Here is a 121896-nt window from a genome sequence, read left to right on the forward strand (position 1 = left end):
GACAGTATCTGTATAAAACAGATACTTTGCAGGAGGATCAACTTAATAGGCCTTTGTCACTTAACCTAAAATCATTTGGTGTTGCTTGAATTAGTGTTGGTGCTAGGGGGAGAAGAGATTCCTATTTCTCCTTCCTCATCATTCTTTAAAATATGGAGAACAAGGATGATGAATGTTAGTGAAGAAAATGGCCAAGGGCTCCATAGGTCCCAAAGGTCTAAGACTGTTTTGTTAAAGCTGATGGTCCTAGAGAACTTCAGTTATGTTTCTTTCAAGACGGTTTGTTGAAAAAAGACCCATAGACATGGGAGAAGACCCGGGACAATGAATTAGTATTCTGTAACTCTTTCTTCTTTTTCTACCATAGGCACCAATCTTGTATCTCTTTTGAAGCCTAGGAGCTGTAGTTTCGTGTCATCTCAATGCTTTTTGTGTGTTGCTCAGCTTCTGGCTATGTGTCTCCCTCAGCCCCTTGCTTTATGGTACATGTGGTAAATGAAAATCCACATCTTTTGGGAGAGAGGGCGTCCTTCTCTGGGGGATTTCCTTATCTTTCCTGTCTGAAAATTTATGTGGAGGGTGGAGGGGAATGGTGATTGAGTTTGGTTTGGTCAGGATACATGTGTCCACATTCTTGCACCATCAGACTACTCTGTTAGTAGAAAAGGACTATGTTTTCTTGAAAATGTGCATAAAAGTAGGCAAGCAATGGTTTTATGACATTGTATTCATTCAATCAGAAAAGACTAAAAAGAGTCTAGTTACTATTATTACCAATCAATAAATGTTCTGCTGAGGCAGCAGAGTCAAAATTCATTTGACAAAACAAGGAAAAACTCTGGCTATAGAGTGAAATGATTGCTTTCAAGGGAGAGGTTTAAAAAAAAACCCAAACAACCCACACTACTCAATGGAAGTGGAGCTGTCAGGAAACACTCAAACTTGAACTTCAGTGCTTTGGGTCTAAGTTTAATTATTATTTCAACTTATTTGAAGGTTACTGAGCTCTTTTAGGCTTATGCTGGTATAAACTTTAAAGTAGTTAACTTTGCTGTCCAGATTAATTTTAAATCTCTTTTATTTAAATTGATACCATTCACATGAAAGATAATCTGAGAGAGTACTTTTGTACTGTTTATGCTGTATACTTTTATTACCATGTTTCAATGAGTCATCATCCATTGAGATCCTGTTTTTTGGTCAGACATATTTTATTGGACCACCTTTCCATAGAATCATGGAACAGTTCGGTTTAGAAGAGACCTTAAAGCTCATCCAGTTCCAACCCTCTGCCACGGGCAGGGACACCTTCCACTAGATCAGGTAGCTCAAAGCCCCATCCAAACTGGTCTTTTCATAATGCTGGGGGTTATCCAAAGTGCAGATTTAGTTCCACATGCAGTTTAATTCCGTGTGTTGTCATGCACATTACCCGTTTCATGTGCACTCTTCACAGTGAAGGAAGATCCCGTACAGGGAGGTGGCTTCAGGCAGGCTGTCCAGGCTAGTAGGATGGCTCTCCCAGCCACGCGTGAAAGCGTGGCACAGGGCTGCCGCATTCAGCAGTTCCTGATGCTGGCAGTGCTCTTGGGACACCACCTCCGTGGGGTCTCCCCTCAGATGGACACCCCTGTCCCACCTTTTCCATTCTTCCTGTACACGTCCCCCCCGGGGGCAGCTTATAAGTCAGGGATGGATACACCCTCCGCACCTCCCCAAAGACAGGCTGCGGCAGAGAGGACCCCCTTCCCCTAGGGGTGGGCAGCGATCGGCTGTTCCCCGGCCCCGCTGCCGGGAGCCCTCCCTCTGCCTCCGCCGCGGCTCCCCCGCCGGCGCACCAGAGGCTCGCAGGGGCTCGCTGCTGTGTCCGCGCAGGACCCACCTGCCCGGCGACCCACACCCTGTGGCTGAGAGAGGGAAGGGGCATGAGCACCCCTTTCCGCGGAGCCCTCCTCGCCGCTTCCGCCGCGGGGAGGGGAGCCCGCTCTGAGGCGGGGCTCCCATTTGTCTTCTCCGTTAGCTCTGCCCGGGACTCCCTTCAGCGAGAAGAGGGGGCCCGGGAGGGGGCCTCCCGCCTGCCCGGGAGGAGCCCCTGGGCAGGGATGTGGGTTGGCCGCGGCCGCCGCTTGGCCCGGACGGTGGGACCACGTCAGCTCCGCTCAGCCACCGCGGGCCAGAGGCCGGCGGGGCTGAGATGGGCGACCCCAAGTGACTGCAGCCCCCGAGCCCCGTCCCGGGAACAGAGGCGCCCGGGGGCTAAGGATGGGGCCCCGCAGCACACCGCAAGGGGAGGCCACTGCCTGCCGGTCGTCAGGGGCACGGTGTGGGCAGCTGCTTGCATCGTCCCTCGGTCTCCCTGACTGTCGTGGGGCGGCCGGTGGCTAGCCCCCCCCCCCCCTCCACCCCCCCCACCCCCCCGCCCGAGACTTGGAAGCCAGTTGCCAGACAGACGTGGCAAGCAACCCCTCCAGCTTTCCCCTTGGCGGGGTGCGCGGGTGGCTGCAGGGACAGGGAGTTGCCGTGAGGGCCCTTCCTCCTCCCTGCGCCGGAGCACGCGGGACAGCCGGCTGCAGGGACTCCCCGGGCTGCCCCTCACACGTTCACGCTACCCCAGCGGCCGCGAAGTAGGGGGAAAAACACTCCCTGCTCCGGCCGGAAAGACCTCCCTGGGGAGAGAGAACCTCCGGGCTGCGAGCAGCCGATGAGGGCTCTGCTGCTCCCCACGGGCCGCTGGTCCCTACCGGGTAATGCGAGGGGCCGGGGTGACGGGCTGCCCGCCCCCCGTGCTGGAGGCGCCTCGGCACTTCTGGGGAGGGCGAGAGCGTCTTTTTGCCTTCGGTTGGGAGGAGAGCCTGAGCAGAGGACCCAGCTCCCTCCCGGCTCTCCAGGGCGCTTCTCCGCCGCCATCGGGAGCGGGACGGTTGGGTGCGCAGGCCCTGGACAGCTCCTGCTTTGAAAGCCCTCGGAGCGCCCTCCCGGCCGCTGCCAACCGGCTGTCCGGCAAGACTCGGGGCCGCGCAGCCCTGAAAACCCGGGCGAGGGGCGGGGGAACGATGGAAAAAAAAAATCCCTTAAATAAAAAAACGGGACGAGGAGTCAGATTTTCCTCCCGAAAGCCTCAAAGTGTCCACGTCCTCAAAGCATGGAACCAATTTACGGTCGCCGCCTCTCCCCCCCCCCCCTCCAGCATCCTCCCCTCCGCCCCATCCCCTCCGCTGCCAAGGCTGCTCCGCCGGGCCGGAGACACGGGGCACGTGACGGCCTGGGAGCCGCGCAGGCCCCGCGCTCCCATTGGCTGCGCGGGCGCCGGTGACTCGCGGACCCGGGACCCTCCTGCGATATAAATAGGGCGGAGCGGGTCTTGATTAATTTAGCATCCCGGGCAGCAGGTTTCCGCTAGGGTTGGAGTTACTCAAGACTGTATGCCTGCGCCCCATAGGTAATAGCTAACCACCGACCCGGGGGCTCTGCACCACAAGGAGTCTGCATGTCTTGCAACTAGACATGCTCAGCTTTGTGGATACGCGGATTGTGTTGCTGCTTGCAGTAACTTCATACCTAGCAACAGGCCAACGTAAGTGCTTTCAGCTTGCTCGTGGCGTGGGGGGTGTCAGGGGATGGCTGTTCCTGACGGGGGTCAGGAGGGGCTGACCCTCTGCGCTCTGTCCAGACCTCTTTCCCCACGGATGGTAGCCTGCGGGGAGCTGCTGCTTCCCAAGCTGTAGAGACCAGCTCTTACAACTGCCACCACCTCTGTCCCGGATCAGAATCCAGCTATTTTTCCCTCAGAAATAGAAAAAGGTGGCAAAAGGCCAACGAGGACCCCCCTGCTCACCCAACCCCCAAAAAAGACAGAGGGGCTTGTATCCAAAAGAGAATGCAAAGCCCTAATCCAAGCGCCGCTGCTTAAGGGCTAGGAGGAGAGTGTGCGGCGAGTGGAAGAACCCAGGCTGCATCCACACTACGCTTTCGTGAGACGTGAGGCACGGCTCCAGAAGCGGGGAGCCGGGTGGAGAGGGAGAGGGGTGCCTCGCCGCTTCCCTCCGAGGGCAGGCCGGGAGGCTCGGTACGGCACCCGCGCCCACCGCTGCCGCCGCTGGCATGCCGCTGCCCGCTGCTCACAGCGGCGCCGCCTGGCGGCGCAACGGGATCCCTGCTTGCGCGCCCTCCGGTTCGGCCGGGGAAAGCCGTCGGGGGCTCCCGCACATTGAGCTCGGCCTCCCGGGGGTATCCGGAGAGGAAAAGACTGCACGAGGCAGGAGGAGGGAGGCAGGGGAGGAATAGTGCAGGGAAGAGGATTTAGTCCCCATTCCTCCAGGAGGGGGAATCGCAGCTGTCCACACACATAATGCGGAGGGGGAGAACCGCGCCCCGCTTGACTGGTGAACCGGAGCGTTCCCCGTCTTCCCTCGCCGCTGTTGCTCCGCGAGACTAGCTTTGACCTGGGGTTTAGCTGCGTTCCTGGGCGGAGGAGGGAGGGCGCAGCAGCGCGCTGCCCTCTCCTGGGGGCTCCCGGGAAGATGCTCCCCGTGCCCTGCCGGCCGTGTTGGGGTCGTTCTGAAGGGGCGGGGGACTGAGGCCTGTCCCAGCACACCGCAGACGCTCCCCCCCGGGGACATCCATCCATCCCCGGGTGACGGGCAGCGGTAGCAGCGGCTGAGGAGACGGAGCTGTTCGCGTGGGCATTCCCGCCGCACCCACCAACACCGGTTTTCCCGAAATAAGACCTTGTAGTCACCAGTGTCACCATCACCTGGGGGCAGTAGGGGTTTTAGAGTGGAGCTAGTAGAGGCGATCGGTGTTCTGCCGTGGTATTTCAGTGCTTTGTGGCGTTCAGCACTTCAGGCGTTGTTACCTGTCTGCTGGACTGCATGAATCATCTGAATTTAGTGTGATCATACATCGCCAAAGTGGCACTTTGTGGAAAAACACCCCAAAACCCGTTAGCTAGTAGTGGAATTGCTGGTATTAAGTGTGGTGTGAGACAATCGTACCATGGTAAGTTTCAGCCCAAAGATAGATTTTTAATTTAAATTTAATTCAAGCAACAGATTGCTTGAAATTTAGAAAACAGATTTTTGAAAGTTAGAATCTCCAACTGGTTAACAAGAGCATACTTAATAGTAAATAGCATGCAGAAAGAAAGTTATTTCCTATTTGGTGTTTAATGGCTTCAAACTGCTCTGTTACACGTGCTGACGTTTTACAGGAGATTGTGGAAATAGGTATGTTTGGATAGGACCATGCCCCATAAAAAGTGAGATGGGGCTATTGACATTCAAATTTAAGATTACTTCTACAATTTAATATCTTCACATGTCAGCCTGTCTGGGTTCATTCATTTGTTGCATGCAGACACATGTGAAAATATGTGTGTGCATTTTTGTTCCATGGAGATACGTTCAAGCATATTTAGAGCAGGCTTATAGAAGGTATCTGGCTTTTTACCATTTCAAACATATTACTTGTTCTAATTTCATTAGCAAGTCAGTTTTGAGTCTGACAATCTCACCTGCGAGTCTTTACAGTTTAAGATAATCGCCTTAAAAATGAGAAATTACATTAAGAATATGTTCCTTGCATTAAGAAATGTAAATTTGCCATTTGACTTAAAAGCATTGAAATGTAAAACTTGCAAAAATAACTGAGTCCATGCTCTAATTATCTCTTTTTTTTTTTTTCTTTCCCTTCTTTTTCCAGATGTGAGTGAGGTCAGTATAACTAATTTTTTTTATCTCCTATGAGCACTCATCTTCAACTAACAGGCTAGACTTCCCTTTCGTGGCAGTGTTATTCATTAAGGTTAATGCCCAAGATGGTCATGGAAAGATACCAATTAAATCCTGAAGGGACTGCCTGGAAAGGTACCCACCCCAATTTCTCAAGTGGGACGGCCTTTTTAAGAGACTGCCTTCATAGGTGTAAAGACCATGAGGAGAAAGTAACAGAGCAGTGGTGTTTGGACATTATACCTGGCGGTTTGGATTGAAGATAGCTCTACTTTAAAGCCAGTCTTACAGTCTAAATTTCCTTGCACAGAAGGATTATGAAAGAACTCAGGTGTGACTTTTTGTTTTTATGCCAGTTTTATAGGCTGTAATACGTATAAAATTGTCAGTCTTCAACAAAATGTTCTAACGTAGTTACATGTATCTTTGCTAGATAATAAACTCCTAGCTAAATTACTCCTAAATTATAAGTAATTTAAAACCATAAGGTATACTGAAATATACTGTACAGAGAAAAAATATGCAAGAAGATGAGTGCAAGTTTATATTTTATTTTAGTTTAAAATAGTGAGAGAAACTGTATCATTTTTAAAATTATCTTCTTTATTTTTTCCAGGGAACTGCAGGGCGGAAGGTAAGCATATTTATTTTTCTTGCTTGGGAATGGAGATGATATCGGATATTCTTAGGCAGATTAATATTTGGTTGAATATAGGATAAAAGGAAAACTGACTACATTCATTATTTTCAGTGTTAGCTGCAGCAGAAGAACTGAGATGAGTATGAAGTAAAAAGGAGGGAACAATAGGCGCAGCATCTTAACACCAGAGTAAATTCAAATATTGGATTTAAGCTGCTTTACCCAAGAGCAGAACTAAGCCTACCAAGAACTGAACTGCATCAAAGTGACATTCTTGTTCAACCAGAGTTCCTTTGGAAAGATTTACATTAATGGAACACAAGCAATATCCATACAGGTCTAAAAATCTAAGTAAATTCTATTTTATATCTGAAATTTGCTGTTAAATTAGAGCAAATTACTCATTAGAGACTAAAACCAACTTTGCAAGTACTTCTGTGGACTGTGCAGTGATACTTTTAACTGATGTAGTAATGACAGTGACTTACGTATTTCCAGTAGCTTACTGTGGAAAAAGAATATACTGCCCGTGGAAAGTAGCAATTGGACCTGTATGTGTGGTCTGCTTTCCTTTTTCTGTGTACATTAATTATTTTTAATGTATCTGTTTCCCTGTGTTGTCCTGGAAAATTTCTGCGGTAACTCATTAAGTTTTATTTTCTTCTGGCAGGGCCCTAGAGGAGACAAAGGGCCACAGGGAGAAAGGGTAAGGAATTAGATTGACGTTCATTTGTTTGTGATCTTTGAACAGCAGTTGATGGAAGACCAGTAGGGAAAAACTAAGCTTAGGCACTGATGTGAGAGTAAATTAATGTACCTATAGAAGCTTCCCTGTAAAATTTCATTGCAAAGAAAGGAAGTTACCTATGTACCAAATTCTGCCCTGGCAATACCTCACCAAACTATTGTGGTCATTGTGGCTGAGCAGATGTGGTTGAATTCAGACAGCAGCCTAGAACTACAAGTAGTGGTTTGAAAATTTTTTTTCCACTGCCCACAGTGGAAATAGTGCATGAAAACGCAGAAAGGAAAGTTGACACATAAAAATGTAGTCTTTGAACAGTATGGTATGTGGATAAGCTCTCTACATCAAACCTGAATAGACAAAGCTAGCTTCAAGGATCATTCGTTTTCTGTGCCTCCAAAGATGGCTTGAGAAAGCTCTTTTCTTGGCAGTTAGGTGTTTGTCATCTACCTTCTATTAGTCAAAGCAGATACTGGACTGTTAAAGGCTACTGTAAAGTAATCATAAATAAGGACAGTTGAAGAATTTAATTGTAATGTTCATTCATTTTGCTGATGGCTGCTTTTCTGATTTGCTTCTGCATTATTGCTGCTTTTTTTTTTAAGTGGTATTCTGAAATTCACATCCTTATCCGGGCAGTGTGTAATTATCATGTGTCTTTTTTGTATCTTAAAAATGAAAATGCCATAGTAGTGACAGCTAGCTCTTAAAGCTTTGTTAGGTCATAATATGCTGACAAACATAATGGGAACTATTAGGAAGAGTGTATCCGTGTGGTCAACTGGGTATTTGCTTTAGTCTGCCACTAGCTAAATTTGTTTCATGAAATGAGATACATGATTTGTCCTGAAGGCAGCAAGGCTGATCTTGTTCCTTTAGAAATCCGTAAGGCTTTTATTCTGGATTTTATCTAGCACTGAACTGGATCCAAAATACAGACCAAATAAAATACCTTGCCTCCATTGTCGTGATGGCAAAACTTGAATATCTTTGTGCATCAAGGATGAAAGAATATACGGGCAAATGTTATTGAATGAGTGTAATTTCAGGTTGTTGTAAAAGAAATTCCGACAGTGGTAGCAGAGTGGTAGCATCAAAAATACATAGAAGAGCACTGCTTTAATGTTGTTGAATTTGCAATTGTACCAGCAAATAGTATATACTGATTAGAAACTGGTTCTCAACTTACTCTGAATCTATGTTAGTTCATACCAGTAGGGCTGACTTCTGTCAGTCCTTTTGGTCAGATTTTAGGATCTTGCTAGCAGAATCTGACAGGCTGTTTAGGTCCACGTGGGTCACTTGGGGTTTATGGGTCCAAAATTTCATTGCTTAAAGTGAAATTTCCCAATTTGGAGATTACGCTTTGATAGCATATATTCAGTATTGCCCCCATAAATCTCAAACATGAAACTACAGTTAATACCTGGTTTGAGACGTGACAAGACAATGTAAATTCAGGCTATGCTCATTTTCTCACTATTGAAATTGCATATATAGTACTGCTGTATTATGTGCTGTAGGTGCCCGGCTGTTAATGAATTTATCACTTCAGATATTTCTTTAGCCACTTCTAATGTTCACTTTATAATCCTTTTTTTTTTGACTCTAGGGTCCACCAGGTCCACCAGGCAGAGATGGTGAAGATGGTCTACCAGGTCCTCCAGGCCCCCCTGGTCCTCCAGGTCTTGGCGGAGTAAGGCATCCAAACTTTGTTACTGAAACCAATAAACTGTGTTTTGTGATTAAGACTAAATGTGCATCTGCTGGAAAACACTGAAGTTGCATTGGAGGAAAGTAGAGGAAACATTCTCTCGTGATCAGCAAAAAATTGATGGTCCCAGTTCCAATGAAACTCTCCTTGGGATGTATATTTGCCGGGAGCAAACTTATGCACGGGAGCAAATCAACCATGTTAATTATCATTAAATTTATACAGCCATAATGTGTATGGATTAGAAATCAAGTAAGTGAAACCTGTGCTGTTAAGCAGATAGAGAAAAGAAACAACACTTTGCGGGTTCAAGAGACAGCAACTGTATTGGAACAGGCTGAAGACTACCCTTAAGCTGAAAGTTCATACTTGAAAGTCCTTCAGGATTCTAGTGTATTTTCCTTTAGAATTTTTCATTTCTATCTGTATTCATGCTGCAAAACCTAAGTAAGTGGACTGTGTTGCAAACACACTTTTTGCAGAAGTGTCTATCATATATTCTCTGCAGAATGCTGGCTTTAACTCTTTGCTTGCCATTAGCTCACACAGGGAGCGTGAAGACATAGACAGTGTCTTATTGTTCAAGCTTAGTAAATCCTCCTGCATGGAAGAATACTTTCTTGCATTCAATATGAATAACAATAATTTTTTTTTCCTATTAGCAAACCCCGAACTACTTTCTCTGATTTCTAGTTTTAATATGCTAATAAAACAAGAAAAGGATTTTTGACTGCGTTGCATAGAACTTTTTTCCATTTTAATGGAGAGAGAAAATGTACTAGATGCATATTTGCTTACAAAACTTATACGGATAGAAGATGAAAAATCCAGTGCAGAGCTTCTGAGGCTGCATGCTCCTCAGATCTTTTTGAAGGGGGAAGCCCCACCTCATCAGGTAGCCCATCAGGGCTGGTACAAGGATTTTACTTAAGCAATGCAGTGAAAAAATATGTACAACTTCCCTCATTGGAAATTAGGTAGAATGATTTGAGGGTTTCAAGAAAGTTTTCAATTTTAAATGAGTACTGGGTTTACATTCTTAATTTTCAGTTCACACTGTTGCAATGCCTCTCTGTCAGTAGTGCATAGATATTTCAGGCCACTGCATGAAAGGGCCTTCCTATTAAAATCAATTTTTTTCTGGAAACTTGAAAGTGAGTAGAAATGTATTTATGATAGGACCATGTTTACTGAGTTTTACGTATGCCACTTCAACATACTGTATAGCAAGTCCGATGGTAGTTATATGTAGCATGATAATTATCAACATTTTTAAAGGAAAATTTGTAGTATGTTAATTTCAAACTTTTTATCACCTACAGAACTTCGCTGCTCAATATGATCCATCTAAAGCAGCTGATTTTGGCCCTGGACCTATGGTAGGTATATGATTTAGCACTTGATAACTTGCATAGATAACACATTTGCTATTTTCCTTTGAGTCTAATCCAGCTGTAATAATGCTAAGCATAGTGTTAGAATTAGTGTTTTGATCATATACCAAGCCAAACTGTGGATTGATTCTTTGATGTAGGACAATGTAAAGTGTTTGAAATATAGCCCTAGGACTTGAAATGTGGTCTTGGGACTGCATGTTTAATTTGAATATAGCACTTATGGGCCTTGTGCTTTAATTCTGTCTGTTGACCACACTTTTATGAATAAGTGAATCTTATAATCTGATGTCAGATAACATGTACTTTGATACAGTATTACTTTTCCCATAATGAGACAGATTGTGTTTTATGAATGAGAAAAATTATAAAGCTGCTGTCTAAAGCAGACATTGGTCTAGAAAATAACTCAATAGCTCAGCTCCAGTTGATGACCATTTTTCTCACATGGCTGTTAAACCCTTTTGATATCTTTGGATTGCACAGGCTTGGTAGGAAATTGGCCACCATATTCAATTCTCCAAAACCGAATGTTAGTACTTGCTACAAAGCTGTTTCTCGGGAGAAATCTGTATCAGTTACTGCATGCTATTTTCACATGGGCATTTAAGAAGTCTATTGCCTCTCTACATGGATTTCTAACCCTTCCTGATGTTAGCAGATGTTTTCAGTGTGCATAGACAGCAGAATATGGGTTAAATTCACCACACTTACCAACATCACAGACAATGCATCTGATGGGGGAGCAGCAAGATAAAGGCTGCTCAGGTTTATTCTGGGTCAACTGCTTGTTTCCCTTCTCAAAAATATTGTAATATTAAATGAATTTTTGAAAATATTTTGGCATCCACTCAGATACTAAATATAAGAAAATAAGAGTATCTTTAATCAAGTTCTGCCCTCAGTGTCTGACAATATGAAAATATAGATGAAGATTTATTTGGGGTGTCACAATTTCTAAGTTTCAATTTTTGAATCAGTTAGGGTTCACCTGGTAGGAACAGCAATAGAATCTACCTACTGTGGGGAATTTTTAAATTTCATAAAGAAAATGTGAGAGATTGGGAATTTAGAAAAGAAGGGGAAAGCCATTATGGAATATAATTTGTGAAGAGATTCACAGGGCTTGTGCAGCACGTGATTCAGACTGTTCAGAATTAGTTATTTTTCCTAGAATTACTGCATATTTCTATAGCAATTTCTGTTGTCACATCTCATAAAACATTCATTTGGACAATAGGAGCCTAAATTAAATTTCACTAAAAGTTGCTTGCTTAGTAAAGTTTAAGACAACTATTACAAAAGTGCAGTAATCCATGGAAATTTCCTTTTTAAGAGAGATTTTTGATCCTTTTTTCAAGATGTATGTAAATTCTGAATTCAGTCAAGAAGAGTGTGTTAGTGACTGACTGACTTCGTACGTTAAATGAAGAGAATTTAATAGGAAATAAAAAACAATGAAATATTTAAATAGAAATGGATCATTATTTGAAATAGATCATTACACAATATGTGCCAGAGTTGTTTGATTTCTTTCCAAAGTTGTGTGTGAACCTACCAATTCATGGTAATACCACCATTTATATGTCTTTATTTTTCCCATTTATAGCTCTACAATTTTAATGATCTTTTTCTCTAACTTCTCTTCTTGAAAATTATGATAAAATTGGCAGGCCCAAAAATACAGTCTTTCTTAATCTGTTGTTATGACCCTCATCTTTAAACTCTGCGTTTAGCTTACGGGAAGGGAGAAGGCACGTAAAAGAATGAACCAGTGTGCTTACTGACAAGCTAGAATAGATCACAGGGTTCCCAGCCATAATGGTATGTTCCTAATCACCTCTGTGCTAATTCATCCATTAGAAGACCTATTTGCACTTGGACTGCCTGTGCAAATTCATGCAGAACTCTTAACTTCCTCTGACTTGATTTGGACACTGCACACTGAAAACTGTAAGGCTTACCAGTATTCTAGGAATAACAGGAATTGGTGTTACAGATGAGTTTATATAATGGTGATTTTAAAAAAACAAAATGTTTTGTAATTTTTCTCCCCTAGGGTTTAATGGGACCTAGAGGCCCACCTGGAGCATCCGGACCCCCTGTAAGTACAGTCTCAGCTCTCCTACAGATTGATAAACATTGACATATCTGGAAAATCACAAGTAGCTTGTTCAAACACTAACAAAATCTTCCTCCTTCTGTAGGGTCCTCCTGGTTTTCAAGGTGTTCCTGGTGAGCCTGGTGAACCTGGTCAAACAGTAAGTACAGGTTTCAGACACAGACACTGTTAGAATCAGAAATAGGACAATAAAGTAGGCTTGTAATGCTTAGGCCCCTTTCTCCTATCCATATGCACGTCCTTGAATGTTTCAACTGGATATTCCTGGTTGGTCCTGTTACAGAAGCAGAGCTGAACACTCAGATTCAGACTCCTTCAGACTAGAATCATAAAGTGCAAAGTCAATTATGCTCCACCTGTGCCCCAACTCGAGCCAGAACCCAGTGAAAAGACTTACCTGAAAAACTAATGCTTGAAGTAATCCTCAGTCTATTTTTAACAGGGTCCCCAGGGTCCTCGTGGTCCCCCTGGTCCTCCAGGAAAAGCTGGTGAAGATGTAAGTGGTTACTGAATGTTTCTCATTTCTTTTGGGGCTGTGGTTCAACTCTAAGTCATTGTTAAACGAAGCATTCAATTGGCTATAATTTTTTACATTGTTCTCTAATACTCCATAAAATAAATAACTCCTTGAAATAATTATTTTACAATACAAGAGATGCTGTATGTTGGAGATGTACAGAAAAATGGATAACTTCAAAACCTCTCCAAATAAATTATTTCACTTCCTGAGTACAGGGAGAAGGAAACATGAAAGCTAACAAGCTGTCCGTAATTATTGAAAATGTGAGAAACTTAGACAGTGCCTTTTCTTTTTAAGAATGGTTTATGTTGTTATTTTATTAAGTAAGCTTTTCTTCTTAGTGCATTTTTACTGCCTTTTTTTTAGGGCCACCCCGGCAAACCTGGAAGACCTGGTGAGAGGGGTGTTGCTGGCCCTCAGGTATGTAGCAATCTGCTCTAGACAATGCAAACCAGTTCTATCAGTGAAACCTAACAGCATTCCTGAATTGCACCATTAACTATCTAGTAATGTTTCTTATATGGATTAATCAAAATTCAGTTCGTACCTTCGGGGATATCATATAGTTATGTATTTGTTTTGTGTTCCCCCTCCCTAAGTAAAGCTAGTGTAATTAGTAACAGAAGTGACATAGTGATGAGTTACATAGGCACAGATGAGGAGGCACTTTGGTATAGAAAGCTAAAACAGTTGTGCTATCACATGTTAATACATGAAATCTCTGAGAGTCAGAGCTGGAAAATCAAGTTGATTACTGTTAGTCTTGGAGCAAGTCTGGTCCTGGGAGTTCGGGAATGGACTGTGTTCCTCACTTGAAGTATCACAGCCCAGGTCTACCAGTTACTTTTATTGAAATACTTTTTATTTGTCTTTAACTGCATTATATAATATGAGAGACAATCATTCATGCATTGTGTGTTTTTAGGGTGCTCGTGGTTTCCCTGGAACTCCTGGTCTGCCCGGCTTTAAGGGAATTAGGGTGAGTATGTGCATAATTTCCCTGATTAGTTATGATTGACAGCACTTCAGCATGCTGAAAACCCCTGGAAATACCCTCCAAGTTAAGAGTGTGTAAACCTCTTTGAAGTTCTTACTATCTCCTGATATGAAAGACTGATTTGGGTTTTTTTTTTAAATCTTAAGATTATATTAGAAAATAATTTTGTATGGAAAGAAGGCTTTGCCTTACAAGACTAGGAGTTTATGTGTAGCCATTTGTAGGAAAATATATATTAATATCTGTTTTTCTACTTAATATAGGGACACAATGGTCTGGATGGTCAAAAGGGACAACCTGGTACTCCTGGCAACAAGGTAAAGATGACATCTGAAAATGTAGGATGCATTTGTAGCTTTTCCTAGCAAAAGACATATGAAGTCCCCTCCAATCAGTCTTCCATGTTGTCATTAAATATTGCCCAGCTGCAATAATCTAGATGTCAGTGGGTGTGCATATAGCAAATATGGGCATTTCTCTTAACATGAGAAATCATTCCTGGGACCTTATTCTTGAGTCTTTATTAAAGTTTGTACTTCCTATTGAAGTTTGTACTTACTTCTTGAGTAAGAGCTGCAGAACTGAGCTCCTAATGGTTGACTACCCAGCAGCGCTTAAGACTGATTTTGCTCTCTCTTTGTATGGATTGTGTTTTGCATTTTAATGGTGTTTTAAGGCACAATAAAATGAAAATATCTAATTTTTCTACAGAATTCTGCCATGTAAGAGACCTGCTCCAGTCTGCTAAAAATTTGGACAGGTGCTCTTTAACTTTTCCGAGTTAAAGCTATTTGATCTTCACAGTCTTTTTCCCAATTTACCTTCTTTGGATTAGTGCACATTTGAAGTCTACCCTTAAAAAACTGTTTCTAAATATGGTCCAGAAACATCTCTATCAAACTCTTCCTCTCTTGGTTTCTTCTCCCATTCCTCGTCAGTGACTAATGGCAGTTTTCTTAAACACTACCACAGTACCGGGTTGTAGGAAATTTTAATGCTGCTGACTTATTCACAGGAGATTTATATAGCTTTTGATATAACAATGAGAAGCTCAGATACTAATCCTCCCTCTTGCTTGTTTCTAAGAGCTTCGCACTACTTGCTTGTAGCATTATTAATTGTAACATAGCATTCTGCAATATCACTGCAAGTTGTTAACCTTGTCAAGAGACAGCAAATGCTCAGGCTGCCAGTATTGGAGATTAAGGACAGATAAAGCAATTAAGTAAAGAACCATTATCAGTAAGAGTGCTAATCTGACTGCAAAACACAAGCATAATCAATGAAGTTCACCTATGATGTAACTATGCTGAAAGCAGTGATGAAGGCAAACACTTGTGCTGTTTGCAGCATTTAAGACTACGTGTATTCAGATATGTTCAGGATTCAAGGGCCTTAAGGCTAATCTTGCCCCTATAGACCAGCCTAGACCAACTGCAGCCTTGTTCAGAGCACTTAGTACTAAAGGGACAGGAGTCATGTTTTAATAGCTGTCAGTCATACTTCAGTATTATTGGTCCTACGTTAAAAATACCTGAGGCAGATCCTAATTTCCAGCCATTTAACAGGAACTTTGTCACCTTAACCTAAGGCAAAGTAAAGCATTATTCTGCTTCTGCTCTAGTTAAAAAACAGCTGCTGATTGGTCCGAATTGGTAGTTGACTATTCGGGCCCTATCTCTTAAGTGCGTGCTACAGAGTAAACATCAGAACAAAGAAAGGGGATAAACCAAGCTAAGATGGGTAGGTGAAGTGACTTGCTCTGGCCCTCCTCTTCTAAGAAGATTCCAGCTGGTCACGTTCCAGCATGTGCAGGGAGAGTCAGTCTCTGCATCCTCAGGATTTGATGTGCAGTTATTTTATACTGTGGTTCGGGTGCCACAGAAAACAAAGATAGTACCCAGCAGTTGAATATGTCTCTAGATGGTGTTGTGTTATCTGTCCAAATCATTCTTTAAGAAATTCAAGCCTGCAAACTTTCTTTTTCATAGGGAGAACCTGGTGCCCCTGGTGAAAATGGTACCCCAGGACAACCTGTAAGTATTTACTGCTGCTGCGGAAAATGATAATCTGATAGATATGGTTCGGCCAGCATTTGATCAGTTTTTGCCGTCAGAGACACTGTAGCTAGCTAGATACTCTAATGTGAATATTTACAACAGAATTGCCTGGCTGCAAATCTGTATATCTTTGTTCAGTGAATGGATTAAATGAGTCAATTTAATTTTTCTTTCAGGGTGCTCGTGGTCTCCCTGGTGAGAGAGGAAGAATAGGAGCCCCTGGACCAGCTGTAAGTAGCTTCCCATCTGCCTGTCATCATGACCAGCCACTTGCTGTGGCATTCTCTGATCTTTGAATCTCTCTCAACTCTTTTATCATGTTCTCTCCTCACAGGGTGCTCGTGGAAGTGATGGCAGCGCGGGCCCCACTGGACCTGCTGTAAGTTTCATTCTTGATCTTTGACAGTCTGGTTCCATTAGGCCTCGTGTCTCTTTCTGTTAATAAGAGTATTTCTCAGGCTTCTGAGAAGCTGACTGTGTGGACATTCTTAACACAGTTCTTTGTTGCTTCATCCAAAAAGAACTGATAAAACATAAACCTTTTGCAGACAATATCCTGAGAGCGTCAGGATATATAGAAAATGCATCTGTATCAAAGGAACCAAATATTCTGTCATTTGCACTGGTGGGTTCAGGGGGAAACAGTGATCAGAATTCTGATTTCCAACAGTCTAACAGAACAGTTCTCATCCCAAAACTAAAGAGACTTTATGCCTTTTAGCAGATACATACCATGCACATGTTGCAGATGACTATAATTATATACACCCTTAAACTATTACATGCAGTCCAGGACTTAGCTTTGCACCCGCAGCATTGTCCTGTCTGACTAACAGGAGCTAATCTGTTTCATTCACCCCCTGATACCTGAATTAGGTGAGCTAGGGTGGAAGGCCAGTAAGATCCAACTGTCCTGAGCTGAGTGTTAAACAGTAACTATACGAATAAGTGTTAATCCAATGCAGTTTTGTCCCTTTAATAGGAATTACTGTCACCATAGCATACCACTGACTTCAATAAATCTCATTTGTTTTAGTGAAATAAATGTGTGTACTAGGGCATATTTTTGAAGCTTAAATGAAAAGTCAGGAATAGCCCAGAATTGTTTTTCCTTCCTGCTTTCAAAATTTAAATGAGTGATGAAGCTGTACTTGGTTCTGTTAACTTTGCTAACTCCTTGTCACTTGAAACATCTGTTATACTTTACTATACTGCACTATACTTTAGTAGAATGTTAGCATAGGTACGAATTTCACTTCATTTCTCCCATATGGGATATTTAAAAAATACGTGGTTGGGAATTAAATTGCAGGCAGAGACCTCATAGCTGAGATCTGATGTTACAGTTTGAAGTAGAACCAAAGCCTTTTAGCTATCTTGAAGGCAATTGAGTTACTATAGGAAAAATATTCAGGAGCTGCTGATTGCGGAGGTGTTGCTGGGAATGGGCAGGAGCAGGGAGCTGCATTGGGTCCCAGTGCCTATGCCAGGCTAAGGTTATTTTACACATACTTAGGTTATGATGCTGTAAACATTCTGCATAGCACTTACTATCACTCTTTTTAAAAAAATAAAACAAATAATGTTTTATTCTCCTTGCCACTTGCAATTTAAAACATAAAAAGAGTCACTGCAGTGGAAATTCTGGTAGTATATATTTACATACATATCTTAAAGGGCATTCGATCTTTTTTTCTCTCTTTATGCAAAACCAGTGAGAATTCCAGGTACTCAGTTCATAAGAGTAGATTATAGAATGTTGGAAGCCAACTCCTCTTTGCTGTAGCAGCTGACCCATTAAATTCTCTTAGATTTGCAAAGCAGTTTTATAATAATATTTATAATTGAAATATGTTAGCTTGCAAAGAAGTAGATATCAATCCCCAATGGCTGTGAATGAGTTGAATAATTCATTAATAATTGAGTAAAAACCATCCCTTTGTATGCATTAAAGAATAACAAAGGCTATGAATCCACCAGTATATCTTCTCTTGTGATGTCTGAGTTCTGTACATTAGGAAGCTTGTCCCATCATAATTACATATCTCACAGCAATATCTAGATATAGCAGGATCAGTAGAAGTCCCTGTTCAAGCTGACATGTCATTCATTCCCTTTGACATTAAACAAAACTGAACCCCACACAATATAAAGAACAAGCATTGGAGTTGCATGTGTTCACTGCTGCAAAATGTATGATCTAGGCATGAATCAAGATTTCTAATCCATTTGCATGTTAGAATCAGTTCCTGCCCTGAGTTGCTGTTCAGCCTGATCCAATTCCCAGTACTGACCTAAATACAAGTTGTGCAAAGCACTGGCTTGTAAAGTGGTGCAGAGATCTTACCAACCCTCTGCCCACGGGTGAAGGACAAAGTTTGTCATCAATCCAGGGCTCTTGTGTGTGGCCAGTAGTCCAGAAGGACTACTGGTTTGAAAGCGTACACAGATAACTCCTGCACAGTAAATGTGCTGGAAACAGCCACCTGAGATTTGTATTTGCAGGATGCAGTGCTCCCCTTGTCTGCCTCTGCCCATTCTCTGTTTATTCTTACTCAGGTGTTTGGCCTCAAGGCAAAGTTTTACAAATTGTTGTTTAATTCACACTTTTTTAAAACTGTTCTTAACTGTCTGTAGTGAACCAAATTTGTCAGTTTGGAGTTGCAAAAGGCAACTGATATTCTGAGAGGGTAATGTGTGGAAATGTATTTTTTAATGCTTACTTCAGCAAGCAAGATGTTTCAGTCATCGCTGAATACATTTACCTAACTGCTTCCCTTTAATTTCCTAGGGTCCTATTGGTGCTGCTGGTCCTCCAGGCTTCCCAGGTGCTCCTGGTGCTAAGGTATGAACATCTGATTCTACTGGCACATTTGGTAGTGAAGATGAAATATAGTAACTAGTACTGCTAGGTAGCAAAAACACACCTTCTCTGTAAGGGGAGTGCTTCCTTATTAGTTGCAGATCAGGATGAGGATGAATCCCTGCAGTATTTGGAGAAGACCTGCTATGAACGCTAATTTAAATACAGCACTTATTTCACAGCTGCAAATTATCTTTAGGCAGGCTCAGGAAGACACATAACCTCTTCTTTTTTCTTACTGCTTCCTATGTGCTGCAGTTGTACACACCTTTGAAGGGTGACGTGGATCATAATAAATAAGCAAAGTAGCAGTTTACGTCACTTTAGAGAAGTAGTGGAGGACCGAGAAGCTGCAGTCGAGTATCAGGCTCCTTCCAACCCAGGTTCTTGAAATTGCAAGTGAGGAGATTGCATTGAAACTTTTCAGGTTTAGGGCAGTATTGTTTTTGCTCTTACAGAATGTGACTTAGATAACTCAGTTTATTGCCCGGATCTCAGCATTTTTACCTGGGTAAGAGTCTCATTATTTTGAATTTTTCTTTGTCCAGGGAAGGACGAAGGATTTGGGGCGAGACTATTCCATATTACTGCATTTACAAATTTCACTGACCATTTGCCAGGAAGCTCAGAGCTGAATGCATATAGAGATAGTGTGATACGGTTTTTCACCCTCACACAGGTACATGAATTCCATGTCACAGCAGATGAAACTCTTGTCTTGATCCACCTGTAGAAGAAAATAGAGTGTTATTTGCTAGATCTCTTAGTATTAACTGCAGGGAAGATGAGAAAATTGAGATCCTGTTCTGGTTATTCTTGTCAAAAGGCAAGACTTCTGGAAAGCATGATGTCTTCTCTGATGCAGATGTGAGTGTTGTTACAGCATGCAATTTCAAGAGAAGGCTGCCTATGTGTCTAGGGTGAATTCTGACTACTTAGAGAATTGCAGAAGAAAAGTTTTCATAATATTCAGGGGTTTTATAGTAGATGTAGTGAATACAAGCTTCGGAGAGTAAAACCATGAGCCTTTTCCTGTAATTTACTCCACTGTGAACACCATCCTATAGCTCTCTGATCAGGCATCATTTTGCATTAGTGCAATGCATCTAAGGTGCAAGATAATGGTCAGTTAGGTCTCCTACACTATGAGGCATCTCAGGCCAATGCTGGAGGCACATGGCTGCAGATAAGACTAGAATCATAATTCTGATTTTCTAGATCAACCTTCTTTGTAAACCTTGGCAATAATGAAGCTTTTCAGATACGCTGAGCATCTGTTGTTCCTGTGTTAGCCATCAGCCTTGATGGAGCCTAGCTAGACATCTCAGCTTCAGTGACTTTAAAATCCAGTAAAAGCTCTCGGCCTCTTGATTTCCTGGCCTCTGAAGTAGGAATATATGTGCATATATATGATTATCTTCTTAATGTCAGGATAATACAGGATTGCTCCACTATTGCCCTAACACCCCTAATATTGTGTGCACTGACAGAGGGCTCTGTCCTTCTTGCAAACAGGGTGAAATCGGACCTGCTGGTCATGTTGGTCCTAGTGGTCCTGCTGGCCCAAGAGGAGAGATTGGACTTCCTGGCTCTAGTGGTCCTGTTGGCCCTCCAGTGAGTAACTTGCCAGACTTCATCTATTGTCAGATGGGTGCACTTGAGACTCTGAAATAACCATTACTGTTATCTTTCTTAACAGGGGAACCCTGGTGCTAATGGTCTCCCAGGGGCTAAAGGTGCAGCTGTAAGTACAGCCATACCCACACTTGTTTGCTCTAAAGAAAACCAATTCAGTTAATGCAACAGAAAAGATATTGGGCTCATAATACCTTTTACCCCTCTGCTGGACAGGGTCTTCCCGGTGTTGCTGGAGCTCCTGGTCTCCCTGGTCCCCGTGGTATTCCTGGTCCTCCTGGTCCCGCTGGTCCTAGTGGCGCTAGAGGACTTGTGGTAAGTTACTTTGTGTATTGTATGCCTTCATTTGAAAATTGGTCACAGTGTCCTCTATTGTAAAAGATTTTTCTATTAAATGCAGGCATTTTTTCTTGCTCCACTATAATTAAACATTGCAGTTCATTTCTCTGCCTCGCTGCTTGCTTCAAATGCTGAGACTGAAGAGGTTCACTTTGCACTCACTTTGAGTGCAAGGGTTGTTAAATTCTGTCCATGTTGGTAGTACCAAGAGAGATGTGGCAGCGGTCTCACAAACAGGCCCTCAATGGGTATCCTCAGTATAGGGACCAACCCTGAATGTGTGAATTACTGTCATTTCTAAGCATCTTTTAACATCCCTTTTTTCATGCCTGTTAAGCCAAAAGTACAGTTTATGTTCACTGACCATGTATGACAGTAGAGGAAGACATGGCATTAGATGATTAAGAAGTTGTTGGATTCATTAAAAGCTGTCGAGGTAGAAGAGAGATTTTTGAAATTATGCTTAATTCTATGATCTCTTTTTTTTTTTGGACTCTAGGGTGAACCAGGCCCCGCTGGTCCCAAGGGAGAAAGTGGTAACAAGGGTGAGCCTGTAAGTATAGCAACATGTGAAGGGTTTTTTTCAGTGAAAAACCCTGATAATATCGGTAACAAAGCATCTGATTTCTTCCTTTTCTCTTTGCCTGAAACAGGGTGCTGCTGGACCCGCTGGCCCTCCTGGTCCTAGTGGTGAGGAAGGCAAGAGAGGCAGCAATGGTGAACCTGGCTCTGCTGGTCCCCCAGGCCCTGCTGGTCTAAGAGTAGGTTTTCTTTTTATGTTCCAGAAGTAGAAGCAAAAAGGAAATAAAGCTACAATCACAAAGGCAAATTAAGTCATTATGAGTAATTAAATTTGCATTCATGCTATTAAGCAAAGATCATTTGCAGTTTTGAGCATTTTGATTAGCTGGGACCAAACCTGTTTTTGCTTTGTATTAAGGTATTAATGTATTAATGATGTTTACTCTCTTATCCTTGAAGTAATTAGAGGTTGCTTTGATTTATCCACTGTATAATAGTGAATTATCTTTGATTACTCTTAAAGCTTTGTGATGGGTTTAACAGCTTAAAATAGATAATTGGCTCACACATAATGTGAGGCAAAGCATTTCAATTCAAGTGTGCCTAGTAACCTTTTCAGTCTGTGAGGAAACCACTCCATGAACTTCAGGATGCGTGTGGTTTCATACATGGAAAGAATTCACAGGAAAATAATAGGGAAAACGGCAGTGTTTCCACCAGATTTTTTTTTTTTGGTAGAGGTAAAGATTCAGTCTTGCACCTTGGTTAGGGTTTACGGAGTCATAGAGAAGTCAGTAAGTTTCTACAGAGAAGTGAACATGAGACTGTGTGGGCCAGGTTGTGGGATCCTAGCTGCTTGCTAGGGCCGTTATTAGATTACAATGAACACTGAAAATACTCTGATACAAGCAGATTAGAACTTGGAGAAATCTAAAGGAAGTGTATTTTTTTCACAATATACATTTACACTGAGGTGTGTGTGCTTAGGCCTGCACTTAGCTCAAATTCAGTGGACCTGCTTGGAAGGCTGAAATTTAGTAAGGACTATACACTCCACAAGAATAGATTTATTTCTTTCCCTTTCTAGATTTGTTTTGTGTTCACTTGCAGGGTGTGCCTGGATCTCGTGGTCTCCCTGGAGCTGATGGCAGAGCTGGTGTTATGGTAAGATTTTTGTCCGGGTCACTATTTCTAAATCATCTTCTTTTATACACAGATGTGTGATGCTTTTTATCACCCCGGCCTAATTTCATGTATTTATTTTGGTAGGGACCTGCTGGTAACCGTGGTGCTACTGGTCCTGTTGGTGCTAAGGGTCCTAATGGTGATGCTGGCCGTCCTGGTGAGCCTGGTCTTATGGGTCCAAGAGTAAGTTTGAACTATGTGATGTAAGTTTGAACTGTGCAAAAAGAAATTTAGGGGCAAAATTATTCAGAAATCCAACTGCAAAAATTCAGCCTGTGCTAATGACAGGGCACTTCCACCACTCTATTGAAAAAGCATCCATGAGGAAATGATTAAGAGGCATCAAAATCTTTCTTGAAATATGTTTTTTGTGTGTGGTGGTGTTGATTGCATTGTCAAGGAGCAGTGGTCCCTTGTACTGGATACTGCATTGACTTCTGAGAGGGGTTCCACTCATGATTATTTACAAGGTATGATCATTGAGATCACAGCTGAAGTATGTGTGTGTCCTCTTCAACTAATAACAAGAAAAGCAAACCCTACTAAAATGATGTGAGATAGCTGATCTCAATTATTTCAGTTTTATTTTGCAAATTATTTCACTGAAAATAACCATCCAATTTTAGTGGTGCTGGCTGCTATCAGATTATGTACATGCCATTGTCCTTTATCCTCTTTAATCTATTCTTTCTCTTCTACGCCACCTCATGAAGCGGAAGTTTTCAAAGCACATGTGAACTATTAGGCATCTACAAACATTTAAGCACATTCGCTGCTAAAGTACAGCCTAAATTACTTTATCTGAGTGAAAAAGGCATTTACCTACACTGATTTTCAACTGGCATGGGAGAGCACGCTACCAAATTAAACTTGATTAGATGTAAACTTGATGAGACATACAGCCCCGTTTCCACAGCGTATATTGATAACTTGGTGTCTGTGTGTATATGCAGAAATGTAGAAAAAAAACTTGGTTAATTGTTGAGTGAGTTGTTTTCTGAAAACATGAAACCTTTCTTTTCTCAGGGTCTCCCAGGTCAGCCTGGAAGCCCAGGCCCCGCTGGCAAGGAAGGTCCTGTTGTAAGTACTTTGGTTTTCATTCTGTTTCCCCATTGCATGTAAAACATCAACATAAACTGAGATTTTAAAGAGCAGAGATCTCAGCAATAAGCTCTTAGACAGCCCTTTGTAAAACCAGCAAGGTTTTACTGTCATATTACCCACAAGATCAGTGAAAAACTTTCCATCCATTTCTGTGGTCTCAGATCAGGCCTATGTCCTGGAAGAAGAAACACACAGTTCTACAAAAAGGACACAAATGGAGAAATGCATGAGGATGCTATGTATAAACAGTGTTTAAAAGTTAAATGGCATTTGCTTCCTGTCAGTACACATGTCTCTAATTAAAATATCCCAGCCATTTAATAGTATCATTTCTTTTCTTAGGGTTTCCCTGGAGCAGATGGTAGGGTTGGACCAATTGGTCCAGCTGGTAATAGAGGTGAGCCCGGCAACATTGGATTCCCTGGACCAAAAGGTCCCACTGTAAGTACAATACAAAAACTTTCTATTACTATTTCTATGACTTTCAATTACTATTTCCAGACTAATCTGTAGGTCCCCAGCTGTAACAATCAAACACATCCCCCTGTGTCCTCCTGTACTGCTTACTGGATGGCATCCAAGAGTTCTGTTTTACATTATTTTCCAGTTTTCTAAAATATGATTAACAATGAAACAACAAATGACAACCAATTTAATTAGTTTAGGAATATTTGGACATTGAAATTATTAGAATAATACATATATATGTATTTTCTGCATGTCTATCACTTTTGTATATGCACTTAAGTAAAAGTTCTGTAAAGGTTGGCCACCAAGCTTAAGTTTCAGTTCCAGAGCATTGTTATGTATGGAGCACAATCCAAAGCTCACTTAATTTAGAAGAAAAGCTACCCATGCAGTGGGGCTCTTGACATGTCACACAGAGGGCATATATAGCAATAATAATCTCCTGGATTTGTGGTGTTGCTATACATATACACATATATAGACAAATATATATAGCGTACTGCAGTGTACTGTGCAGAGTGTCATCAGTTAAGATCTCAAAAAATAGAGGAATGGAGTTTTGAAAACTGAGCTATTCCAAAAGGCAGATGGAACTTGCAGGTGTTTTAATTAGGGTTAAAGAAACATTACAATAAATGTCCTGACAAGGAGTGGAACAGTGTCTCTTTAGTAGCTTAAACTGACTCTAACATAAAGTCTTGGTTAACTTTTGTATCTCTTGCTTTCAACTTCAGGGTGAACCTGGCAAACCTGGTGAAAAAGGCAATGTTGGTCTTGCTGGCCCACGGGTATGTGGATATGTTTCCTCTATCAACCTCCAGAGATAAAAAAGTAGATTTTCAAAACCTCTGTAATAAAATAGCATTGTCTTCTGTGAGCATGAATAGATAATGAAATAGAAAAGCACTTGGGAATGCGTTTGTCTAGCTTCCTATCAGTTGGAACAATTACTTAAGGGATAAATGAAAACTACCCTTCTTGGGTATTAATTGGGTAATAAATTATGGGGTATTAGCTTCCTATGAAGAGGAAAAAACAGCACTCCCTGTGCAGATTTTTAAGGACAGTGTATGGTTTCTAATTCACCCTGTTTCCAACTGAAATTTCCAACTTCTTACAGTTGAAAGTTACCAGTTTTTCCATTTAAGGGACCAAATAATTGGTCCGTTGCAGGAATAACACTATCAGCAAGGTTCCCATAATCTGTAATTCCAAAAGAAGTTCCCTTAAGGATGAACATGCTGCAATAACTAAAAGAATCATGAGAATTTAAAATTATAAGCATCTTGTATACCCTTCGACAGTGAAGCTCTTACAATTAAATGGCTATGTTCAAAATACACAGCCAAAAACCTATAGTTCAGCACAGAATCACTTTAGGGAGATGTTATTCATAACAAATCAAAGCTTTGATAACAGCTTTCTACCTGAACACATTTAGGGTGCTCCTGGTCCAGAGGGAAATAACGGTGCTCAAGGTCCTCCTGGAGTCACTGTAAGTAACAGCTTCTGCACAGATCCAGTCTGTGAGTTACTTTTCATTAATTAGACTTCCAATTTTAGAATCTGTTTTCCTGTGTTTTTCCTTCCAAGTTAATCCCTTGGTTTTCATTCCATCCAGGGCAACCAAGGTGGAAAGGGTGAACAAGGTCCTGCTGGCCCTCCTGGCTTCCAGGTAAATAACTATGTGCTCTGCTCAATCTTATCTGTGGTTTACCAAGCATCTTAAGAGCTTCTGCTTTAACTTTATTTTATTCTTGTTTCTTTACACTTAGGGTCTGCCAGGTCCCTCAGGTCCAGCGGGTGAAGCTGGTAAACCAGGTGAAAGGGTGAGTGACAGATACAGTATTCCACAAGTAGGGGCAGGCAGACATTGCATAAGCATTATGTTTACAATTGCATATGTGCCTGTTGTATCCATTTGCCAAAGCTAAGCAATCCATGTTGTATGCAAAATTTAATAGTCCCTTTTGTTAAAGCTAGCCAGAAATGATCAAGGTCCATTGGAATTTGCAACACACTTCTTTTTTCAAAGTTCTGGTATGAAACTAAGCAAAGCCAGTCCTTTGCTTTTCAGGTCTAAAATATGCCTCCTTCTCTGAAGGACAAGATAGTACATGAAAAACGTTTTACTTCAATTTTTTTTTTGCAATCCTCAAGGTTCAATGTAACTGTGTTACTCCAGTTGTATGCTTTTGCACCTCAGTTGATTTCAGTGAACTGACAATGGTGTACAACTGAGGTCGTTCTGTGGCAAGTTAGGCTCTAAGTTCTGCTCAGAGTGTGTGATGTAATCTGCAAATTGTGAATCCTATGTGTCATAACCACCTTTAACCTTTATAGTTAGATCTCTCTATGTCCCTGTACAAGAGTTTACATTGAATGAACCTGAAAAATGAGCTTGAAATTTAATAGCTAACTCTTTCTTCAGATGAGAAACTATCATCTCATGTGTGCTTTGAAATATTGTGCAGCTATATGAAAAGGGTTTATTTCTGTGTATCTAAATGCCTGGGTTTGGGCGAAAGATTTTTCAATATGCTACTTCAATTGAGAAGTATTTCTGTTTACTGCTAGGAAACAGAGTACAATTTAAGCTGATAAGTTTGCTTTAGAAATAAGCTTTATCAGTATGTCTGCTCTCTTCTAGGGTCTTCATGGTGAGTTTGGTGTCCCTGGTCCCGCTGGCCCAAGAGTGAGTAACTCGTTTAAAATCTAGTACAGACTTTCTTAATGTGTTCCATGATAATAGTAGATACGTACTTTTCCATGTTTCTCAAGATAAACAAATATGCCAGCCCTTCTTCCTGATGACAAGAGTTTCCACCTTTGTGATAATCTGCATATTTCATGAATAATATTTCTTCCTTTTCTGCCTCTGTCATTAACAAAATGTATGTAAAAATAATTGAAAGATCTATTAATTGGGGAGCATCAGTTCATTTTAAATTAGCCTTCTGCATCATTGGTGCTTTCTAGCACTGTGCTGTCTCTCTTTGAGTCAGTTATTTGACTACATTTTAGATTCTCAAACAAATTCCCAGATTCTCCATCGTAACTAAAAATATGCATTATGCCTCATCAGATTATTCACTGTTGTCCAGCTTTATCACAATGGGATAATTTGGTATGTCTTTAGTTAAGGAAGAAAATTAACTCTATCCCAGCCCAAACAAGGATAGCTAAACTGATATTTCTATCTTTGGTAGATCCATTGTGCATTTAAGCCCATTTCTGGCTACTTCCGTGTCTACAGATGGCATCTGTTTCAGAATTTGTCCTTATACCTGTTATAATATACAGGTCACATTAGTAGGCTTTAGCTGTCACCTTTATTCTCCAATATTCATCAGGCATTTGCCGCTGTAAAAATAATTATTTGCCAATTACTATGGCTGTAATTTCACTAGAATCCGTTATCTGCCTTCTAACTGGTATCCGAAGCTCCATTTGACAATAGAATACAAGACAGTGTTACCAGAGTGAGCACAGCTGCCAAAATCCATGTTCAGGAAGTACTTGTACTTTGTCAGCTGTTATCATCCTACAAGACTTTAATTCTTCACTTTGCTATGTTTGTGTCAAAACCTAGAGCCAGTTCTCATAACCAGTTCAGTTAATATCTGCACAATTCTAATACGGTTCTTAATGGTTTGTTCATATAAAAATGTATTCCATTGTCATTGCTACTAGTCAGTGCTTTTAAACCTCTAAGCCTCAGAACAGTTCAAGGCAGAACTCAAATCAGACTGTCTCCTGCAGGGTGAACGTGGTCCTCCTGGTGAAAGCGGTGCTGTTGGTCCTGCCGGTCCCATTGGAAGCCGTGGTCCAGCTGGCCCACCAGGCCCTGATGGTAACAAGGTATGACTTTTCCAGCTGCCATTGCCTTACTATTGAATTCCTAAGAGCATAAATGATTACTGGTAATCGGTAGCTACCCATATACCATAGCTCCTGGGTTGTTTCTTCAAGTGGTTAAAGCCCCATCCCAGCTAATCCACACTAGTACTAAAGGTTCTTATGTTTAACACTATAGATGATAGGAGGGGAATTCCAGTTTGGACTGTTTGCATACAGCTTGTCAGCTGGGTATACTATTCTGTTTTGAGGTAGGGCCCGAGATTCTGGCAAAAATTCATGCTGACTTCTGTGTGTATCCACCTCTACTCATACACAGGAAGTTCTTGTGTCTTGTAAGAAATATTTCCCCCAAAATATAAGCCCAATAATGAGCAGTCATCTAACAACATTGGCTGATGCTAGCTGAATTAGTCTTAGTTTTCAAGATTTTCATGGGTAGTCCTACAGAAGTTTAGTTTGGATTATGGGACACCCTAAAACCTCAGAAGCCCACAGAATCAGAGAGAGTGTTCAAGCATAGCATCTTCACTAGCTGAAAAAATAAAATAAATATGATAGCTTAAGACAAAATACTGCTTCTCTCACTGTTTACAGGCAAGCAGAATGATGAGCAAAGTAGTAATTACAGAAGTTTGTTCCAAATTACGTGGATGATTTGACTGATTTACATAATATGCTGTTGCTGCTAGGGTGAGCCTGGCAATGTTGGTGCTGCTGGTGGTCCTGGTCCTGCTGGCCCTGGTGGAATCCCTGGAGAGAGAGGTGTTGCTGGTGTTCCAGGAGGCAAGGGTGAAAAGGTAAAGTGGACAACCTGATTTGTTACTGCAGGCACAGGTTTGGGAGATGCTTGAATTTCATTAACTTAAAAACCCTGCAGGTTACCCCAATGCAACTTTTATTTACTGTGAAATTGTATTACTTAGTAGTCAGTAAGTAGAGAGTTTGTTGGTCTAACAGACAGTCTTTTCTAAGATACTGTATTTTGATCTTTGCTCAGCATCTGCAGTTGGTTTATGTGGCAGCTAGTTCTTTACAGGATTGGTTAACAATGAGCTTATCTTTACCAAAGAAATACTAAAGCTGTCTTTGAGTACAGGCTTTATAGTAGGCATGGGCCTACTATAAAGTTCAGATCAGATCAGTGACTGATCAGATCTGTGACTGCTCTAGGTGCAGTGACTATGATACAAGTAAACAAGTATGAAACTTGGCTATGAAACAAGTAAATACAAGTTACAAAATTTTCATGATTATATCAGTTTTCTATCATTTTAGCCAATGTAAACCCTTATATAAAGCTATGAAGTCTGTTTGCAAGTCCTGTTGCCACCTCTGCTTAATCCATTGTCTATAAAATTGGTTTTTATCTTGGTATGTACATCTCACCCCATATTCTCTTCTGTTCATTATTTAAACTGAGATTTCTAGAACGGCTTTATTTGTGTTGACTGAAAAAACCCATGGCATATATGGAGTTGCAAGGAAATTAAGATGAAAATTGCTTGCAACTTTTTATAAAACACTATTTTACTGACAAGCAGATAAATGCAGAAGAGTAGGATGTGTTAAAAAAAGAGATAGAACAGAATGCTGGTCTGATTTCTTGACACTAGTCATAGCCTGGATATAATTTCTTGTTACACATTTTACGTGACCACTTGTACGACATCATTTTTAACAGTGGTTTTCCTGCTTCAAATAGAAAGTGTAACATGAATACTCAGAAGGATTTCTGCTTATGGTTATTTCTTGACCGAAAGAAAAGGGATTTTAAGTGGGAATTTACATTCATAATTTGGAACACACATCATCTTGGTTTTGAGTTTTTTATTACATTCAAAATGCTTGCCACCTGGGGGAAACTAAGTAGGTTTCCCATGAAGGAAGCAGGCTTATAATTTTGGAAAGCAGGTCAGGCCGCTTTGTTTGGAAATTCTCATTTTGCAAGTCAGTATGTGCTCAGCAATAAGAATGAAATAGTAAAGTCCATTCTCAAAAACACCCTAGCATGATAAGCATCTCATATTATATGCAAGTTAATACATGGGTACTCAACAAACAGTTCAAGACTTCTTTCATACAAACTTTCGTGTTTGTTACCAATATAAGGCTCTTTTTCTCCTCTGTGTACTCTAGGGTCCCCCAGGTCTGAGAGGCGATACTGGTGCAACCGGAAGAGATGGTGCCCGTGTATGTATCTTTTGGTTCTGCTTGAGTTTACCTTGCTACACCTCCGAACTTAAGTGACTGAAAGGGATGTTCAGGACTTCGATTTCCCATTGTATTGCATTTCTCTTTATCTGCTCACTTTTGATACAGTGCAATATGACTTTGTTTCTCCTTGTCCAGGGATGTTTGAATGTGGGGGGAGAGAGAGAAAACTGATCACTTTTCGTTAACACAAGCAGAGAAATGACAGTTGTTCACTGTGACATTGTCCTCAGCCCAGACAGCTAATTCTAAACGCAGCCAGCAAAGCAGCACAAAATTATAATTACATGTTGTTAGAAATGGTGTCCTGTCTCTTGATCTATAGGGTCTCCCTGGCGCTATTGGTGCTCCTGGCCCTGCTGGTGGTGCTGGTGAACGGGTAAGTCTACTCTTCAAATGAAAAAGTGTCTTGCCTTTATGCAGTTTATCCACACATGTATATTTAAGATGAGAAGTTCCAGAAAAGTTCCATCTTTCTAGCGTGCAAGCATTCTACAAGCTTTTCAGATTTTGGATGCAAGAGTTATTGGGACTGTAGAATTATTCAGTGAAGTTTGCCACCTGAAAAGACAGGGTTATCTGAAAGGGCAGGGAAGCGGGGCACATCTGTGTGGCAGTGGGTTATATGGGGAGAAGATTCTGGTTTAGGTTTTGTCTGAATTCTTCCCAATTGAGGCTAATTTGCACAGTCCTTAAAATGTGAGAAGTAGTTTTGATATGGTCACGTACAACCACACATTAGCTCAGAATGATTCTTCATTCTGTCCAAGTATCATTAGAAATTATTAATACAGGGTGGGTCAAATCAGAAGCATCTTCAGTAACACCCTCTCCATTAGGAGATACTCGCTATATGTGTCTGTACCGCAAGACCACTACTGCCCTGGCTGCAGTGAGGACTTCCTCCACAGTGTCATAATATTTTCTTCCATCTCTTTTAGGGTGAAGGTGGTCCTGCTGGTCCAGCTGGTCCTGCTGGTGCCCGTGGTATCCCTGTAAGTCACAGTTCCTACAGCTATTCCTCTGTCAAAGACATGATGTTCAGAAAAATGCCTTTTTAAAGCCCTTTCCAACCAGTCCTCTCTTCTTTGTCCTCTCTCTAGGGTGAACGTGGTGAGCCTGGTCCCGTAGGACCTAATGGATTTGCTGGACCTCCTGTGAGTATTGTTTGCACTTTACTCTTATTGATGCCAGGCCATTCCTCTATTTCCTCTGCAACTTCTCATTCTGTGTGTTATTCTGCCCATAGGGTGCAGCGGGTCAGCCTGGTGCTAAAGGCGAGCGTGGGCCTAAAGGACCTAAGGGTGAAAGTGGACCAACAGGTGCTATTGGCCCAATTGGTGCCTCTGGACCACCGGTAAGTGAACTGTGTCTTTATGAAATGCATAGTTCTTAACTGTGCAATGCAAGCAATATGCTAGCCTGAAGGCCTTGAATTTTGAAAAGGTAATTAAAAGAAGAAACAAAAACTGGTCTGTGAGGAAAGTCAGCATGCTGACCTTCACACATTGTATAAACTTTGTCAGTCTATTTATGTGGGCCCAGATCATGAGTCAGGAACTGAAATGAAGAGAAAAATAGTTATTTTCAACTTGTCCTGAAGATCAGCAAAATCAGTCTGTCTTGGACCATTCAGGGGATGGTTGTGGGTAAGTTTTGAGCTGAGAATGTTGATACCTTCCTCTCAAAACATGATGTGCTGTCACAGTCTGATTTTCAGACCCAGTCATCCTCAAATATATGTGCAATTTTTTCTGTGCACCCACTTGCACACAGGTTCTTCATGTGCTAGCACCTTTGTAGAACAAAGGTTCTAGTTCATATGCATGCAGCTTGTTACTGGGAAGCTAGTTGAAATGATGCAGAAAGTCAGGCCCTGGTATTTCAAATACTTCAAAGTGTTTCAGGATAACATGGCTTGGGGTTCTCATTGTGTGATTCCCATAGAGAGTAGAGGCCCTTGCACTATATGGCTGTATTAGTCCTGCAGTGCAGAGGACTTGCTACTCTTTGCCTTCCTATGTCTTTCGCATTTTGACTTTCAGATTTGTTTAGGTGTATGTAACATCTGCAAGGCAAATTCACTTGAATCATAAATGGCTTATGCAGCTTTTGTCAGACATTAGAATACTGATACAAAATGTCAGTGAGAATTTACTACAATTATATCAGGACAGGAATTGTGGTTTTGGTCCCAGTCCTTCTCCTGTTAAAGTAAAAAGCAAAATTGCCTTTAACTTTCATGAGAGTGAGTCTGAGCCCCTATTCTAAATAGGGGACATTAACACTCGGCCTGGTTCATCTGTCTTTTCAATCCTTCATACATAGGGTCCCGCTGGAGCTGCTGGTCCTGCTGGCCCTCGTGGTGATGCTGGTCCTCCTGTAAGTCTTCAGGCTTTTGGCACTGATATTGTTGCTTTCCATGAGGTCATTGTTTCCTTTAAACTAAATCTTCCTTGTAACTGTTATTTTTAGGGTATGACTGGTTTCCCTGGTGCTGCTGGAAGAGTTGGTCCTCCTGGCCCCGCTGTAAGTAACTAATAAAGGTGTTCTAATGGGAGATAAGTCACAAGTTGCATGGTTAGGGATAATATAATAAACAAAAAGAAATTGTTCTCCCCAGTTAATGGGTCTATATTGTAGTGATATCATATCCATGCTCAATCCTAGGGCATCACTGGTCCTCCTGGTCCTCCTGGCCCAGCTGGCAAAGATGGTGCTAGAGGTCTACGTGGTGATGTTGGTCCAGTCGGCCGTACTGGTGAACAAGGTATTGCTGGCCCACCTGGTTTTGCTGGTGAGAAAGGTCCATCTGGAGAGGCTGGTGCTGCTGTAAGTTACTGAGTATCACACCTTATTAAAAATATGTCTCTTCTTATAAGTGTTATGGCTTCCAAGATGCTTCTGGTATTCATGAGTTCTCTTTTATCCACAAACGTAGCAAAGCTTTTAAATAGAAGCTCCCCTTGAGGCTCAAGAAATTGTTTATAGACATGTTTGACAAACATGCCATAAAAAAATGAACCTGATCTATGGGTCAGGTTTTAATCTGTTGCATCTTTCCCAGCAAGTAGGCCAAATGGAAGCATCAAGGCTAACTACAGAAGAAATTGCTACTTAGACTGTGAAAGGGAAGCAGAATCTCCAGCTCTGAATTGAGCAAAACAAGAAACATGTGAACATTCATTTAGAGCAATCTCAAATCATTCCTGCATCAGAAGTTTTAATTTGTGGAAATCACAAAGCTGTCTGGCCCCAGTTTTCTGGCTTATAATCATGCAAATAATTAATTACCTTTTAGTGTCTTCAAGCTTGCACATCCAGAAGTACTGGCATTTGAAAGTCAGACACATTCCTGGTTTATGGAAGTATGGACTTGTGTGAATTACCACTCTATTAATTCTCAGTAAAAAATTATAGAAAGTTCTTGTGGGATCTGCAGAAGTTACAGCTAAGAATGAGATCATCAGTGTCATTGTCATACACAGATGTTAAAATATTGTAGGTGACAACTGAAAATTTGCCCCTGAATGTCCAGCATAAAGTAATTCATCTTCTATTTTTTGATACTCTAATTCAGTTTGAATTATGAAAACTTACAGTCAATAGTTCTGAAAGTTAGGATAATTTAGGGCAATCTGTTAGGCTGATTACTCAACCTGATTACATTTGGTGTTCAAATTGCAAGGAAAAGGAAAAGTCACTTAAAGTTTACCTTTCAAATGGTCATTAGGGAGCTCTAAGGGTTGTCTGGAGATGTCAGATACCACCTAGATATCTTAAAAGGCTGTCTCATAATTAGTCTCAGATGATCAGTCTCTATGAGATTCCCTCACATAGTCATCTTCTCTTGCTGAATACTCCAATTTTCATGCATTACCCCTTGTTACTGAATGGGAAAGGAAAAAGCATGTGTACAGTGTTGTTCAGAAACAGTGTTTTCACTGGAAATAGTTGTGAGGGGAGTAGAACCAGCATTACCTTGTTACAGACCTTTAGCCTTCGAGTTTAAAGTCTTGGTATCAATGGCTTGGTATCAACTTCTTCCATGCAGGAACTATCACTGACACACACCGAGATCCTTGGAAATAAGAAATATGCAGGGCAATAAAAATTAATTTTTCTCTATTAACATAAATAATATTCTCTTCATGTCACAGGGTCCTCCTGGTACCCCAGGTCCTCAGGGTATTCTTGGTGCTCCTGGTATCCTTGGTCTGCCAGGCTCTCGGGGAGAACGTGGTCTTCCAGGCATCTCTGGAGCAGCAGTGAGTATACAACTAGTTAACTGCTTTAAACAGATATGTGTAAAGAAAGAAGTTGAGGTGTCCTCTTATGGGAAGCCAGAGAAAAGGAAATATAGATTCTGCTGTTTCCATTGCTGCTGCAGACAGAGGATATGGACTTAACAAGGCAGTAGAAGAAATTATTGCTTGCTGACAGACAAGATTTGTGTCAGCAGATGAGCGTATGTTTGAATGGCATCAAAGATTTCAAGAAGAAAAGGTAGAAGATTGAGAATGAAGATAATATTTGGTGTAGTTAGGTATCTTGTGTCCTGGTTCTGTTTCACTTCAGAATTGATTGCAGATAAATGTTTCTCTTACATAGAGGCCAAAAGTTCTGTAAGACTGCTTTGTGTTGTGTTACAATGTCATTTTTTTTTCCACTGTTCCTGTATTAGGGTGAACCTGGTCCCCTGGGTGTTTCTGGTCCTCCTGGTGCCCGTGGTCCCTCTGGTCCTGTGGGTTCTCCTGGTCCAAATGGTGCGCCTGGTGAAGCTGGTCGTGATGTAAGCAACGTCTTATTTCCTTTTCAGGATTGCTTTTATTTTATTCTGAGCCAAAGACAAATACAGACTAAAAATGGATGCAACTGAAGGCTGTTCTGCTAGCAAACCTGTACCTTGTGGTGTCTTCAGGGAAAGTTATAGCAGGATTATTACAGATATGGATTCCCCTCCTTGTCCTCAGCTACTGGAAAAATTCATCAAGGAACAAATTGTGTCTGAAATACTTCCGGGAGTCACTGTCAGAATCTTTTGAATTTTTGCTTAATTGCCAATAAGGATGAAGTGGAGAAAAGATTAACTCATTGTCAGAGCTGGAGGAAAAAAAAGTACATCCGAGAGGATGAGGTTTTGGCTATAGAGAATAATAATTCAGGAAAGGTTGTTTCTAGCAAATTTTCTTAAACGTCATGTTAGATGCCTGCTCTTTAACATTGTGGATGAGCTACACAGTGTTTCCCAATGTGTATTCCCTCACCACAAGATGTAAAATATGTCTTCAGGCTAAAAACATGCCTGTGTGGCAGGCAGTGCTGAACTGCAGTGATCCTTGCAGGTTAAGACACAGTGGAAGACCTGTGCTGTGCTGAAGGGGGAATGTGGGAACACTGGAGCAAAAAAAAATGCTCCATCTAATGTCCTGCCTCATCGTTGATTACTTGGAGGACAGGGCCCTGCTCTTAGCTCTTCATAGAGCAGGAAATAAATTTATCTATCCAATTGAACCATCCAAGGTAGGAGTTCACATTGAATAAGGGCATCCAAGTAGTGGTTACACATGACTTACACTTTACGAACAGTTAAAGTAAAACTTTAACACACTGTCTTGTCTCCTGTATCAGGCTTTCTCTGAGCCTTATCTAGGAAGCCTATTTGATAACCTGAAGCACTCTTGATGGAGGACTCCTGCAAGTCCTGAGATTTACAGGATTTCAAAGAGATCAGAAAATAGTAATTAAAAAGAAACAAACTTTCTGTTCTGTGGGAATTTTCTGGAGGAAGAGGTTTGATAGTGTACACAGTGAAATGGTTGAAGTGAAATTAACATTCTCAAAGGACGCCATTTAAGTTTGTGAAGTACCACAACAAAGTAGTTTGGCTGTGACTACTGTTTAAATCCTTTTCTCACCAGTGGCACTTTTCCCCTAAAAAGTAGGTCTCAGTTTTACAAGAGTGCAAGCTAGATGAAGATCACTGTTGTCCTGACCTTTTCTTTTAGAGAAATATAGCAAAACACAGTAATTTTCTTCTATACTGAATTTTGAAAAACCTGAAATACTTGAATACCATCATACTTTTCTAAGAACATTAATATTATTTAAGGGATTTGAGACTGGTATCTATAAGGGGGAGTTGGCTATCTTCAAGATTTATGCTATTCCATCTCAATATCATCTTACTCTTACTGGGACACTTAGACTGACACACAGTTCTCTGTGAGATGAAGGTTGATTGACTTCAGTATTTTTTTGTGGTATTTTAATAGGGCAATCCTGGAAGCGATGGTCCTCCAGGCCGTGATGGTGCTCCTGGTTTCAAGGTAACTTAGTCTTTTCTTTATTTGATAATCATGGAAGATATATTCCAATGTGTCAATCAGTAGTAACACACTGTCTCTCCTTTTCCATTCCTTTGTTCCCAGGGTGAGCGTGGTGCTGCTGGTAACCCCGGTCCCAGTGGTGCTGTGGGTGCTCCTGGTCCTCATGGCCAAGTTGGTCCTTCTGGAAAGCCTGGCAACCGTGGTGAACCTGTAAGTTGATGTGACCTTAATTTTTTTGATTCACCCAGGACTAACCTTTGTCTATCATATATATATATATACATTATACACCAAACCTCTACAATATGTGGGTAATTACTTTGCTTTCTGTAGAGATGTGTTTAGCATGGAACCTTTATTAGGTATAGTATAGAGCAGTGACATAATTCTCTATTCCTGCTTCAGGGTCCTGCTGGCGCTGTCGGTCCTGCTGGTGCTTTTGGTCCAAGAGGTCTTGCTGTAAGTCTGATTTCTAAATCCATTACCACACTGATGCAAGAAAACATGCTGTATTAATAAAGACTCACAACTATGCTCAAGACATGGGCCCAAAAAGTAGTGCTTAAGGAGCTGTAAATATTTACAGACCTAGAATCTCAATTGGCATTCATTTATGGGACTTTTCCCAAAGCTTTTGGGATTGACACTCTTCCTGGGTGTGTTAACAAGATGTACATATATGTATGAGGGGAAGCCCTAGGCGTAACATAGAATGCTCATCCTTAATCCTTGCTTTGACGGTAGTATGTGCTTGAAGCCTCTGTTTTATTCCTCTGACACCTCTATCCTTTCCTAGGGCCCACAAGGTCCACGTGGTGAGAAAGGTGAACCTGGTGATAAGGGGCATAGAGGTCTGCCTGGCTTGAAGGGACACAATGGATTGCAGGGTCTTCCTGGTCTTGCTGTAAGTAAATGCTTTTCAAGATTCTTAATATAAAGAGCAAAAAAAAAAAGTAAATATGCACAACCCAGCAGTTTGATACCACTTACTCCACTCAGCATCATCTTTCAAAGGCTGTAAGATTCTCTTTAAACTCTCCTTAATACAAAAATTTCATACTGCCATTGATAGTTTGATTTACTATCCATTAGTTGCCCTGAAGATCGACTACATTTGGCTACCACAGAATTCAAAAAGCTCTGCCTTTCTTTTAATATTATGTCTTATTTTGGCCAGAAATTGTAAAGCCTGTGCATCACAGAGAAGTAATTTGTAGATTTTCTTCCCCTTAAATTCTGGTATCTCCTTTAGGAATTCTGACTTCTATATTAAAGCTTTCTCTGAAAATCTGAAGAAACAATACAAGGAGTTTTATACATTATCACCTTAAATACCTCTTTATGTTCTCTCTCCTCCCCTCCCCAAACAGGCCTTTTATACCTCAACTCCACTAACAAATGCCATTAGCCCTAGATTCCCATTCTCTGACCACAAATATACATGCAAACTACAGCTCCTTCTTGAATCATGCAAAAACAAATGTGTGCCCCTGCATTTTTTTTAATGACTATGCTTGTGTCTTTCCCAATAGGGCCAACACGGTGATCAAGGTCCTCCTGGTAACAATGGCCCAGCTGGCCCAAGGGTATGTGAATTTAAGAGCATATTCAAATAACTCTCCCATTCCTTTTGTGCAATTGTATATGTGCACTACCATTTTTATGAAGCTCTATTTGTAGGGTTTTCTACTGCCATTAAACTGTTAAGTTTCCTTTCAGGGTCCACCTGGTCCTTCTGGTCCTCCTGGTAAAGATGGTCGCAATGGTCTCCCTGGACCTATTGGCCCTGCTGGTGCACGTGGCTCTCATGGTAGCCAAGGCCCTGCTGTAAGTATAATGTATTTTTAATTGATTTAACACATTTATGTCACAGTTGCAAGAAAATCACTTCAAAAGCTTAGCAGTTTAGGATAAGATGTGGGTTTATTTATTTAAAAACAAAATTATTATTAAAAATTAAAAACCCCCAAACAATCAAACCACCAAGTTCCAAACGTCTTTTGTTTTTAGCATCAAACTTTTCCTTAATAGGGCTACACCTTGTTTGTTTGTTATGGCCAGAGAGCAGATACACAAATAAGATGCTGTAGTCCTACACTGTGCATCTTTCACTGCTTGAGCCCACTGTAGTCACCACGGGGCAAGTCCATATGTGCTCAGATTAGAGCTAATGGTGCTAGGAGTTAAGTAGGACTATTCAGGTGTGGAAGCTTTAATTGAGAGAAACATATGTCTGATAGAATGCTTCTTGGCTTTTGCTTTTAAAAAAATTTTAGGGTCCTCCTGGTCCTCCTGGTCCCCCTGGTCCTCCTGGTCCCAATGGTGGTGGATATGAGGTTGGCTTTGATGCAGAATACTACCGGGCTGATCAGCCTGCTCTCAGACCCAAGGATTATGAAGTTGATGCCACTCTGAAAACACTGAACAATCAAATTGAGACCCTGCTGACCCCAGAAGGCTCCAGAAAGAACCCAGCTCGCACCTGCCGTGACCTAAGGCTCAGCCACCCAGAATGGAGCAGCGGTATGTTCTTGCCAGATGTTTGCCCATTCTGGCTCAGGGAGTCCTTCCAGCTGACTAGCTCTCTTTGGCGAATGGTATCCTTGGCCACCCAGTGAAAATACTAAATGACCCACAAAGAAGTTTTCTTTGCCTCCACCGAAAATAGACACAAGGACATTCTGAAAAGCTCTTTATAGCTATTGTTGCATGATTATTGCAATAATTTTTTCAAAATAATACAGAAAATATTTAACCTTAGCTTTCAAATACGGTTTCTTAGACATTAACAATCTAAAATATGCATTTATCCCAGTTATCACCTTAATATTGTATCTAGTTGTGATATTTGTGACCTCTCTGGATTACTATAGCAAACAAGTGAATATAAACTGAATGCAAACACTAAGCTGAGCAAACTATTGTTTGCATTTCTTTCCTTCATGGCAGGCTTCTACTGGATTGATCCTAACCAAGGCTGCTCTGCGGATGCCATTAGAGCATACTGTGACTTTGCTACTGGCGAGACTTGTATCCATGCCAACCCTGACAATATTCCTGCCAAGAACTGGTACATCAACAAGAATCCCAAGGACAAGAAGCATGTATGGTTTGGTGAAACTATCAATGGTGGCAGCCAAGTAAGTGATGGATGGGAGGATGGTTGTTTCCTACTCTGCTGTCTGAAGAATTCCCAGTTCACTGACTCTCAGAAAGCAAACATATAAATTAAACTTTTAGAGGGGAAATATGAAAAAAGGGAACTACCTTTTATCCCAGGGGAGCAGAGTTCCAGTTCTGGTTTGGGTCACAGTTTGTTAAAAAGATTTCTCAGTATCTATTTTTTTCTTGTTGTCTGCAAATGATTAATTTGGCATGACTAATGGCTATTGCTAAGGGAAGCCTGGACTGGAATATAAAGACAGCACAGAAACTCTCTAAAAAAGTAAAAAACATCTTTGCTTATTCTTTTAGTTGAGATATTTTTTTATATATGACACTGTTCCTGAAAAGATAATTGTATTACACATCACAGATCCTGAGTGTATGCCACCATATCATTCAGAATTGCCAGTGTAATTAAAAACAAGAAATACATTTACTTGCACATTAGATACATTAGACACACCAGTCAATCGCAACTAAATAACTTCTTTAAAGCTAAAGAGATCTAATAACAGAATTCTTAACTTAAATTGAGTGGATCTTCTGATGAAATCACAGTGTCCAAGATCTTTCGCAGAACATAAGATTGATCTCACTGGGTCAAAAAGTCTAGGGTCCTGTTTCTTACAGTGGCTAAAAGTAGATGCTGTACAAGAATGCAAGAATGAAGCAAACTTTTGTAATACCTGTAGACACTATTCTATTTGACTAGTAACAGAAATTCAGTTTTTTCTTGAGACAGGCATTATTTGTACATCTATGGAAACAGTATTTTGTCTTCCTCAAACTTGTCTGATCTTATCTTTGAATGCACACAAACTGTTAACACCCTATCTTGGAACAGAGTTCTACAGTAATGTCCACTCGTGTCTGGTTTTCAGTCTGTTCCTGCTAGTTTTATTTGATGCACTTTAGCTCTTGGAGTTGCAACAGACAAGCAATTGCAGACTTACATGATTATTTTTTAATGTTCCTAGAGCAAATATCACATACTTCCATTACAGACATCCACTGCTCCACAGCAGTACCACTGACTGGGTTCCTTTTTGTTTTTCAGTTTGAATACAATGATGAAGGAGTGACCTCAAAGGATATGGCCACACAACTTGCCTTCATGCGTCTGCTGGCCAACCATGCCTCCCAGAACATCACCTACCACTGCAAGAACAGCATTGCTTATATGGATGAGGAAACCGGCAACCTTAAAAAGGCTGTCATACTGCAGGGATCCAATGATGTTGAACTACGAGCTGAAGGCAACAGCAGATTCACTTTCAGTGTTCTTGAGGATGGCTGCTCTGTAAGTAATGTAGAAACCATGGGCACTATGATTGCCCATGCTTAAGCACATAGTTGGGGACAGAGTTGGGCTTTGATTTATTTGAATTAGAGCATCAGTGAAACCAGCAAAATTTTACCCACTGAAGATAAATAGCTCAAAAAAAACAGCTATGCCAGATCGTTAAAAAGTGGGAAGGACTGGGGTACAAACGAATCCTGCCTTGTACTGTGCAGTGTGGCAAAAGAGAAAAAGCTTTTCAGAGAGACTAGACCCAAATTCTGTGTAAGCTGAAGATTGATAAGAAAACAGTGCACAAGCTGAAGGAGGGGCAGGATCTTTAAGTCTTGAAAAACTGAGGCAGGTGTTTCTGAGCTACCAATGAATAATATGGCAGCTCATGTAGACCATCACAAATGTGACTTCAGAAGATTAAACACTTTCTCTGTATCAGTGCTCTAAATACTTGGATATGGGTATCTAATTTGCAAACAATGGCAGCAAAACTAGTATGAAGTTCTTTCAGAAATTATCCATTCAGGTGAAGCAATTCTCAATACCATAAACAATACAATAACGATTGCAATGAATCTTCTCTTGCAGAGAAAGAACAACCAATGGGGCAAAACAATCATTGAATACAGAACAAATAAGCCATCCCGCTTGCCCATCCTTGACATTGCACCTTTGGATATTGGCGGCGCTGACCAAGAATTCGGTTTGGACATTGGCCCAGTCTGTTTCAAATGAATGAACTAAAATTAACTTAAAGCCTCTTCCAAATTATTCTCTTGTCATTTCTTTTTATAATGAAAGCTGACTCCTTCCATTTCTTCTGTTCATCTACTTGCTTAAACTCTGGGCGAAAGAGAAGGAGAAGAATTGATTGGAGCATTGTGCAATGAAATTTAATACAGCCCCAAAAGGACTTGGAAGTCTTTCAAGATTTAACACCTTGCTGTGGGAAATGTCAACCTTTGTAAATTAAAAAAAAAAAAACAAAATAAAAAAATCATGAAAGTTTGCACCACTTGTGGCCTTTGAATATCTTCCATGGAGGAAGTTTAAAACCATGACTTCCAAAGGTTTAAACTACCTCATACACTAAATCAAGTGTGATCCATATCTTTTGTAGGTACTTCTCCTTATGATCTGAGGTACTTTCAGTTCCACTCAAAATACAGTGGTGCTAATTGCGTTATTACAGACTATCTTTCCGATACTTGAACTTTGATGGTGCTAGTAGCATTTGAAGTATCACTTCTCTGTTTTTTTGAAGTCTGTCTCAAAGCTTAGAATGTCCTGTCTCACCCACAGCTTAAGCATGTGGATAATTTTTCCTCAACTTTGTCCTCTTCCTCCAAAATCAGGTGTTCCCATTTTTGAATCTCATTTCCATCTCCTACGATGGGTTAAAAAAAAAAATCATCATTTCTCAAGAAAAGAAAGAAAATGTATTTTGTATATGTGAGATGTTTAAATAAATTGTGAAAAAAAAATAAAGCATTCCAGTGTTCCAAAAGAAACTATTTAATGAGTTAAGTTACTTGCTTAGATGCAGATATTTATTTATACCCAGAATTTACAATACATTTGCATTACTGCAGCTATCTTAGCCCACTGCTATAAAACATTTGCTTAGAGTATTCAAAGACTGCCTACAACTGACTTAAGGGTGTGATTGTCTATTTGACTCTTTGTTTCAAAACCACCTTTTGACAAGTCCACGAGGAACTCAATAACTCCATGCCTCATAGTATGAGAAGTTCAGGAGCAGAAATAATCCCTTCCTTTTTTTCAAAATGCTAAACAGGATTAATGGCTGAAAGAAGGATAATCTCACTTAAGCATGGAAAGAAAATTAAGCTTCTTTGAAGACAGGAAGCTGCTGGCTGTTGACAGAGCTGTGCTTGCTGTGCTGTGCTGAGCAGAACTGTGCCTGTGTGCTCTGGAAATGATGTGCAGAGGTCTATGCAAGGAATCTCTAAATTTAGTTGCCTTGTCAGGAAGATCAGGGTTTGTTACGCCATTGCAGTTCCGTCAGTTCTATGTGAGACACAGAACTATCCGCTGTTGCTAACCTTAATAATTTACAACCACAAAAACACCATGGAAAGGAAAGACTGTTCTTAATCTGAGGCCTTTTAAGAGACTACTGTAACACAGTGCATTTCTGAAAACCCCGAATGAACTGCAGTTCCAACAGCCATGTTTCTGGAATCAACGAAGGTGCTCGCGGAGCACATGGAGGACCATGAAGACAACAGCAAAAGCAGGTAAGGGAAGAAGTGAGACAGGCTTAGTCCGCAGGATCCCCCAAAGGGAAGCGTGAGGAAAATATCCAGGAGTTCCCTGTAACCTGAAGAAAGCACCACTCCAAAGGTTACATCAAAGGTTAGCAGCTGAGAGTCTGAAGGCAGCTCCAAATGGTGCACGAAGGTATAAGCACTAAAAACTGTTTCCAAAGAAAGGTTTTCGTTCATGCTTGCAATGAACTGTATAAAGAAAAAAGGGCAAACGTAAAAACATGGCCCTACATGCAGCTGCTCTGTGCCCACAGCTCTGTGCTGAATTAGTAAAAGGGGAATTGCCATGATAAAATAAAACCCATTTTTTCTTGAGCAGAATATACTGCAGGTAAATACCTGCATTTATTCATTGGACCATGGTGATTCTTAAAGCGTTAATATTTTTATCATTGTCTTAGTATTTCAAAATATAATTTTAGATGTTGTTCTAAAAAGAAAATAATATGTTAAGATGTTAAAAGTTTATTTTCTCATAGATTATTTATAAGCCAGGAAGTTCTTACATGACTGAAAATATAAAACCGCATCCCTCAGACTGTGTAATCAACTATGACATATGAAGGTTATTGCTAGGGCTGGGAGGAGGACAATTGCTGCTTGGGAATGAAAAAAAAAACAAACCACAGTTAAAGTAACATGTGAAGTTTAGAAAGGAAACTACAAAGGGCAAATGCTCTCTCTTTTGTCATCTTCTGATTTCTCCTTTGCTCTCTGTGATCTGTTCCACAGCATGTCCTGCCAGGCAGAGAATGCTTGCTTTCTACCAGGCCATTGGTAACTTCCAAATTCTTCTCTGTTTTCACACCTTGACCACAGAAGTGGACTCATTTGGAAACAAAGCCACAAAAAATACATAGCACCTACCTCACAACTTCTAAACTTATTAGCGCCAAGAAGATAGTGTGGTTTGCAGGCTTGAAGCACATCAGAACTTACTGCACAATCAAGTATTTTGCTTATGTTATGTACAATATTGAAGAAACTGTCTTTTCTCTCCAGGATTGTAGCTGAAAATAACTGAGATGAATCGCAGACAGGGCAAGGAGCCTTCATATCATCTAATTTCAGGAATATAAAATGTTGAATAAACTTCTGGTAAAGTGAGCTTAATTATCCTCGGGAGTAGTCTGCCTCGTTAAAAGGATTATCTCTGGAGAATTTAATTATGACCAGGTATTTATCAGTAGTAATGCAACCAGTTTAAATTAACATAAATTAGTTTAAACAACAGGGTTAAAAATAGATTAAAGTTTGCATTCAGAACAAGAAGAAATCTGGAAGGCGTTTCAAACACTGAGATAACGGCAAGTTCAGATAAAGCAATATGTGGTGCATAAACGAAGATCTTTCACAGAAATGACTGTATGTCTGTATTCTTAGGCTAGAAGAAATTTGTCCTTTCCTGGAAGATGGGTGACTGACTACAGGCATTACATGAGCAAAATTTCCCAAATGTGATTCCATGCTTGAGTGTACTCTCCAACTAACCATCAAACGATGGTTCTCATTAAGCCAAATATAAGTATCAAAACAAATGCAACATTTGAATGCCATTTCGAACACAAGCATTTGAAATACATGTAATTAATTCCAATAATTACCAACACCGTCTTAAAAACATGTATTTTATTTTCTCTTACTCCATTCAAGCTACTGAAACTGGTTGGTTGGGTGAAATGAAACAAGTTTTCTAGAACGCAAATCCTCAAGACCCTTAGAGGACCAGCAAAAGCAGTTCTCCACACGCATAGTGCACCACCTATTGACTTAACCACTCATTACCGGCTCCTGCAGAGAGTTTTTCTTGTTTTGGTTGTTTTTTTGCCTGAATTCACTGTCATGGTTACTATCCAAATCTTCTGACCTGCTGACCAAGGGATCAGTATTACAGCTCATCCTGAAAACATATTAGTTTATCAGAAGAGCACCCATCCAAACCAGGAAAGCTCCTGGCAACAAACTGCAGTCTTACTCAGACTAGAAAAGACAATAATGATTTAGACTTTGAGGTGTCAGGTTCTATGAATCAGAAACAGCAGATGCAAATTCATCTGATTAAGAGCTTACAAATGTTTTTTAACATGCAGTCCTTAACTCACCTGCCAAGCTGCTGCAACAACCTCTGTGCAAAGATACCACTGTTAGATGGACTTTTGTCATTTTAGGTATGCAGTACTATTTAGTACTTTTTACTATCTGAAGCTCATGATAGCATTATCTTGCCCAGAGAAGCTGTGGCTGCCTCATCCCTGGCAGTGTTCAAGGCCAGGTTGGACAGGGCTTTGAGCAACCTGGTCCCCATGGCGGGGAGTGAAACCAGATGATGTTTAAGGTGCCTTCCAACCCAAACCGTTCTTTGATTCTGTGATACTGAAAATAACAAATTTAAACTGATTATCTGATGTGATCTACTGTGTTGAAAAACGGCCGGGATTTCTCTTCATTTTCAAGTTGCTTTGCACTCTTCTGCCACCTTGAGGGGGTAGAGCCATCTTCTGAAAAACAGGAGGTGTTTCTAAGGCTTATTTGCAGAATGGAAGCACTCTGTCAAAGCCGACAGACAAGAGTAAAGATCCCTTCTGGTTGTATTAGGTACTTTTTTTCCCCTTAGATCAAGGCCATATAAATATTATATGTATATATAGTTTGTTCTTGTCTCACGTCTTTATCAGCTAATTCTCGACTTCCTGCTTCCATGTCAATAGTATGTTAGGGTTTTTGCTTTCAGCTTTGAAAACAGCATTTTGATTGCCTCTTTGCTAGTATTTAGATCCTTATGCTCCAGCACTATAGAAAGGAAGACATCTGAAAAGATTAAATTCTTCCACACACCGTGAAAACAGGCAGACGAGCAGTGGATAGAGAGTTGTATCTGTTTTCCCTGTGAGACTGTGGGCTTAAAGTATGACACAGAAGGGCTGACTCAAACTGATAACAAGAGACAACTGCTGAAGGATATGGGCTTCAGTAGTTTCACTGCATATAGTTTTGTTCTGGTTTTAAGCTCTAGAGAAAGTCATATTCTTTTAGTTAAGCCTCTCAGTGCAAGTGTTTTTAAAGCATAAGCAGAACATCACATCAAAGAATTAGATCCATATGCCTATCATTAGAAGCAACTATTAGTGTGCCATACACAGGAAAGTTAAAGCTAGAAACAATAACAGCTGTCCTGCAGATTCCAACTCACCAGGCTCATAACACAACATTTCTTCAAATGGCACAACTACTCAGCTATCTGTTAATTCCTAAATGACAAATCTTTGCTAAGCCTGAGGTGCACAGTAGCCCATGTTGGCATTTTGCATATCTATGTTTACATTTCAACATCATAAAATTATATAGACCCATTAGAGCTCACAGAAACACAACAGAGCACCATACAGACAAAAATAAAGGACAGAACAGTGTGAACCCTAAGAACACTCTGTGATATTCTTCTTAAATTGAACTACCTCTATGCAATTTCATCTTTAAATAACGATGCAGGGAAATATTTCAGTCTGTTAACCCATTGCTGATACTTCAGCAAACTCATGTTTCAGTGAGCCTGAGGCTAACAGAGAATTTGTTTTCCAAGGTTCCATAGAATCATTTGGGTTGGAACTGACTTTAAAGACCATCTAGTTCCAATCCCCCTGCCATGTACAGACAAAAGGGAACAATCATCTCAGGGTGGGCTCAAACCACCAACCTTTTGATTAACAGCCTAACATGCTAACCGATTGTGCCACAGAGACTCCCTACTCCCAACTAATTTGTAATAAAAACAATTTTCCTCCCTAAATTAAAATTACCTTCCTAAAAACATCGATTCCAAGTACCTGAGCTACTCTGCACTAAATCCTACTGTTATCTTTCAAGCTGAAAAAACCTTAAAATGCAGTGTTTCTTTGTAGTTGGTCATATGAGATCTAAGTAATTCAGTGCTCAAATGGAAGAAATACTCAACAGCACCCTGTAAATTCCAGTAAGAAATTACAATAGAAAATAGAAAATAAATAATGTTGTCATTATTGGAGAAATGGTGGCAGGTTTTCCCTATTTAGTGTGGAGAAAAAAGCACTCCTCCAAAGGCTTGATCTCTCACTATCAAAATCAACAGATAGGGATATTTTCCAAAATCAACACATAGGGATATTTTCCTCACTCAGTCAAGCATGCCCAGTTCCACCTAATTTCAAACTCATTTTAAAAAAGTTGGGAAATTAGCATAACTCGAAAGAGACAGAGTTACATCAAGTTCAGTGAGAAATGACCTTCTGGAGATACAGGTTATAAAACCTGGTTTATTCCATTTCTAATATAGCTTGGGTTTCACTCCTGAAACAATATTATAGAATCAAGTATATAATTATCAGTTGCGTGAAAAAATCAGAGTTGACATTTAATAATTTCCAAAAAGTATATTTTTGCACAGGCACCCCTAACAGTCACCTACAATTTTTCATGCACAAATAAAGTTTCCCATGTTTTGACTCTTCCATTTTAGCTTTTGTCCCATAAATTACTCACACTTTCCCATTTTTATATTTGCTTTTAAGTTTTAAATACCATAGCTTGTTCATAGCTGGTTCCACAGTGAAATATGTGCTTCTTTTACAATCACCCAGTTTCCCTGCCTGAAACACTGCTGGATAAGCAACAGCAGCTGAGAAAATGAAGGGAAGGCTGCTGAATTGAGGACAGCTTAAAAATTGCTCTGCAGAGCTGGGGTATTCTCAGTGGCCAGATGAAGGAATTGCAGTGCATCCTCCCCCCCAGCAGCATTAAATAGCCTAGTCAAGTATTTGCCAATTGACATAGGTATATTTAATATTTCATTTTCTATTTTGGAGAGGTTCTGAAACACTAAAGTGCACAAAAACATGGTGTCAATCATACATAAGTGTAAACATGCCGGTCAGCTTTGGGGTCTGAAACACAGTGGAACATTCTTCCAGTTTCTCATAGGCAGCAGGAGACGTAACTTCATTCATCGTTCACACTTACATTGTGCTTATTTTTTATTTAGCCAAATGTCCATTGTTGTCAGAGAGAGCGACCGGAATCAAAAGAACGACTCAATATGAGTTATGCTTCTTGTTCGTTTTATACAAATCCTTAACCCCTTTTATACTATTTCTTACATACACTTACAGTGATTTGGCATATTATGATTGGATACATGTCCTGAAGACCCTTGGTGACTAACATATAATTGGTTAAACACAGGTGTGAGAACTCGACCTCGAAAGCTTGCCAACGGTCCACAGTTCTCATTAACTTGGTGAATTCCAGCCTCTTATCTTGCTTGCTTAAACTTCTTCGGGCCTCTCATGGCCCTGCTGTATCTTTCAGGATTATTCAGAGTTTATGTACCAATTATGCATTCTCCCATGAGAACACTGTCTCCACACGTTGTGACATTGAAGTTTGCTTCTGTCCAGTCTCAAGGACTACCCCATCCCACTGTTCCAGGCATTACTGCAGGGAATAATGGCTGCTTCACTTCTCACTTTCTTTTCTAACAGAAAAGCTATGCCTTCTTGTTCTTTTTACCTACCTTCAACTCTCAAAATGTCACTCCTTCCTTATACTGCTTTTATCTTGTGAACACTGTTTTGCAAGGAAATCCAACTTTCCTCATTATCTGAGCCTCTTTGTGATGTTCTTTTGATCACACAAAAGGTTCTGCCTGTTTTCCTTTTTTCTTTGCTGTGTTTCACTCTATGTTGATTGCTGACCCCATTACAGACTTCAGGCTTTGAAAACTGAAGAGCATCAACAGGCACAAGTCATGAACAAAGCTGAAAGAGTAGGTGCTATGCAAGCACAGAATGAAAAGATTCCTCCTAGAGTTGAAACGAGTGAAGCCTGTTCAAGCAGGGCTAGCAGGCAAGTAGGTGTGTGAAAAGACTTTTAAAAGCTTTTAATAGGAGTTCTATTATCTTATAAATCATGTTAAAAAACTATATATTTGGGCTTAAACTGTTTCCAGATGGTATCATGGGAAAGAGCACGCTTGTTTCAGTAGCACAAAGTATAAAAATTAGACTAAAGACTGGACCTAGTTGGCCTATAGACAGGATGAAAATTCAGTTATATTTTCATGTTAAATTTGTAGTAATGGAGCTTTATATTAGTGATTTGATATTAACCCCTAGAAATGATGTGCACTCAGGCATTGCTCCTCTGGGATGAATCCCATGCTTGTTTGGGTGGTTGCACTTCAAGATGCACTGAATCCTTCCTGAACAGTTGGATCATCTACCTGTTTGGTTTTTTAACATTTCTTTAGCTAATATTCTTTAACATTTTAAAATGTAGAAAGAATCAGTACTAAGTTGGTTTTTGGTCTATTACATCTATAAAAACTATTCTGCCCATGTATTTCATTCAGTCTTCTATTACATTGTTTTAGTTCATTTGCTATATTCCCTAATTAGTGTTTTCTGTAAAGTTCTTCCTGGAATTTCCTTACTTCTTAGCTTCAGGTCAGGGTAATTAATAAATGAAAATAGGGTAATGAATAAATGAAAAGAAACTCTCACACAGATACCTGGCTTTTTTATCAGTGTACACCTGCCTAACATCATCAGTGGACAAAGGTGACTTTTGATGAAGGATATGTTTTAGCTGCACACTAACCATAAGCTGCCTGAGACACTGAAGTAGGACTTTCCGAACTCAAGTCTAAGTATTTTTTAATGGACCAGTATCAGACAGACTACTAATTGACTGCACAGAATGTTAATGATGATTAGAGTTAATGATTTTTTCTAGATATTACACTGATAAAAATGGAAATTGTATATTTATAATTTTTTTTTTCTCTGTTTTAAAAAGGACATGGTAATTACAGGATGAAATACGTATTAGGGAAGACTTCTAATGATCTTAAGGTCCTTTCCAACCATAACTATTCTATGATTCTATGACACAGCTTGGACAGTGGCTGTGTAGGCTTCCAAAGACTGTCCCATAAAGTATTCTGAATTTTAAAGAGACACATCTGGGAGCATAAGGGGGAACCAGGAAGAGGAACAATGTGAAAACAAATGTTGATAAAATAAGAGTAACTCAGTTTAACAACGAGCTAACAGTGACTGCCATTTTCTCTCAACTAAGACTCAAAGAGAGGCGGGTAATAGGAAAAACGTAGTACCTGCAAACTAAGAAACTCACTTAAATGGAAAATTCTTAACCCTTTACGTTGACGAATATGAAACTTTGAGGATAAGAATCTAAGCAAAACCAACAGATTTTCATCAATGAACTGTGCAGAGACCTGGTCTGGACTGAAGACTGCATTAACTGCACCATGTTGACTACACCCTGTGATGCAGAAAGATGCAACCTTTCCACTGTCCTTAATGGAAGAGGACAGATGACTTAAACATTTTCAGTTTGGCTATTTCCTTTCTAGCCTTGAATGGTCTTCCATCAAAGAGAAGGACACTCTTAAAAAACCTATGACCTGTGGACTTTGCTGTCACCATCCTAGCTAACTAGGCCATGGCAGTTAAACCTCAGGTGTAAAGGGTGCGGCCAGTTCTGCGCAAGCTGCACTTCACCTAAAAAATCCACTGCGCAGGCTGGAAGGGCTCACTCTCACTCTCACTTGTCTATGGACATGTGAGGGTCTAAACGGTAGGTGACAAGGTGCATAGGAAGCTGAAGATCCAACGCTGCATGTGGGCGGACCAGTGCATGAGCAGCTCGAGTTAGCTCAGTTGACAGTCATGGTTGGACACTTCCTGATTGCCTAAACAGCCTTTTTCTCCAATCAGATTTGGATATCCCACTTACGCTTCGTCACAGTGCTTATGGTAAGCTTGGTTAAAGCCATTCCCAAATCTTTGCTCACGAAGCCAAGCCATCATCATCATCATTTCCCTTCCCTGTCTCCGTTCCTTCAATCCACCTCTATTTTAGATCCACAGAAACCTGAAATGGAAACACTATTGAGACTCATGTTATAGAACCACAGATGTATTTATCTACTACTGATAAAGCTAACTATAGCCTTTGTAGATGTGATTTCAAAACTACTTCACTTAATATGAGCTTGATTTTAGTACAGACTATTGAGGAACCGTTTTTATAACTGTTACAAAATCAGAAATCTGCAAAAGCAGCAATTTGTGTCAGAATTCCTAAGATCTTACAGGTTTGGTGATATTTTAGTTTCATTATTTGACTGAGACAGTACTCAGGGTACGCTGTTTGATTGACTAGGTCTACTGAGAATAAATCTTACTCTCTGTACAACCTCTTCATTAATGCAATCAAGTATTTGCAATAAACAGCTACCATGCATGCACACAGAGTCATAGAATGGTTTGGGTTGGAACATGCCATGTGGAAACTTCATGCTTATGGGTTGATTGTCCCTACAAAGCTGAAAACTCAGCAATTAAAATGCCTGATGCCATCATTTGGCAAGTACACAAAAGCTGTTGAAACAAAAGCTGCAGTATTGAGAATATTACCCTTCTCAGGAATCTGTTGGAGACACAGCTTTATTTCTGGAATTAGAATATGACCAGAGCAATCTAACAATGCTGCACAAACTAAATTAGGGTGTGAAATGGTTTGGGATATGGCTGTTGCTACTGATTAACGGTTTAACACTTAACCTCTAAGGTAAAGTAGGGGTTATTCAGTTAGTATATAACAAGCAGTATGTTCCTTATAAACATATGAACATTTTCCTTACTGAATTTACAGATTAGAGGTAAGCTACCATTTTAATTCCAGCTCTTTTCTAAAAAAAAGTATATTTGCCTACATTCCTTGCTAGATGGATAAATAATTCCACTCCTATACAGATATAAAAATTCTAAAGGGAAAACATCACAAGAATGCCCTAGTATTCCTTTGACTGAGACTGTTTAAATATAATTTCTCTGACTTTATACTGTAGTAGTCACTTCATCTGTTCCTACATGCTCAGTCCTTGGGATTGCTGTGCGCCTTTGACCAAAGACAGTAAATCTAACTAAATCTAAGCTACATGTGACTGTAATGCTGAAAGCAGGAAAATCAAGAGAAGGGGATCTACTGTGAACTAAGCTGATCAGCAATCTCGTATGTGTGAGCCAGGTTTGATCCACAGCACAAAGCTCTCCTTCTGTTTACACCGAGCCTGACAAGCAAAGTGAAGAAGCAGCAGAGGAAGAATTATCTCACCAAAATTAGACCTGTGTAAGTAGCATCTGTTCAATTCAAACTTAATATCTAAATTCAACAGAGTCACCATTCCTGATGGTAAATCATCCACCTTAATTCTAACTTAATGAGTAAATTACTGGCACCTTACTTGCACCATTCTACAGAGGCAGATCAATGATTAGTTTAAAACGGATTGGTTCCCTCTAAGTGGTGGAGTTATGTGAGATGAACCCCACGTTTCCTGACTGCTTTATTACATTGACACATAGGGGAAGTAGTGCAGCCAAAACCCACAAAAATCTTTTTAGCTTCTGTCATTACTGACCATACACACCACCACACTCTTATGAAAATAGTGAATTTAGTTAAGCCAAGGCTATGTCTGTAGAAAATAGAAACATGAAATGCCTCCTGATGCTTTTCATTCCTAATATTCACAGATGTTAATATTCATGGATGTTACCCCATGCATGCAGTAGTATTATATCTCCTCTGCCTCCCAAAGGAACTGCTTTTCTGTTTGCTGGGTCTTCTCTCTGCAGCTGCTGTAGGTATTCTCTTCCTGCTGACAGCCTTTGGTGCTTCCAGCAGTTCAAGCAGAAAACCAATGCGAAGCTTTAGCATTTGCAAAACAAAAGCTGAGGTTTGACAGATCAGAAGAGCTGGCAGACTTCTAGTTTACTTCCAGCACTCTGAGTTTATCGGCAGACAGGAAAATAGGTTAGGCACATAATTTACAAAGCTACTTCTAGCTAATAGTAATTCATGTCTGGAGTTGATTCCATAGTGTACTTTGCAATCCCTAATTAGCCTTTTATATCAGCTCTGTTATATATAGTGGCTTCGGTGTGAGTTACTTAGTTATATCATGCCAAATTCAATTAGCCTGTGAAAAACAAGGAGGTATCTGTAAGAAGCAAGGCTGCATGCATGCAGAACACTTCCTAACTCATGGCACTTCAGCCAAAAGCTTCTGACTGAACTGAGAGAGATCTCTCTTGCTGAACACCTGAGCAATGTCTCCAAAGGAGCGATGAAGCAAAAGCAGATGCCTTACATCCATGTAAATATTTAATATACACTGATGGATTTTTCTTATTAAGATATTCAACCTGCAACAAGATCAGTATGCATTTGAACAGTCCTAAAATAACAGACATGTAATCCACACATCATTTTCAAGCATCACTGAAGGCAAATGTTAGTGCTTCATGACAAATGAGGACTTCCCAGGGACTTCCAGCAGTAGGCAGCACATTTAAAAGAGCCTTCTGAAGGCTGTGAGACGGAGTGAGCATTTCTGGATGTTGTCATTTTCTGAGATATCTGTAATATGGTTGTTTTGGTAACTTTTTAATTTCTGCTGTTCTTTCATTGGAAGAAGCTGATTCAAATTATGAACCCTGAAATCCTCCAGAGAGACCTTGCACTAGAGAGCTGAATTCTTTTTGAGAGGAAAAGTTATATTTCTCTGTTCAAACACTGTACCTAACTGAGAAGCTGAGTCAACACTTCAGGAGCTCCAGCTGAACTCCATCCTTTCTGCATCTATACAGCTTACAGTAACCACATTAATTAGGGTAAGTTTTGAAGTGCTAGACTCACAGTCATAAATTCACCTTGTGAACTTGCAACACAGCCTGCAAGCTTAACACAGTTATATTGCAGAATGAGCCAGGATGAAGCAAATATGTTTTGGTCAGATGAAAAGTCTTACTCATTCATGTTTACACGTTATAAAAGCAAATGAAGGAGAGTGTCTGTGGTCTCCCATGACTGCAGGAAATTCACATTTCATAAGACTGTTCAGAATCATGAATGAGCAACAGTGCAAAAAGCTACAAAATATACTGCCATAATACTTTCAGTTTGAGAAGCTGTTAATATTTAAGTTGCTTCTTAAAGTGTAAAAACTTGCAGCTGTTCCTTGAACACATGTGAAATGAGGACAAAGCAAGCTAAGCACTAACAGGAATATTTTAGCAAATAATAAAGTTTGTTCACAGTAAGAAGGCTTTGAAAATTCCTGACTTTTTGAATGATGTGTGACCAAAAAATAAGCCATGAATGTGAATTTTTCATTTATGGGGTAAAAGAATCCATACTAGGACCAGATGGAGGGGGAGGGGGTGGTGTTCTGTTGGTTTTGTTGTTGTTTTGGTTTTTGAACCAAAGTTAGTTTTGAAAAATTTGAATTTGAAATTCAAAAAAAACCGATCCAGTAACTACAAATCTGGGCACTTGGGAGTTTACCTGGTACCTTTCTCCCTTCTCTCCCTGAAAGAATAAACCTGAACACTTTAACACTGCAAAGTGTTTTTATTATTTAGAAACATTGCTGAGAAAGTGAATTAATTAAAAGACTGAACTGAATAGAAAGAAATACAGGCTGTATGTCGGATGATAGTGAAAACATTGGTTGGGTGGAAATGGGATATAAATGGAATATTTAGTAACCGCACATAATAGAACTCAGATTTTGTGTGTACATTACGTTGCGTTTGCATAATACCTTAAGTTCTTATGGTTTTCAGATATTTGAAAATAAAACTTTGCCTGTAGTGTTTAAACTTCCTTGTTTTGTTTCAAAAGTTTCACTTCTTTTCCCCATGTTTATTTTTTCATGTATTATTCAATGAATAATCAAATTCAGTGATTCGCAGAACATTCAGAACAGCGTTTTCTGGATGACAAGGAAATTGAAGGATGGTGAAATAAAAACCAGAGACGACTGCTCGCTGCTTGTTTCCCATGTTTATGCGAATACACACTGAACACCTTTTTTGAGTTTTATGTCTGTGTATATACGGTTTATATACGGTCACCTTATTTTATGGCAGTGTGATTAGTGTGGACACCTGCCCTGCTCCAGGCCCGGCGGGTCAGATGGGCAGCTTCTCACCATGAGGAGCACGTCGCGGAGAGCAGATTTGCTGCCCTGCACCTTTCCCCAGTTACGACTCGAGTAACTCCCTGTGGAGGAACAGGATTTCCCTTCTGTAATATTTCAGCATCGCTGGGAGGAAAGCCAGCACTGCCCGGTGCCAGCAGTCACGTACCGGGTCAGGAACAACCCCTCACCCCGATACTCCTTATGGAGCCCAGTCCCAATGGACCCCGGCGAGAAGAGAGCTGCCGGGGGCCGGTAAGATGCCCCTTTCGCCGCCGCCCCTCAGCCGCTGGCCCGGGGCGCTCCGCCGCGGGGCGGGAAGCTCAGCGCTGGGGCCGCCCGCTGGAGGGCGAGGGAAAGAAGCGGCGCCAGGAGGTGGGCGGCGGCTCCGCCCCGGCAGCCGGGCGTCGGGCTGCTGTCAGCCGCTCCGGCGCGGACGGTGGCAGCTGGCAGTAGCGGCGGGGTCTGCCTTAGCCGCCAGCGGGGACCCAGTGCTGCCCCGCAGCGCCCGCCCGTTCCATCGCACACTGTTGTCATGGAGGAACCAAGATGGCGGCGCTGGCCTACACCGGGGGCAAGCGGGAGATCAACTACTACTTCAGCGTGAGGAGCGCCAAGGTGCTGGCGCTGGGCGCCGTCCTGCTCCTCACCGCCTGCCACGCTGCCTCCCGCCGCTACCGAGGTGAGGGGGCGGCGGCGGGCGCTCCGCGGGGGGCCGCGGCTGGCGGGCAGCGGGAGGCGGAGCCCAGGTGGAGCCCGGGGACCGCGGCCGTGCAGGCAGGACGGCGGTCCCTCGCCCGCCCAGGGTAGCCGTAGCGGAGCCGAGGGGCGGTGGGGCGGACGCTCGTACCCCTGCCCCTGCGGGCTGCTGCGGGGGGTGCGGCTTGGTGCGGCTGCTGCGGGAGGCGAGCCTGGGAGCGGTGGCGGCGGGGAACCAGCGGCGGGAGGGGAGCAGTGCCCCCTCCTCCGGGCCCAGCCTGCGGCGCTTCCCGTCGGGCGTGCATGACTGGCGGGGTCTGTGGTGGCGCGGAGCTCTGGCTGTGAGCGTAGCCCTATACCGGGGGCCTCGCCGGCGGCCAGGGGGTGACTTCTTCCCTGTCACTTGTTTCCCTACAGGATGGTTAACGGCCTTGACATGGCAATCAAGGATTAAAATTGGTGTAAGGCTCGGTATATCGTATTTTGCTGTTTGAACCGTTCATAACCAAATCCAGACTCTTTGGTATATGAAGCAAAATAAAAGAGTTGTTTGGTTTCATGTGTTACTATTGGTTGTGGACAAGCCAGTAACCGCGATCTGGTGACCACAGCTGGAGAACGTGTCAGGGCTGCATATGGGCGCATGTCAGTAACAGGCGTGCGGGGAGCTTTGCTATGCCTCTTCATTCGGGTTGTTTTGTCCCTGAGGCTGTGAACCTTGCCATGATCTGTAAATGCAGTGGAACTGCTTAAAGGAAATACTTTCTTGCTTAGTTCCGATTCACGCTAAAAAATGCGGTATGTCTTTTTGGGTAAATCAAAAAGTTGGTCCAAAGACAGATCACTGCAGATGTGTTTACTGTAGGACAGCTGGTGTTCTAACACTTGCTGCCAGAGTTCACAGAAGATAAGGCTGCAGAGATTTATTGTGGAAATGGGAAAGGGGGTAGGGATCTTTATGGATACAGTTCTCTAGATTCACCCCTGGCTGGCATGTCAGTAAGTCTGATAAACTGACTAGTGCTAAGTTGCAAGATAAGGAAGCGTTCACTGAATTCTAGAGGAGCTCAAGCATGAAGTAATTGAATTTGCCTGTTGTGCTGTATTCCATAAGGCACAAACAGTGGCAAAACTAGATGGAAGAAGGGTGGCAAGTGTGATTCTTTTTAAAGAGGGATTGCAACACCGGTGTAAGAAAGTAGGGACTACCACATCAAGCAGATTACAATGAAGCCATAATATAAATAAATGATATATATTGTGGGAGATTTAATGAGAGGGGTGAGTCACAAATTGCAAAACTGAGAATCAGCAGGCCTTTATGTAAGATGATATGGTATATATGAATTTTCACAAAGCTTTCAACAAGTTCCTTTACGTAAGGCTTTTAGTTTCTATAAGCTATTAAGAGTAACGGTGAGGCTTTCCTGTAACCCTTTAAAAGATAAGACAGAGTGGGAGTGAATACAGTTACCATCTTCGGCTGCTTTGAATAACATTCAGAAGACAAATGATTTAGAAAAGGAGGGTGGGGCATTTATAGCAGGCAAAAGTTTTCAGGAAACAAAAAAGCAGAGGTGTTTGAGAGATCATTCTACAACCCTTCAGTGACCTCAAACATCTGAAATTCAGTAAATGTTAGTGTATTTTTGGCAATTATACAAAAAAAAAAACAGAAGATTTCAAATATTATGAATTATTGGGGGAAGGTGAATTCATAGTGATTGTGTCATAACACAGAGAGTATCAACTGAAAATTAAATTAGCATGCAATACATTTAAAATGATCAGAAGAAACCACTGTTTACCCCCTCCCCCCCCCACTCCTCATGCAAGGCATTTTGAAACATGTTGCCAAGATTTTATACCAAAAATACCATGGAAAGGGTTATTCTGATTTGCAGAGTGTGGATGAGATGGGGATGTAAATGTGCTGCACTTGTGGCTCGAAGTTGCCAGGCTATGAAAGCCCGGCCATTCTAGGGAATGAATTGCTCTCTATTTGTCATGCTTTTGTGCTTTGTCTTTGAATATCTGTCCTTAGCTGCTGTCAGGAATAGGAGAGCAGACAAGACAGACTCTCTTGCCTGAACATATGTTCTGCCACAGTGGGGCAAACAAGAAATTTAACAATGAATTAACCACCCATGTGAGTACTGTCTCTCCTTCACAGATGTCCAGGAATCTGGATGAAATGAAAGAGAGCTGCAGATGAACAAAAAGGGCTGAAATCTATTTTGTGGGATGTGGGGGGTTTTCCCCTCCCACCAAAACCTGGATCTTTAAACCTGATAACTGAAATTTTTCATTAGTTGAAACAGCAACTGCTTGAATAATGGAGAAAATGGGATTGAAAATGGACATGTCATTCGTAGAGTTAGGCATGTCTAAAGCCACATACAAGATCCTGGTGTCTAGTAAGGCATATAAAAGGTGGCAAAGACCACAGCTGTCTTTGCAGAAAAATAATGTATTAAGTCAAAATACTCTGTTATCTCATGTTTTTTATTATTTACAAAATCAGGCTTATACCACAGAAGCACATTGATGATGTTCTAGCCTGTCTTACTGCAGTTTTTCCCTTGGACAGTTCAGCCAGAAGTAAAAAGCCACAGAGAACATATATAACCAGACAGAGAATGGTACATGTGAAGAAGGTTCATCAGTGAATCCTTCTTTCTGTGGGACAAGCATGGGTATGCAAAGACTACATGAGTGAGAACACTTACTTTTAAAATTTTGTGGGGTTTGGGTTTTGATTGTTTTATTTGGTTTGAGGGTGTTGTTTTTCTTTGTTGTTTTGGGGTTTGGTTTTTTGCGAGGAAGACATTCTGGGAGTGATAAAGGCACATAGAGGCTGCTGCTTTCATACCTTTTCTTTTTTCTTACTGTCCCTGGATAAGAGTGAGAGTATTGATGTTCTATGTTTTCAGAATATCTGTACTTATAAGGTTTCAAACAGTGGCAATTGGATGATTTAACTTTTTGGTAGTTTGCCTAGTTTATCTCACTCAGTTTAGAATTCCAGATTGCCATCTATTTTTCTTCTCCAACTGCAATATTGAAAAGTTCAAAGGCATCAGTGTTTAGAATATGCATATGTTTTATAAAGTGGTTGGTTTTGTCTTGGCTTCCTTTGGGAGCTTTTGGATGATTGAGACTTTAATTAGAACTCCTTTGTTTTGTCCGATTGTCTTCACATATAAAAGTTTCAGCTAATTTTTGCCTCAGTCATGCAAATACATATTGTAGATGGGAATGGGTTAGTGCACTTCCCAGTAAAACTTGCGTGTGTAAAAGTTACTTGTATAAAGAAATCTTGAACTGGGGTAGTGGAAGGTCAAATTCATGTTCAGGGGGACTATCATATTTAAGGGTCACCTACATGCTTTGCAAAACTTTAATTAGGAGACATTAAAGACTGCCTTTAAACTGCATACTCAGTGGGGAGTTAAGTGGACTAAATGTTTATAAGCTATCCAGTGAAGTTAGTGCTGTGCGTATTTCAGTTATCATGTTTCAGAAGTCTTAAACCCTGCTGGAAATAAGTGGTTTTTTTTTAAATTTTACATTCTTAAAATCAGCAGTGATATATCCTGTTTAAAACTACATTTTTATTTTGAAAAATAAGGAACAATTGAATCACCATTTCTTCAAAATAGTGTATGCCTTTTAGAGAAAGCATTGTGAAGCATAGTCTGTTCTCCCATTGAACGGAGAGATTGAGATTTCAGAATTTCAGTGGAAACCCACGATTTTGAAGAATGATAGAATAATGAGCATAATAAAATTAGAGGAAATATGGACTTTATGTAACTATATCACAATGTATCTACGTGTAAAGTGATGAAAATAAAGCGTAATATGTTGTTAGGATTATTTACACAAAGCATTAAGAGAGAACTTAAAAAGAATGTTCTGTGTTTTGTGTATAGAATAGCACTTGTGTATAGAATAGATTTCTTTTCCTCGTGTTTTGTTGTGGTAGTTTGTTTTTTTTCCTTTTATCTTCTTTTAAGATCTCATTAAGGATTAAGAAGAAGGAGTGGTATATTAAAATGAGGGTGATTCTTTGGCTGCTGTGTATTTCATCTCCTAAATAAGACTTGGGCTTTTCTGGAAGCACTCTTACTTGCAACCTCCAGTTTACTGTCTTGGCTGCTGTTTCAGTCTTGTTTTACTTTCCTCCCTCGTTGCCCCCCCCCAGAAAAAAAAAAAAAAACAAAAAACCCGAACCTTTTACTATTATGTTTAAAGAAAGACAAAAGACTTAAGATATCAGACATCAGTAATGCTCCTGATGAGTTTCAGGAGCTTTCTGGTATTGCTCAGGGAAATAGTGAGATACCCAGTAGCTGGAGTTGGGAAAGAAGGTATAATTCCTTGGCCTAAAGTAATACCTTTATGTTTACAATGTATACAGTATGTGGTATTTGGAATGTTATTTCCTTAAACATATTGTAGAATGGAGGATTGTTTTATTTCTTGGTAATCACAATGGGAGTGCCATGGAGTGCAGAGCTTCCAAGCTTGGGTTATGAACTCAAGATATGGAACATGCTCTCCTACGAAAAATTAGTAAACTAAGATTCTTCAGTTTTGAAAACTTGATTGAGGAAGGATTGATAGTGATCTAAAAATGATAGATGTGAGTGTGAACTGTTTTTGTACAGAAGAACTAGGGTGTACCAAGTAAATCTAGGAGAAACCATATTTAAAATAAAGGTAAGTGATTCTTCAAGCAGCAGCTGTGGGTATGAAAACCTCTCATAGGAGAATGCTGCAGATGCTAAAAAATCAAAGAGAAGACTGCATGACTTTGTCAGAAAAAATCTGTGGAAGGTTCTGCAAAATATGAGAAACCACATCCAGCTCAGGAAGTCGCTGAATTGAACATGGAAGAATATTAGACAAGAACTTAATGTTTACTTGCCCTCTTACTAGTCCCCAGGCATCTGCTTTTGGCCCCTGTTGAAGGCAGAATATCAGGCTAGAATGACCTAGGTCATGGTCTGACCATGCATGACTGTTCTTACTTTGTTATGCATCTTCCTCAGCAAATTAATGGATTTCAGAGGGATTCGAGTTAGTAGAGGATTTTCTTTTACATAGTTCACTCTTACATTACTTTTCATCATCTGCATGGTGGAGGGCTTTGTAGCAGTAGCTGTAATAATTGTAAATCACCAATTCTCGTAATCTGATCACAAGCAAAATGAGTTTGATGCTTTTTATTATTTCTGACAATTTGATTTTTATGCAACTTGCTCAGAATGATACTTGACATAAGTGTGTATGGTTGAGAATTGAGGAAATTATGTTGCTTGAAAGCCAGAGTATAGAAAAAGGATTTTATTTGAAATTAAGAATAAAGGAAAATATGGTAATTTTGAATTTATTATTTCTACTAGAAAGATGCCTGTCCAGCATAGCTGAGCAATGCCAACATATTTAAAAAGTAGATAAAGAGTTCGCTTTCCATGTCATCTGCTGTGTTCTGCATTATTTCTGCAGAAATCTTGGCAGCAGTCTCAGCAGCTTTCTTCTAAGTAGCAGTAGTTGCAAGAAGAGCAGAAAGGCATTGAAAGACTCTTCTGGAAGATCTGTAATCTCTTCAGAAATCGCACTTAACTGAATAATGAAACAGGCACAGACTGGAAAAAGAAAATGATGTTGCTGACCTGGAGTAACCTATGCTGGTTGAAAAACAGGAGAGTTACAGAGACTACCTTTCTGGAAAGCCCTGGAGTTCACCTTTCATCTGTGGTCTCAGCATACTTCCATGAGAGCTTCTTTAAATGTTCAGAACCAAGCAGCCTTCTGCATCTGGCCATTTGCCACATCTCATTGCTGCTGTGTAGCAGCTAATCAGTTTGACATGGACAGTACATGTGCATTGCAATTAGGAAGGAAGTGTTGATCTGATTTGTGGTATCTCAAGCATTTGCTTGAGACGTTACCAGCCAATTTGAGAGAATTCCTGAACTGCCCTGGGGTGATTAGTAGACTCTTACTGATGATAAAAATAGGAGTTTATCAGTATGTATATATATTTTATTTGAATTTTTTAACAGATTTTTCTTCCATGTGTCAAAATCTGCCTCCAAAAACAGGAGTAAAGGATGACAATTTTAATGAAAAACAGTTTATCTTGCATATTAGGAGTATGTCATGTGGGTTGTTCACAGCCAGCCAACCCAAGCCCAGAGTTGTGGCCTTTTTCAAGACTGTTGCAATTCTTCATGTTATTCCAGCTCTTTTAGAAGTCACAATGCAACAGCAGTGAAAAGTAATTGAAGTTCCAGGAGAGAAAGCAAGTTTGGTTGTTAAAGTTGCATTTTGGAATGAGTAGCCTTAAATCATTGTAAACAATAACTTGATCGTGTTTCTACTGCTGGGTTTGGGTGGAAAAATGAGCCAAGGAGTGACAGTTACAATACAGTCTGTTGTACATCGCTTTTTTCAGATTTTTATGAAAACAGGTAGGAGGAGTTTCAGAGAGGAAAGCACATTATCTGCGCTTCTATGTCATAGAATGGGTTGGGTTGGAGGGGTCCTTAAAGCCCTTCTAGTTCCAAACCTACTGCCATGGGCAGGGACACTTTGGAAAACTATGGAAATAAGTAATCTTCCCAATTATCTTATGTCCAACTCAAAAAATCTGAAAACCAAGCAACCAAAAAGAAGAGTTGCTTCAGTGCCTGTAATAATTAACTAGCTTTCACTGTGATCTTAGGACCATAACTTAGGATATATTTTCTTATCAGAATGTTACACAAGGTCTCTCTTTACCTGATGCACTTTTTGTTTCTTTATTTATTGATAGATTTGACTGTGGTCTTGTGGAAGCCTTTGTTTCAGCGCAAGGGAAGTGATGCCATGGCTCTTTCTCTTTTTACTAAAAGCTTTTTACGGTTGTACTGATCTTTGAGGATCTTTGAGGACTGTGAGCCTGGGTCTCGGTAGAGGCAGCAGTACCTTGTAAATTCTCATTTCTGCAGACCTCGGGGTACTTGCATCTCATTCTGTTCACCTCGTCTAATTTACAGTTCTAGATAATGCTTCAGATTTCCTCATAGTAATTGAAGCAGAAAGTCTGTCTCATTACAGTATGTGGCTTTCAGCAGCCCTGAAAAGAGCAGGTGGAAAACGCCCTGTTCTTTAGGATTAGTGCAAGTTTTGGTGGAGTAAAAGAGCAGCTCTTAGTCGAGTTTAAGGAAGTCAGGGTTTCACAGAAAGTGTTGTGGCCTGTGATATATTGTTCCTGAACAAGCTAGCACAGGTACCTGCCATTTCATTCACAACCGTTCCTCTGTTTGTCTGAAATGACAAGTATGACAAAAATGTTGGTGGGCAACTTCTCTTGCAGTGAACCATGTTCAGCTGTGTTCAGTTATAAGGCAACAGAATCTGACATGGAGTTTGCTGGGAGATAACAGTCCCTGATATCATAACTGAAGTATTTTATTTATATGAACTTAAAATGACCTGGAACATCACCACCTGTAAAGTGATTAATCCTAATTAGTGTAAAACTTCTTGACTAGAAAAGGTACCTGCAGTTGAGAATGATCAGCAAGTTCTGGTATAAATGGGTTTTGTTAATGTCACCTCTTTTGACGTGACTGCTATGTCTTGAACAAGGAGATAGACTTTCTTGCAAATCTCACATTGACATTCATGTTCTGTAAAAGATGCTGTCTGTATATGGTGATTCAGTGTAGAAGATTAGGATATTGAATTATTGTATTCTTTGATTTCATATTAGTGTATTCTGGATAGTAGATAACACAGTGGATTGGCACCTGTTGTTGGAAATGCCATTCTAGGTCACCACATCTTTCTGACAACAGAAATGGGATCATTAACCTTTGTGGATAGAAACATGATTTACAGAGAAGTGTGGTATGATAAGTGAGAAGGCAGAATTTGCAGAAACTTGTGCAAGAAGTTTTTACAATGAGTTTGGTTTTATTGCTGCTATTGATTGTTTCAAGTCCTGTGGTTCAAATATTGACAAATTATGATTGCTTTTAATGGCAATGGGGCTATGTTTTAACTTTCATGTGTCTGAAATCTGATCTTAATGTTTTAAAGGTGGTGATACGTGTGAGTATCTTCTGTCCAGTGGGAGATTTCTTGGAGAAAAAGTATGGCAACCCCACAGTTGTATGATGCATAAGTATAAGAACAGGTAAGAAAACTCATGTCTTCAGGTTTTCTGCTTGGAAAGAAGAGTCACTGTTTGACTGCAGCTGTAGTGATCGCAGTGTCATATATTTTTCTCTTTATAGCTGATTCTCTAGGCTTTGGAAAATGTGCAGCATTTGTCAGAAGGAAGTCTTTTTCCTTGTAGATTACCTCTGTGTCTACAGTGTTTACCATAGTTAGATTTTTATATAAGAATTCAAGTAAATGTTGGTGATATTAGTACTGATACATGTTATGGAGAGCCTGCATAGCTTCATGTGTCACTTTCAGATTGCTGAAAGGAAAAATGCTGATTTTATGTGTAGAGTCATGAGTGAAAAAATCCTAAATAAAATCACCATTCACTTTTTTTTCACCTACTAGTAAGAGACTTTTATTTTTTAGAATTATGCTTTTATTGCCATTTGGAAACTGCTGTGTTTGTAGCACCACAGAATAGAAAAGCTTGCTTTATTTTTTGCCTGTTAGCAGGAGAGTTCATTTTCATTTGTGTGCAAATTGTGCTAAACTTTTTATTAATTCAGCATGCTTTAAAAAAAAGATTTACAATTCCTTAGAGCTGGATACAATGCTTAGAATTATCTGTATTGCTTTGTAGATTTTCTAAAGACTTTTTCCTAAAATATAAATTTCCTGTAACATGAATGTTGCTATTTTGTTTTACAGTGAAGCAAAAAATTGCCTCATAGACAAACATGTTGTGTTTATAGGAGATTCTAGAATTCGACAGCTGTTCTATTCATTTATAAAACTCATAAATCCTCAAGTCAAAGAAGAAGGAAATAAGGTGAGGCAATCGTTGTTTTGATGATGTCTTTGTTTCTGCCTTCCTAAATTACCTCTGAATTAAAAAAAAAGCAAACGGGAAATTATACCATTTGCTGGCCTAGCCATCAGGAAGAAGAACCTCAAAAAGGCCTTTTGGAGGAGAGCAAGATTAGACCAAGGTAATTGTTTGGGTACAGATAAGTGAACTAGGAAGCTTGAGTGAAAATTTGTGGCAGTGTGGGAATAAATTAATGAAGCTGACTTGTCCCATAGCAACTTGCGCTTCCTATTTGGCTTCTTGATGAAAAAAAGATTGCTCCTTTGTGTGTTTTTAAATAGTAGTAATTCGTGGGTTATCATTTGTCATTTTAAATGTCAGTGAATTGCTGATCTAATCTGTTCCTAAAAATCCTTAGGGCAATGACAGATTTCCAGATCTAACTTGAAGCTGAAACTAAAAAAAACTTCTGGTCTTACCTTCCTTTTAATCACTGCTGAAGAGCTGTCTGAATTTTATAAGGTGAAGAATGTAAGTTTGTTTGGTGGAAGCAGTAAGAAAGGATTTAGCTGTATCATGTGTTGAACAGAAATTGATTTCTGTTGCTGTATCATGCTTAGGCGTATGCCTTCATAGATCTAAGTACATATGTGAGGGAAAAGACACAGTTCACTTTTAACTGCACATCAGATTTGTCATTTAGTAATTCTGTCATTTAGAAGTGCAAGCTGGTGCCTTCTCCAACAGACAGCATGCAGTCACTTACGGTCAAAACAGGATGTTTGATGTTCCTCATCTGTTGGTTAGGTCACAGCTGCTGCCCAAAAGTGATGGTGAGATGATGGAGTGCTATAATGGATTTTGAGTTGAGGCATATCTTTTGTCAAATATTTAGGAAATCAAGATCTCAGTTTGTGGAAGAGAAATGCACTTGTTCTTTTGGATCAGGACTGAAACTAGTATTGTATTTTAGTAATACTTTAAAGGACAAATATATATGCAGCATCTGACTGCTTCCTTTCTGATTTCTTACAATAACACTCAGCAAATTTAATAATGCATTCCAGACTTTATTTCTGCCTGAAATGATTTTATTTTTTAATTAAAACTGTGTTGATTGTTTTGTGTAAAGAAGTTGGGCAGCTGAAAAGGAAGGCTAGAGGAAAGGCAGTGTAAGAAAAGAAAGAGAAAAAAAAAGTCTTTTTCTCATTTTGAGAGGCTAAGTGTAGATCAATATTTCATGCCTTTTTAACAAAGTGAATAGAAAACCTTTCAGACTTTGTTGGATAGATTTCTTACAGGAAAAGTAACCTTCACTCGAGTACCTTGTTTTATCAAGAAAGTAACATAAATATTTTTCATGAGTATACTGACAAGTTTACACAAGAAAAATCCTTTCTGCTGAGGATAAATAAACCTCCCGGTGAGAGCAATTTAACATACAAATGTAAATATTTTTTTTTCCGTTCCAAGAGTTTGTCTCACTTTGGTTTTATTGTTTTGGGTTTTTTGGCAGCATGGAAATATCCCATTTGAAGATAAATCTGCTTCAATTAAAGTGGTAAGTTTTTATCTAGTGTGAAATTGCAAGTCATCATCATATTATTATTTCATACAATGTATTCCAAGTTACAGTCAGAGCTGGATCTTTCAATTTTCCGCAAGTGCTGTAAAAGTCAAAAGAAGCTCTAGACCATCAACACTATAAATTTTCCACAAAATATATCAGAGAGTATCTTAACATATTATATTTTGAATAAGATGGTTCGAGAGACTTTGGCTTTCAGTACTTCGATTCTGTTTTAGATTTGGGCGTAAGTCCTGGAAGCATTTCTGATTTTTCTTTTTGTCAGATAGTATAATTTGGCCTTCCCAAGAATAGCTTTTGCCGGGAAGTTTACTCTTCCACTGCTGTAAGAATATGTATCTGGGCCTAACTTACTTGGAGTGTTAATTGTCGTAACTGCTATTGAGTTCTCTGTGCTATCCCAACAAGTATTCCTTCCACTATTTTTACATGGAGAAATAACCACAATGTTTATTATAATGTGGATATTTTAAAAAAGAAAACAAACAGAGTACTTGAGGGTAGGTTTTATGAAGGATTCTGTTCTCTGCTTGGCAATGAAACCGGTGTCCTCAATAGCTTTCTTTGCTTCCCATGACAGCTGTCAGCTGCGCGGGGATTCTGCTGGTCATGTTTTTGTTTATGCCCTGGAGACAACTCATTCTCTGTTCATGAAAACCAAAGAAGCAGTGTATTTGCTGAGTTGTCTGCAAGTGAGCTTTCAGTACCTGTTTGTGTATGTGGTCAAGATTTAGGGTACAAAATAACATTTTAGGGTGTGAGTTCATTGCAATTTAGGCCTGCTGTCCCACTGCTGCCCTTCAGAGCATGCTTCTGTGTTCGTGATGTGACTAGCCCTGGTACAGGTGTGGAGTCTGCTGTTTTAGGAAGCAATTCAGCCAAAAACTTACCTAATAGGTTTCTTTTTAGGTCAGGTCTGATGTGTCTCATCGTATGGTTATCTGAATGCTAGAACAGAGAGAGCAGAACACAAACCAGGACAAAGGGGCTGAGGCAGTGTGATTTATGTTGGCTTAGGCTGACACATAACTACATCTTCAGAGCTCCTTAAGCCTTGGCAGGTATCTAACCACCAAGATTTGAGTTTGTCAGGCTTGGGCTTTTGGGAGATGTCTGTATAGTTAAGAATATATTCCTAGTCTGCTGCTTCCTTGTTTTGATACTGTATTGCTGTTGACATTATTGGTATGGTAGCTGAATTTTCACAATCCTAGTGGCTGTGACCCAGTAATCTAAATGTGGAAAATAGTTGACCAAGAAAAGCGAAAATCACTGGGAGCAAGTGGAGAGTTCAGTTTTGCCTGTCCTTCTAGGTGAAAGTTGGGCACTACTCCTGACGTCTAAAAAATGTCAGCTGATAATTTCTGAAGTGTAAAGTAAATTGTTAGGTTTCCTTTCTGTTCAAAAATTATTATTTCATGCTGTCAATTATAGTAAGTTCTGGAACAAAGAAAACCTGTTAGTAAAAACTGTGCAAAATTGAGCAAAAGGAAGTTCTAACAAATAAGTTATAGCTGTGAGCTTGATTTTATCCCTGATCATGTTAGAAGTCCAAGGACAGCCCGTTTGGCAGAAACTGAAAAATCATTTTCTTGGTGAAATCCCAACTCTTGAACTCTGAATGAAAATTTCTTCTTTTTTCATGGGAGCAAAGCTTTGTGGTTTGTGGGGGTTTTTAGTCATCATCCCGTTCCTTGCCTCCCCTCCCCCTGTTTTTTTTTTTCCTTTGCTTTCTGTTTTGCGTGCTAGAGGGGGATGTCTGACTTTTCATGCTAACTATAAAGGAAATCTGACTAGGCCAAATGATTTTTCCTTCACAGTTGAATTGATGGTAATTAATTTGGTTTTTTATATTTTTTCAATTGTTCTACTGCTTGTCTTTAAGCTTACAGAGTACACCTGCATTTGTTTTACAGGATTTCCTGTGGTATCCAGAAGTTAATGGCTCTATGAGACAACGTATCAAATCTTGGACTGAGGTTTGTCTTAAAAAACTGTGGTTCAGGAAAATACAGCAACTGTCTGAGGACTACTACCTTCCCATTTTGTTTTTTTTTTACATACACAGCTATAATTACCAGCAGCTGTAGCATATTGCATACATTCAGTCAGTTACGTCCCAGGGATGTGAAATTTGACATCGAAATAGTGAAAAGGGGATGTTTACTAGTGTATATGTTTCTGGGCATCTCCTAGTGTCCCAAGATGGCTTCACTTGGCCCCCCAAAACCCCAGATCAAACCAGTAAAACCCTACTTCCTTGGAGCAAGTTGATTCATAGAATCATGGAATCAACCAAGTTGGAAAAGACCTCTAAGATCATCAAGTCCAACCTTTATCTCAGGACCAGATTTCTTCACTTCTACACATTTTATGTGATGAGATGATGATGCAGTGATGGCAGAGGCTGTCATCACACAGGTGTTCTCCTGTTGCTTTTGGAAGAGGAGTGACTTCTGAAAAGCATCATCTCAGACCACCTTGACAAGGGTCTTGCTGTGATTCCCCACCGTTGCTCACCTACAATTTAGGACACACAACAGCATTGCCCTGGTTTCAGATTGAGCTGGTAATTCTGCTAATCCAGCCCTCCCATTAATAGCTGAAAGGATTTTATTCAGATCTGGCATTTCACTGCTTATTTGTCTGTGATGGCTCTGTCTTTATGTGACCAAACATTTCTGATCCTGGTGGGTCCCTTCCAACTCAAGGTATTCTATGATTTTGTATATCAATTTCAGTGTTCCAAACTGAAGGACAGAGGCAATTTGGAAAGTCAAAAATGCCTTAATTTATCTTTCTGTAATATTTCCTTCAAATTACATACTAGTTATTTTATGTTTCAGTTATGATTCAACTTCTCATGTTATTCAGCATAAAATTATGCATGTAATTCTGATAACAAGTAATACGTTTACAGATCGGCAAGTAAATTTTTCTTGTTTCTTCCTTTGTTGACGTTTAAATAGCCTGGAGCTATTTTATAATGGTCCCCAGTGATTCTTTTGCTACTCTATTGGTCATTCTTGCACAACAGCTTCTATCAAGATAGCTGCACTTATAATTTCATTTTTCTTTTTCTGTGATTACTACAAAAAATGGAGAGCTGCTAAATGCCAAGGCAAAACTCATACTAAGGTGGTCAGTATTGTTGTTTCCTTACGCTCCTCTGTTTGAGGACATGTTCTGTTTCTTGTCCTAGAATTAACTTTCAGACCTCTGGAGCAACAACTTCAGTCAGTACAACAGCACAAACTGATGTTTGACAATGCTGCAAGATACTGAGAGAAAAAGTACTTCAATAGTATGATCTACAGTTTACTTGACAGTAGGAGATACTGTTTAGATAGCTCTTGAAGTGAATTTATGCTGCTAAATTGATAATGATTGCGAGTGCTTGTTAATCCTTTGCACTTTTGCACATTTTATGTGAAAATTCTAGGGTATCACAAGTTGATGGTCTCTGTCATATGTCTGTAATCTATTCTTTGATAACTGTCAACTGATGGACAAGTTGAGTCACAATTAAGAGATGAGTCTTAATTAACCTGCTGAGTATAATAATAATTTGTGACTATTTTAAACCTAATTTCTTTTTACTTTTTGTGTCTTAGAGTTCTGTGGCAAAACCTCATATAATTGTAGCAGGAGCTGCCACGGTAAGTTACACATATATGGGGCATTTTAGTAAAGAAGAAAGTCCTATTAGGATGACTTTAATGCTGTCAAGTTGGTTACATAATAAAGTTTTAAAACTCATTTTATAATAAAAATATACTCTCAGTGAATTTGCTGTTACAACAAGTAGTTCTAAAATATCAGGTATATTTTATTATAGCTGTGCAATGTACAGTACTTGCTTTTTGGCAGCGATACTGGTTGATAACATTGATTAGCTTGAACCTAGCTAATAAAGTAGCATTGTTCATTTAAAAAAAAGTTAAATGCAAGTACTTGCTTACTAACTGAGAATAATTTTTAATAAACACATTTCAGTCACAAAATACTGCTTTGGATCATGGTCCAATCTGGAACGCTCTATTTGAGCATGCATAATTCTTTTAGGCTTATATGGGCTGCAGCATCACAGAAAACAAGGCTGACATGGACTTTAAGAGGTCTCCTAACCCATCAGTGTGACACAAGGCAGGATCAGTTATACTTGTGTTGCACTTGATAAGAAGTTCTTTAAAACTTCCAGGGACAGATCTCAACAGCTCCCCGAAGTCATCTATTCTAGTACTTGGCTGGTCCTGGGAGTCAAGAGTTGAATGACTGCTCATTTGATTTTTGAAAAATCAAATATACATTAAGTTGAATATTATATACTCTGCATTTGAATGGTCTCTTTAAATGTAATTGTCTATAAACAGCTGCTTAGTCCAAAAGAAATATTTAGCACTTTAAAAGTGAATATTAAGAAAAATAATCTAGCTTTATAAAAATAATGAAAAACAGCTACTAAAGAGCAAAGGAATCAGTTAATTAAGGGTCCTCAGACATACAGGTGCTGAATCTCTTTCTTTATTTCTCCAGTGGTCTATCAAGATTCATAATGGCAGCAATGAAGCCCTCACACAGTATAAAATCAATATCACTTCAATTGCACCTCTTTTGGAAAAACTAGCGAAAACTAGTGATGTTTACTGGGTCTTACAAGGTAAAGTAATGAATTTGTAATAATTTGTACTGTCATATTTGTTGAATCATTGCCTTGTAGGATATGGGAGACTTAGTCCGTATGGCTTACTTGCAGAGTGAAAAGGGCATTGGTTGAAGTCCTGTCTGGCCTTTCTTGTAGCCTTAACTAGCAGGAACCTAACTAGCTGTTCGTAGTGATGGAAATTTAAAACTCACCCAGGAAAATGTTTTGCCTTCTGAACTCTTTTAATTCTTTGTTAGCTTACTCTCAGTCTCATTATGGTAGGTCTGTCCTCCCTGTGCTGTGCTCCATACCTGCCTCCTGGGAGTCAAGAACACAGTGCATAAACCAGCTGTATTCCTGTGTTTGTGTTCTATTAAGTTTTCAGATTACATAAATAGTAAGAGAGGTTCAGCAAGTGCATTCTCTGTGTGTGTCTGGAATGGACATACTCTTGAGAACAGGGACAGTTTAAGTCTCTAGCATGAAACTTGCTTCTGAGCACTGATGAGTTAAGATTAAGGGCCAGAAATCATGGTTCACAATGAGTTTGTGAAATTTTTATTATGGGCACCAAGGTTACTTTCTTTGCTTTTTTTTCAAGTAAAACCATAATATATCCCTGATTTTGAACAGTGAGCTGGTAGATAGAATGTGTTCCTGTTTTATCTGCCATAAAACATAGCATTTTAGGTTATCATAATCTCAGAATTCTCGCATTCCTTTCAAAACTGTGTTTATTTATATTAGAAGCAATTAGCTGTCAGGCGTGGCCCACCATTCTGTTGATAAAGATGCAGTCCATTTAAGTCATCTCCGAGCTCTTTAATGGAACAAGTAAGAAGAGGTGTCTGTACAGAGAGTTGTCTAGACATTGATTGTCCAAAAACAGGCATGAGGTAGCTGAAGTAAATCACCTTACAGTTCATAGAGTGTGTTTCGTCAGTGAGAACATCAGCAGCTTTTTGTGGCGACTTACTGATCTCCAGCTGACCTTTTTGATCCAGAACCCTGTATAGTTTTGTGTTAAGCTCTACATGATTTCTGAAGCCTGCAATCAGTTAAGTGGTGTTCTGTTTTCTGAAAGGAGAAGCTGGCTTCTTCTGCAGTAACTAATGGGTTTGAGAGATTCATTTCTTTTTTCCATGTGTCTATTCTGCTGCCTGTCTTCTGTTCTCTTGGTTTTGGAGTCTGCTTTTGCCTTCTCCAAAGACATAAGCAGCTCTGTACTCAAGCATTATATGCTTTTCATGGGTTTGGGAAAATTAAACAGGCATTCATGTCTGGCCAAAGCTTTATAATCTGTAAGTACATATGCATGACTAGGGACTGGCAATAAGAACATTTCATCCTAAACAACTCTAGTTACTGTAACAGTCTCTCGTTCTTTGCTGTACATTTAAACAGTTGTGACTATCTAAATGCCTGTGGATCTTGAGCTAAGCAAATGTCTTTGTCAAGTAGAAGGCTAATGTGCTCATTCTTTGTCCTTTCAGATCCTGTTTATGAAGATATGCTGAGCGAAAGTCGGAAAATGATCACTAATGAGAAAATAGATGCTTATAATGAAGCAGCTGTTCATATTCTGAACAGCAGCTCCAGAAATTCCAAAGCTAAAGTTAAAGTGTTCAGTGTATCGAAATTGATAGCACAAGAAACTATCATGAAGTCTACAGATGGTCTGCATCTGCCTGAATCAAGCAGAGATACAGTAAGTGCTTTTATCACCAGTCAACATTGAAAAGTAGTAAAACGAGATTTTAAGTGAATGTTCTGAAATAGCAGACGATATGAATGGAATGAGGACCACGTTCTTCAGGAAATTTTGTTCAAAATTTCCCGGTAGGTGTGAGGGCAGTCAGTTACAAACAATGTTAAAAAAACACACAACAGCAAAGATGTTAGTGTGTAGCTACTTCAAAATAGCTATTAATTGGCTAGATCCTGCATGCAAACTTCATGCCTTCATCTGCATGTATCAGTTAGGGTGAGAATTACTTGTAAAGCAGTACTAAGAAATAAGTCTTAAATTTTTCACCTATGTGCTCACATAATTTTATTCAGTAAGTAGTATAAAAATGATAAGAAAACAATACATACGTTTTCCTGATTGTGTGGACTGCAACTGACTTTATTTCTTATTTTATCTTTAACCTACAAATGTCTGTATGCACACAGCATGTCTGGGCCTTGTCAGTGTGTTCTTGTGAAAGTGTACTCTCACTGGGTCACTTCTAGTTCCACTCCTTCCCAGATTTCCATTTATTTAAAGTATTGGATGAACTACATACCGTTGCACCGTAGGTTTCAGTCTCATTTCCATGTTTTAGAGTTTCATTACTGTGCCCCATTAGTGCCCAAGTTTGTGAGCTGTTTTTCATTTGTACTCCCTTTAGCTCTTCATAGCTTTATACCCAGTAGAGAGAACCCTGTTATTGTAAGCATTAGGATTAGATATTCTTGCTTCCCTGAAGAAGCTCAAGGGTTTCATGTTTGGAAGAGGTGTTTTGGCTGCACTGTTGAACGCAACTAGGTATATGGGGGCACAGTGAAATTTTACGTGTGTAATGATAGGGGAGAATTGTATATGTTTTATGCCAGTGCATGGTTTTGAAGACTTATTACAATGAAAATGTTAATGTTTTTATTAGTGATTAATTGACAAAACTGCTTATTTCTTTGACAGAATGCGATGATTCTTATGAATGTCTACTGCAATAAGATAATGAAGCCCATTGATGGCTCCTGCTGCCAGCCTCAGCCTCCTCTCACTCTGATACAGAAGTTAGCTTTCTGTTTCTTTACTTTGTCCATTATTGGATATTTAATTATCAGTTTAATTCATCGGAATAATTATCGGAAGAGCAAATCATGCACTGATTTGGAAAGTGGAGAGGAGAAGAAACCTGCCATCAGCACTCCTAATGTTTCTACTTTAGAGATGCTCTTACAGTCCTTCTGCAAACTTGGTCTAATCATGACCTATTTTTATCTATGTGACAGAGCAAATCTTTTCATGAAGGAAAATAAATTTTATACACATTCATCTTTCTTCATACCAATCGTCTATATCTTGGTTTTGGGGGTATTTTATACTGAAAATACTAAAGAGGTAATGATCATGTTGACATTCGGCTTATAACATTGTTTCCAAGTTTGAGTGTAAATAACTAAATGCTAAATACTGAAAGTCAGTGTAACTCATCTGCAAAAAAATGCATTCGCAAGCAGTGTAATGGTTGCATGGAATTAGATGCAAAAGCTTTTTGAAAGCAAATGGATATGAGTGCTTTTAGCCATTGTCACTGAGTTAAATTGGGACTGAGGATAGCTCAGATACAAGAGCGTATATATCACATTAAAATCTGATAGACCCGTGTTCGCTAGACAGAAGACTTTTAAGTTGAGACCTATTTACCCATAAAGTGGTTTATTGTTTTGAACTTTCTCTCCTCATTTTGTAGATGTTCCTTGTACTTTTTGGAATAGCAACACTCTTGTTTTGTTTTGCATTAGACTAAAGTGTTAAATAGAGAGCAGACTGATGAATGGAAGGGCTGGATGCAACTTGTTATTTTGATTTATCATATCTCTGGAGCAAGCACTGTAAGTGATTTGAATTTATCTTTTTCTTTTTTAATGGGAGTGCAATTGGTGTATGTTACTTCAAAAGAAAGACAGTGCAAATGTGTATTAAAATTGAATAGAATGAATAACTAATGCTGCTGTACCTGTAGTTTTTTAAACACTATCAGCAGGATTTGTTTTTCTTTGTATGTAAGTGTAGATTTCATTGACACAAGCACTTTATGCATTGTTTGACCAGAGAAAAAGTATACCCTAAATAAGGTAGAATATTATGTTGATTTATTTTTAATTGCTGGCAACACTTCCTTTTTATGTTGTGAACTTGAACCTGCTGAAGGCAAGCTTTCAAAGAGCCCCTCTTAAGTCTATTTTAGCTGGTCATAGAATGTGGAAAGTGTAGAGCAATAAATGAACAAATTCATTTTAACGTTGAAGAGGTTAGGGCACCATCAGAGCTTAGTAAGAAACAGGGAATTGTAGGATAATGTTTCTTTTCTTAGTTAAACCTGATATATTGCAATGTAGAAAAAGCATTAAATAGAGGGGGAAAATGGAAAGCCAAAAGCATTTATGTGGACATTTATAAAAGGTACTCTATTTTTCTCGACAGTTTTTGCCTGTGTACATGCACATTCGAGTTTTGGTTGCTGCATATCTGTTCCAAACAGGTTATGGACACTTCTCATATTTTTGGATAAAAGGGGACTTTGGTGTATACAGAGTTTGTCAGGTAAGAATATCTATTTACTGCTTTTATAAAGAAATTTATTCAGATAGCACAATATCCATAGTGTATTTTTACTCCCTAAATATTTTGATATCAGATTACTTAACCAAGGTTTTCACATTGAAAATGACTATTGTTTCTATGTAAGCTGATCTGTTTAATTGGTAATGTTTATCTCATACTAACATGTAGTGTATAAATGATACTTAAAATGTAAGTATGTAAGCTTTAAAATATCAAGACAAATATTTTCCAGTATATAGCAATGGAGTTTTCATTGCAGTAGCAATATCCAATATATAACAATATATAAGCAGTGATCCAGGCATGCTTCCAAAGACAGTGTGTTGGAGCCTACATTTGTTAATAAAGGAAATGAATATCCATACCGTAATGATACTGGAGAAACTAACCTACTTTTGAAGTTTCCTACCCAGTGTGTGCTGTAGCAGTTTAAAATTATTTTCTAAAAAATATATCTTTTATTTCTGTTAAGTATTATATTGTCATGTAACTTGGGTCATCGTGCTCATTAAAAATATGTCTGTAGCCTGATTGTGGTACTGGTAATGGCATTACCCAAGTGTTAGATCTAGCTGGGTAGCTGTGGGAGTGAAAGCACGGAGGCTTTAAACACATCCAGCAACTGGAATACTCAGTCCCCAGCCTGGGGAATAATCGGTTCTGGTTTACCTTGTTTTCAGTGCTCTCTCTACCCAAGTAGGCCAGTATAGAACGGGAGGCCCACTACTACATAATCGGCCTGCACTCTTGCATTGCATTGTTGGTATTCCCTGAGATATTTAGCCGTGTTTCAGCTGAAATATAATCAGCATATGAGATGTAAAATACATAAATATTTTCATACAGTGCTAGAAAAACATGTCCCCCATCTCTCTCAGCTTTGCCTCCCAGCTTATATATCCTATGTCTTCTCTCCTCTGACACTCTCCAGGTTTTATTTCGTCTCAATTTCTTGGTTGTGGTATTGTGCATAGTGATGGACCGACCTTACCAGTTTTACTACTTTGTGCCATTAGTCACTGTCTGGTTTATGATCATTTATGCCACCTTAGCTATATGGCCTCAGATAGTCCAGAAAAAGGCAAATGGTAAGATTATTTTTTTATTTATTTCTGCTATAAAGCATTTTCATGTTATTACAGTGATAGCCATAGAGAAAATGGTAATGTTGGATCTCAGTCTCTTTGTAACATAGTCAAAATATGCTAATCCAGCTATTCGCAGAAATACAGTATGTCATAGATGAACTGTGTGTCAGTTAGAAAATGTAACAGCTGATAAATAAAGTCTGACTCTGGTTACAGTCATATTAGAATACTTTTTAATAGGTTTTGAAAATCAGAAATGTGTGTGATAAAAAGTTGTAATATTACTGAATGCAAGCTAAAATGATAGGTTACCCTGTCCATGCTAGCTGAGCTGTCTGTTGTTGCTGTAATGTACTAATGGGTATGGCATGAGCAGTGAGCGTTTAGACTTTCCCACTCTGCATCACCAATATGTCTCATCCATCTTGAGCGCCAATTCTGCCACATCCTGCCAAATAAGAATGTGGGGTTTGTTATCTTAGATTAAGTGAACTATCAGCAGTATGACTTGTGATATTGGTATTTTGAGTAAAAATCAAAGTGAAATCCTGGCTTATTTTATGCATTGCAGTTCATTGAAAAGCTGTCATCAAGTGGTAAATGCTTATTTAATTCACCTAAATTAGAAATAAAACCTTCAGAGGCTTAGGTCCTCCTTCCGTGTTGGTGGAGTAATACCCAAATTTTATAGTCTGCAGGTGCAACAATAAAATATAACAAATGCATGCTAGGAATAGATGTAAAAATATAATTAGAGAGTAGTTTTGCAAGATACTTCAAAGGCAAATAGCTCTAGTGTTTTGGGTTTTTCCTGCGAAGGCGCTTCTGTTCCAGATACAGACAAATTACTGTTGTGTACTTCAGATTAACAGTGTCTTGCGAAACTAGAAAATCTTTCAGTGACTACTTTCACTTGTTTATGCCCCAATTTACAGCTGCCAATTTATATGGTGAGAGAGGGAGAGATGATCCCTGTTGCAATGTTGAGGCTTGATAGAGCTTAATATCAGTCAGTAGCTTTGAGGAGCAGTTTTTCAGGCTTCCTTTCACAAGATACTTGTCCCTAATGACCTGCAGTTGAGCTTTGGAATACAGCTGGTACCTCAGTGTTTAATAATGTATGCTCTACTTATCTCACATTACAAAAGCTGTTGGGCTTTTAGTTTATTTATTTATTTACATTCTCCTGGAAGAAGGACTGCTGTGCAGTGTTTGGGCAAGCATGCTTTAAAATAGTGTTTCTCCTTGAACACCCAAGTTCTCTTCTTTCTGTTTGTATGTTGTCCCTCTTTGAGACACGAGACTTATTTTAGGGTTAATAGGTTTTTAATTGCTGTGAATGTTTCATTTAATTGCTTAAAGCAAAATTTAATATGTGAATGAGGTTGGTGCTAAAATATTGCTGGTAATATTTGAACATTGATTATTTAATGTGTCCTAGGGTTTGCCATTGAAAAATTGCTGACCATATACTGATTAATTTATTTCTTCATCAGGAAACTGCTTGTGGCACTTTGGTTTACTGCTGAAACTGATTTGCTTACTGACATGTATATATTTTTTGTCATATTCTCAGGTTTGTAAATTTTTACTACTTTTATCCTTGATAACCTTAGAGTATATTGCCTATCCCTACTCTTTAATGTGCTCATAGCTTGTACATTTGTTCCTGTATCATAAAGATAGAAGGAAAAAAAGGAACCTGTTTCTTTTCATATTTGAATTGGTGCGGATGCTGGAAAAAACACAATTCTGTATCTGTCTTACTCATTTGTAATGCTTGACATTTTTTCAGTATACTGTTACAAACTTAATAAATACAAAGGTCTATGCTTTGGGTTTGGGGTGGGTTGGTTTCTTTTATGTGCTTAAAGTTACTGGCATTTGCTAGCATACGGTGAAACACATGGTGATCTGGTGATATGAAGATCAGTGTCTCTTAGAGACTGGGTTTTGGCTTTAATACCTTATCAAAAGACTGCTTCTCATGCTAAATTAATTTAGTGACTTACTGCATGCCGCAAGTGTAGCTGACAGAAATAAAGACAGAGTTTGTCACTCCGGGATGTTACAGGGGGGATTGTGTGGTTTTAATCCCTCATTTTTTTTTTTAAGCCTGTTGAACTGTAGTCTTTGGTAGAGTATGCATTTGTTATTCCAACACATCAGTCGATCTCTGCCTTTAAGCCTGCAAGCACAAAATGGGAAGACCTTTATAGGAAGCAAAACTGAAAGTCTTTCTCATCTGAAGAAGTATTTCTGGATTTGTTTGGTTGGGCTTTTTTTCTTTTTTGGGGGAGTGCCTTCTAAGAAGCCTGTTACTTAGGTAATGTCATCCAGCTAGTGAAACACATAAGTGGTAATACTAAAAGAAAGCGTATTGATTTAGTAGTAAATATAGTTGACATCAGTGTTAATGCTTTTGCCCTGTTTATTTTTTACAGGGTGCATTCGAGAAGATATTTTCCTTTTGGCCACTGTCCAAGTGTTTTGAACTGAATGGGAATGTCTATGAATGGTGGTTTAGGTGGAAGTTGGATCGCTATGTATGTAACATTTGTATAAAGTTAGACTGCTGGTTTACGTGTATTTTTTAATCTAGGGTAACAGGGTGGTGAGGGAAAGCAAGAGTTTGTCCCAGCTGGTTGTTTCTGCAAATGTCTGTCAAAGCCTTGCTTAAAAGAGGGATGTTGATTTATTTGCTGTTGGATCCTGCTTTTAAAAAAGTCATAAAGTGAACTAGATTTGTTTTTTCTCAAAAATTTGACTGTGAAAATTTAACACCTGTAGCACTTCAGGCTATTGGAATACAAGGCAGGTTATCATGGTGGCTTTCCTAATCGTATTTTTTGAAAGTTGTATCAATTAAGGATTTTTTTTTTGTTTTTTAAGGTAACCTTCAAAACACTCTTAAAATCAGGGTCTTTATGCTCAAACCAGACTATTCTTGTGCAGTGAAAGATGTCCAGCCCATGGCAGGGGGGTTGGAACTATGTGATCTTTAAGATCCCTACCAAGCCAAACCTTTCTGTGATTCTATGATATTTTAAAATGGTTTTCCAGTGGCAAAGTACTTTCCAGTTACTGACCCTAAAATGTAGGGGGACAGAACAGGGAGACACTGGTCTTCTTTTTTGCCTTCTTGGTAAGGTAAGTGGAGTTCCTAAGATGGGAGCATTTATCTGCTAGGCTTATCCTTACTGGGATTGCTTGCACACTTCTCCCTCTGGCATTCTTCATTTGTGAAGCACACACTATTGTCATGTCCCAGGCTGCTCCCATCAGCAGCGCACACTGCATTAAGATGTTTCAGCCTTGGAGCTTTGCTGTTGTGAGCAGTGTGTATTCTGTGATGCAGCAGCATCAAGAGGAAGAGGAAGTCTCAGAAAAAAAAATAGTGAAGACAAGCACCACATGGGCCTGAAACAGTGTTGTGTAGCTAGCTAATGAGAACTTGGCATAAGATCGTAAAACACTCTGAAGAGCTGCGTCTGTGAGACAGGGAAGCACTTGTGCTTCTTGGATGATTTCACCTGCCAGCTTGGGAGAAGGCCAGAGACTGGTGATTTTTCCCCAGAGAAAGCTCTTTTCAGTGCTAGCATAGATTGCAGAGGGCATAGTCAGTACTTGAAAGCTTCTTGAAATTTCATTGTCATGTCTTTAATGCTCTGTGAAGCATTAGTAACAGTACTTCTATTTGTAGTTTTTGAGTTAAAAATGCAGTTTATGATGACCTATTTTAGAAAGCCAGTTTTTGGTTGCTTCAGTAAACCTGGCAAAGGATCTTTTGAAACCTAAGCTTTGGTATTACAAATAATTTATCCTGTAGCATTTCTGTTTGTACCTGAAGTCCTTGTAAAAGCCGTGAAATATTCACTGCTGTCTGTTTGTCTTTTACAGGTGGTTTTTCATGGGATGCTGTTTGCTTTTATTTATCTGGCATTGCAGAAACGTCAGATGATATCAGAAGGAAAAGGAGATCCTCTTTTCTCCAACAGAGTTTCAAATGTTTTATTATTTATTTCAATTGTATCCTTTTTGGTACGTACCCAGTATAACTGTATGATCAGGTTTGTAAACCTCTAAACAGCAAGTTTTCCAAAGTTCTTCTTTAGAAAATACATTGATTTAAAAAGTCAAATCTTGATCTGTGTTTTTTTGCACAGCCTGACCTATTTACTCACTGAAATAGTTTTCCTTTCAGTCAACTGTAGATGAAAATGTCATCACTCTTTTCAGTTCATTGCAAAGGTTACAAGAAAATCGGTCCATAAAAGTGATATGGTAGACAATGCAGCTCTTACCTCTGCTCTCGATTGCTTGTCTATTTGTGATAAAAAAATTGTCAACAGTATGCCTTTATCTTAGGGTATGACTAAGTTCAGTATTTGTCACTTGCAAAGAGTAATTTGAGAGAAACACAAAATTATGCACAATGTAATTTTTCTATTGAAATATTTTCTAGTATTAATATTTCACTTTTTCCTACTAAGCAAAATGTATTTTTTTATATTACTGTCTCACGTATTAGTAAGCCAAATTAGTGCTGAAATACTTCAAAATAGCTTACCTTTTGTTTAATTTTTGAATAGTACATAGAATTGCTACACAGACTGAAGTTTGTGTCTTTTAGGCCTACTCTATTTGGGCTAGTAGCTGTAAAAACAAGACAGAGTGCAATGAGCTACACCCTTCTGTTTCTGTGGTGCAGGTAATTAAAATTATGGTCCTTTTCCTTACAGTGGTAGAATCTACTCTGTTACTGTTTGAGCTCTTTTAGAAATTGGTTTTAAGTATATTTTTGTTTTAGTATGGAATGTCAGCTTCATTCAAATGTCTGAAAGTGAAAAAGGGTTTAACTGTGTTGCTTGCTGGTTTTCATTGCCTCAAAGCACTGGAATCGCATACTGTGATTATGCTTTTGATTAACCATGATGTCCTTAGTGTAGGTTTTATAGGCACTGTTTAAGTCCAGACCAAACTTCTGAGTACTTGCATAGCAGTGGAAAAGTAGACAGCTGTGGGGAAGAAAAAGTGTTTGTGAGGTATTAGTGTAGGAAGCACCTATGGGACTCTTTAGTCCCTTTTAGGCAGGGAAGAGGTTGGCCACAGAGGCATGAGTGTGGTTTTCTGAAACATATTTTCCTCTTACCGTGTCCCCTGCCCCACTATACCACAGCTGTCTGACTATTCCCTCTCTGTTTCCTTTGCTTAGCAGTGTGTCCTGCCCTCTTGAGGGGGCAGTATGTATGACTTAATTTTTTAATATGAATTTGTCCATCTTGACACCCTCTCTTTAAAAACTGAGGGTTAACTCAGATTTGTGACCACCTTAATTTTGGGCTGGCATGGTATGACATGTTTTATGACCATACCTTGTAAGTGTATAGTAATACCTATCAACATCAAGACTGTGATTGTACTGAAGATGTAAATATGATTTGCTATGCTATAAGAATGCATGTGCGGGATTTGCAGTTTCAAGACTGACTTTATAAACTGCATGGATTTTTGTTTGGCTTATATACTTATCAGATTTTAAAGACAATTTAATGCATGATGTACTTCACTTTACACAGTGAAAAGGAATAAACCTTTTGTGTGTGTATGTGTAACCTGCTTGTCATCCACAGTCACTTTTTCTTCTTTTAATTCTTTCAAAATAGATTTTAGCTTTCATCCTCATCAGGAACATTCCTGGCTACATCCGATCTGTGTATAGCTCATTCTTTGCCTGGTTTGGCAAAATTTCTCTAGAGGTGAGTAGAACAATCAGAACTACGGTGAATTGAAACTTAGAAGTGTAAGGTGGTTTTATTAATTGTGGTATAACACATAAATAGTGAAAACATTTATTGGCTTATTTAATACCATGGTGCTGTCTTTGACCTCTTTCAGCATTGTAGGTTCTGTCTACATTTAAAAATCATAGCTGAAATATCTCACAGTAGCAAAGCTGTTTCTTACGTTGTTTGTGGGGGGAGTTTACGGTTATGAGAATGGGGATTTAATGCTGCAGTAAGATGTGGTGTGTATGCAGTTGGTAGATAAAAGTTTAAGACAGTTGAAGAATCATCATGAATCTGACTAATGCAAGTACACTTACGTGTTTGCCCTAGAAAGCTTTCCTGCATTAATAAACAAATGTAACATTACAAGCAAAACCCTTCTTAGTGCAGATGTTATCTTGTTCCATTGAGTGTGTGTTTTGAAACAGTAGGAATTACCTTGCTTTCCATTTGATTTGCTGCCTAATAATATTAAATGTTTCATTTTATTGTATTTACTGAAATGCATTTTAAAAAGGGAAACGAACTTACAGGACAAACTCATTGTGGTACTACACTTATGCAGTGCATGACTTTGAATTGTTTTTTAAAGGATGACATTTTCACTGTTGTGATTCCCGGTGAATTTGAAGGTGCTGATCATGACCAACTCTAGGAGCTATTGCATTCATCAGCAGTTGCAGTATTGTCTTCTATTTGCAAGCATATTAGTTCAGTTCCTTGCCACAGACAGAGTAGCTGAGCAGAGTTGTATTCCTCATCTCTCCTGACATAGTGTAGGTGATGCTGCCCTGTGCTGTATTATTTGGTTAAGGACTAGGCAAACCCATTTTGCTATGTACTGTGACAGACTAATAGTTTTGTCTTAAGAGCAAAGAAAGGTATGTGGAAAACAGCTTCTCCGAGTATGTTTAATGTGACTTGAGCAGAAGTATAATGTGTCGGTTGATGCAATAGTAATAGTCATGCTTTTATGTAAGAAAACATAAGCACACTCTCTTTTTCTTTCAGCTTTTCATTTGTCAGTACCATATTTGGCTGGCAGCAGACACAAAGGGGATCTTGGTGCTCATTCCTGGATATCCGATGTTTAATGTTCTTGTCAGCACTTTCATATTTGTGTGTGTGGCACATGAAATTTCTCAGATCACCAATGATCTGGCACAGATTGTGGTTCCTAAAGACAACTCAACTCTGCTGAAAAGGTTGCTGTGTGTAGCTGGATTTTTCTCTGGACTACACCTCTTCTCAGCAATGCAAGATCAGTCAAGACATTGACTTGAAAAGATTCTTGGAAACTTTCTTCAGGTTTATTTTGTGTCTGCCTGAACAAAAATTCTCAACTGGAGACACAAGAAGACATTTAAATTGTGTGGAAAATAAATGTATATAGTGCAAATGTACATATTTTGTGTGGAAACAGCCTTCTCAAACAATCTGAGAGCCAAGAATGCACTGTACAGAATTGCATGTGAAAATGAGTCTTTTCTACTGGATATATGTTCCTGTTTACATACATGTTTAAACGTGACACGAAGAAGTGAAGTTAAATGGTTGAGCACTACCGTGGGCATATCATGGAATTACCTTTAACATGGGTCAGCCGAACAAAGAGTGGATGTTACTGGAGAACCGCCCTCACGTGACACATGCCGGAATCCTTCTCATCAAGGAATAAAGAAGAGCAAAAGTGTGATGCTTCAGTAACGGTCACCTTTAGCTGATGTGAAACATGAAGTTACTGGTAAACCAGGGCATTTTTCTGAACAAAATGGTAATGTAGAAATGAGTACCTTGGGTGGAGGTAGTGTATGTATGTTATGTGAAACCCTTTATACGCAGGAATAAAAAGTCATCACCAATTCAGCAATTTAAGATTATATACAAGTTTACATAACAGTTCATGGGGTTTTCTTTTTGTTTTTTTTTTTTAAATTTGAGATGTTTTCAGCAAATACGGTGAATTCTGAGGTGATTTTTTTTCCCTAAAATTGTTTGCTTTTTCATACATTTTCCACTAACTCCTGTAACTCTGTGCAGTTCTTTGTAAAATCTCGGTGAACAAACAGATTAATAATTTTCAGAGACTCAGTTCAAGATGGAGAATTTTTTCCAACCGTTTGTGGTCAGAGGGAATGCCGTCGTAACCACTCCATCAGATCTGAAGGGAGAACAGGGGAATGGTGATCTTTGAACCTCTGAGTTGTGGGTGACCTTGAACTAGGTCTCATTGGGGAACTGGTGCCATATTTTATCCTGTAATAATACTTTAACTTTCAGGAATGCAAGTCAGTCTATTGATATCACAAGGAAGAGGGACTGTGGTCATCTTGTTGCGTGCAGATGGCTGAGTCTCTGAATTACAAATGAAATGAGATTGGAGCTACTTGGAGGAACCTTTTCCCCCACCCATTTTAAGAGTGCCCATCTTTCTTACAAACTCTTTGCTTTAGCATAAAAACTAAAACTGAAAGAATGGCCCTTCAGTGTGGCAGTGACAAGCTGCAATTTATGTTCCACTTAGTGAAGTTATGGTCATTTCTTTAGTGTTTGTGGTTTTGGTTCATGTCACAGCTTGACCTCTGGTTGCTTTTTCATTTTATTCTTCTACTGATCACTTACTATCAGTCAAAAACGCAAACACAGTATTATTTTCTAAGCATTTGTGCAATTACATATGATTATAAACAATATGAATCCTAATTTGTACCTTACATACTATCATAGAATAGGTTTGGGTTGGAAAGGATCACCTAGTTCCTTCCACTAGACCAGGTTGCTGCAAGCCCTGTCCAGCCTGGCCTTGAACACTGCCAGGGACAGGGCAGCCACAGCTTCTCTGGGCAACCTGTACCGATGTCTCACCATGTCACGTACATGGCTTTGATCTTATCCCAGTTTAAAAACTGAATTCAAACTTGCAGCCACCAATGTGTGTGAAAAATAAAAAAAAAAAAGTGAAAAGAATGGCTTCAGATTTTTTGGTTGGGAACAGTTTCTTTTAAAGATTGACCAGCTCATCATAAAAAAAGAAATCATTCACTTCCCCCAAATTCAGCAGTTTTACTGCAAGCTATTCTGAAGCTATGGGAAAGAGACTCAGCTATTTGTTCTTCGCACGTGTAACTTCCAACACTTGGAAAGTCAACCTACTTAACTGGCTGCAAGAAACGGTGCTGGCAAACGCTGCAGTGGGGGCAGGATGCATAACCTCCATCTATGCCAGTATTAGGAGCAACGGGGAAATTGTGAGTTTGAGAGAGACTTTCTGTTTTGTTCTTCACAACTTAAGTATTGTAGATATAATTTTATTTAACTTCTGTACAGACTTGGTTAAAAGATTTATTTTTAATGTTTGCAATAATGCACTTGTTTACTATTACTGTATGTGGGGTAAATATATTTTCTTTTCAGGTCATGTAAAAATATGAAGTAATTTAAACATTAAATAAACGTGCTGTGGATGCTTATTTTTGTAATCGGAGCAGCATCAATTAAGTACAAACTCTTTATTGCTTGACTCCAGCTGGGCTACAGTTCACTATCCTGCCTGCCTTAAATTACAGGTTAGTACTGTGGTTTCCCCAGAGTGGTATTCTGGATTCAATTACTTCAACTGAAGGGCAGATATTTGCTTGCATCACAAATTATTTCAGATAACACAGTGCAGGAAGAAAGCTTCTCCTGCAGTAAATCACAGTGTCCCGGGTCTGATGAAATTCCAGCTCCAGTAGCCAAAACCACCCCTGGAGCTCAGGGGACAGCAGCAGAATTCTGGAGTGGAGGGGTCAGGTACTTTTTCATACTGGGTTACAAGCTGGAAGCTGCTGCAGAGCTCTGCATGAAAGCAGAGGAATGGACTTGGCTTTTCTTCAGTCTGGCAATGTAAAGAAACCCATTCTATGATTCTGTAATCCTTAAGATTTATCTTAAAAAATGTATCTTTTAATTTAGCTACTTGAGTCCCACACGACATAGAAGAAGGGGCTCCTTAAGCAAAGGATACAGCTCCTTTTGTGATCAGGAAAATAACAACTAACATGGGCACCTGAGCCAAGAGGCGCAAATATTCTCTCTGCTGCTAACATCTCCCCAGTTGGCTCCACCTCAACTCTTGGACTCTTACCACCACTGTCACTGTCCAGACTTTTAACAACTGTGCCACAAAGTTGTTCAGGCATCATCATGTAAAATAATGAGGCGGCAACAAGATCACTACTTCATTTTTTTCTATTTATTAGATTTTACATTTCATATATTTACAAAGACATCTGTAGTGCTTTCTATTTGATTTGGTTGCAACCATCACTTCATCAACACTATCAGTTTCATACAGTCATCGTACATCATTAAAAGAGGATGGGAATGTACTGTTTTAACTATCACCGCTTTCACCTGTTACTAATTCTTTAACCATTAAGTGTCTTTAGCCAGCTTTATAAATCTATGCTTCCATAGTAATTGTTTTAAAATGAAAAAATAAATATTTTATTAAACTTGCCTCAAATAAATGAACCTTTCAGTCATGAAATAGTTCAGGTGTGCTTAATACTCAAGTCACCTACACCAGGAGATTCTTTTCAGAACAGGTGGAGCACCCCCCCCCCCCCCCCCCGGCACACACTGATTCCTCATACATGTACATAACAGCTTCAGAAATTTCCATAGGTATATTGGCACTGTTACATATTAATACAGGTAAGAGGGGAGCAGCTCAACTGGTAGATAATTGATTGTCATCGTCCTCAAGTTATCAGAAATTGTTATGATCTAGACCCAATACTATTTACAAAGTTTCATCTTACGCTGCATTAAAAATCATTATTTAAAATCCATTCCATTCATTTCTGTCTGAAAGCACTGACAGCTCATCGGTTGAAAACAGTCATAGAAACTAATCGAACCAAGGGAAAAAACAAATATTTATTGGACTCGGATTCCTCACAGCAGGGATAAAAGTTGTACATTAGTAATTTCTATATATCGCAGTGTGCAGGTCCCCAGTTCACTTTTCGCTTATCCAAGCTGCTGGAAAAAGGAGGGCTTAGGAGGCTGGCTGCCTGATGAAACCCCTTCCCTGGTCCCTTTTGGATGAGGTAGGTGGGCATGATGTATGCTGCTTTGGAGGCAAGTAGGAATGGCTCTTTGTTCCGACTGTTTCAATAACTACCTCGGCTTTCAACTTCTGCAGCTGTAGCTGAGCTACCTCTTCTAGCATAACAACCACCAGCATTATGCCTGTGGCTAGGGGCATTTGTTAACACATTCTATAGGTCATGCTTGGCATTTAGGGCAGCCTTGTAAATTCTTGACGTTTAAGGCTTGACAATATACAAGTGCCTAAAATGTATGGGGTGCTGACTGTACACCTTACTGCAATAGTCATACTCATTGCATAAAATGTGTCTAAAAAAGCAGCTCATGACTTGTTTTAACTATCCACAGAGATGTTGCATTCAGGTCTAAGCCTATTAACACACCATTGTTTGCTTAAAAATTGACATAAATAAAGTTTTGTGCTTTGAATAAACAGGGTCATAACCATAAAACATTAAAGAAAAAAAAAAAACTACTTTGTAAAAAGACTAAACTCTTATTTTCCAGTTTCTTTTTAGTCTCAGTCTTAAATTCCTGTGTTACTCCCAATTTATCTTAGCAGAGACCTCAGAAACCTCAGCTAAGGCGATGCAGCCAGCATTTAGCAATTAGCAGATGCAGCTTTTTGCTTACATGGCAATGTCCTGATAAACATAAAGCTTCTGAAAGAGAAAACACTGCAGAGAAAAGGCAAAGTGTGTCAGCTCAAACCAGTACAGTGCTGCAAGTTCAAAGTGCAAGAGCTGTTGGTGTGAGCTGGAGACCCTGAAGTCCTGTGCTACGCTGTATTTGAGGATTTAAAGAAGCATCAGAAAAATACACTTAAAATACACAGAAAAGCGTCAGGAGATAAATTATCACCAGCTACTGAAAAATGAGGCAACCTCAGTTCAGATCCTTTTAACAAAGTTGGGATTATTAAGCTTTTGGCTGCACAAACACCTCTCAAAATCAGCACCTCTGGAAAGGTGTGTGTTTAATCAATTCCTTTTTAAGATGCTAAAAAATAACCCCTGGTTTATTCGATCACTCATTCTCCCACAGTTCTGCTCCAGAAAGAACAAAGAATGTGGAAGATGATATAAAAAATAAACTGCACTGGGGCATCAGCAACATCACACACACAAAAATGTAAAGGGTATGTTTAAAGAGTTGAAAGTCCGTAACAAAAGTTTCTCTTGCTTATCTGCAGTCACTAATTTCTGCCTACAGTAGTTTTCAACAGTCTTGTCTAACATAACCAGATGAATGAATGGACAGATTTTAAATGTTTTATTGCTTCCAAATAGAGTAAAGATCTGGTAAAGGAACAGAAATCCAATTTTCAACAGGAGTAGTTTTAGGGTTTGGTTTGGGGGTTTTTGTTAGGGTTTTTTTTTTCCTTCCAAAAATAACTTTGCTCATTAAATTTTGATAATCTCTAAAAAACTAAAGCCTACTAAATCTGGAATCCTATTCTGAGCCTCAGGATAACGCACAAGTTTTCATGCTTACACACAAGTGCTTTTTGTGTGCAAACGTAAGGCAGTTGTATCATCCCATCCAACAGAATCTGCAAGCGACCCTTCAAACCTGGTGCTTATTTCGAAGCTTCGCTTTCCCTGTTAAATCTTTCAGGGGAGCTCACAAGACAGAATAAAGTCTGATATTTATTAATACATATATTTGAAAGACTCTTTTCTGAATGTAACAAATATAAAAAGTTATCAGTGTTTACAAATTGTCAAAAACGTCCAAAGTACAAAAGGATACAGTACATTAGTTGTGTGGAAGTGATTGTACTCTCTGGCACTGAAATCATCTCAATACTGTGGGCATGCACAATGTACACCAGAAAAACTCATGCATCAATCAGAACAAATAAGGAAGTAAGACAATTTGCTGCCTTCTCCAATTACAAATTCATTGCTTCTGTTAGTTTTCTTTCCTCAGGAATACCATTTACCTGCAAGTAGATAAGATCTTTATGTAATCCATTAGTAGCAGATGATGCTTCAACAATACTGAACTGCTAACTGGTCACACAGTACATAAACAGTATTTATTAGTCCCTTATCAACAACCACATTGGAGAAACACAAATACAACCTGCACCAAAAGACAGCACAGACATGAAAAAGCTTTGCTTGCACTCTTCTGGGAAGGGAGAGAGCTGGGAAAAATGTTTAGCTTGGAATTTTTCTATTTGGCATCTAACGGACTTCACAATGGACTGTGTAGCTCCAAATGGAAAACGCAGTGCAGTGTACATGCACTCTTTAGTCTTTTGCATTGTAGGAATACGCTATGAACTTTTTCATTTAATTCCCTTAAAATAGTCCTCATTAATTTTGCCAATCAGCAGAAAGACAATTATAAAACTTAATGTACCTGTTCATACTGGAGACCAGCAGCGATATTCAGCAGTGCAATAGAAACATTAGGTGTGAGTCATTATCTTTCATACAATAATTTCCCAATTTGGTTTTAATTTTGTGAGATCATGTCAGCTATTAAAGTCTACAGTGAAGGTGAAAAAAAAGTGTTTCTTATCGGGGATTCAGATAGTTCCTGAAGATGACAGGTGTTATTAGAGATGGTTTGCTCTTCAAATGACTAAATATGGTCTACTGAAGCTTTAAGATAGAAATACCTTCTTATTCATAATGGTGACTATTAGTATGTTAATAATCCCGAGTATATTATTGGGAATTTTCTGTAAGAAAGGAAGAAAATTAAACAATGAACATCTAGTTCATTAGGGTTTTTTTGGCCTGAAGTGTTTCAGTTTTGTAAGTTTCTTACTTGAACAGATCAGTAAAACTGATCGCTATGTTTGTACTGATGCTACTGAAAAAAAAACCCAAACAACTCAGGAGCACCTGAATTTTGTTTTAAATCCTAACTTTCTAAAACTCTAACTTGCTGACACACTAGTCATAGATACGCTTTAGAAGACAAACTGCCAGCGGAACACGCCATCATGGCATGGAAGTGCTCATTTGCACCTGAGTTACAAAGGAAGGTATCATTGTGAACTAAAAGGAGGAAACATTGTCTGTCCCAAATACATTCCCCATCTGCCCCAATTTCTGAGAGCTTGTCACAGGCAGCAGCTGTGATGAATGTAAAAGAACAGGTGCATTCTACCAAAAATAACATACTAGAGAAAATACAGACACAGCAGGGGTTTGAAGACCTATTTTTACAACAGTTCTTCAGTGCGAATTGCAAGCGATAACCCCATGCTAGCTTGTACTTCGCACCCCGTAAAACATCTCACTGCTATAAACAGCACTACCTGGTGATTTCGCACCTTTCCCACTGCAAGACAGAATGGACAACTGTGCGACATTCTTATTCTGCCTTCTAAATGCCTGCAGTAGTGAGTGTTATGAGCTGTGCTAAATGTCAACCCAAACCAGCGCTGGAGGCTTTAACTGCCAGCATCATCCACCATTTCCAGCACATGTAATAATAAAGCATACAAATAGGAAAGCTAGCAAAAGTGCAGTCAGGTTTTGTTGTTATAAATGTGTTTCTAATTTCCAGATAACCACAAAATAAACCCCACATGGGCAGACGCATCTATTATATACTTGCCTCAAATCTTTGAAATGTTGTCATACGAAATTCTCCTTTAATCCCCGAAAGCAGTAATGAAGAAGAAGGATTTTGAATGAAAAGAAAGAGTTGTTTATGTAACTCCTACGTTAAAACAAGTCTTCCTCTTGGAGCTGTAGTTCCTGTATTATGCTCAGTACGTATATATTGCTCGAGTTCTGCCTAAATACCTCTTTCAGTACTCAAAACTTAAACTTTGGCCTCTGTATTTTCCTTGTATGATCCTTATCCCCTTTTACATGGCTTTGGCTTTGTTTTTTCTCATACCTGATACACCAGCTACAAAGAGCAACCAGCACCTAGTCAATACACTGATAGGGCCATCCACAATCTCAGTCATCAGGATTTGGGAAAATGCTGTAAAAGCGATGACTAAGACAGGGAAACCTCCAGCATGGATATATGCCTCACCACAGGTTCCCCAGTGTCGACTCTTTATGCTTAATAACAGAAATAAAGAGCTCCTTCTTCAGAGCTTAACTAGTATTGGCAAGGATTAGAATTTTTGACTTCCTATCAAGTTGTAGAGAATCTGAGCAGTGTAACTGCATTTAGGAACCTGGTTGTAGCTTTTGTTTTAATAGAAAATTATTTATAAGAGGAGGTTTTTGAGTTAAGTGTATTATATTCCAGGGTCTCATGCTGAGCCCTAATGTACCATTTCCCCTACTTGTTCCATCAATCACATCCCAAAATTTTTCCTGATGTATCAAAAAAAAAAAAAATTGGAATGACAATGCTGTTACACTTTACTATATTTGAAAATGGTTTCCATTGTCAATATACTGTATGCATTTGTGATTCTTTCATACCAGACACTTAATAGTTACAGTATTTTCTCAGTACTGACCTGCACTCTGCTGCTGTGGAATCTGAGTCTGATGCGGCAGGTTCCTACAAAAAAAACAATTGAATATCTTTAATGCTTCCGCACAAAGTCTGAAGTATATTATACATGGAAGTTCAGTACTTAAAAATCATTTATTTGTTTATGAAGCAATAACCCGTTTTCACTATGTAAAGAGAGTTGTCAAAAGGCCAGCCAAGTCAATGCCAGAGAAAGAATTAGCGTTATGGTGTAGTTCCTATTATTCCACTTGACAACTAGGTTCAAAGGCCCAGACTTGGTGAAACAGAGGTAACGAGTCACTGCAGGTTTCTGACGTTATGCAAAGTTGTTTTCTGTGATGGTTACAGAAAAGGTGAGAGCATTTGCAACTCAATTACTACCTGTGGAATGAATGGTCAGCTAGTCTTACACACTGGACCACTTCACTCACCAAGGCAAAGTTACGTTTTGTGTCCTGCTCAAGTGTCTATTTTAACAGCTACCAGATATTAGCGTTATTTGTACAGAAAGGAATTAGGGGTAGGAATGTGGGTAAAGCAGATAAATACTTTACTCAAGAAAGCCTTTGGAACCCCAGTCATAAAAAATTGCCATTCTGAATAGAGAGGAAACTGTAAAAGACAAGGTAGAGCACTTCACAGCAGTGGTACAAAGGATCATTTACACAGCTGTACTTCCCGTAGCATTTAGCTTTGGGACACGGAGAAGAAAATACTCTTCTGGCACACACCTGTATCATGAACAGAATTCAAGGCAAGCACGCGTAAACTAGCACTAAGTTAGTGCTGGCACTGGGCAAGTATCACTGAGGCTGTGCAGGCCTGCCAGCTGAGGACCTACCAACTGGAGCTGGTGCCATAGCACAGCACTGAAAAGCAACGCCAACTACATCTGAGACCATTGCCTCACATCTGCTCAACCCAGACACCAAACATTTCCTTTCCAAACCAAACCTATCCAGAAATGCCTTTTTTCTTTTTTTCTTTTTTTACAGCACCACCAGCCTGTCTGGATTAGAGCACATGCAGAGCTCTAGGTGGGTCTGTGTTAATAGTTCTCTTCAGTTGCTGATAAATGGACTTCAAGGAATTGAAATTTCTGGTGTTTCTGGTTTCTGTCTTGAAGAAAGGCTGGCAACAATGGAAACAGCCGAGAGCTCTGAGCGTTTTCACTGGCAAGTCTGCATTTATTATCTGTGTAATGGAATATGCTCTTCTGTTCAATGCTAACATTGCAAACATAAACCCTGGGTGACAGGTACATGACTAACTACTTACAAAGTCCGGATCTATTTTCAGGTATGAAACTACCACCGACCCAGCGGTAGTTTTATACCAGGACTCCAGAGACATGGGTTAAGAAGCAGAATGTCTAAAATAAAACAGCTTTAATTGATTCCTCTGTCAAAAGTCGGTTTCCTCCAAAATATGCAGAAATGTAACTGTTCCACGCAAAGCTGCTTGCCAAGTCTGCAGACTGAAACCCAGCTGTTTAATTTTATAACAGAAGGCCTTTCTTTCTGCTTGAAATGCAAATATCAGTGTAATCTTGAACTACAGAGTCATTACTGATACTTCCATAATAAACAGATTTCAGATGACAAGCACTGGAATCCATATTTAAATCATGGAACATAGTATTAAGGAATAAAATAACCCTAAATACTTACTGCTGTGTCTGCATCAGTGGCATACTGGTGTTATCGTAGCTGTCTGTGTGAAGGGGGGGTACAATCTCACCAGTAACTGGGTGGAACACTGGGAGTGTGGAAAGAGGCCATGCTATCTCTCTATTTTTAGACATGTCACGAAGCTCTTTGGTTGATTTCTGTATAGCACTGTGGTGGACCAACTGGATGCTACGTCAAAAGGAAATAAAACATTAAATACATATTGTAAGTGCTCTATCAAAACAGACAGACTTTTGTAATTATTATTTTTCTTAAAAATACAAGGACTTTGATGCATGCTACAGACTCTCGAGTGCAGCAATTACAGTAAACCATTACACAGCTAATTTAATCAATATTGGATTTATTTAATTTTTAAATCAGTAATTATTCCATTAGATTTTGCTGTCTGGATAAGTATTTTTTATAGAATCCAAGACTATGCAATTTATGGCTAATATTTCATTTATTGGCTGCAGTTAAAATAAAAGTTTCGGTTAACTCCTGATTATAGTGGTAGATTCGTAACTCATATAGATTAGTTTTAAAACGCTTCATAGTATAGGCACTGGATACCTTCCAGGCTATTTGTCCTCCTGTCCACTGCCATTAAGATATAGGCTAGGAAGTCCAACGACCAGAAGTATAAATTACATATTATCATATTTATTCTAACAGCACTGTTTACTTTTGAATTGACAGTTAATTTCAAACCCTTTTTATTCTGGTCTTCTACCCTTGCCAAGACTCTGATTTAAAAGCAGCTTTCACATTTATGAATTAAACCATGGATTAGAGAGAATGGAAGAAGATTATGACACACAGTATGAAGCATGACAAGCTACTGAGAATGGAAATTAAATGGTAAAAGAAAAATAACAGGAAAGAAGACACTTACTCTGGTGTTTGCATGTTTCTCTTTTCCCTAAAAACAAAACAAAATTTATGAATTAAATAATAGCATTGATAGTTGGAACATTAAATCTGTCTGATGATGAAAACAGTACGTGATGTAGAAATGCTGACAAGGTTATTGCTAAATGCAACTTGGCAGCATTTGCAGCTGTGTTTATGGTGAGGCCTTGATGAACGCACATAGAGAGATGTGATACTGGTGACAGAGACAGACACACACACAGACATATACACAGAGAAATGAAAATGCAAGTTAAAGAACAAGCTTCTGGCTAAAATAAATTCTGTGACAAAATGAAATTGTAGTTTGTGTAAGAAATGGCAGAAATTACGTTACTTGCTGCTTTCCTTTTATGTGTTTTTCTTTTAGAATATGTCTAAGTTCATTTCCTCAACCAAATCTATTTTATAGAAGTTAGCATTTTAGAAATTACTTAATATTGTCCTGAACCAGCGATCCTTTATTAGTATTTTATTTGTCTGGGGCATTTTGGAGAGTTGCGCACAATTTTGTGGAGTTTTGTGTGTATGTTGAGATTTTTAACCCTTTCAACTGAACAACTAAAGTCCCTATATCCACTCTCATGGAAATTACTCTTTGTGTTTAGATGAGGAATAGTTCAATATTTCAGGCAGGTATGTCTTGGCCTGTTATAAATGTTTTTAATGAACTGAATGGAATTCTTCTAACAAACTTCTGTGAATTATAATCTTAGAAAAATCCATAATTACTTATTAGTCTGTTAAAGTACTCACACTCCTTCCCGTCGGCAGCACATGATATAGGCCAGTATTAGGAAAAGCACAAGTGCTATTGCTGAGGGCACTGCCAGTGTAATTAGGAAATCTGAGTAATAGTCTCTGCTTTTCAGTGTATCAGAAGGTGGCTTGTATTCTCCACCATCAGGCAATATCCCTTCTCCACGAATCACTTCCTGAAAGGTGGAAACTTGCTTTGTATTGTCAACCTGATAACCAGGAGAAAAAAAAAAAACAAAAAGGAAGGAAAAAAAATGCGATTATGTAACAAAGTAAGAGAAGGTAAAATGAGACAGTATTTAACCAACCATTCAATAGAAAAGAATCTGTATTACACACTGGACAAATGCTATGCAATTTCATCCAACAATTTCTTTTTAAACAATAAAAGCTTACGTTTTGCTGAAAGCTTCTCACCAATGCAGTAACACTCTACTATTACTACTTTATTTGTTGCCTACCAAATATGCTGGTTTTAAACATTAACTACAAATAGTACTTGAGTGAAAATTCAGTAAACATTTTTACTGGAAACTGATTATTTGATTAACAGATTTCTTTTTGATTACTTCATCCATTCTGACTAGTCTTCCTTAATAACAATACTGCCCTCTTTTGTATGAGGGTGGTAGAGATGAAGAGTGGAGTACCTACGATTTTCTTCCTCCTTCTTCCCTCACATTGCTCAAAAGAAGCAAGAGGCCTGAACCGAGTGCTGAGGACTGAGCAGCTCCATTGCCTCACCCAACCACCTGATGCAGGAAGCACCACAACAGGAGAGCCAGAGTTCCAAGGTTTTTCTACCTCCTAATTCAACTAACTTCCAGAGGAAGCTGCATTTGGGGTCACAAGTAATTTTTAACTTATTTTGTATATCGAATGTTCCTAGAAATACAACCCTTTTCTTTGCTACTGAATTTCCCATATTTAGGCATTTAATTTACTCCCTTTCATACATGACTTTTCAATTTTCTACCTTTATTTTCTTGATATCTTCATGTCATCATGACATGGCACCTAAACAAGTAACAAGTTCAAGAAGGATGGGTTTACAGGCTGCTGCAGAAAACGATGCTTCTCTGAGAGCATGTTTCTACGGCTGTTTCTCCAATTTCTGAGGACCTTTCTGAATTCTGTCCTGTCCTTTAATGCACCTGCAAATCCTTGAAGTTTCATGGGGGCTACAAATTTAGTAAGTGCATTCCGTCTAATAAGTGCATTCCATACTAATGAAGAACGGCAAGGAATTCTTAGTAATTCTACTATGATTACGGCTATGCAACCAGCTCTCCACTAGATCCTAGCATGAAGCTAGGCCATGTTCCTGAGTTTGCTTATGAGACAGTATCAAAGAATCTCATCAAAAAGAAATTACATCTGCTGCTGCACCTTTGTCCTACTTCTCTCTTGTAGAAGGAAATCAAAGGCTTGACAAAGTTTGTTCTTGACAAAGACTGACTGCCTTCTATTACTTTTCAGGTGCTGGAAGTACTGCTGAGTATACAGGTACCTTTTGCAATTTCTCAACAGAAAACCAGTAAACAGTAAAAAAATTGATTTTTTTTTTTTAACAAGTGTTTTGCAACTTTCTACCAGCTTTCCTATTTAAAAGTGAATAGAAAGAAAGGGCTGGAAGTTATCTAATTGATTTTATGTATAAATACTTTTTCTCATACTCAGTATGTTTTTTCAGTTGTACAAAAGCCTCCCTTTCAGGTTCCTCTTGGGTAAGGTCTGAAGCAGCTCAACACTCAACTAAGCCTACTTTATGTACTTTCCCCATCTTTGCTGAAACTTATCTGCAATGCTCTCTTCCACTACTGTAAAATTTCTTGGTCTTCCTCACCAGAACTAAAGGCAAATAACGTTAAAAAGCCTCTCTGGGTATTATACTCCTTCCATAGCAAATAGTCTAGTGTTCCGTCATCATTTTTCTTGTATTTGACCGAGAAGAATGTCACCATTTATTTTGATTTCATTAGTCAACAGTATTTTCTTTCCTTTTCCTGCTTCATTTTTAACATTAAATACGTTGTAGACAATTTTCAGCGAGATTTTTTTTTTAACAGCATAGAAAAATTATTGAAGTGGTCAGTGCTGTGGACTCAGTATTTGAGAAAACAATATATATATGCATACAGACACACACTTTTTAGCAATGCAAGAGTAACTAGCAGTATTAGCACACTGAATTAATGAACTACACCTACCTAAATGATTCTCTTATTACTTTTACTTCTGTAAACTCTAGAGTTCTCTGGCCATTTATATAAACCACTGTTAGCGAAATCTAATATGGCAGTTGCATTGGTGCTCAAGTCTAATAGAATTTCGCCTACATAGCAGAATCCTTTCACTATCTTAAGAGTGTCTGCTAGATGGAAAATAATGTCAATCAGTCATAATGAAGAATAATTTGGCAGGGTTGTCTGGCCAGGCTGGCAAAACTCTCACCTTAATTATAGCTAGCATAAAATATTGCACTCCTACAAATATCATTTTGATGCAATAATCAAATAACTCACCAGAGAGATTTTACACCAGTCAATATGGAATTGAGTACGAAATTTTTTATCACAGGTTATTACAGGCTCCATTTCTTGACTGCATCTCAGCTGATTTTGCGGGTTTTCCACTTCTCGTAAGCATGAGGAGAATGGAACATCTGCCCCAACCATAACATACACACTGCAGAGAGAGATGAAAGGACAGGCTGTCAGGATACCTCTCACAACTCCCCAAAGGACTTGTTAATTGTTAGAAATCACAACTGGAAATAGTGCATTCTTGTAATTTACACTCAGTGACTGAAACTCCCCCAATACTTCAGCTTATCACTTTCAGATGAAAGTCCACAGTGCTCCTGAAACACATAACTAAATTTCACTAGGTAAGAGCACAACTACAAATGACACTGTTACATGTTAAATGCTTTTAGAAATCTCTCTTTGTAATCTATGCTCTATCACACCTTTGTTTTGAAAGGCATGCCAAACAACTGCTCAGAAATAAGACCAGAATTAGAAATAAGCATATTTACTACCAACTGTTTTATAATTAATGGGATTTATTAATATTCCTTGGATTGTAAAATCAATATATAAGAACTGTTGAAATGGTATCTAACACAATAAACCCATGATATAACAGGGGCTCAGAGCATCAGTAAACTTTGCATATCTAATCCTGAAGCATAAAACAGTAATTGCAAAGTTCCTAGAAAACCTGAAAGAAATATTAAGCTTTTCAGTAAGAAAAAACAAACAAACAAAAAAAGAAAAACAATAAAAGAAAAAGAAAAAAAAGACGAGTAAAGCAAAAGCATTAGACTGACACATGTGCTTACCCCTCTTTCATGTCATTAATAGGAAGTGGAACTCTCCCTCCTCTGTCGAGGGCTGAAGTAATGTTTATGGCATTCAAACGTTCTGGCTGCCATACATTTTTCACTGCTCCAAGAAAGTCACCAAGAACTTCACTTGCTAACATTTCTTCTACATTCATATTCCGTATGAAGAACTCCGCTTGATACGGTAAAGGAAAATCTAGTTGTGATGAAAAAGGAAGAGTTTTGCCGTAAACAAAGGCTCCGTAACAAAGAATGTGAAATCATGATTAACATAATACCGTCTTAAGATTGATTAACCTTTCCAAAAATCTTCTATTTGAACTAACTCATTTTGAACCTGATGTGATTACACTTAATCAAACACTACCATTAGCTATTACATAAGCTGAAAACCATTGGTTACTTATAAAACACCTGTGAGATGAAGGAACAGGCTAGAGGAGGAGTCTCAGCTGGCAAATCTTTATTAAACAGGTAAAATTACTATTTTTAATAAAATGACTATCATTACTCATGCTAATTTGGGGGTCAAAATTGATCTGCAGCAACAATGGATTCCAACCTGCAATACTCCAGACTGTAAATATATAAACATGCTGAAAAGGGGAGAATCAAATTAATTAAAAAAAAAGGCAAACAGACTTTAATACTGACTGAGGAATAACAGTCCTACATGACAGAAAAAATCTGGACAAAAGGAACAAATTGAATCAAAACGGAGAAAACCCTTTTACTCCCCTTTTGTGCCCCGCATTTGGCTTGAACACAAGACTACTATTTCACAGGAGTTTTTATCTTAAAAGAACATGAGCCCATGAGATAGATTCACTTATTCAGTTCAAAACACAATAAGCTGGTTTCTGTACATACCTTCTGCTGACATTATATTAATGATCAAATTATGTCTTGCTGTCTCAAAGGTACGTCTGTTATATGCAGTGATCTAGAGTGAAAAAGATAACAATTGCAAAACAACAATGCAAATATGAAAATCAGGTAAATGAAACATCAATGAAAATTACATTGATAATTTAGAAATACCACCTTTTAAATGCTTTGCCTCCTTATACTGAAATGTATGAGCATTCATTCATTAATATAGAATTTGAAAGGTAAAATCAATTTACTTGATGCAGTACTACCTTCAAGTCAGGATACTGGAATTTTCTCAATCTATAGCCAAATACAGTTACGCAAGGCATAAATGTGAAGATAATGTATTTTGATAAGTGTTCTGATATACACATGTATTCTTTCTTTTCTGCTATCTTTAAAAGCAACCATAAACAGCAATGCTGGAACTAGATGATCTTACGGTCCTTTCCAACCCTAACTATTCTATGATTTCCCTGAAACGTGGTAAACCCTTCATAAAACAAATTGAAAGAGACTTAACTTTCTGCCTTATTTTAGACTCTAGTTCATTCATTTCAAGGACAAAGGAGAGGCAGAGAAGTGGCTACGGTGACAGAACTACGTTGTTTCTCCACAAACAGAGCTACAAAGCATTGTGACATTGATTATTAAACAAAAATAGATGTTGTGCTTCTTTTAAGAGATTTAAATGAAAAAGAAAAATGCCCTGGAATATCTTCTGCAGATTCATTTTAAGTGTAGAAAGAAAAGCTTACCTGACACAATCACATCTTATATAATGTAACATTTTTATTATAAAACTAATAGAAAATAAATTCTGAAAATTATTTAAAAAAAATTGTTTCCAATCTTGGATTCTATTAATTTTTCAAAAGGTTGTTTCAACAGAAGTTTAAACATTAATACTTAGAAAACCTAACTGTGGTTATACAAGCTCTATACAGGAATGCAGCAGTACCCACTTGGCAGCTGCACTCCAACAGTTGCCACTGTGGGCCATGCACCTGTACCTAGTGACAGTGGTGGAGACTGAATGAATATTCAGTAGAGGCAGACACAAACCATCTTTGTGCAGCTCTCAAAAAAGCCTGTGCTCGAGAAAGTTACCTGCTCTACTGCAGTGCTATGCATCATCTCAGGCTTTTCTAATTATGAGGCTTCCTCCAATTAACTGACCTACCCATAACACCACCTTAGGAATTACAGTACAATCAAAGTTATATTCAGGCTAGGAATACGCAACCATTCCTATAAGAAAGCGGATCAAATGCAATCTGCCCTCCTCACATACTATATAATTAATTTAAAAAATTCAAAAGCCACATCCAAGAGGGGGACCACAAAGAATTAATTTATATGCTAGGCAAAATTTAGTTCAAATGTAGACTTTGGGTCATGCTTGGAATGGAGTTCTAAAGATCGTAGAATCTGAAAGCACATGCCATTTAAAAAAGGGCAATTTTAAATAATGGCTTTCTCTAAGCAGAGTCTGCAAGTACTTCTGCACATGATTAATTATACAGATGTGATTAGCCCTGCTGAAATCAAAACTGAATCGTGTATAAAATTAAGCATAGGTGACATTATCTACAGTATAACTCAACATTTAGAGATGTCATTCTTGAGGAAGAAAAAAATATATCAAATGCCATTTAGGAAAAAAATCCAACACACTCATGAAGGGTTTAAGACAAATGTACTGCTGAAGCAGCAAAATGGCTAAAGAAAGTTAATGAGCAGGTTTCTCCTTAACACTGTGAACCACACAGTGTCTGATTCGTCTGCTATGACATACATGGCAGAAAATGCAGTCCTTTAATCCTTGCAACCGCTACTCAATTAAGAATTAGTGCTTTTAAATATATGGACAGCTAATTGTAAAAAATAAAGTAGCAGGTTTTGTTATTGTTGCGATTTTAAGAAGAGAAGTATATACATGTAAGTGCTAATTAAAAATTAATTCAGTAAACATGAATAATGAACCAGGGAATGTTCGATTAAAAAATAATTTAACAAAAGAACAAACAAACACCTGCTTATTGACTGAACACTTTATTTTCCACTGGGGAAAAGTCTGAATGATATTTAGGGTAGAATGTTACAAAGTTCAGAATTCTATTACTCTTCAAGCACAGTGGTTTACAAAGTTTTTTGCCCTGTATTTTGTATAAAACTTTAATATATTTGTAATTTACTGAAATGAAATGCCTCTTAGAAAGATGAAGGGCAAGAATCAAGGGTAGATTTAGATTAGATATAAGGAAGAAGTTCTTTACTGTGAGGGTGGTGAACAACAGGTTGCCCAGAGAAGCTGTGTCTGCCCCATCCCTGGCAGCACTCAAGGCCAGGTTGGTCGGGTTTTGAACAACCTGGTCTAGTGGAAGGTGCCGCTGCCCATAGCAGGAGGCTGCAACCAGGTGCTCTTTAAAGGCCCTTCCTACCCAAACCATTCTATGAATCAAAAGGTATTGCATTTACAAATATTAAGCTTAACTGGTTATTGCTATTTACTAGTTATACCTTAAAACATGAAATGTCACGCAAATTGGCTTCCTCTCAATAATGGTACCTATTGGTACCTACCAATAATGGTATTTAAAAGAAAATGCTAACGTCACAAGTCCCTGCCCTTTTTGTTTTTTTTCAATTATTGTAATTAACATCAAAAATAAGAGGCAACACTTGTTGACAGTTCTGAACCTTACACTCTAAACCAAAATACATCTTTATGAAATTTTGAAAGAAAATACCTCAATGATGGTTGGTTTGCCTACATTTTCTACAGTTGGTGAGCCATACAGAACTCCATCGCTGTATGGTGTCCTTTGTATATAGCGTAGCCATCCAGGTCTGTCAGGGTAACCCATTAAATTGGTATTAAATGTTATAGGATCATTACTTATTTCACCTAGATAAGAAAAGGTGTATTAGAATATTTAATAGTAAATGCAATATGCTTTGATTTTGATGTTTCCACTAGAAAGTCCTATCCTATGTTTTCTAAACCTTTCCAAAAAGAAAAAAAAAAAAAATTACTAACATTTACCATGTCAGAAATCTGTGAACTCCTATTTAGCACTTGTAAGTAGTAAGAAATTCATATCTGAAAAGTATAATCAACTGCACAGATGAATGTACTGGTACTTCGTAGAATCCTGGCTAACTGAATGCTCATGTTCATCAACTAGTAGGTCTGATTTTCAGAGTTCAGTTCTCACCTAGAATTGAAGCATCTAACCTTCTTACTGACAAAAGCGTAAAGTTCTCAGTACTTTAATTGCCCAAACTTTCTTTTATTTATGTTTTTGATGATGGCTCCAGGGACCAAACGTACCTGGGAGGGCTTAATGTAAAAAGTAGTTGTGTAATCAACAGTGCCCAAAAGCTTCTGTTAGCATCAGGACATACACACAGGTCTTCAGCACTAACAGCCTGGCAGCAGTTTTTCTTTAAAGAAGAAATAAATTCAAAAAAGGACCTGCACAATGGATCCACTGATGGCTACTAAATACAATGGTCCAGATGCAACCTGTAAAAGCCCCTCAGATCAAACTAGTACAACAGGTCTTGTGGTTCTTAACGATACTCTTACAAATGTCTGGCTATGTCTTCAGTTTATTTTAGCTTTTGGAAGTGAAGTCAAACACACCTAAGCGCTACCAGACCCTCACCACTGAGGCATAAGCACTGTCCAGCTGAGGCACAGAATTCAGCAAATCCATTCTGAGCCTGCGCAGTGCAAGGGTCTGTGCTCCTCCAACTTAGCTTAGAAACGGCAACAGCAACCATCATAGGCCAACTGACAAGAGAAGGTAACAGGCAGGCTGGCACAGAAGGCAGAAACTGAGCCCAATGAAGAAAGGAATGTCTGTCACCTCTAGACAGGAGCAAAGAGACTAAGACCTGTTGCCAAAGGGTAACTAGTTTTCAGGTATGTATTTACACATTGGGCTGTGGGTAAGAGGGACCAGAACCACACCAAAACATCACCAGGGTGCCATGCAACTTTCCTTGCAGTTCTTCTGGGACATCCCAGTAACTTAACCTATTTCATTTGTAATTAAAATTTCCAGCAGTACAAATGATTTGGGGAAAACTGTGAAAACTGCCTGGGACATATTCTGGTTAACCCTTCACCAAGGCAGGCCATGCTAATGATCCAGCACAGCCGACAAAAAAAAAAAAAGAACCATGGTAACATTTGGCCTTACAGTGAATTTCTGATATGATCACCTTCTTCTATGGGCACGGCAAATTCAGCAGTATCTGAAATCAGATTCATACGGCCTTTGAATCACACAGATGTTGAGACAGGCTGGGGCTCTAAAGATTCAAAAGACAATCCAGCAGTAAAACTTCCAGATTCCTTACATATACGTGACAAAACTGTGAGAAAACTGGGACAGAGGCAAACTTCAATCTGACAGTTGCTGTTACATGAACTGAAGACTCCAGAATAAGTGTCAGGAAAAACTTCCAGTTTTCAAGGAGATTAAATTTTTAAAACATTTGGGTTTATCCATAACAAAATTCAACCAATGCTAACAGAAGCTTTTTTTTTCTTTAAAGTTGAGTTTTGAAAATAGTACTCTCAAATAAATTTAAAAGCTTATTAAAGAATTTCAATTTTATTATTCCTTTTCATTGTTGATAAGCATATGAGGCAGAATGCTGTTCCCACCCCCCAGATTGCTTATACATATTCTAACCTGCCAATGATCAAGCCTTTAGCTTTACCTTAGTATACATTAAAACACCATACCTAGGAGATCACACTGCTTACTAACATTAAACTGTTCCTAAATATAAGAAGGCAGCTGAATCCAAAGATGCATTTGTTTTAAATGAAAGAAAACATCACTGCATAATCTCATACTTGATTTAATCTTCCATTTTGTCTCAAATTTACTATACACTTGCAAAGTGCTGCTTCCTATAGCCTGATACACACTAAGTCTCAAATAGTGATCAAATAAATAACATTTTTTTAAGAGACATAATTATTAAACTTTCACAATTTCATATATAATGCAAAACTGAAGGAAAGGTATACTTCCTAATCTTAGATATATAATGCATTATTCTGCCTTCCCAAATTAAGTGCATTTTTCACTATACACATTACATGCATTTTTCACAAATGACAATCACAAACCAGAACATTTTAAACTTGTAGGACCAAATACTTTCATTTTAATGTATTTCAATAGAAACTAAAAACTGGTTTTTTGAACAATATATGCTGAACCATAGGTATGCTAAATAGATTTGAAATTTTTAAAACTTAACCCCCAAACCCACTACATTTTTATATAATATGGAAGATCTTAGCATCCCATACCAGGCTTTGGGTAAGGAGGAAATTCCCCCTTAAAGTACTCTCTCTCCAAAACATGAACAAAAAGAACTCCAGCAGAAGGGTATACATTCCGATCAGAGTGCACCTTAGACAGAATCGTGTACACTGAAAAGCAGAAGGAAAGATAAGAGACAGAAAAAAGCAAAAATGAGACATGCTCAAGATAATACAGCATGCATTTCAACAGCAATGTGGGTATCTGGGAGAAGGAAAGCAACAAATATTAGACACCTGTTAATAAGGCTTTTAAAAGGTTGCATAGATTTAAGAACAGAACGCAGAGCAAGCCCTCTCTTTGCCAACAAGACTACAATAAACAAAATTGGCTATGTTAGGATTTCAGAAGTTTTTATTTTTATGGCAAATAAAAAAAAAAACACCAATGAAAGCTACTGTAATGTCATAGTTGGTTTATTTGTAGTATTACATGAATAAAAATACATTAAGTGAAAGATACAATCGTGTTTTCTTGATATTTTACACAAAAATAAGGAACAGGAGGAACGCAAGGAACCTCACCAATCAATGCTACCGATTCCTCACTGAACAGAAATGGCAGATTTTTCAATTCCTGTGCAGCGAAAGACAACGCAATTTACTTCAGTTGAGGATTTCTAGTTCTTAAAGCTAGACTTTCTTAGCCCAGCACATTCAGGTAACATGCATCTAAGAATCTGGTTAGACAAGTCATTACTGAAGATGTTGTGCTTCTATTGTAGGATAAAACAGAAGGACATGGGTAATTATAGGCCAGCCAGGTGTCACTGATGCCAAACAAAAAAATGAAGCCACATTTTACAAGACTCGGAATTAAAAAACTCAAAGCAAATCTAATTTGGAACAACCAGCATATGTAAAAGCAATATGCTGTTCTTCATGTAGGTACAAATTTAGTTCGTAAAGGCAAATCTTATTTAGCTGTAACACATTTGACAAGTACTATATACACATCTAATGAATTAGAAGAATTAAAGAAAAAATCATTAGGATATATTAAATGGATAAGAAACTACTTTATCAACAAGTTTTGAATTTTAAATGTAAATGGAGAATACTGATCTAATAGGTATTTCTCATCATGTCTCAACAGGACTGATTATAGGCGATATTACTATTCCATATTCCTATTGCATTTTAAGCTAATGCCCTGAAAGAATCAATCATTGCTGATAAATTTTGTCAATGAGATGAGGATTACACAAGCAGTAAATAAAGAGACACACACAGCTACCTGCCTTGCTTGCTAAACTGAAAGAAACCTGATGATAAATCGTATCTCCAAAGATTATAGGCCATAAAATACAGGGGTACTGTCACAGAGAAGAGCAACTCCAAGAAAGACCTCAGAGTTGTAAGAAACTCACAGGAACAAACTCTTGCCTCCTAGAAGATAAAAGGGCTAATTTCAATAAGCAAGATACATTTGAAATGTGGATCAACCTCATCTAATCCTGGTGTAATTTCTCCAGCCTTATTATACCAACCTTCATATTCAAGATCCACTTAAAAAGCCACTGCTAATTAGGCATTAATCACAGACATTCCATCCCTCGAACCACGCACTCTGTGTGGAATCTATCTCACCTAATTTTAGATGCCTACAGAAACAACATCCATTGCTGAGTTAGTCAGGCTCCTTTTATAGTCAATGGAGAAGAAACAGACACTTCAAGGGCTTGATTAATTTAATTTCTCCTGTAAATGAGATGAGTCATAACCTAGATTCCTGACTACACTGACTAGATCTCCACTGACTGCAGAGGCAGCTGAGAGGAGATGCAGACATCTGTAATGTAGACATCCACATTTAGTTACATACTTCCCAGTCTTCAAGCCTGGTACTGCAGAATTAATAATCTCAAATTCTGAATATATTATTGATCAGATTCTACAGCAGTTGCTTTTTCCCACTTTTGGAAACTGCTTTTAACACAGTACTGAACAGAATATATTTCTAATAATTTTACCTTAAAGACAAAAATTAAAATGGATCCTGAAATTTACATAGTTTATTACAATATCGTGTGGTTAATAAAACAGTTACTCTAATTTTAGTTATGTAAACTTAAGTACCGTAACATAACTACTAGATTTGTATAATTAAAATGAGTTAATTGATGACCAAAAAAACTTTTGTACTCACTTCTGTGAATAAGCTGTAAATAGAGAATGGAAACGAATTAATTTCCTTTAAAATATTTTCACGCAAAGCTAAAAATGTAATTTATAACACCTCAAAGTGGAAAAGCTGACAAAAAAAAAAAACATGGTGGCTGACTGAAAATGTGTCACAAATCTAGAAAAATCCATTTTTCCATTTCTAATGCTTTGACTCTATGATGAAAATCTATTTCAAACAGGAAGAATGGTGGAAAAAAGTAATGTATATTTTCTCCATAAGCAATAGTTTTAGAAAGGAGGGAAAATAAGAATCAGCAGTTACCAAAGAAAAAAAAGTAACACATTTCTTTTGTCTGTTAGAGGAACTACTGCCAGTACTAAATGCCTATTCCTAGTAATGAGATGTTGAATGCTGAAATAAACATACAAATAAGGATTTAATGTAGATAGAAAACAGCTATCTTGGTGAAAGTCTAAAAATGCCTCTCAGAAGGAAAACCCCCACAAACCTATTTTATCTTATAATGACAAACACATTGTAATGACACCAGCTGCGAGATTAAGAATTCAAAAGTTCTTGCCCTCCTTGTCAGAGAAGCCCTCTTCTTTTTTCCCTACAAAGTTACTTCAAAGTCAGAAGGAAAATGACGAGTCTTCAGCCCACTACAGTAATCACTGCTTTTCAATAATGAAGTGAGTGAAATGCTATTTTCCTCAAAAGCTTTTAAACCCCTCAATTATTTTCATAGCACTGCCTGAGACTGGAGATGAATGTGTAGCCATCTTAGGTGATCTGGGGATGAAAATGAATATACTTACCAACTTCTAGATACTAATACAGCAGACTGCCAGATGTGAATTGCCTGGCCAAATTCCCTGTGGTACATGAAATTCTTGGGAACTGTGAAAGGCTTCTGTAAAACTAAACGTGGTAAATTAAAAATCTTCACCATATAAGATCACAACAGATCCCTGCTAGGGAAAATATTTAAAAAAAAAAACCAAGAACTAGTTACCAGCAACTTGACAGCACTTTCTTCTTTCTTGTTTCCAGATCACTTGGAGGACTTCCTGTAGATCATAAGATATATTGATGCAGAAAGACTGAAGTTCCAGAGACTGGGAAAGAGGTATATTAATTGGCAACTGAAGGCTGGAAAACACACATCACTCTTTTTGACACATGTACAGAAACTGTCCCGGTTGTTCTTCTTGTAGGTCTTGAACACTGGCAGAGCCAGGAATTCAGCTAAGACTATATCAGCCTCCAGCCCAGAACCTGTTCTCAGGTACAGGTGATCCCAGTTTTCAGAAATTTCAGAAGATTTGCCATGTTAGCTGAAGCCTGTATATTGATGATCTTCAGAAAAAAACATCCACCTGGAAATTTTTTCTTGTCATTTCAATGGGCTCTCTCCCCACTGAGTTTTAGCAGATGAAGCACAATCCCAGAAATAACTTCATTTGGGGGCCAATCCAGATGGCCTGCCTGGATGGCCAATCAGCGCAAAGCCTTTTCTCAGCTACTGTAACTAGCTACAATATTCTACGTGTACTTGCACAAATGACAGTAAAAGTCTTTTTACATAAATACATTAAAAGTTGTTTGTTTTTTTTATGGTTACAGACAAGTTATTGTATTATGCAAACTGCAGAGATATCTCCAAGCAACCAGCCATGATAAGAAAATGTGCAATATTAGGTATACACACAGACAGTATTTCAAGCAAAGTTACAGGAACAGGAAAAGCTGGGGAAGACTCACAAAGACACGCAGGTCTGTGAATGTTTAAAAGACTGAAGAAATGTAAAAATTCCCAAATTACTTACCTTGAACTAACACCAATCTATTCCTAAAACAAGGACATGACTGAAAAAGCAAGAGTAATATTAAAAGCAGATTTGACTGAACCAACATGGGATTTAAATTTGCAACCTAAACTCACCATTCTTCTCAACAGCCTTTATTCTGCTGATAATATAACTGTGGGCTTGCTTAGTCGTCCAGTTAACTGTTCCGCTATTGCCATCAGCAGAGCTTAACAAAAACGCTTTTCAGAATAAAACAAATGCAAAAACAAATTAGTCAGATCAACAGACTCCTACAAAGAAAATATCAGATGGGATCAGATGCCTTCTAAACCAGGGTTTGGTTTAAGTCAGAGTTTAGAACCTCAGATTAAAAAAAAATGGTAGTGCTTGATTTGTATATACAAACATATAATAATCTTCCTGACAATCAGCTTTTTGACACTTACTTTTCCAAATAAGCCAAGTTCACTTGAAATGCTTAAACCTCTGCAGACACTTCTGCTGACATAATTATACTGATACTAAAGATGATGAAAAGCATTCTCTGATAAATATATTTGCACTGGCAAAAATCTCTTATACAGCCAAAGAGATAGCTAAAGTTACTTTCACTGGCATAGTATATTTTGGCCAAAATAGGGAAAGTAATATAACCAAGAGCACCATTTTGCTTATACAAAGATACTTTGTTCATCTAAAGACACATGGGACAGATTGCCTTGCAGGCATAACCAATTACCAATTTTGAAAAAAGAACCAGTTAAAAATGTTTGTCTTCAACCCACACAGCCAGAACTCAGCCTGAAAACAGCTGAAGTGCAGCTGAAGGTGCAAGAAGGTTTAAATATGGTGAGGAACAAATGATTACAGGAGAAAGAAAGCAGCTGTGGAGCTGACAGAATGACTCCATTTCACCAGTAGCAAAATTCCTTACTTCCCACTTTTTGTTCTTTTGTTCCCTTTCCTCTGTGATGACTATGTATATATATTAGCTGTTTGTATAGTTACATGCCAACTGAAAGTGCAGGGGGGAGCAACTGCAGTCAGATGCTGGGAAAAGGAAAGTAGCCATAATAAATAGCCTTTCTTCTGAAATAGTTTGGGAGTGAGAACTCATGCCAAACCCCAGTTAAAAGATGTTATCAGTAGCATCTTAACTTCCTTGTAAAAATATAAACACTGAAACGTCAAAGAGCAGTACTTGCCTACAGATACACCAGTTTGCAGGAAGAAATAAATACTTACTAGAAACACTCAAAGTATGCAAATATTGCTTATATTAGAAGTTTAAACATCTGTGGAAACTTCTGCTGACATAGCTGCACCAATCAGATACTACATTACCGATACTGCCTTCTCTGAACAGAATTTAGGAAGCCCAACAGATCTGGCTTAAGCAATAGTCAAGATACACAAATAATCTATGCATGAGTAAGCCATTTATAAATGGTAATATACACAAAAAAATATAAAATTGAATTGAGGATGAAATGTAATAAAAAAATTGTGTTCAAATTACCATACCAACACCATAACGTTTCTAAATTAAGAATATTTGTTAAGTTTCTTTACATTTTCAATACACACAAAGGATATGATATGACAAAAAGTTCTATTCACATCCACTGGTTTATGTCTGCCTTGTAAGATGGACAACTTTCTCCCTGATTAATTGATCTGCATACATTGCAAGTCTTAATATCATAACATCCTACGGATCATCCAACCCAGTACTACCTGTGACCATTAGTGTAAATTTTCTGTAATTCTTGGAAGACTCAAGAAATTCAAAAAAAGGTAAAATAAAGTTGTTCCAATATTCCAATAGAATGAGCTGGGCAATCAGAAGGTTGCCAGCTACAAACCAGCATCAAACAAAACAATTAGTACAAAAGTTGATTACTGAATTAAATGGAGAAGAGTATTACCACAGTCAATAAGGATTTAATACATGTTTTCAGATACTTCTGACAAGCCCACAATTTTTTCTAATGAAGATAGCAGCATTTTACCTTTAGATACACAGTGCATCACTTGCACTGAGAAACTAGATACAAAATCATTCTAGCATCTTTAAATGGAATTTTAAAAAAGGAAAAAAAAAGTTCCAAAATATTTTTTTTAATATAAATGATCAGCGTCTTCGATTTGGGTTCACAAGTTGTACTATGTTTAGCTGTGGGAATTAAAGAGGTGGGGATTAAAGAGGTTACCTGTCCACATCTATCCTACACTGCATTTCACAGGGGAACTGGAAAAGCAAACAGTATGCTTGTTTTCACATCCTAGAGTTTACAGTGTAATGTTTTCATATAAATATATACCACCATCTATTTAATTTCAAATAACATGTGTGAAATAAAACAATCCAGAAGCACACTGCCCATTGACTTGCAATCTCAAGCAAGAAAACAGGACTACTGGATAGTTAATTTATTATAGGAGATTTCTAATGGGCCTCACAAGGTTCTAGCAATGACCTTATTCAATCGAACACATATATGTATGTGTATATGTATATATATATATATATATATATAATTACCTGGATGTATAATATATACTGATAAAATTTGCAGGTAAAAACAAAAGCTAGGATATTGATAAATAATGGAAATGACATGCTGCTAACATAGAACAGTCTGCATTGTTTGGTAAAAAGGTGATCAGTGATATGAACTTCAATAGAATAAAATGTAGTCGCATACCCAGCAACAAAGGCAGCGTGCCATATGCACACTACAGAGCATTCACCTCAGGGATGCTAGACTTTGATAAAAAACTAGGGACATACATCAGGTAATAACTGGTTGAACAGAAGCTTTCAGCAGAAGACGGGTTAGAATGGCTGATATGCAAACAGCAACATCAAGGAGGAGCAGGGAGATTTTATTTTTGTGCTTGACACAGATATGATCAGTGTTCAAATGCTGTCTAGTACTTACAATGAGGCTTCAAAAAGCACAGTGACAGGAAGAAAGCTCAGGGAAGATCTGTGAATATGATTAAAGAATAACGAAAAAGACCTTATACTACAGAATACAGGGAACCAAACTATGCATTTTATCAAAGCGACAGTTTAGAATTCATTTGATCAGCCTTGTTCTCATGCTGAAAAAAATGTGAATAGTGTCAGGCTCCTCAGCTTGTTACACATGTAACTGTAGTTACTGAAGCACCCACCACTGCTTATAACAAGAGCAACTCACAGCTCTGTGCCAGGGACTTGAAGGTGCCCAGGTGAAGTGCAGCTACAGTGTTGCTGGTTGTTTGGTTTTTATTTATTTCATTATATTTTTCTTTAATTAATAGATTTATTTTCCTAGAAATTTTTGTTCAATATTTTTCTTTAATTATATTTGTATTATAACTATACATCATATTTACATCATTTAATATTATTTCTCCCTTTCTTTAATTGTATGGCACAGGTTTTATGTAAGAAGATTTTAAGCATTAATATTTAACAAAATATTTAACAGAGAAGATACCCACAACAATTTCTGCCACCTCACAATCAAAAAAAGGACCCACAGATTATGGACCAACTTCACCTTCCCCATTCCTTTACTGCCCTCTAACATCCATATACCATCCTGCACCCTTTATCTATCCTCCTAACAGCTTCTTTGAAGTAGGATCTCAAGCTTGTCTCTCCCACTACTAATGCAGCACACAGCTCCAGCTCCCAAAACCCAGTATTTCCCTTCTCTCTCACACCTATACCTTCACCTGGGACCTGACCTAAACACATGCTTGATACTTTTATGCCACAGACCAGGACCTTGGGCCATTCTTCCACTACCCCCTACTCTCTTAATGTACAACCCTGCTCCAAAAAAATACCCTTGCACTCCTCTACCACATATCCCATCTGGCTCAGAGTCCTTCCTGCATCCTGAGCTGGAAACACAGATTTCTGATGGGCTACTGAGAACTGCAGAGCAGAACTATTACAAACTGATGCCACCAAGTTGAAACAAAACATCTGTCAATGTGCGTTCAAAACAAATGAAACAAATGAAAACAAAGCCATCTGCATCAATGTGCTCGCCCACAGCTGAAATCAGAGCTTGCACTCACTCTTGTTACTGAGGATCCACTAACTGATGTCAGCACTGAGATACCTGCCCCACTGGTCACTAGAGGAGGCAGAAACTGTACCTACTCTCCCTCCTTTTCCAACCTCCATACCCCTTCCTCCTACCTAATACCTAATAAGCAACCATAACTGCAGAAATTTACTATGAATTAAAGTGGATTCTCGCAGTGGAAATTCACATAAAGATTAGGTATTTTCTAACAGATTAAATCCTCTTCAGTGATAGCTACTACATAAGAAATAATTTTTGTTAGTTCTCCATTGTGGATTGCTGAGGTTCCTCTGCACTCCATTGATTATAACCACCTAAAAGTTCAAACCAAATCAAGAAATGTTTCTATGCTCTATACTTACTCATATTTGTTCAGTAGGTAATGTTTTTCTACCTGTTTCTGTGCTCCCCATTGATTATTGTAACATCTGAATATTTCTCTGAGATCATTTAAGACAAGTAACTGAATAAGGCATTTTGTCAGTCTTACTGTGAAACTTCACCATTTGCTTTCCTGGGAATGCTGCAAATTAAGTACTGGGAGAACAAAAAACCTCATGTGTTATTAATAGCAACATTTACCCACCACCATTCTCCCTCCTACTGCAGGCCTGAGAAGAGAACCAAATTAGGTTAGTTTCTCCATGAAAAGGTGAGGAAAAGAGTGCTAGTTCCCGCAATCCAGCTCAAACTCACCCTGTGTAATCAATGGTCACCCTGTAAACCTGCTACTCCATGATGCCCCCTATATTTCTGTAATCTCTTGATACAAATTATCAGAGTATCCCCGCAATTACATTCCAAATTTCTGAGGTGGCAACTGATTTCAAAGACTAAAGGAATTCAGAAGTCATGTATTTCAAGACACTGAGACTTCTGTCTGATCACTAGATTGTTCTTTCTAAAGTCTCACCTTCATGGCTTGGACTGCCACTAAAAATTAGCTGCATTGAAAAGGCATTTTGGTGGTTTGTGTTGCCGTAGTAACAACATTGAGACACTCTCTATGTTTACATAAACAACATTTTCTTTTTGGTATTACATAATGAGCACCATAACTACACCGTTAACAAAACAATGTATACTTTGATCTATGTAACATGTTCATGCTAATTCCAACACAGAAACACTTGGCAGTGAATAGTGAAATCCACACCTTCAGCTTTCAGTCTCAGTCTGTAGTACCCTGTGTCACACTGAAAACACTACAGCAAGACAGTCATGTAAAAACTCTTCTCAGGTTAGAGCACTTCTTGGTTGATCTACTACTTCTTGCTACTGCTTGCTTCAAAAGCATTTGAACTGATTAGGAGGGAACCTACTATGTGTTCTCTGTTTTCTTGGCTCTTCTGTTTCTTTCAAATTCCTTTGGAAGTATTACAAATTAGCAACTCCCTCCCTACTTCTAGAGCTCTGCCAAAAAAAAAAAAAAAAGGAACTCTACAATGATAGTGTCTGCTGTAAATATATCAATACCTAATTGAGAAGAGTACAAAAGCTGTACCAAAATAGATTATGTTTAGGTTTGAGGGGTTTTTTTCTTAGTTTCATTGGAAACAATCTTTCTTCTGGAGAAAGGGCTTCACTTTGGTGACTGTAACTCCTGAAGTATGTTAATGGACTTCTAACAAATCTGAAAACCTAAGGAACAAAAATAAGCCTCTCTTTACACACTGAAAGTTATGCCTAGAAGATAAATTTCTGCTTTAAAACTGATTTCTTAATGTCTGGCTTTAGGACCTCTAAAATGCCTCCATGTAAGCTGTACCACCCATAAATAATGTGCTTCTGTATGCTACTCTACTAGTATGTTAATGAAAAGCAATGCTAATGGAATGGCTAGCTCTTCCCTCCTATAACTACACTCAAGGAAGCACTGTTGACAACATATTTTATTTTTTAATCTGGGTCAGATTAGTACAAAGACTTGACTGCCCTAGTTCCTTCTCAGCTGCTATCCCACAACTGATCTCAACAGGCATATATAGGAGAGGCAGGCAGAACAGGCAGGAAGAATTTCCACATAAGGAGAAAGCAGTATACTACATCTAACAAATGCAAACCTTTACTCTCACACTGAGCAATTTAACACTCAGGCGCTAACTGCATCTTTAATACACCCAATGCCTAATGTCACTTCTGAACCAGTATCCTATTACCATATACGTAAACTATGACAAATAAGGCTATGCACTGAAGGAGTATTACAAGTGTACCTAGGCATTATTTGAGAAGATACTGAGCAAACTATTAGCTTTTAGACGACCCACCACCAAACTCTCAGACCACAAAATAACCTAAAGAAATAGATTTCTTGCTGTTAACTTGCTCTTGGGGTAGCAACAACAGTCTCAGAAAGGCATTCCTGTGGATGAACTCCTATGAAGCAGTTTCCCATTAGTAGTACTTCACTGTGAAGAACCTTGCGGGGTGTGAAACCTGCCTACTGCATGAGAGCTGTTGTTTATATGCATTAAGGAGCAGGATTTTCTTCAGTCTTAATTCTGATAGTACTGGAGTAAGTGGTCAAACCGGAAAATAATTTTCGGAGCGGATATGAAAAATCCCCCCATACCCAAAACAGCCCTGCCCTCGGAGACGCGCACCAGCCCTGTCACATTGAGAGAAAGGAGAACAGCAGCGGCCGCTGCCACCCTGCTCTGCCCTGCCCCGCCCGGGGTGCGGAGCCGGCCCCGCCATCCCGCGGTTCTCAGGCAGGCCTCGCTCCGCGCCCCGCCATCAAACCCGCTCACACACCGCGAGGCCTCCCTCGTCCCCCGCCCCGGTCGAGCTCTCTCAGCTCACGGCCCCAGCTGGACTAGGGCGCTTCCCCCGCCGCACCGCCCTGGGAAGGGCAACCGCAGCGGTCCTCTCCGCAAGGGCAGAGGCTAGGGGCGGGCAGGCCGACATCCCTGCACCCCCTACGGGTGCCCTCCGTCTCACCGGGAAGCCACCGGAGCCGCAGTGGCGGAGAGGGGGATGCTGGGGCGGCTCGAACCCCGCACCGACAGCAGACGGCGTCGGGGGAAAAGGGGGCACAGCGAGCCGCAATCTGAGGGCAACACGGGGAGGGAGCGGCACCACCGGGAGGAGACACGCAGCCTACAGAAGAGAGGGACACCGCGGAGCAGGCCGGCGGCTGCCGCCGAGGCCCGTGGCCGCTTGACGCGGTGAAACGCCACGGTGACCGACCTGTCAGCAGGAGGGTGGTGAGCGCGCCTCCGCCGTGCGGCCAGGGCCCCGGCGCGCAGTACCGCATCGCTCCCCGCTCCTCCTGCCGCTGCTGCCGCCAGCGCTGCCGCCACATCCTCCGTAGCGGACCCCGCAGCGCCGCACCGTATCCTATCGTGCCCTGCTGCCGCCTCGCCCCGCGGCGTCCACAACATCCTCCCCGCCCCACCCAGCCGGCGGTCTCCAGGCAGCGCCGCTGCCCCGCGGGGCATGTCGGGAGGAGTCTCTCTCCACACCCCGGCTACGGCGGCCATGTTGGGGGGAGCAGGATGGGCGCGGGGGAGTTGGGCTGCTCGGTGGGGGGCTTTCGTAGAGCGGGGTCCATAGGACCCGTTTCCCCTGAGGGTGGGAACAGGCTGGCTTGTGGGTCTGTGGCAGGGTTCGGTGCCTTCCCTGCCCTGCCCTGGCACTATCTCTGCGAAGAGGCGGGCTCCCACCGCTCTTGCCTCAGGCCAGCGGTGTAGATGTGGCGGGGGGGGAAGTCGCGGTAAAGCGAGGCGCGATTGACGCGCCCGGTGGGAAAGGGGAGGCAGCAGTTGTGGTACCGTGCTACTGGCTTCTTGCAGCCCAGCTCCCTCCCTTGAAGCCAGGGTACAAGCGGCAGGGCAGGATACCTTGGAAGCTTGGCTGGTGCAGGCAGGTGTGGTGTGCTCTTCAGGGACATCATGGCTAAGGTCCTTGCAACATCAGTTTTCTGAACATCTTATCCCTTTTTAATTCTATATCACTATTCTTCATATAAGTCCAGAGTGGTTTGTTTGTTGGTGTTCAGCAGCTGCAGCTGTCAAGAGTTGTGGAGGGGATGGCCAGGGGTCCAAAGTTCCAGGCTGCAGTGAGTGTGGAGGCTTGTCACTTTTCTCACATTGCTGTCTTGCAGCTTTGTGTCCTCTATTAAAGGTTGTACCAAATTTCCTAAGTCAAGTCTGATCATCCTGTGCTGTCTCACTTCACACATTATGGTTTCTGGACTAACTGCTGATTTTTAACTGCCATTTCATGTCTGTAGCACAGTATTTGCTCCCAGTGTGGAAGCAAAGCTCTACGTTGGAAGGAAGAATATTGTCAAAAGCAGGCAAAGGTGATGTATTTGGTGGGTGGGTGAATGTGTATGTCATATATAACCACTTCAGTAGGACGCAGCGCTCTGTAAATACAGCAATTTATTTCAGGGAGCTGCGCCCTCTCAGTTTTACATATGTTACATATCAGAGTAATCCCTGTGCTAGAACTACGTATAGAACCACATCTAGACCCATACCTGTATTATTTATTATTTAGTAAGTTTGATTAGCACATTATTAAAACTTGATATTTCTTAGTTATGCATGGGAGGGTAAATTTTTTAACAAATAATTTGTGACTCTTGCTGTATGGCCTAGTATAGAAGTACCTTTTAAATAGGGGCAAGACTTGCATGGAGAGTTTCTGTGAAATATTTGCTTCTAATTGCATAGAATGCAGTTGAAGATCTTCATTTACCTTCCACAAATAAAACCCCAGCTCAACGAATAAATGTTGCTCCTTTTATTTTCTGCTTCTGGTGGATTGTCATGTTTGATATTTGCAAACTGCAGTAAGTCTTCCATTATCTGTGGAAATGACCTTCCCTTTTTTTGTTCTGCATACGGAAGTTTGATCCTCATGATATTTCATAAGCATTTCCACTCTAGTGAGCCAAATGTATTTGCGAAGAATAATGATTGTCTGCTTTTGAGGTTTGGAAGGAAGAAATATAACCTGGCTTACTCAAATTGTATTGACTGTGTTGAACTCTTTATAAGCAAGGGATAAAAAGACACTGTAGAAGACTTTACCTTGTCTGGCTTTAGGCTTGTTACAGCTCTAAATTTCCAGTAATCCATCTCGGGAAAGGGAACTTTACGTAGTAAGAGGCTCTTCAGCACAGAAGTTCTGCCAGATACTAAGGTGCAGGATACCCTGGCGTTTTAGCCAGCTCATTATCCCAGATAAAGGATTTTTTCTTATTCTCTTTCCACTGTGACTTTCAGAATGTATTCACATTTTAATTTGAGTACGTAGATATTTAAGAGCAGAAATCACACTCTTTCATTTACCTCTGTCTAGAAGTACTCTTCTGTTTCATGAGACTTTGTAATTTTATGTAGGCCTGCTTCCACTCTGAAGTTATATGAGAGTTTTTGATTCATTCCCTTATGGAAGCATACAAAGCCATTGAGGTGCAACTGTGCCATAATGATCTCAGATAGCTAGCTCATCCTGTGATGGTAATGTTTAGACTAACAAGTGAGAATGCTGGTAGTTTTCCAACAATTTTTATGCTAGTGAAGTGTCTTGAGTGAACATCTGTACTGTTACCAGCTTATTAATTACCATTTTCTTTCCAAGTAATGTCGAGATGTTATTTCTATAGACACTATAAAACTGCCACCATCATTTTTTAATACGGTATCAGCAGTGTAGTAGTGTTCAGTGCTCTGCCACCTCTGCGTAGAAAGAAGGCTATGTTTGTCTAAAGTGTGCTTGTGAGATGCACTGCCTGAGAAGACATGTTACTGGTTCATAGAGAAGTGCCACAAAGGCCTGGCTTGTTCCACTGCTTCCTTCACAGCAGCCATTGCACATGAGTGAGGGTCTATGTCTTTGTTGGTAGTCATATCTTGAGGCTGGGATTCCAAAGCATACAGAACTGACCCAGCTCTGCAAGACAGACTTTGATTTACCTGAGAAACTTTGGGTAATTCTATGCACTTCTTAAGAATTCTACCCTCGCATTCATGAAATGAAGTGATATGGGCAAAACAACTTGTTTAAGTCAGCCACCACTGACTTGATATTGGTTAGAAATACTCCCTCTGTATTTCTTTCTCCTTATACTGTAATTTAACAGACTGTAACAGAAATGAATGGAAAGGGATGTAGTGATGAGACATTTTTACAGAAATTGTTCCATATTCCATATATAGTGCATTTACTTTGGTGAGTAAAAGAGTTGGCATTAATTTTTAGCTAAAACTTTTTAATTCCAGAGTATAAACGCCTAATTTTTCTAGGGATGCAGTGACAGTTGCTGTTTCCCCATGCATTCTGCACACTGGGTTTGAAGGTTTATTTTACTCTTCACAGATTCATGCAGAAGCAATACAACCTAATGCATTTGTACATTTGTCTTTTAGGGTACAGGTGCTTCCAGCTTGATCTTTATAGATACTCAATGCTTGCAAGTGTTCAGTGCTTCAGAGGTGAGCCCACATGATTTTTTGTTTAAAAGAAGGAAGCACAGTTGGTGGGGTTTTTCTTCCTTTTTGTTTTTTAGGCACTCTTGTGGGGAAAATATTTGTGTATCTGTATATAGCTTTTAGTAAGGGTAACGACTAGTATGCCAAGTTATTATGTAAGACATAAAAAGAACAACTACAGTTCATGTTCCAGTTTGCAAGACCTTAGGAGTTCATAACAACACCTTTTATTACATTCCAAGGATTCTTACATTTTTCTTTTGTACTTTTGTCTTTCTCATGTTTACTGGAAGACTTTTGGCTGGTAGGCATATGCTGGTAATTTGTGCCTGCGGTATATTACTAGTTTTTAATGCAGCGTTTAACTATGTATTTTATGTGTAGCTATGCTACAGGACACTACATACAACAAAAAAATCCTCAGAAATGAGGGGTTTAAGAATTTTTATAAGTACCCAACAGATGCTTATTGAAACAAAGCACAGTATTCAAAATTAACTTCTAGAGTTGAACAGAGATTTTTATGAGCTGTGTTTTTACCTGATTTAGCCCATGTATTTTATCTTTTTTCCTGGAATTTTAAGTGATTAGGAGGAGCTCAGAAGACTGAATTATGTAATGTAGTACTGCAGAAGATACCATGGCTTTGGAGAAAGAAGGTTATATATGGCCAAATATGGAAGTGATAAACAAGAACAAATTAAAAAACAAGAACTTGGAAGAAATAAGAAGTGCACTCTAAGTTAAAACAGACCACATGTGACTTACTTCAGTTTGCTGACCCAACACTTGTATAGCCAGTAGCCTTCTGTGTCAGTACTTTGGCCTTATTATAGAGGGTATGGTTTCACATGTCTGAGAGTACTTGTGGCTTTTTAGACATGCACTAGTGCACCGGAAACACTGGTCCTTGTTAGCATTATAGGAGAGTTTTCACTCTCTTTGTATGTACACATGGCCCATGTTTGCCCCTCTCTCCCTCATCGGGCACTGTTGGGCAGCAGACAGTGAAACAATATTGAGGTGTGCTTTTCTTTTATGAGACTTCTATTTCAGACATACTTGCTGCTGGGTGATTACTGATTGCTCATACCTTAGTTTACAAGAGAAGTATTGACTGTGATTTCTGTCACACATTTTTTCCTGTGGTCAGTGCTTTTAGGGAACATGGTGGTTCAAAGAATTAATATTTCTGTACTTCTAGCTGCTATTCTGGAAAAGTACAAATACCACTAGACAGTGACCAAGTTTGATTTTTTTCTCTTCTTGCTCTGTATTGAGAAAGGCTGCATTTTGTAGAATGGCACAGAGGATAAATAGTTTACATATTTATCGTGGGGCAAAAAATAGTACCAGAATACCAGAACCAGTATCTGAATCTCTTAAAATGTCTGCCTGTCTTACTTGGATTAGACTACTTAGTCCAGTGTAAGTATCACTAAATTATTTTTTATTTCATCTTCCTGGGAATTCTGTCATTTCTAAATCTCTAGGTTTTAACTTGGCATAATTTCTTGTAAATTCTGCATAGAGAAGTTAGTCTGATGACTAAATTAGTTAAAAATTCTGAACTAACTCTCGAATCTTCATTGTTCATCAATTCTGAAGTTATCCACAAGAATTCCTGTTTCAGCTTTTCTTGTAATCCACATCAAGGCAAACCTCCCCCACCTGGGAAGGTAAGAGTGGGTGTCTGTTCAAAAGCATATGTGAAATACAGTTAGCAGAGTTAATGGCTGAAAAATGAGAGCTTCTAAATTCTGCTAACATGTGGCTGCCCAAAGCTATGCACCTTTTGTGAATACTGTAATGAGTAAGGTCCTCTGTACTTCAGACTCCTGCTTGCGGAAACAAGAATATTTATACTTTGCATTATTTAATTTTCTTATTTTTCCCCCTCTTTTTAGCAGAGCATAGGCCCTGGAGTGCAGCTGCATAATGATGCCCTCCCTGGATGCACAGTAGTTCAAAAGGAATTATTAGAGAAAACAATGGGCTAGATAAGCACATTGGCACATGCAAGCTGAGTGAGTAAATCCTCATCTTTGGCAATAAGATTTATTTTATCTTTATTTTTTCATTGTATGAACGTCCATCTCTTCTCCCTTGACCAAATAATTTATTACAAAATTTACTGGAAAGGGCTGACATTATCCTAGAACCAGCACTTGTAGCAAATGTAATTTAGCCCCTTGGATATGTAATCTAGACTGAACGTTCAATGTTCTATTTAGGACATCAGTGAGACTGTGTATGTCTGTGAACTTAAGTCCTTTATTGTGTTTGATTCAATAAATCATCAGTGCTTTGGAGAAGTAGTTTCCATGTCAAGATGGAGTCTATAAATAAATGGGCGGATGGAACACACCTAGCCGGAACTCTTGCAGGTGCCAAGCCTTTGATGTCAGCATCATGTTGACCGGGTTATGCAACACACAGATCCAGCTTCATTATGAATTCTCAACCCAAAGAAGTGGAAACATGGGCCAACACTGAATATGATGTGGTTCCTCAGAAGGGGGTTTTCAACACCCAGGGCTTAAGGCAACAAGTTTGAAAAAAAGCAATTTAATAGTACATCCTAGAT

At 39.2% G+C, this 121896-nt stretch overlaps 3 protein-coding genes across 9 annotated transcripts; 2 read left to right on the forward strand and 1 right to left on the reverse strand.

Annotated features, from left to right (window-relative positions):
- Nucleotides 1-3365: 3365 nt before the first annotated feature.
- On the forward strand, nt 3366-41912 carry COL1A2 (collagen type I alpha 2 chain). Its single transcript, XM_061468496.1, has 52 exons — nt 3366-3574; nt 5701-5711; nt 6346-6363; nt 7040-7075; nt 8727-8810; nt 10151-10207; nt 12282-12326; nt 12430-12483; nt 12787-12840; nt 13231-13284; nt 13790-13843; nt 14125-14178; nt 15853-15897; nt 16098-16151; nt 16256-16300; nt 18713-18766; nt 20300-20398; nt 20484-20528; nt 20636-20734; nt 21258-21311; nt 21412-21519; nt 22391-22444; nt 22550-22648; nt 23492-23545; nt 23912-24010; nt 24772-24825; nt 25479-25532; nt 25659-25712; nt 25813-25866; nt 26688-26732; nt 27800-27898; nt 28588-28695; nt 30035-30088; nt 30435-30488; nt 31051-31104; nt 31213-31266; nt 31359-31466; nt 32438-32491; nt 32585-32638; nt 32780-32941; nt 34270-34377; nt 34794-34901; nt 36385-36438; nt 36541-36648; nt 36844-36897; nt 37235-37342; nt 37971-38024; nt 38158-38265; nt 38715-38961; nt 39388-39578; nt 40661-40903; nt 41486-41912. The coding sequence occupies exons 1-52, from the start codon at nt 3505-3507 to the stop codon at nt 41630-41632; spliced, it is 4092 nt and encodes a 1363-aa protein (XP_061324480.1). The 5' UTR covers nt 3366-3504; the 3' UTR covers nt 41633-41912.
- A 13700-nt stretch (nt 41913-55612) lies between these two features.
- CASD1 (CAS1 domain containing 1) lies at nt 55613-85115 on the forward strand. The gene is made up of 18 exons (XM_061468497.1): nt 55613-55916; nt 64031-64127; nt 64811-64931; nt 66427-66471; nt 68415-68477; nt 70113-70157; nt 71035-71158; nt 72637-72851; nt 73827-74252; nt 74657-74746; nt 75339-75458; nt 76411-76567; nt 78064-78143; nt 79012-79113; nt 80468-80608; nt 81201-81278; nt 82234-82326; nt 83368-85115. The coding sequence occupies exons 1-18, from the start codon at nt 55784-55786 to the stop codon at nt 83632-83634; spliced, it is 2397 nt and encodes a 798-aa protein (XP_061324481.1). The 5' UTR covers nt 55613-55783; the 3' UTR covers nt 83635-85115.
- Nucleotides 85116-88708: 3593 nt separating this feature from the next.
- SGCE (sarcoglycan epsilon) lies at nt 88709-116202 on the reverse strand. 7 transcript variants are annotated; one of them, XM_061468498.1, is made up of 13 exons: nt 116053-116202; nt 108901-109005; nt 104816-104938; nt 102225-102382; nt 99469-99541; nt 98596-98794; nt 97775-97937; nt 95247-95458; nt 94474-94500; nt 93576-93764; nt 91907-91950; nt 91036-91070; nt 88709-89398 (listed from the first exon to the last, which is right to left on the reverse strand). In XM_061468498.1, the coding sequence occupies exons 1-13, from the start codon at nt 116165-116167 to the stop codon at nt 89348-89350; spliced, it is 1494 nt and encodes a 497-aa protein (XP_061324482.1). In that variant the 5' UTR covers nt 116168-116202; the 3' UTR covers nt 88709-89347. The 7 variants fall into 7 exon arrangements, with proteins under 7 accessions (XP_061324482.1, XP_061324485.1, XP_061324486.1 ...); XM_061468501.1 differs by lacking the exon at nt 91036-91070; XM_061468502.1 differs by lacking the exon at nt 108901-109005 and having other exon boundaries at nt 116053-116191.
- Nucleotides 116203-121896: the final 5694 nt, after the last annotated feature.

This window comes from Pezoporus flaviventris, unplaced genomic scaffold, assembly GCF_033815535.1.
Source record: "Pezoporus flaviventris isolate CSIRO_AGI_PZ_B2104156 unplaced genomic scaffold, CSIRO_AGI_Pfla_v1 ptg000047l, whole genome shotgun sequence".
NCBI classification, from domain to species: Eukaryota; Metazoa; Chordata; class Aves; order Psittaciformes; family Psittacidae; genus Pezoporus; species Pezoporus flaviventris.

Bases quoted from the DNA above. Each gene is read 5' to 3' on its own strand.
- COL1A2 (XM_061468496.1), top strand. From the start codon at position 3,505: ATGCTCAGCTTTGTGGATACGCGGATTGTGTTGCTGCTTGCAGTAACT. The intron at 12,327-12,429 runs GTAAGTACAGTC...CTCCTTCTGTAG, and splicing joins CTGGAGCATCCGGACCCCCT to GGTCCTCCTGGTTTTCAAGG. The intron at 25,713-25,812 runs GTAAATAACTAT...CTTTACACTTAG, and splicing joins CTGGCCCTCCTGGCTTCCAG to GGTCTGCCAGGTCCCTCAGG.
- CASD1 (XM_061468497.1), top strand. From the start codon at position 55,784: ATGGCGGCGCTGGCCTACACCGGGGGCAAGCGGGAGATCAACTACTAC. The intron at 66,472-68,414 runs GTAAGTTTTTAT...TTTGTTTTACAG, and splicing joins AATCTGCTTCAATTAAAGTG to GATTTCCTGTGGTATCCAGA. The intron at 81,279-82,233 runs GTAATTAAAATT...CTTTCAAAATAG, and splicing joins CTTCTGTTTCTGTGGTGCAG to ATTTTAGCTTTCATCCTCAT.
- SGCE (XM_061468498.1), bottom strand. From the start codon at position 116,167: ATGTGGCGGCAGCGCTGGCGGCAGCAGCGGCAGGAGGAGCGGGGAGCG. The intron at 102,383-104,815 runs GTATGGGATGCT...TTTCTTATCTAG, and splicing joins TCCTCCTTACCCAAAGCCTG to GTGAAATAAGTAATGATCCT. The intron at 89,399-91,035 runs GCAAGTATATAA...ATCTACTTGCAG, and splicing joins CAACATTTCAAAGATTTGAG to GTAAATGGTATTCCTGAGGA.